We start from the raw sequence: 117,516 nt of genomic DNA on the forward strand, positions 1-117,516 counted from the left end.
CACCCTGCCCTGCACCTGCCTCCACCACTGACTGACTGTGTGAGCAGGACTGAAGCACCTTCCCACCCTTGGCCTCTCTTTGCTCCCTGACCTTTCATCTAGAACATCAGCCCATTCAAACAGCAGCTTAGAGCCTTTTTTTATGCAGTGCCTAAGCAGCAGGGGCTGGGTTTAGCTGGGTTTAGATTCTCTCAATCACTCTAATGAAGCCCATCACAACAGAACAAACAAAAGCAGAGCAGAGTGGTAACCCCTCACTAAGTTATTAGAATTGCAGCAGGACTAAATCCCACTCAATCTGCTAAAGACAAGGCTGGCAGCAAGGGAATTTCAGTAATGTAATATATGTATTTTTAAACAGGGAAATAAGGGGAGCTACAGGCCAGGCAGTCTCACCTCAGGACCCAGCAAGATGGAGCAGATCTGCACTACAGCAGATGCAAAGTAAGGAGGTGATTGGTGACAGCCAGCATGGCTTCACTAGGGGCAAATCCTGCCTGACAAATGTGGTGATCTTCTGTGACAGGATTATGGTGTTGAGGGGTGAGGGAAGGACAACTGAATCATCTGCCTGGGCTTGTGCAAAGCATCAGACACTGTCCTGCAGGATCCCAGTTTCTGAACTGGAGAGACATGGATTTCATGGGTGGGCCACAGGCTGGATAAGGAATTGGCTGGATGGTCACACCCAAGGAGCTGTGGTCAGTGGCTCAGTGTCCAAGGGACCAGTGGTGTCCTCAGGGGTCAGACTGGGACTGGTGCTGTTGAACATCTTTGTCAGTGACAGGGACAGTGGCATCCTGTGAAAACCCCCAGCAGGTTTGCCAAGACACCGAGCTGTGGGGTGGGGTCAGCCTGGGGCCCTGGCACAGGGTGCCCAGAGCAACCCTGGATCCTTGGCAGTGCCCAGGGCCAGGTTGGACAGGGCTTGGAGCAACCTGAGCCTGTGGAAGGGTTCCCTGCCCATGACAGGAGGTGGCTTTAAGGTCCCTCCCAACCCAAACCATTCCATGGATCTGTGTGTGGGCTAAGACACACTGAAACAGGAGTACATGGCCATGAGTGTGCACCACAAGTAAATTTAGGCTTAAAAGTTGGAGAAGAACTTTCTAAGCATCAAGCCAGGTGTATTCTGGAAGAGTTTCCCCCTAAGGAAGTTGGAGACAGATGACAACCTTTTGTACTAACTGTGAACAGCCTTTTAACTTTAAAACATGGGCAACTGATGAAGTTTAGGGACAGACTCTTACTCCACATCTCCCTTTCTCAAAGCCACATTAGATCTTAATTTCCTTTGTTATTTTCTATCTTTAATTCCTACCAAGCTTTTCCTTTAGTTAACCTGAAAAAGAATCTAAAACAAATTTGTAAACCAAGCTGAGGTCAGATCAGAGGGTTTTACGTGTCCACTCTAAACCTGAGAAACTGTGGCTGCTTAGTGAGGACTTCTAAGAGGATTTTTGTCTGAACCACATTACCATAATGGAGATAATTTGTTCCTTGACTGCAGCAGTCCACTTAAGGACGTTTGCAGCTGAAGTGTGCAAGCAAATGCACCTTCTTCCCCACCAGCAGGAAGGGAGGCTGTGCTCCTCTGCCTGCCACCTCGGGTTTCTGCAGCTCTGCAGCCTGTGCCTGTCTTAACTGGGTCAGGCAATATGGAAAGTGGAACTTTAGCTGGTTATCACCCTTGAGAAAAGTGCTGGCTTGGGTTTCAGCAGGAGCTGCTGATCCAGCCTGTGGGAAAAATGACTTCAGTGGAAAAAGCTACTTTTGTGGAGGAACAAAGCAGAAGGGAATTTGAATGGACTTTAGAGTAGCTATGAAACTCCACTTGGTACCTGGCTGCCTTTGTCCCCCTGTCCTTCCTGTGCATGTGCCCTAAAACACAGAGCAGAGCAAGCTCCTTGGAGTGTAAAATGCCAGGAATTCTGCCTGGATGGATCAATGTCACTCCTGTGCCAGTGGCATGGCTTTGACAGGGCTGCTGGATGCAAATATCCAATCATGACCTCGAGGCCCAGGCAACACTTCCTTGTAAGAGCCAGCTTGGCAGCATCCCTTTCCAGGAGGTTTTGCAGGAGCACATGACTGGCAGGCAGAACAAGCTCCCACAGACCCTGCACAGGATGTGGAGTGGGAAATGCACTCTGCATCCATTTGGGATCTTCCTTCATTGTGTCTTCACTGCTTGTCCTTTCTCCTGGGAGGAAATGAAGGCAGATGCTCCGTGCTTCTTTCCAGTAGTCACAGCTGAAACCAGAGTGCTGAGCCTCCCCTGAAGGCACCATCTGATAGTGCCCAGGACACAGTGTTCTGCAGGGCTCCAATCCCTTCTTTCTCTAAACATCCCAACAGCTTTTCTGGCAAAGAGTCCCCTCCTGGCATCTCTGCCTCACCTTGCAATTCTGTGTGTCACAGTGAACCCGAGCCAGAGGTCACTGCTGCTCCAGGGAGGGAGCTGCATTTCCCCAGCCACCTCTTACATTCTGCTGCTTTTACTGCCTCTGTCTCTCAGCAGGGCTTTAAAAACTGAGGGAGTGTTCAGGCAGCTAAGGAAGCAAAACAAAAAACTCTTACATTTTCTGGATTAGGAAATAGAAATGTTTGTGAAACTTTCCTGAGTGCAAAGAAAAGGGAAGGGAGAGCAGAACTGGAGAGTGAAGACCACTTTCAGCATCTGCCAGCTGGTAGAGTTGTAGTTTCAGCTGTAGTTTCACCTTGTATTTTCTAAAACAGCGGGAAAAACTGAAAAGCTGAAAACACAGAACCAATTTTCATGGTTCAGAGAGATGTCTCTCCTAAGGTGGCAAAAATGCCTACAAGGATAATTATCACAGACCACAAAGCACATGATTGTAGTGTCCTTCATTCTAGGTACATTTTGGCAGAGTGCAACCCTTAACAGGGAATATTCTGCTCCTTGGGTGGCATCTAGGCTAGACAAAATAAAGAATTAGCTTGTCCCACTGGAGCACAGGGTGGTGTTCTGCTGTCAGAACTTCCACCTGTAACTCTGGATGCAGGCTGTTCTCTCATGCTCCATGTTCACCCTGGAGAACCTTCTCCTGCTCTCTAGTGGTGGAAGCACAAAAAGGCCAGAAATGTTCTGCTTCTTCCCGGCCAGCTCTCACATTCACACCTCGTTGTTGCTGCAGAGCCCCAGAAATGGTTCCCAATTCCAAACTGGAATAGTTCAGTGCAGTATATATCTGTGTGCACACTGCTTTTTAAGAGTGTCAGAGCAGAGATAAAGCTCGTTGTGCTGCACTCTTGAAACTTTGAAAGAAGAGTAAAGTCCTTGCTCAGCTCTGCCTTTAACTCACTGCTCCATGCAGTAAAAGTGGCAATAGCAGAGAGGCTCCTTGGCTGCCTGGCAGCTGAGGACACAGTCCTTAAACTCACACCTGCAAACACACCTATAAATAGGGTTGAGTCCAAACTAAATGAGAGGTGGATCTGCATTTTAAACATGCAAACATTTCAGAACAATGTCCTGGATTATAAACTAAACAAAAAGTTCCCTTTAAGGCTTGTTTTAACACAGGCAACTCAGAACAGATGAGTCAGTGCTGGAAAATTGCAGATTATTCTCTCATTCATCCCATCCAGTGGAAAATAAGGGATATAAACTTTTTCCTAGTCATCTGCTGACGTGTGAGTAACATGGTTTGATACCTGGACAAGCAATCCTCAGCTTAACTGCCTCAGTTGCTGAAGTATCCATTTTAATCAGAATTGCACAGCACCCTCTTCTGCTGAGAGGAGCTGAGCCGTGGAACTCCCTGGGCTGGCTCTTTTCCTGTCTCTGATGGGCATTTATACACTGAAGAGCAAGGTAAGTATAAAAACTCAATTACAGCAACTAGGGCAGAATCAATAAAGGAATGAAAGGCTGGCAGCTGCATGGATGGGGCTTTATCTCTGCAGCAGAATCCTGACACATGACATTACAAGAACATGCAGTGCTTAGATGAGTTATGAAGATTGATATTTATGATTATGACTTGCAATGGTGCTATTTTAAAAACCCACCTATTTGGTAATGAAAACCTGCTGGCAAGATCTGCTCAAAGAGGTGAAATTGCAGGAAGAGTAAAATCAGATCAGTAAATCAAATGCTCTAAATCATCAGTGAGACACACTACAATTAGGGTTGGATTCAAGCAGGCAGACTTATTGAATTGCAAGCATAAATCCATGGCATGCATGTGCTGCCACTCCTTCTGGGAAGCACACTCTCACCTCCAGCATTTCCAGACTGACCTCTGCCAAGGGCAGCAGGATAAGGACTGTCTCCCAACATAACAATTCCCATGGACTGCAGTGAGGTTCAGTTCTCCAGAGGATCCCCATTTCCTTACCACAGGCTCATGGGGCACAGAGACCTGCTGGAGGCTCAGAGCCCTTGGCTGACTCTGCCCGATCTGAAATGCAGAACAGCCTTGGAACAGCAGGGCCTTCTCCCAGTTCCTAATGACCTGCTGGCCAGTGCATGCAGTGGGCAGCACAGGAGTGCAAGGTGCAGGAGCTCCTGTGAACAATGCAGTGCAGCTCTGGTGTGCTGCGCTCTTCTCCCTTTCCTTACCCACCCCAGAACAACGTGAGGCTGTCAGGTGATGAAACTGCAGCCTGGGCTTTCCCTGCTGCCCAGGGACACCTCCTCAGGACATGGCTCTCAGCTGGGGATTGAAGTGACTTCCAGTGGCAGCTGGCTCACTCATCAGGTTTAGTGCAAACAAACCTGCCTTGGAATGCATTTAGGGAAATGCTTAACAAAAGCTGCTTTCAGCTCAGTGGCAACAGCTGGATTCTGGTTTTAAGAGGCAGCATTGAACAAGCACAAGTGGAGAGGAATGGCTTGTTCCAGTGGGCTGATTATGGCACAAGGAATTAGGAAATCCTGCATTTTAGTTCCTACCACTGCTTTGCTAAGAGGCCTTGGTGAAATCTTTTAGATTCTCTCTAGTGAGCATCTTCCTTATTTCACCTCCTGTAGCAATAAAACTTGCTTCAGTGAACAGTCACAAAGGCTGGCAGCTTGACACACTACAAATGAGCCTTGCTCTGAAAATTTAAGCAGGGCATATGGTTTCCCTGGTTTAATTTTTAGTAGAGAGGAAAATCGTCCCAGGAGTACACATGGGAGTGATAATATCTGAGAATTTCCTGTTCTCATTGGAGAAAAACACAGATCTAAGAGCATTTCTGTCTGTTTTCTCCTATTTCAGATCCTCTCTCCTTGCTCCCTTTATAAAGAGGAATTAGAAAAAAAGAGTGGAGTTATGAGGAAAGAACCCCTCCAATTAATTGGGATTTTTCCTACAGAATGCTGAGGAATGATTTGAAAGTGACAGCAAGACTGTTGCAGGTTTTTAATCCTGAGTCCAGCATTGATTTCCTTGTGGTAATCTGGCCAAGATAACCATTGTGCCTCATTTTCCCTCCACAGAAACCTCACAAGGTGCTGAAGTGAATTTGTGCACCTACTCTAAGCAGCACCTTTGGTGCAAAGTAGTTATTTCCGTGGCTCCTTGATGTTCTTTGTGTGTATCCTGCAAAACTGCTGCAGGGAGCTCAGGAAATGAATGGTTACTTGTCATCCAGCCTTGGGAATGGCTCCATCAGTTCTCCAAAGTGCCAGTTTATTACTCATTTTACTGAGCTACGAGGCATTAATAAAACATGAAGGCTGAAGCTGACTTCACTGCACTTGGAAATTCATGCAATATAATTACCCAGGCTGGGAAATCTCATTATTTTGCTTTCAATTTCTCCAGGAAAACAAACATTTTGCACCAACAGAATTTACTATTTGTGGGTTTCAGTTAGGATTCACCATCCCATCATGCTGCCACGCTCCCAGCAAGATTCTTGCAAAAAAGCAAAGACACAATCCCCAAGAATTCAGTGGGAGTCTTCCTTTGAAGCAGGCTCAAAGAGTGGTCAAATAGATCACTGCAGCCAAGCCCAGAATCCTGATTTCTGAGCACACAAACCTCTCCAGGACAGGAGCTTGGATAAAAAGGATCTACCTGGTTCCACTTGAGATGGGTCAAAAGGAGTCCTGAGAGTTTACAAACCTCTTGGACATCTTTGAAGAGTCATCAATAAATGGAATAGCAAGATCTGATTTATATTGTCTGTTGGAAGTTTCAAAAGGCTTTGGCAAATCCATTTTTTGAGAGGGCAAGGGAAGGTCCTTACATGGGGAGACAAAGGGCTGGAGCCCCACAATAGTGCCAGAGGAGCTCCTTAGGGATTTGTGCTGCATGTAAGCAGCAGAGCATATTCACAAGTGACTCAGAAGAGGGTGTGAGCATTCTAGTCACTATTCCTGTTCATTTGCCTTTCTGTTTTCCAGGATTTAATATAGGAAAGAACATTATTAACATTTACTCTGGCTTCCTTTGTGACATGAGCTGGGACGAACCCAAATTGATTGCAGATTCAAATCTAGCATCTGGGATTGAGCTAAGGCAGACCTTCTATGAAAAAAAATCTAATCTTCTGCTTAAAATTTCCTGTGACAGAGAATCTACGAGAACTTCATCGTGTCAATCTAGAGGTTAGTTGCCCTCAACATGAAAAATTATTAACTGAATTCTGGCCTGGAGGCGTGGAGCTGACAGGCAGCATCTCTTTTGCAACTCCATCTGCTGGTGTGAGGAGTCCTCAGTGTTCAGGTCTCCACCTCTCCATGTGGGTACTTACAGATGATTATCAAATAATTACTTACACTTCCTTTTGCTTAACCAGAAAAGATTACACTGCCAGGATCTTTTCTATTAAAGTCTGTCTTCCAGTTCTTTTCCGCTGAACAGGATCTTCAGCTTGAATTTGGTGCAAGCACCTGCTCCCACAAATCCTGGGTGGAGTTTAATCACCTTTGTGAGGGTCTTCTGCACCTGGAAACCCTTCCAGCCAAGGGGAAAGGGCAGGATCTTTCTCTGTCCATCCCACTCCAGGAAAAGTTAAGCATTCCCTTGTACTGAAAGGGCAAACACCTGCTCTGAACCCTTTCCTCAGAGAAGTCTGAATTTATAGAAGCAAGGACACAACTGTGAGCTTTCCCCCCATTACTCATGAAGGTGTTTCCATCAGCACATGTTTCCAAAGAAATCCTGTCAGCTAATCCTGTTAAGTGAAGCCTGCAAATCCAAGGAAGTGGAAGTTTTGTTGCTTCACTGAAATAAGGATTTGTGAAAGGTTTTGCAGAAAGGTGAAAAACAAAGAATTAACAAGCCCAGAAGTGGCTAATAACATACACAATTATTCCTGGAACGCTTTGATCACTGCTTGTCAAGTGTCTGCTGTGACATGAAGTTTCTCTGAAGGGGGACAGCAGTGGCTTTGTTGTTGTTTAACCTGAAGTGCTTCCTCTGGGCTGGAGTGTGCCCTGGGATGTCCCCACTCCACAGTGCTCTTCAGCCTGACCTCTGTTTGTGGGAGCAGGAGGAGATGGTGGCCATGTCTGTGAGGGCTTTACTCAGCTGCTTTCTGGATCTCTGGATGTGAACAGAGCCAGCAGAAATCAATGTTTTGTGCCAGACACTGTGGGAGCACAGATAACCTGGGAAACTGCGTGGGCACATGGGCTGTGCCACCTTGGGTAAGGTTTTACCCAGCCCCAGAGAAGGGTGGAAGTGCAGAGTGTGGGTCCTGGGGGGCTGCCAGAGTGGGACACTGGACCTCTTTGTGCACTGCTGGCTCTCTGGGCACCATGCCAGCCTGTGTGCCAAGCAGGGAGCAGCTGGGCCATGAGGGAAGTGCTGCCAAAATCAGGTAATCCCAAATTGCTGCTCCCCATCATCCCACCACAGATCAGGCACGTGTGGGGCTGCATGTGCTGTCACATCATCCAGAACTCTGCCAGAAAGATTCAGGCTTTTTTACTAAAACACCCCAAACCCAGAAGCATTTTCATTCTCCTAAATTGCAGCTGGTGAAGCAAATGCCCCTTCCCTGTTTGCCTGGTGTCCCACAGGAAGCATCTTGGTGAAGCTGCTCCATTGAACAGAAGATTTAAGACACCATCAGGCAGTAGGGAGAGCCCAGGAGGGAATTTGATTCTGTCAGCTAATGGTTTGGGGGGAAATCAGGAAGGCCTGGCTTCTGTCCTGCTCCAGGAATGTCTCTGCAATTCACATGGGACACAGCCTTGTCTGAAGACAGCCCAGGAAGCAGCATCTAGAGCTGCTTGTGTTATCCTGCCCCTGCCTCAGCAGCACTGAGCAGTAACTGCTGCAGTTTCTCATTGATTCCACCAAGAAAAGCTTCAGTGTCCACAGAGGAGCCAGGTGAGGGATCCCCTCCCCTGCTCAAAAACACACACACAAGGCTGCCATCCACCCAGCAAATTTATTGCAGTGATGAACTGATACTATCAAGGCAGCAGCCTGAAGGGCTTGCAGAGCTTTGTTTAAACCCTCACACAAAGGTCAGCAGAGCGTTGAAAACAAATGAAAGCACAGGCTGTGAAAATCAATCTGTGGGGAGTCCCTGGGTGGGCTCAGGGAACAGCAGGGGGGCAGGGCTGGGCACTCTGCTTCCCTCTGCTCAGCTCCAGGAGCATCCCAGAATTTGGCACTGTTTAACCAGGAGGGCACTGGAGGAGCAAATCTTAGTTTGTCCTTGGCCTGAGAACCAGGGAGGTGCCTGCAGGATAGAATTGAGGAGCACAAGGTGAGGGGCATCGAGGGAGAGCAGGCACAGGTTAGGAACCAGGGAGTGAACCTCCTGCCTCCCCCCTCCTGGCTTTGCTGGGTATTTCACCTTTGTCAAGGGAACAGCACCAGCACTTTCCTTTATTAAGGAGTCCTAATCTAATTTTATTATTAACCACTTGAGTAATCCATTGCCTCCTAAACTACCATTTAAAAAAGAGAGAAAACCACATTTTCTCTTTTCTTTTATTCCCCCTTTTCTTCACATACAACCTTCTTGTTTACAAAGCCAAGTTTTGCTTTGTCTTTCAAAAGAAGGAAATTCCCTTTTTGGTAAAGATAAGGTGTTCAGAATGTCAGCTTAGATAGCTGAGATGAAGAATGACCACAAAGCAGCTTCTAGTGGAAGTTCAGCTTGTCCTTAATGGTGGCATTGCAGCACAACTTCATCATGCAGTGCAGACAATTCTCCCCCTGCCCCCCTTCCCATGTTCTCATGGAGCTCTGCCCTCCTCTTCTGCTTTGGATCCCCCCTTCTCTGTCTTTTCCCTGCTCAGCTCCTCTCTAAGCTTTCTCTGAAGCTAAACAAGCAAAAAGCAAGCAGCTCTCAGCTGGCATTTGGAGCCCATGAGCTTGTTTCCTCTGCTGCCATATTCTGTTCTCTGCTGCCTTTTGACATCAGCAGGATTTTCTGTAACACCTAAAATTAAACAACAGCAACAAATGACACACAGATGGGAAATTTTTGATCCAGAATTGAAGACAAAGCTTGATCAGCACAAGCACAAATGTGCACATGAAGACACAGGCAGGAGCAAACTGCAGGGAATAACTTTGGATTTAGGATAACCACAAGACCTTTCTGGTGCTTAGTGGGCTACAGGCAGTGCCACCCAAGGGTGGGTCCTACAGCAAAGCCCACACAGAGCTTTATTTTAATCTCAGTATTGTTTGCAGCCTTATCAAGTGAAGCCTTTTGCCTTTCCTGTCCTTATCTCCTGGCTCCTGAGGCACTGGGCACTGCTGACACTGCTGCTGAGCCACACACACGATGGTGGCACAAATCCTCCTTTCCCTGCAGGAGCATGGGGATGGCTGGAGGACTCAGGCTGCCCTAACCTGTTTGCTTGTTTGTAGAGGATGTGTTTGTGCCAGTGAGAACAAAATGCAGGCATAAAAAAAATGCCCTGTCTCCCCTTGGCTGTGTTTTCATGGCACTGAAGCTCTAACTCCCCTGAAGTTACAGAGTGGGAAGGATAATTCCTGAAAATCCCTCTGTGGCACCATGGCAGGGATACCTGGGGGGGATAACTCCTGAAAATCCCTCTGTGGCACCATGGCAGGGGTACCTGGGGGGGATAACTCCTGAAAATCCCTCTGTGGCACCATGGCAGGGGTGTGTGTGAGGGATAACCCCTGAAAATCCCTCTGTGGGCACCAGGCAGGGGTGTGTGTGAGTGATAACCCCTGAAAATCCCTCTGTGGCACCAGGGCAGGGGTGTGTATGAGGGAAAACTCCTGAAAATCCCTCTGTGGGCACCATGGCAGGGGTGTGTGTGAGGGAAAACTCCTGAAAATCCCTCTGTGGCACCAGGGCAGGGGTGTGTGTGAGGGATAACTCCTGAAAATCCCTCTGTGGGCACCATGGCAGGGGTACCTGGGGGGGATAACTCCTGAAAATCCCTCTGTGGGCACCATGGCAGGGGTACCTGGGGGGGATAACTCCTGAAAATCCCTCTGTGGGCACTGGGGCAGGAGTACCTGGGAGGGGCAAAGATCAACAGGCATCTCCTTGAAGCTTTTCTACTTCAGATGTGCTGATCAAGCTTGGCTTTGCAGTTTGGCTGTTTTCACAAGTCCAGGGATATTGAGTCAGAATGGAAATACCTTGAGGTTGGTCTCCCAAATGCTGACTTCTTGCTGCCTGCCTGAAGTGAACCTTGCAGAGTCACGCCCTGTATCCATCATTGTGTCAGTTCCCTCCTACTAATATTTCAACCTGTTGGATCATTTAAAACTAATTTGACAGAGGGATTTTGTCTCAAAGTATCTTCCTACATAGTCCTGGAAGTAGGTGGCTGGAGTAAAGAGAGAATTCCTCCTGAGTCACAGCATTACAGAATTAGAGGGTAATTTAAGTTGGAAGTTGCATTTATTGATGCACTAGCATCAATAAATGAGCAGACACTGGAGGATGCATGTGCTGGAATTATGGAGAGAAGGCTGGTGTTGAATCCTGCACATTGGGCATGGGAGACTCCACTCACAAGGAATTTCTTTTATGGCCATTTTGCTTGCAGAGCATCTTGTTTCTAATTAGTCTCTTATTTCAAAATTTTCAATCTTCAGCCAATGGAGGGAAGGAGGCAATGCTAAGGTTCATCCCTGAGGATTATGAGTTCCTAAAATCCAGCTGTACAAATGCCTGACAGGCTGTAAAACTTTGGGTTGGAAATGTGCTGTTGAGTTTGATTAACCTCTTCTGAGACAAAGAGAGGTTTAAAGTGAGCCCAGACCAAATGCAGCTCACCAAGAGCAGAGTCTGGACTTGCCAAAGCTGCAGCTGCCATGACTGTGGGGGAGCAGTGGCACATTTGCCATCCAATCCAGCACTGCCTGCCCATCCAGAATAGCACAGTGCCTGAACAGGAGATCATCAGCAGGACAAGCTCCAGAGAGGGACCCATCCTTGTCTGGGAGACTGCAGCTCATTAAACACTGCTGAAAGGCTCTATTTTGAGAAAGACTCTGATAAGCACTGAGCTGATCCAGTTGGAGCAAACCTCTCCTGAATAACTCCAGATCAGGGGAGAGAAAAAAGCTAGTGCTTGGTTTTAAAATGGAAATTTGATGGAATATATATCTGGAAGGCAAATTTTGTTGAAGTCCAAGATATCAGCTCAATATAAGCACTCTGAATATTGGAGAATTCATTGGTGGAGTTTAGACAGGAACTTTGTAAGCTAATTGTGACTAAATCATGCAGCTGCTCTCATCTCAGCAGCTCCTCTGAGCTCTGTCATTTCTCTTCCTTGCAGCTCCATCCATGGTTACCTGTCTCTGTTTTCCTGTTTCTTCCTATTTTGGAAGGTTCCTATTCTCCAAGGGGAGTATTAAAGGTCAGGTGGCAAGATGCTCATGCTAATCACTCTGTTCCTAGCTGGGATTTTCAGCTGCTTGCTCCAGTGAGGATTACCATCTTCTGCAGAAAATCCTGCAAATTTCAGGGGGTTATTTGCTGCAGAGTCTGGGAATTCTTTCCATAGCCACCAACGTGGCTGAATTTTTGGATAATGTCCTTTTTGCAGTTGAGTTGCAAAGCTGTTTGCTGGTTGTCAGCACATTCCCAGCAACCCCCTCACACCCGTGACAAATACTCACATTTTGATCTTGGTTACAAGGGTGAAGAGAGCAGGCTGCTGTGGATTTATTTCCCCCTGGGAGCTGGAGTTAATATTGCTTTCCAAGCACTTCCTGGGAGCAGCTTTTCCATCCTGCTGTGCATCAGCTCCCGCGGCAGGCTCCGCTCTCCCCCGTCGCTGGGGATCTGGTCAGTGTCTCTGTGCTCCCACTGATGGACTTTGAACAGTTCTGCCTCAAAACCCACTGCAACCCTTCCTTCCATCCTGACAGCAGCTCTGGGGTTCTCCCTGGCTGTCCCCCTGCCCAGATCCCAGCATTCAGGCATGGATCTGCTCCTTGACAGTGCTGCCTCTATCCAGGCTACCCTTAAGGATAGCTAAAGGATATCTAACCACATCTGAAGGATATCCAGATACCCTTTATCCTTAACCAAAAGCCATGGTTCCTTTATCCAGCCTGGTCACCTCTGGGCCTTAAATCAGCCTGGGCTGAATGTTGCAGTCCCCACTCTGCAGCTCATCTAAGGAGCACAGAGCAGGAGCAGAGCCCAGGCTGAATTTCAATGAGTGCAGTGTGACAGCACACCTGGGTAATGAATAGTGCCAAGGGTGAGTGAGGATTTGTGTATTTATCACGATTATTTCTTCATTATCTCTGAGCTATGAGGGAGCTGCAGAGCAGCGAGTGCAGCCTCTCCCACCAAAACTCCAAGGCAGAATTTCCCTGCTTTGTAGTGTTGAATATTTCATGAGTTTCAAATGCCAATTATGAGTTACCTGCTGCCTGCTAGGAACAATAGGCAGCTGTGAAAGGACTTGCTCCCATTCTTCCAAGCCCTGCCACATGTTTAGTGACTCCTTTCTTACCTGAGAATCCAGAGGCTCAAGGGTGATGATGGGAATTCTCACCCAAGCCAAGGTGGGCCTAAAAGACCAGCTTGCACTGCTGTTTCTGTACCCTGAGCCACAGGATATCAGTTCTTATAGCTCTCAGTCTATTCCTCTGTAGTCCTGAGCTCATTTGGAATGGGATTTTTATCAAAATACCATATTTATGTAAACATATATAAATATATAAAATATATATAAATATCAGCTGGCAAAATTCCTTAAGAAACAAACAAATCACTGGCTGCTTCACCTGCATTCTCCCCACTAAATCCATTCCCTTTGTATCTGTGCCAAGTCCCTTGGAACAGTATTGACAAATATCATTAGAAAGGAGATCATTTCCCTCAAAACTAGTTCCTGACAGGTGACTTCTCCATCCCCCCTTTGAATGTAGTGTGTAGCCAGTGATACTCAAGACAGTGAAATATTCTAAAAATCTGCTTCTAAAGGTGCATTTCCTGCCCTGGAAAGCACTGTCACAATGCTGGCAATAAATTCCATCTCTGATAGTGGTTTCATACCATTAGACAAGGATAATTCCCATCCTCTACACTTAGTTCTTGGAAGGCTCTCAAGTAAAATACCATTACTTTGAAGTTCTCTCAGGACAAAATTGTCACTACATTTTAAAGAGTTGAGAAATTCCTCTGAGTTTGGCAACCTGGCACTGCTGGAGCCAAATTTTTAGAAGTGTTCAGGAACCCACACTTGGAGACAGAGGTGCAGCTTCTGGATTTAGCACTTGGGAGGGTTCCATGAGCCCACAGAGCTTCCTTAGATTCATCTTTATTACCCAGAGGTGTAAAGGTAGCTGTGGCCTGTAGGTGAAGACTGGCCAGTGGGGGCTGGGCAGTGCCAGGCTCCCGGGCACAGGGATCTCTCCATCCTTCAGGAACGGTGCAGTGTGTGCCCACAGCCTGGCTCAGCCTCTGCTTCCCCTCATTTCTGTCCTCCTGCACAAGGGATGGAGCAGAGTTCTGCTGCTGGCTGCTCTGTGGTGTTCTCCCTCTGCCTCAGGGCTGGGAGAGAACCTGATCCCATCACCAAACCAGGCACAGCCTGATCCCCTCACCAAACCAGGCACAGCCCGATCCCATCACCAAACCAGGCACAACAATGCCAGCCAGGCCAGGGGACAGTGGCATTTTCAAGTGCCAGGCAGAGCACCTCTAGCTGAGAGAGGACAAGCAGCTTGGTTCCTTGGGCACGTCCTTTCCTGCTCTGTCATTCCCTGGGAACATGAGGGACTACGCTTAAGAAGCTGCATCAGTTTCAGATGTTGGTGCACCTCATTAATCAAAACACATCCTTTTGGAAGGCAGTTGATTGCAGCTGAGGCACAGAAGTGCTTACACCTCAGCATCCCTAGTGCCTGCAGGAGGGAAGAAAAACAGGGAAAAGACCTTTAGTGCTCTCCCTGGCTTAGTTCACATTATCTAATCTACAGGAGCATTGGAAAAATAAAATTTATTTCCCCATAAAAGCTCCTTCTATTAGAAATTGTGATGAAAATAATAATATTAAATGATATTTGCACTGTGGAGTATTTGGAATGAGTCACAGGCAGTCTGGCTGCGCCAGGAGGTGGGAGTAGAAGAGGAGCAGGTAGAACACATGGGAGAGAGGATTCGGGAGAGGCAAACAAAGATGAGGAAGCATGTGCTGTGTGTGTGCTTGCTGGAGTCACTGCTGAGCAGCATTCCTTGCCGTGGAGCTGCAGGCACATCCTGCTGCTCTGCATGGCACACTCACCTCTGGCCAGTGGCTCCTGCAAGGGAAAAGGAGACTATCTGCTCCCAAAGCAGAAGCACAGAGGTGAGGTGGGGATTTCCTCCCTCCCTGCCTGCCGTGGGCATTCCTTGCTGTGCTCAGCCTCCCTGCCTGCGCAGTTCACGTGGTTTCCTTCTCCTAGCAGGTAGGATTTGCAATGTCTGAAACAACAAACATTCTAGAAAACCTCAGAGGATGAACTTCTGCAAAGATATGCACCAAAATCTCTCATATGGCCAAACAGATTCTTAATTTTACTCCAGTGGCTTCACAGGCTCAGCACTAGCAACTATTTGAACCGCTTTATCAGTCTAGGAGCTTTTTAAACAGAATAAGCAGCCATTCCCAAAGAAGCACAGGCAGGGCTGATTGCCACCTCTTTCCCTCTTTTTCTCCCGAAAAACCCTCTCCAATATCAAAAGGTAGGGAAATGCCTAATTGTAGCCGCTTTCCCCCGCTGCTTTTGCCTCAGTTCCGGGAGGTGCCCTGTGGGCATCAGCGAGGGGAGCAGCGTTCCCCGCCGGAGCTGTTTCCCCGAGCAGCCTCGGCGGGCAGTGCTGACTCAGGAGCCCCCTGGGAAGTGGGGTTCCCCCGCCGCGGGAGAGCCCACGCAGCCCGCACTGCCAGCCCAGCCTCCCGCAGGCCAGCGGCGGAGCTCGCCCAGATGCAGCTGCCTTTTTATTGATTCGGTTTTGGATGACTTCTCCACATCCAGCCCTGCAGGAGAGCAATAGTACCGACAGCCAGGGAAGAAGGGTCCTTCCAAACCCGCGGGATGTTGCCGACGGGGGCAAAGGCAGCGTGTTCCCGGCAGGCGAACTTCTGCTAGGGAACCCAGGCACTCCCCAGCCCCTGCTTTGCATGCAAGTGAGATTTTCAAGGTGAACCGCTGGTTTTCCTTTAGATTTGGGTTCGCCCCTTCCCACAAAACCCCCCGTGCCTTCACAAGCAAACCTGCCCCCCAGCAGCCACACCTCCGGGCGGAGCAGGGAGCGCCCGCATCCGAGAGAAAAAGGAATATTCTCGCTCCTATTTATTTACTTTGTCATGTTTACGATGCTGCTGTTGATAAGCTGGCGGCAGCTCGGCGGCCGTGGCCGCTAAGGCGGGGCGGGCCCGGGGCCCGGCGCTGCCCGGTGCCCGCAGCGCCCGGGGCGCGGTGCCCGCGGCGGCGGCGGCGGAGCCCCGCGGTTGCCGGGCGTTGCCCCTTTAAGAAGCCCGGGTGCTGTCTCAGGTAGGCAGAGCCTGTGCGCTGTAGTCGCTCCTATGGCAACCCAATAGAATGGGATCGCTTCATGAATATTCCCAGGAGCAGGGGCTGCATGAGGAATAAGTGATGACAGTGATGTAAGCAAGCAGTGGCCGCTGCAGGTTGCAGTTCATTGTGTTATTGGCCGGCAGGTTGAGGAGTTTGAGGCTTGAGCTTCGCTTTCCGGATGATGTCTGCCCGCCGGGAGCCACGGCACATTTGCATCTCGAAGCCAACATGGCAAGGCGGCTGCTGCTGCCGCTGCCGCCCTCCCTCGCCTTCCAGCCAGAAGTGTGTGGCTCTCCTCTAGACTACTTGCCCAGTGCTCAGCGTCTGAGCAGACAGAGATTGCAGTAACACTCACCAAGGGGAGACAAGCAGCAAGTAGCCAAATCGGGACAACGGAGGAGAAGGGGGAGCTTTTTTCCTTCCCTCTTTTTTTTTTCCTTTTTTTTTTTTTTTCGTTTTTTTTTTTTTCCCTCATCCCCTTTCCTTCTGGATGCAGAGCCTGTGTTTTGATGCAGAGCCTGTGGATGCCACAGCCTGGTAAGGAGATGACACGCCAGTCCCTGGTCCCCCGTGCCCCGTGAGCCGGGGGCAGGGGCCTGGGGGCAGTGCCGGTTCCCCTCGCTGGGCAGAGCGGGGGGGTCTCTCGCTGTCCCCGAGCAGCAGCAGCAGCAGCGGCCATGGACAAGCTGCCCCCCTCCATGCGCAAGAGGCTCTACAGCCTGCCCCAGCAGATCGGACCCAAGGCGTCGATCATGGACGAGGAGGATGACAGCGACAAGGACACCCGCAGGAAAAGCATCAGGCTCAAGCCACTGCCTTCGCCCTCTGCTGGGAGCACCCGGGCCCTCGGGGGGGACCCCGGCCGAGGGGGAGACCCCGGCCTGCTGGAGACGGAGGCCGGCGGCAAGGGCGCCAAGACCAGCACCAACGGGGACTGCCGCCGCTTCAAAGGGAGCCTGTCCTCGCTCACCAGCAGGCACCTCCACGACGCGGCCGAGGAGAAGCGGCTCATCGGCGGCGAGGGGGAGCCGGCCTCTCCCGGGGAGGACAAGAGCCCCCCCGGCAGCGGGGAGCTGGAGCAGGGGCTGCCTGGGCCCCCACCGCCCGCCTCCCCCCCGGAGCCTCAGCAGCCGCCCCCCCGGGCCTGCTCCTCGACCTCCATCAAAGTGGAGGGAGGTGGAGGGTGCGACCAGATCACCCCAGATGAGGAGCAGAGGCTCGGCCAGGCCGGTTTCATGCAGAGGCAGTTCGGGGCCATGCTCCAGCCGGGGGTCAACAAATTCTCCTTGAGGATGTTTGGCAGCCAGAAGGCCGTGGAGAGAGAGCAGGAAAGAGTTAAGTCTGCCGGGTTCTGGATCATCCATCCTTACAGCGACTTCAGGTACACCCCCCCTTTCCACCCCCCCCTTTTCCCAGCCCACTCCAAAACAGCTGGGCAGCCCCTTCCCATGGCACCTCCTGCACAGGGCACCCACCCCAGCAGAACTTTCCTGGGTCATTTCCTAGCCAGAGGAGCTGTAGGACACGGCCAAGATCTGCTCCATTCAAACAAGCTGAGGTTTCCTTTACATTTCACCTTAATTTTAGTGTCCCCACACTATTAGTAATTTTAAATTGTTTTCAAACCAATTGTCTTTGGCTTTTTATAATGGAAGGGCTCTCTTTAAGTTCGTTGTAAATGGGGAAAACTGTTCCCACCTGATGCACAACTTTAGATTTCTGATCTTAACTAGTCCTGCATCTCCATGGATGCTCTGCCTGATTGATGCTTCCCATTTTCACACCTCCAAGTCCTCTCCCTGCTCCTTCCCAAGAGTTAGGCAGGGATGTTGCTGCTGTGTAGGTGTCTTACTGCAGCATGGCTTTTCATGTTTTGGGATGTGCAGGGGATGGCAGGTTCATTAACAAGATTCTTAACAGAGAAGGAGCCTCTTCTGCATCTGTGCATCCTCATTTGCAAAATTAGTTTGGATTGGCAGTAGTTAACACTGACTTTGCCAAAGTAATGCTTGTTCTCACTCCACACCAACATTTCCATGGAGGTTAATAAGGAAATAAACTTGGAAACCCTAGAGCCAGTTTTGGTAAAGTCCTGTATGGTCCTGCATAGAGGGGCTGTGTTTGGATATTTCTGAGCAAAGTACTGTCTGCTGCACAGGTGAACTGTCCTCTGCAATATGTATGTAAAGCACTGCAATCAATAATTAATTACTGAGTGCAATCAATGGCTAAGGTTTATTGCTTCAACTTTAATTACAATGGGCTTACATCTCACATTTAAAAGCACACAGGAGAAGAATATTAGTCAAACATACCTTTGTCACACTATGTGATTTTATTGAATGTGTGCACTCTGCAAGGAACCATGCATGATTCCTACAAATACACTCAGTGAGATAATTGCAGGAAGGAGTTTCAGGGTGGATTTGGCCTCCCAAAGGCAGGAATGACAGAAACCTCTTGACACCACCTATTAGGGATTTAGCAGGCAGCCCACATGCTTAGCAGATTCAGCACTGGCACTGACCAGATTCCTTGATATTTGCTTGGATTAACAAATGTTATTAGAAGGCTCTGTGAGTTGGAAGACTGCACTGTCATTTAAATTCAGTGCATTCAAGTGTCCCAAGCACACAGCTGACTGAGCTTAGGAGGGTTTCCAGCAGCTACAGCATGATGCAGAGTCCTTGCAAGCACAGCCTTACCCAGTCCTACGCTGGAACCAGGAGAAAATTGCCTTCCAGTGAGACTGAGCAAGTAATAGCTCCCAAACACTGAAATGTGAGAATGAGCAGCTTTCAAAAGAACAAAACCACTTTGGTACTCTCAGCTATATTTGCAGTATTTGCCATGAGTCTGGAGTTTAACTGCTGTGTTTTCTTGGGTTATTCTAGCAGGGCGTGCTCTGCGTGTCGCACCCGCAGGAAATTTGGGGTTTAGTCTCTGTGTTGGATCTGGAGTTAGGCAAAAGCAGTGTTCAGCTTCCATATCCTTCTGTCTCTGTAGTGGGTTTATTCCCTTCCATATCTGCGCCTGTTTTCAGCACAAAACCAGCCTGGCAAACTTCAACAGCAGGAGATGAGGTAACCACCTTGCCCAAGGTGAGATGGTCCCAAGAGTTTGGGATTTTCAGTCTCCTACAGAACCAGTGCTTATTCTGTAAGATGATGAGGTAACTTTTCCTTCCTCGGGCACTTGGCTATGGAGCCACTCCTAGCCTTGACCAGAGGAATGGAGTCTGCTGGCAAGCCCTGGCTCCCCGAGTTAGTTGATGGCACGGAGCTGTTTGTGCGTGCAGAGCTCTGTGGGTACGTGGGTGACTCCTGGTGTTAATAACAGCCCCTGCCCTGATGGAGCTGGGAATCCGTGCAGGAAAGGCACTGGGAGCTGCTGTCCGTGCCTGTGGGCACATTCCAGGTGGGCTGGTGTCCTTGTGAGCTGGTGTAGCAGCCCAGCCCAGCAGCACGGGCTGTGTCCCTGCCGTCCCCCTGCGCCAGGGCGGTGGGGTGAGTGTCTGGAGCCATGTGCCAAGGCCAGGAGGAGCTGGATGCACCGCTGCCTGCTCAGGGGGGATATTTCCAGGGAGGCTTTGTTCACCCCTGTTTCTAGGTCAGCTGCAGCAGATCTGTTTGGATAGGAATGCTGCTTAGAGCACAGGCTTCCATGGAAAGTGACCTGTGGACAATGCTGCCTTGAAAGGGAAGAGTGGGAGCCTTCCCACCTTCCCTTTGGGCTTTGTGTTCCCTCTTGCCCTCAGCTAAAGCATAGCTGTTGGAAACAGCTCCCGTGAATATGGCTAACATTTTTTGACCTCTGAAATGCAGCAGATTGCACCAAAGAGCAGATTTTATCAAAATATTTGCAAGAGCTGTGTCTGTGCCCCAAAGGAGGGTGTTGTGCGCTTGGGGAATTACGCAGTGCAATTCCCGACTGCTCCGTGTTCCAGCCGGCTGTGGATCCCGGAGCCTCGGCATCCTGGAGGCTCCATTATCCTGCCCTTGGCTGGAACCAAGGCTGTGCAGCAGCGTTTGCTGGTCAAGTTTCAAGTGAGGAAAGGTTCAGACCCCGAGCTGGCTTTCTGTGTGCCTTTGGAGGAAGCTGCCTCCCCTGTGTGAGCGAGGTGCGTCTCCAGGCGGGTTCTGGTGAGGTTCCAGCCCTCGTGACTGCCGGCTCCGGGCAGCTGGAGCTGGGAAGTTTGCATGGAACACTCCAGGCCGAGGCACTGCTGTGCAGTGACATTGGTGCAGTTCCCCGACTCCACGGAGTCGCCGCTCCTTCGCGCTCTGTTTCCAGAGGAGTTCCTGATTTGGAATAGAACAGAGGCTTTCATCATTGTCTCGTTAAATTACCATTTTAGCATCTAACAGGGCTAATTCCAGTGGCAAATCTATGACCCTCCAAGAGTAAAACAAATTAATATAGATTCAGGCTCTGTTGATCTCTGCTTTTAGTCCATTGTGAGGGGAAAAGACGTCAAATGACCTTTATAAAAATCAAGCTCAGTGCCCCTGAGTACTCCTGACTAATGCAGTGGGCTGGTTCTAGAAGCACTTAAAAGGTGTCTTAGCAATTTCTAATGAAAATTAAGAATCCTGGCTCCTGTTCTAAGGTGCAGATGTGTGTGCTGGCAGCTGGAGTTCATTTGCATCTGTGGTTGATTGCACATCAGTGCAGAGCCACACTGTATTTCCTAGATCAAGATTTATCTGTGACTTTAAAAGCTCTTCCACTGCGTAGACAGAATTGTATTTTATTGCTTAGAGGAAGCATTGATCCAGTACAATTGGTTTAATAAAAAAATTCCAAACAAACAATGATCTGTCTAGTTCGTAGCTGACTGAAGCATATGGTTGGAGCTGCTGCCCAGAATTGCTTGCAAAAAAAGTGTAGCATGCTGCTTTTAGAAAGACCTGAGAACAGATACACTATCTGAGGGCCCAAAATAGTCCCAGCAGTGGATGTAAATAGAACTGCACATTATTCACTGCCCAGTAATCTATTAACTTCCTCACAGTGAAGAGAAGCTGCTGTCTCTCTGAAAACAATGACAAACATTCCACTCAATAGCAGACCCAACTACAGATTTTAGAATTCTTCTTTTCACTGCTCTCCATTACTTGTAATACTTGTGTGCAAACAGATCCTTTCTTTGCTTTGCTTCCTCTGCCAGCACTCCCTGGCTGCTGGGACCCTGGGGAGGTTTCTGTGGCAGCAAAAACCAGGTGCTCAGGTGGGAGGTATAAGGGGAAAGAATAAAATCACTGCTTCCCTTCGTGCTGCAGTGTCCCTCAGCCTCCCTTCTCGGGGGCAATCAGTGGGATTTACTAATTATAGTCCTAAGAACTGAACCCAGTAGCACTGTGGGATGGAGCAGAAATGGGAGGGATGTGTTTGCCTTTCTCACTCTCCTGAGCAGACCTGATTTCCAGTGCCTCTCCGAGCACTGCTCTGGCTGTGCACACTGTAGTCACTGGGAAGCTTTTCCCCGTGCTTTAGAAGGGTAAACAACTGGTGGAGAGTCCAGCAGTGCTGACTGACTTTGGCAGCCGCCTTGGGTGGGGGTTGCTCCCTGCTCTGAGGCAATAATTCCCTTTTGGCCATCTCCTGCCCAAAGTGCTGCTCCTTTTGCTGTCCTCCCTCCACTCCTGCCCTCACCCAAATGCTGAGTCCGTGACTCGCCCTTTGCTCCAAGTGCCCAGCTCGGAGCAGGATGTGCAGCGCTGGGGAGTTCTGGCTCAGGGAAAGGGCAGGGAGCAGTGGCTGCCATTGGACTCCAACAGGAGTGCCAACAGCCTGGGTTTGGAGGGGGCAGCTGCCAGGCTTGGCTCCCTTCTCCTCCTCTTTGTGGTGGTGGTGTGTCCCTGGGGTGGCAGGGGGACACTGCTCGTGGAGATTGGAGACAGATCCCTCTGCCTTTGCTGCAGAGAACTTCCCAGCCAACTCCCAGGGCACTTTGCTGGAGCCGAACGAGGGGATCCCAACAGGAATCATACAGAGGATAATCCAGATTCTGCTGAACACATGGATTGGGTCCCTGTTGTCTTCAGTGGACTTGCAGTCAGGCTGCAGAAGAACCATGGCTCTGTGACTGTCGTAGTTGAGACAGTCACAATAAAAAGCAACACACTCCATTTTCAGAAGGCCTCAAACCTTATTTTATTATGGCGTGCATGCTTTTTATGCATTTTTACAAAACTCCTAAGTTTACACTTTACTCATTGGTTACAAGAGACAAAGTGCTTATTGGAATAGGCAGTTGCAGGTTTCTCTCATTTATCCTTCTTTCTGTCTTGGTTTCTATGTCAATGACCTTGGTAGGAAACTGTTTCAGGGGTAAACATGGATCCTCTTACCAAACTTCTCAATGGCTCACAAAAGTCCCTGTAAAACCTCTTCCACATGTGACCATGAGCCAAGGGAGTGAAACTCCTGCATCCATACTTCCCATGCCCGTAGGCAAGGCAGGCTTTGTGCCCCACTCACTTGTCAGGAGGCAGAGGATAAATAATCCCACACCAGACAGTCCATGCAGGAGTCTCCAGCTTTTTGTAGGAAACACGTTCATATGCCTGAGCTGGAACACAGGAAGGCCTCAGTAAAGGCAACACCTCAGTGGGTCACCATGGTAAAATATTTTAGGACTAATATTATGGTTTTTTTCACATGGAGAAAATGAGATAAAATAATATAAATAAATAGTAATGCAAGCATTGAGATTTAACAAAGAATGGTTAAGATTTTTGCATAAATTTAAACCAGGCCCTTCATACCAGTCTCTGCCAACAGATGAAGACATTATCTCTCCCAGAGAAGCTCCTCCCTCAGTATACTCAGGGATAGCTCCTTTGGGAAAAACAATTTAATGTTTTCTCCATCTCTTCTTGTAAGATAACATATCTTATTTATTATATCTTATTCAGATCCTGATGTGAAAAAAAAAAGATTAATTTTCACATGGCATTACAAAATATTGACTATGCTAACATAGTCAATGTTCAGTTCACTTCCTGACAGCAAGGAAATTGGAAATACCATCCCCAGGTTATAGTGAGGTGGCACAGCCTGGTGGGGATTGAGATAAAACCACCCCTGAGCCGGGTGTGGTGGAGCTGAGGCCCGGCTGGGCAGAGCAGGAGGCCTCCCACAGCATCCCCGGGGTCAGAGCTGTGCCCTGGGGGCTCTGCAGGGAATGGGCCATCCCTGGCTCCCAGAAGGGCTAATGAGGAGTGTGTGAGGAGCCACGGGTGCTTCAGAGGACTGGGCACATTCTGCTTGGGACCATTTCTTAGGCTGGCTCTGTGAGCAGCCAGACTGGGAAATGGGCCCATCCCTCCCACCCTCTTCCCAAGCCTCTGCTACTTGTTGGTTTGTCTGTTGTTATAGCAAAAAATAATCACTGCTGTAAACAATGACATCGTGTTCTCTCCCATGCTCGTCTCTGAGTGTTATTGCAGCTACAGTTTGGCATTGGGCTCCTTGCCTGACACTTCTGCAGGAGCTTTCTGCCAGAGGAGGAGGCTCTGGGGCTCTGCTCACCTGCCCTGGCCATCACACCCCACCTGCAGTTCCTCTTCTTTTCCACTGCAAACCAGGCTGGGCAAGAAATGGGCTCCTACAGAAAATCCCCTCCTGCACATGCCTGCCCCAAGGCCACCCTCCCACCTTGGAGGAGGCAGGAGTTCTGTGGGAAGCCCTGCTTTGATCCATGTCCTGAGAGTAACAGCACAGCCCAGCTCCTGTCTGCTGTTTCCTACCCCGAGCTTTTGACTTTGCAGTCTGATTTTTAATGCAGTGTTTTGTACCGTTCTCAGGGTTTTCAAAACAACTCGGTCTCTCCCTTTGGCATATCTCTGGCTTCATTAGCAGGTGTGGAGCTGTTCAAGGCTGTGCTGCACTGCCCTCTGCTCTGAATGAAGCAGTGCCTGTAGCAGGGAGCTACAGCAAAGGAGAGGGGCTACTCCAGGCTCCAAAGGAAACACACTCTGCCTGTTACAAACTCCTGCTTGTTTTCTCCTTCTCACCCTCAGCCCCACTCTCTCTCCAACCTGTTGTCTTGCCCATCAAACTTGAAGTTTGTCTTTCTCATCCCACCAGTGCCATCTCCATTTTCTGGGCCCCTCATGGCAGGTGTCTTGTCCAGCCAGTCCTGGATGCCAATATCCAGCTTCTTTCTCCTCTGATCACTGATTTCCACCTTCTTTGCAGTAATACCTCTCCCCCTCACCCCTTGCCATGTTCCAGTGTGCTGGGTCGGCATTTATTCAGTCCACTTCCAGTCTGCATCCTTATCCTTCAGCTTTTTCTCTGGGTGGGTCTCTCTAAATCAATTCCTTCTCCTCCTACATATTCTTAGTTTCTCTTGTCCTTCCGACTCTTCCAACAATCTCAGTTTTCTCCGTCCCCTTCCTGACTTAAGAATGGATCATTTTTCCCAGTAATTTAAAACCCTTCCACATTATCCTTCTCCTTATCCTTGGACACTGCCAATGTTTATACAAAAGATACCCATTTTCTAGTTTTTAAACTTGAACCATCTCAATCCTCAGACCTAAGTGTTTAACATGATGAATTTGTCTGGAAGCACAATCTCCACTGCAGGAGAATGAAACAGATTTTATTTGAAGGAAAAATGTGGTTTCTGAGGGTGAAACCCACAGAGTCAGTGTAGGACTTTGCAGCACTATTTTAAGGAGGCAAACTTGGGGTTTCAATCCAGTGTTATTCTGGTTAGGTAACTGTGCTAGTGCTTTCTGTGGCACTGAGGTTTTTTCTGCTCTAGAGTCACTGCTGCTGCACTGAAATCCATTTATTATACAGATAAAAGAGTGATCTTTGTCTGGAGATAACATAGTGTCATTTTAGCTTGAAACCATTGAAATTTGTCTTTGTTTCTGATGTGTTATGAGCATCTCATTAGCAAGCCCATGAATCCCTCAGTTTGCTCTCAAAACCAGCTATCTGAGCTCTCATCTCTGCCAGAGCAGAGATTTCCTCCTTTCTCTTATTTTTGAAAGCTGTGTTGGTGCCAAGGCAGTTATAGGTCAATTGAGTTATTGTTGGTTCTAATTGGCACTCTAACAAGCTATTAAATCAATTTACCTACAGATGAATGTCACTCAAAAAGCAAGGTGCCAGCTCCTTTTGAGAACTTCAAAAAGCCCATTTCCACTGCTGAGTGTGAGGGAAAGGTCAGGCTGCAGGGAAGTGGCTACTTGAGATTTGCCCCCAAAGTGTTTGTGCCACGAGCTCTGTGCCTGAGCACAGGCCAGGCTGTGAGGAGGGATAAGAGCATTCCCAGAAGTCCAGGCCAAGAGGAAGAATTAAGAACATCACCAGCTCTGACAGATCTCTTGCATCCCTTGCTGGGTGTGTAACAAAGCATGGGCTTATTTCCATGTGGAAGGATCCAGGTGCTGTCCTCCTCCTTCACAGGTGTGTGTCCCATGTGCTTTCCTGTGGCTGTGTGTGCAGGTGCAGTGTCCACAACCATCTTTCAAGCCAGGCAGCCCCCAGCTGGTGACATCATTGCCTTTTGAATGTCTGGAGATTGAGGAGATTTCCTCAAGAGTCAGAGTCATTATGGTGAGCAGGGTTGATTTAAGTTCCTTTCTGAAGGAACGTTTGGATGACCTCTCCCCCCAGCAGCACTGCAGAGCTCATCCCCACGGAGCTGAGCCCTCCTTGGCTGTAAACCTGTCACTCCTGAGCCTGCAGGGCAGGACAAGGGCTCTTTCCCAAGCATCCCTGCCAGTTCAAAGTCCAAGCTGCTGTCCAGGACGAGCAGTGAGGAGTGCTCAGGTCTCCCTGAGCAGGCTGGGGTTTGCTAAGGCTCAGGGCAGAGCAGGAGGCAGCTTGGCTCCATGCAGCTCTGCAGTGCTGACAGCACCAAGCCTGGATTTGTCAGCAGACACAGCACTCAGGACTCCAGAAACACAGCAGAGGGAGCAGATGTGTCCTGGGCTGGCAAGGTGCTCTTAGAGAGACCTTTTCCTGCCCCTTTTCCATGCTGAATGCTTTGCTAGCTGGGAAGTCCCTTTGCCAAATGGAATTATTCATTGTGTGCAGTATCAATGTGGTCACTGCGTGCCTGGTGTTAGCACCAGGCTGGAGGAAAAGCAGGCTCTTATCTCCCGAGGAGATGCTGCAGGCAGCAGGGGAAGACAGTGCCGTGAGAGCAAAGCAGATGAGCAGGCAAGGGGGAATTCCAAGGTCAGCTTGAGGGCCCACCACTTCCACATTCCAGGGGCACAGCAGCTTCCCCAGCGATGCAGAGCGCTAATCTCATTTGTGGTGACTCGTCCAAATGTGCTAATTAAGGATTTAACTCGCGGCCTCTTTGGATGGAGAGGTTGTCTGTGTGTGTGCATCCATTGTTCCAGAGCTCAGAGGCAGGAGAGGAGCTGCAGGTTGCCAGCTGACTCAGTGCAGGAGCTCTAACTCCTGGTTTTTCGGGGTGTTTGTGAGTGCCAGGCAATCAAGAGCTGTGCTGGAAACCACAGGGAAAGCTGCACTTTTGGGGTGTCCCCTCCTTTATTCCCATTGTGATGGGCTCCTCTGCTGCTGTGTCTGCAGCACAGGCACTCCTCCCTCATCTCACTGTGAACTGGGAGCACTGGAACTCTGCTGGGAGTCACTTCTGCTCCTGGTCAGAACCTGGGCACTTCTACAGTGTGATCCCCACCCCACCTGAGCACGGGGAGGGCATGGAAAACTCTGGAAAACCCGGGGAGATCCATTTGGATGTGCTGAATGTGGGAAAGCAAAGTCTGGCAGTTATCAGCTCTTGGGAGGAGATAACAGCTGCATTCCAGAGGCTGGGGGACTCCACAAATCCTGGCCTTCCCCGTGGTGTCAGGGCAAGGGGCTCAGCTCTGCTCTGACACCTCTCAGCTGGGCAGTGGTGGGGGCACTGGGGGCAGGGGAGCCCCTCCCTGTGCCCTGTTGTGCCCAGGTGCCAGCTCAGGAACACCCTGGCTCTGCCAGCTTCACTCCTGCCATGTCCAGGCCAGCTCTCCCAGCAGCCCAGAAGATAAGAGAAAAGATAATGATGCCTGGCTCCATGCAGCTTTTTTAACAACAGCAAACCCACTTTCATTAAGCACAAATTCTTAATACTTCACCTTTCCCCCTTCACTTCAAAGTACTAATGCATGCACAAGTTACACTTCTATTAATAACAAGAGGAATATATTTTTCCATCCCTATTTTCCTGTGAATGGTGGGGAGGGCAGGAGGAGGAACCAGTCTAGACTGCAGATGATGGTCTGTTCTCCTTGATGCCCATACAAAGCACTCGTATCGTGCTCATTTAGCTGTGCATGCTCCTGGAATGACAAGCAGTGCCTGGCAGACAGAAGGACAAGCTGGAAGGGATGTCAGGCATACAGGTTGGACCTGTGAGCCATCCTGAGCTGAATTCTCCATGCCTTGATTTCTCCAGCTTTAAGAAAAGGGCTGATGGTGCTGCCAAGGGCCGTGGAAGATGCTGGGGGACTCTGTAATATTTTAGTGTAACAGCAGATGCCAGAGGAGATACCTGCAAGGATGGGCTTGGTCTCTACCAGGCAGTTTCATGAGGATTTCTTTGGGATTCTCCTTTTCTGTGTAGTGCTGTAGATTTGGTCTTGCCTATTGTCCATCTTTTATCAGGACCCCAGAAAGCAGTGGAGCTGTGTACCAGTAGGGGATTTCTGAATCATCACTTCCTGTGTCTTGATAAGGGAAGAGATTACCAGTACTCTCCAGTTCCATGTATGGTGCTCTATTGTCTGGCAGGTTTAGAACTAGGCTGGAAAAAGATGGGAAAAAAGCCTGCATGGAGAGGCAGGCAAGATGGATTTTACCTTTTATGTGCATAAATGAGAATTGTGCAGCCCCTGCATGGGGTTTGGAGATGCTCTAAGAAGAAAATGTTCCATCTTTTCCTCACCAGTAATGTGTACTGCAGGGTGTGCTTTCCTTTGCTTTGGGAATATGTGACTCTTGACTTCATGAACATCCCAAATACCTGGTCTGGCACAGGAGCTGTGAGGTGTCTGACCCTGCTGGGGTGTGGAAGCTCTAGCAAACGTGCCTTAGGCTGGGTGGCTGGTGGATTGAACCAGAACAGAACCCTAGCTGTATTTCTTTCTCAACAAGGTCTGTCCTATTCTATGGCATTTCTAAGTCAGCAGTTCTTATTTCAAAGTTTGCATATAGATGCACACTGTGTGAGCCTTCTGTCAGGCTTTGAGGATTTCCTATAAATCCATTTCCCACATTGGATCTTGAGGTGATGTGTTGTGACCCTTGGCTTTTAGTGCAAACACCAGTGTGCTCATACCAGCCTGGGTCAGGGCAGTTCCCTGTGTGTGCTGTGGCTGGGACATCCAGGCCTGTCCCACAGCTGGCAATGAGACAAAAACCTGGCTCACAGATGTGCTTCAGTCAATTCCAGCTGTGTCCATGGCTGCTGGCTAAACCCTGAGTGCTCAGTTTGTGAAACCACAGGGGAAGATGCACTATTGGGGTCTCCCCTCCCCCTTTATTGCCATTGTGGTGGGCTCCTCTGCTGTGGCTGCAGCACAGGCACTCCTGCCTCATCCCTCTGCCAGTCCCACTGGCTTCTCCTTTCCTGCACATCCTGCTGGGAACTTGGGCCCAAGAATTCCAAACCAAGGCAACCCCTTGTGCAGCATGAGCAGCACTTTAGGCTAACAGTGGCAGCTGTGGCTATGGCCTAGGACTCCTGCTTTCTAACAGGGGATCTGGAAGCCTCATTTGCAAGTAAATTCACACAGCCAAATCTGCACTGCAGACAAAAAAAGATTTGCCTTGACATCATCTGCCCTGCTCTGCGCTCCGCAGTCAGTCAGGAGAGCAGAGCACAGCTCCAGCCTCTCCAGCTCAGCAGAATTAAGGCTAAGCTTCATCATGAGCTCATGCAAGCTGTTCCCACCCCAAATAATTGGCTGCTGCATGCTTTGTGTCTGTCTAGCCATTGCTGCATGTGGGTGGGTGTGTTGTGTGTGTGTGAATGAGTCTGCTGTGGAAATGAATGCGTAACATCGGGGGTGCAGCTGATAATAAAGTGCCTTGGGAATGCTGGGGCTGGGAGCGGTGTAAGGCAGAGCTGAGCCCGTCAGACACCTGCACAGAGATCCCTCTGCATGGACATTCCCACTTCAGACCACCACCACCTCTTTTTTGCTCTTCCTGCCACCCTAAACCCCCTCAGGAGTGTTTCCAGCCTGTGTTTCCCATGGCTGGGATGTAAAAGCAGAATAAAAAGCAGTGTCATTTCTCCAGAGCTCAGTCCCCCCATCAGCACAAGCCTCTTTGCAGGTGAAGAGGAATGCCAGAGGTGCTGGTGTGTCCATTGGGATGGGAGACAATGCCATCCATCAGTGTGGCTGTAGAGACACTGCTGGATGAAGTCAGGGATGAAACCCCTGTGGGGCTTGGCAGCTGTTCCAGGGTGTTGCTCTTACAGGCCTGAGCTGTTCCCAAGCACTCCCAGTCCAATCATCACACACTCTCTCAGGAGTGGCAGCATTTCTGCCCACTCTCCCAGATAAGAGGTGCAGAGACAGGCTGTCAAAGAGCTCAGCAAGGTGCCAGGAGTTGGGCCCTCACATTTCCTCAGCCTGGCTGTCTCTCCACACCCCCACGCCAGGATTTTTCTGGGGAAAGGGCACCTTTTGGAAGTTAGGACAGGTCAGTTGAAACTTGTGCCTGACCCAAACTGGGACCCTAAGATCTGCAGCCCAGTTAGGGAAAAGGAATAGGGTTGGTTATTCCTCTGGTGGTCTGGTTCAGAAAGGAGCATGGCACAAGAGGAGGGCAGAGAATTCTTCACAAGCTCTTGGAAAACTTGCTTTTCCCTAGCAAAGTGCGGCCCTGGCTGGCTTGAGGAGAGGAAGGGAGGATATTCCAATAAAGGAGATTTGTAGTAATATAAAATACCGAGATGATAAAAGCCCATGGCTTTGGCAGAGCAGCTGGTGACCTTTGCAGGCAGGCAGGTGACTCTGTGAGTGAGGGCAGTGCAGTTCAGATCCTCCCGCTTTGCTCAGCCCCTGCCCTGGAGCTGCAGTGGTTCTGCTGCATTTCCCTCAGCTCAGCCTGGCTGCAGGGCTGGGTGAGATCATCCCTGCACACATTTTTGTGGATGCAGGAGGGTTGATCACCGTTCCTGTGAAATGAGGGTCATTATTAGCCAAATTCCCAGGTGAGAATGGCCCTGGGATGAGTTTCCCCCCTTGGAGGCACCTCAGGCCGTGTCCCCCTACAGGAACCCCAAATTTCATCCAGGCCCTGTGCTGGCACTGTGTGGGACCTGCTGGTGCTGCACTGCTGTCCCTGGTCCCAGATTCCACTGCCAGCTTGGTGCTTGTGCAGTGGCTCTTCAAGGCAGCATTCAGCCAGCCTGGGGCTCTCTTGCTACAGTGGAAGTGGTTCAGAGCCCTGAATTTTCTGCTCTTTATCCACAAAACAGCTATTTCTGATTCAAGGATGCCTTTCCTGAAGGAGATCCCTAATTTACTGTCTGAATATCTAATGAGCTAATATGGGGTTGGGTGCACTTGAGAGCAGAACTTACCTGCTCCCTGCTTTCCCTGGCCTCCAGTCCAAGACCCTCTGCTGTTCCCCACTGCAGTGACTGGAGAGCTTTCCCAGGAACCCTCACCACTGACACATCTTCCTCCTCCTCTTCCTCAGCCTCTCTGTGGCCTCCCAGTGCCAGGGCTCGCAGCTGGGCTGAGGCACAGCACAGACATTTCTGCTGGCATGAAAGAACAAGAACAAAACCCTGGCTCTTGCCTTACTCTGAGCCTAAGCAGGACTGGATTAAGTAAAAGGAAGAAACCAATCCACAGAAATCATGTAATCATGATGGAAGTGCACAAGTTTCCCAGGCAATTGATGTGATATCCCAGCACATCCCTGCTGAAATCAAAGGCTGAGCCTGCTGCAGTGGCCTGGAAATTGGGTCCTGTGTGTGCAGAGGGAAAAACTACAAAGATGTTTTGTGTTTTAGGGAAGAGGGCCCTTTGAGAGTGTGTTCTTCTTGGGAAAGCTGGAATTCATTGAGACACTGCTGCCATCCTCCATTCCCAAAACAGGGCAGGGAACAGACTTGCCTCTAGGCACCACAACCAAAGGATAAGACTTGTCTTTTCTTTTAAGGCACAAAACTTAAAAGCCTGGAATAGTCTTTTGTGCCTGTGACTCTCAGATCCCAGGGCATGTTTAGGTTCTTGTAGGGTTTCCTTTTCTGCACTCAGGACCAGAAGTAGATTTTTCTCGGCTGGTGGGGAGGGCAAAGTGCCCATCTCACATTTCCATGTGGTTCTCTGGGCTCAGGCATGAACAGAGCCTATGCTGAGTTCCTGCCTTGAAGTATGGATTGAAAACTGAAAATAAACCCTTACACCACATTTAGTGGTCCCTTCAGTGGCCAGGGAAGGGTTTGGCTGTCACTGCCTTGGAGCAGCTCCTGTCCTGCTGTCCCTGTGGTAACCATTTACTGTGTCAGCATGTCTCACATCGAAGGGCTGTGGCAATTTTGTGTCCCAAACTCCTTACAGAGGTTGTTATTTCACATTGCCCTTGTAGCTTGTCTGAGCCTGATGCCAAAGTGGAAATACAAGGGGGGTGTTGTTATTTATTGGGTTTTCATGGCTCTCCTATCTGCTCTGCCCCAGCTGTGTGTAGGAATAGCTTTGTCATATTCCTGTGAAATAGCAGGGAGATCTATTCCCACCCTAGGGCTGGAATATGAGTATAGAGAAAAAACTCCTTTATTTCCTCTCATGCAGACTGAACCTGAGTGGTGCAGGCATCACAAGGAGCTGTCCTGCCTGTCCCTGCAGTGTCCCTTTCCCAGCCTGTCCCTCTGGCAGGCTGGAGCCTCCTCCTTCTGTATTGATGGAAAATGCATCAAGCTGAATATATTTCTGAAACAACTTGTTTCTGGCAGGTTGTTCATTCTAAAAATATATTTATTTCTAATCGCTGAGCAGAATGCTTAATGAATTCTTCCTTCCCAAGAACAATTAATCAAAGAAATGATTTAGGGTTGGCACTTGCTCCCCCAGGGCTCAATGGCTTTGTTCCAGTAGAGCAGGGCAAGTCCAGCCCATAGTGGAAAAGATTTATCTGAGCATTTCTCATGGTGCCCATCACTGTTTGTATGCCTCTGTGTGTTGGAGGAGCAGCACTGCACAGCAGGGTCACAGCAAGTTTACAGAGCCCCCCTTTTCCTGGGGAGAGAAGAGGCTGCAGCTCCAGCTTGCTCTGGAAGGTCTCTGGATGGGTACAAGTGGCTGGAGAGGACTCTGTGGGTCACAGACCCTGCCAGTTTTGATAAAGGAGAAGCCCCTGGGAATCCCCACCACACCACAAGTCAGAAAGTTGGCAGTGTGTCCTGGAAAGAGCAGGAGAGATGCAGCAGCATCCCAGGTGTTGGCAGGGGGCAGGGAGGTGCTGGGTGGAAGTGCCTGGATCCCCAGCACGTGCTGCCGTGCTCCTTCCCAGGAGTGTGTGTGGCACGTCCCGAGCCACACAGGCAGGAAAAGCCCAATTTCCTCCTACCAGTCTCACAGGAGGGGAAAGGCCTTAAATGTCCTGAGTGTGGCCCCTGAATTCTTTATACTGTGTCTAGTTGTGATTCAGAGCACGCTCTGTGGGCAGGTGTGTGCCTGTCCTTTCTGGGGAGGATGTATTTTATGCATCCACTGCCCGAGCTTTTCATTCTGCTGTCCCAGGGTGTGCACCAAGCCCTGCTCCTTCTCCTTCAGTCTCCTGCCCCCTCAGTTCCTGCTGGGTTTCCTCATTCCAGTCAGCCCAGCACAGGAGACTTTGGAGGGACACTGCCAGCTCCTCAGGACCTGGGAGGGGCTTTGGGGGATGTGGAGCTCAGAGCTGAGTGCCCTTCACACTCTGGACTGGATGGCAGAATTCCTGCTCTCTCCCCTCCCTTCTGTTGAGGGAGTGAGGCCCTCTGCAATATCCACCCCTCTGTGCCTCAGTTTCCCAGCTGGCAGATGCTGGTGGGGAGACTCAGGCACCTGCCCTAAAAAGCTTTGAGGTCAAAAGGGAGCCAGTCTCTGGGGAGCTCCTCAGTGCTTCAGTAAGGCAGTAATTAATTCAGCAGCCATTCCAGGGGGAGGGATAGTGGATTCACGTGGATGCCTTAGGTAAGCACAGCCTTAGTACAGTATGTTTCTTCTGAGACTGAAAATAATCAGAAGCAATTGGACTTTTTTTTTTTTTTCTTAACTGCTGCATTTTTAGAAGGTGATTCATCTCTTGTCTGGGGTCTGGGCTACCTGAATAGCCCCAAGGTCCCAGCAGCATTAGTCTTTTTGAGGATTCATTGTGCTCCATTGCAGCCTGAATAACTCATTACAAACAAGAGTCTGATGTGAGCTGCAGGAGAGCTGGGCAGGAGAAGCATTTTGTGCTTTGGAAGCTGAAGTACACACAGGCAGTGCCTTGTTACCTTTTCAGGTGTCTTACTGCTTCCACCCCACTGCTTCCCCGTGGCAAGAGGCTCTGGCAGCACTGGGTGTGAACCTTGTCTGGAGCATTTCCCACCAGGGCTGAAGGATGTAAACCAGTGAGGATTCCCAGAAAGTGATGTGGATCACGAGGAGCTGAAGGTCTGGAACACAACATAGTATGTGCTCCATCCATCCCAATCCATGCTCCTCAAACATTGCTCCTTTGGCACTGCCTCCAGGACTTCAGCCATATTCACTGGGTGCAAAAAATGCACATTAAAACATGGCCATCCCTGTTGGCCAGAGTGTGTTTAACCCCAAAGCCACGCTGGGAAAGAAGGGATTTGTCCAGGAGTGACCCCTCTCCTGCAGGAGCTCTTCAGCTGTGCTGTGTAACCCTGAGGGCTGAGGGGAGCTGTCCTTGCCAGGGGTGACAGCCACATGCAGCCAGCACCTTCTGTCACTCTGGCTTTCCTGTCCTCACTGAACATGTGCTTTAGGAAGTTTGGAGCCTTTACAGGGAGGCAGCTTTGAGTATGATCATTCCAGCAGACCACTGGAAACCCCAAACTGCTTTCTGTCACCTTTTCTGGCAGCTTTGAGCATTCCTGTGCTGCCATTAGCCAGGACAGAGATCTGAGTTTTGTCCCTGCCCCATCTGGCATGCCCAGAGCTCACCCAGCAGGAATGTGTGCATGGTGCTGAGGTCTGGCAGATGCTGTTGCCTGTCTCAGACATAAATCCTGGGAGCTGTGCAAGTTGGAGAGAGGCTGAGAGAGCACGTGTGCCTGGGAGCAGAGCTGGAGTAAATCATGCAGCTGAACAGCAGCTTCAGGTTTGATCCATCCTCAGGCACTGGGAGCTCTCCTGGTGCTTTCTGGGCTTTCCTTGTGGGGTAGCTGATGTGACTGGCCCAGGGCTCAGCTGGGCACACACAGAGATGTGGCACCTGGGTGAGTTCCCTCTGGGGGTGGTTGTCCTGGTGCACAGCATGGTATCCCAAACCTGGGCTCTGGAGTCTTGAGGAGAGCTTGGATGTGGGAATGATCACAGAATCCCAGAATGGTTTGGCTTGGAAAGGGCCTTAAAGCTCATCCCATTCCACCCCTGCCATGGGTGGGGCCACCTTTCATTGTCCCAGGCTGCTCCTAGCCTTGGGCACTGCCAGGGCTCCAGGGGCAGCCACAGCTGCTCTGGGCACCCTGTGCCAGGGCCTGCCACCCTCCCAGGGAACAATTCCTGCCCAGTATCCCATCCAGGCTGCCCTCTGGCAGTGGGAAGCCATTAGGGGACCCCACTTTCCTGTGGAGCCCTGTGAGTCCCAGCCCTCTGGAGCTGGGGCACAGCAATGCCCAGGAGGAGCATTTTTAGCATCTTGGGTGGTGGGAAGTCTTGTTCTCAGCTGGCAGATGACTTAGCAGGGTTTGTCACTTCCTTGGGGACAACTGCAGAGTATGAGGGCATAAATATGTCAGTGCAAGGCAGAAAGCACTGCAGTGTCCCCTCCACACCCCCCACTCCCCAAACTGTGATTCTTACCTAGTTGTGTGACTCATGTCATTTCTCTGCCTTATTTTGGTGTTTAATTTTAGTAAATTTGGCTTCCTAGTGGTGAGAGTGACATCCTCAGCTCACATAAACCCAAATTATGTCAAGACAGACATGTCAACACAAAATAGTTTAGAAGCCAGCCTGTCATTCCTGTGACTTCCCAAGGAGATGAGTGTGGAAGGTCCCTGGTGTCGGTGACGTGTGTCCTGTGCCACTCTTGGAGCAGCTCTGACCTGAGACATCCCCAGAGCCTGGGCAGCAGGGCAGGGGGCATTCTGTCCCTCTCAGGTGAGACCCCACCTGCAGAGCTGCCCCAGCCCTGGGGCCAGCACAGGAGGGACCTGGAGCTGCTGGAGCCAGGCCAGAGGAGGCTCCAGGAGGAGCAGAGGGATGGAGCAGCTCTGCTGGGAGAGCTGGGATTGTTCTCCTGGAGAGGAGGAGCTTTGGGGTGACCTCACTGTGGCCTTGCAGTGCCTGAAGGAGCTGACAAGAGAGATGGGGAGAGGGACTTTGGACAAGGGATGGAGGGACAGGGCAGGGTTAGATGGGATAGTGGGAGGGAATTCCTCCATGTGAGGGTAGCAGGCCCTGGCACAGGGTGCCCAGGGCAGCTGTGGCTGCCCCTGCATCCCTGGCAGTGTCCAAGGCCAGGTTGGAGGACCCTGGGATGGTGAAAAGTGTCCCTGGTGGGCTGTAAGGACCCTTCAGCCAAACCACTCTGATTCTGTGATGATATGATAGATATGATAGGTACCTGCAGCATCTCTAGACAATCATTTTCCTTCCTGTCCCTGTGTACAAACCAAGCCCTTCCCCAGTCCTGCTGCTCTTTGAGACAGCTCAGAGCTCCATGCTGCAGATCCTCCCTGCCTGGGGTTTGACTCATGGATGGTGGACATGGGCCAGGGCCTGAACTTCATCATGTCACAGCTTATGCCTGTCTTTAGGCTTTAATCCTTCACATTCCACAACATGTTCCTGATGGCCTGGAGGCTGCAGCCCTTATTGATCCATCCCTTCTCTACAACAGCAACATATGGCATGTTTCCATGGCAATAGGTCCCCCTGAAGGGGCTTCCTTCCCTTCCTCACTGTATTGGTCTTTTTCCGTATTAAATCATCAGAGAGAAACGCACACAGGAGAAGGGTCAATGTGTGGATCAATGGGCAGCAAACAAAGAGGAACTTTTCCATATTCATACAAGCAGGAGATTTCAGGAGATCAAACAATGCAGGATTGCCAGGCCCTGAGGTGGCAGCTGATGCATAATGTATTCTGGGAACTCTGCAATCAATACACATCCAACACCTTGGAGACCCCTGGGATTCAGCTGCAGGTGGGCAGGGTCAGGGGAATCCAGAAATGTTTGGGAGTGCAGTGGGGTGGGGCATGAAGAGAGGTTAACTCTGCTTGGTGCTAGCCCTGCAGCTTTGGCTCAGTGCTGTAGACAGAATGGTGCTGGATTCTCCACCCATGGAGGGTGTGGGGTCTGCTGAGCCAGCCATGGAGTGGAACCTGCTTTGTGCAATGGTGACCCAAAATGGTCTGAGAGTCCTCTGGACATGGGGCTGATGCTGGCTGCACTGCCCTGCTTCCCTTCCCAAGGAATCCTGTAAACCTCCCAGTGAATCTGCACCATTCCATCCTCAGATGGTGTCTCCAGCCCCTGCTGCAGTGAATTCCTGCTGCAGGACAATTTATATCTGTGCTCACCTCGGTGGTGCTGTGAGAACAACAATAAATTGTCTGGGTTCAGTGTGTAAATGCTGCTCCTTTGGGCCTTCACACCCAAAGAGAGGGGATAGGCTTTCCTAGGAGTAGTACCATAAAAATTTCACTGCTTCTGCAGCTTGTTGCAGGGGAATTCTCCATGAGATATTAATAGCTGTGTCCAAGCAAGTGAGAAAATATTAATAATTCTGCTTTAGTCAGAAATGGGATGTGTGCTCTATTGGCCTCCGTGCTCCAAATTTAGAGCCGGAACAAACCGAGTCTCTTGTGGTTATCTCTGGTTCTGGGAGAGAAATGAAATCTTGTTTATTTTTACTTTTCTGGGAAGATTGGGTTCTAAGTATAGATTTAAGATAGGCTTTAATTTGTTAGCTGGTAGCTGCAGGCAGGGAGGCAGCAGGAGCTGAGCACAGTGGGCAGTGGCTCTGTGGGGCCAAGTCCAGGGGGACTTTGCTGAGCCTGGTGCCATGGGTATGGTTCAGAGTGGCTGGGAATGGAAGTGCAGGAGCACCTTGGCTCTGGGTGGTCCAGTTTCTCTGCAGAGCCAGGACTGGGAGCAGATCTTCATCAAGTTGAACATAAATCCTGGGAAATGCTTATCCAGGTCTTGTGGAGCCCCTTGCAGGGTTAGGACCTCCCAGATTGGATGGACACTCATTATCCCAGGACAGATACAAGGCAGGCAGCAGCACTCCAGCCTCCAGCAGCCTTTCTGCAAACGTGGTTTGCTCAATCCTTGAAACTGAGCTTAGGACATGGGTTCAGTCACCCTCAGAGGATCCATCTCACAGCTGGGATGCTGCTGTCCTGGCCATGGCACTTCAGTCCCATCCTCACTTCCCACTTGGCTGGAAGTGAACACACTTCTGAGCAGGGGTGGCAGCATCCCTTCACATGCTTGAACACCACTTCATGTGGGTGTGGTTGGTGACTGGTGCACTTGAGCACAGAGATAATGCACAGTGAGGGGTTTTCTGAGGCAGGAAAGCAGCAAACACAAGGAAGATGTTCCAGCAAAGTCGCTGAAGGTCAGGACTGTCTGTCTTGGCTGATTCATAAAGCCTCTTTCAAACTGAAATGGAGGCCAGGGAAGTGTTTGTGTCTCAGTGATTGGAGTTTCTGTGAAGGACAGTCAGCTGCAGCTGCTGGGGGCTCCTCTGGCAGCTCTCTGGGCAGTGCTGAGTGTCCCACATGTGGCTGTTCTCCCTCCCTGCAGAGCCCACACCAGGGGAAGGTGTTGCCGTCTCTCCTGAGATAATACTTGATAAAAAAGGCCCTGAGCACTGAGCTGTTCCTTCATTCAGGCAAACCCACTGCTTGGTGGATTGCCTTTGACATCAGCTCTGCTTTCCTAGTCCTCAGTTCTTCAGAATTCTCCGGCAAAATTCACGGTCACATGGATCCATAAAACAGCTTGGGTTGGAAGGGACCTTAAAGGTTCATCCAGTGCCACCCCTGGCATGGCAGGGACACCTTCCACTGTCCCAGGCTGCTCCAAGCCCCATCCAGCCTGGCCTTGGGCACTGCCAGGGATGCAGGGGCAGCCACAGCTGCTCTGGGCACCCTGTGCCAGGGCCTGCCCACTCTCCCAGCCAGGAACTCCTTCCCAATACCCCATCCATCCCTGCCCTCTGGCAGTGGGAAGTCATTCCCCATGTCCTGTCCCTCCATCCCTTGTCCCCAAGTCCCTCTCCAGCTCTCCTGGAGCCCCTTCAGGCCCTGGCAGGGGCCCTGAGGTTTCCCTGGATCCTTCTCTTGTCCAGGTGAGCACCCCCAGCTCTCCCAGCCTGGCTCCAGAGCAGAGGGGCTCCACCCTCAGAGCATCTCTGTAGCCTCTTCTGGGCTCTCTCCAGCAGCTCCACATCCTCCCTGTGCTGGGACCCCAGGGCTGAGGCCCTGAGGTGGGCTTTTACCTGAGAGGGCAGAATTTTCCCCTCCCTGCTGCTGGGAGATCAGCCCAGGGCAGGGGGGGATTCAGGGCTGGGTCATTTCCAGCTCTCACCCCCAGCACCCCCAGGTCCCTTTGTCCCAGGGCTGCTCTCAGTCCCTTCATCCCCAGCCTGCACTGATCCCAGGGCTTACCCAGCACCAGCACTTGGCCTTCCAGGGTTTGCTGAGGCTCCCACAGAGCCACCCGTGCACCCAGGTCCCCCAGATGTCACCAGGTGTCCGTCCCTGCAGGCAGCCTGGCAGCAGGGGGTGCAGAGCAGAGGCAGCAGCTCAGGCTGACAGAGTGCCCTGGGTTCTGTGAGTCAAAGAAAGGGCAGCACTCGCAATGTACCCACTTCTAATTGCTTAAATCCATCAGTGCCTCAAACGTGCTGTTTGCAAATTGTCAGCTATTACTGCTGGAATAAAAATACCTCTAAGTAATGGGTATATTTATATTTTTACAGTAGAAAAGAGAAGAAATTTCCCCTTTGCTGCTACTGATCAAATTATAGATTATAACATGGCTGGAAACCTCTCCTGAGTCTAGACAACCACATTTGCTGGGTGGTGCTTCTACCTCTGAATGAGTTTCTTTAATCTTTGGTATCTCATAGTCTATCTGTAATATAGGATGATAATACCTTCCTAATTATATCTGTTGGGATTTAATTAATGTTTGGACATTACTTTGAAAAATGTAGGGTGTTGATTATTGTTTAATAATGTAGTGTTAGATTTAAAAATTAATGATAGAGAAGCAATGAAAATACTTCCTTGCTTGGACTGCAAATGCCATCTCCAAGTATTACATAAGCAATAGCTTCCTTAATTTTCCACTTACCATACCCATGTAATTATATTTTAAGGTAATAATATGAGCATATGTTCTAAACTTGAAGCATGGTTTGGAATTGGGCACTGCTGGGAGGAGATTAGGTGAGCAATTATGTAGATTGAAGATAATCTGAGTCAAAGGCTAAGTGCAGACCTTGGAGAATGTCTTGCCTGGGGTGAAACTGCCAGCTGAATTCGGTGGGAATTCTGTCAGGGACAGCACAGGAGCTTTAAGGAATCCAGATGCAAAGTGCTGCCAGGCCCACACCTGGTTTGTGCTGGGATCCCTCCCCACCAGCCACGTGCTGTGTCAGCATTCCCAGCCATGCTGTCACAGCCCTTGTGCTCCTGGCAGGGCACTGAGTTCCATGGGAGTCCTGTCCCAGCCCGCTGAGCCCCGTGGTGACCCAGGGAAGGGACATTCCCTGCCAGCTCCTGCTGGCACCTGAGAGGTGCTGGAGCATTCCTTGGGAGGTGCTGTGGGTGCAGCCCTTTCCCAGCCAGCTGGGTCCCCACTCTTGGCTTTCCATGCCTGCCAGTGCCCTGAGTTTGGTGCCCCCAAGTCCAGGAGCAGCTGGGAGCCAGCAGGAGAAACAGGCATCCAGGAGATGCAGAGATCCAGGAGAAGCAGAGGTTCAGGAGAAGCAGGCATCCAGGAGATGCAGAGATCCAGGAGAAGCAGGCATCCAGGAGATGCAGAGATCCAGGAGAAGCAGGCATCCAAGAGATGCAGAGATCCAGGAGAAGCAGGCATCCAGGAGATGCAGAGATCCAGGAGAAGCAGGCATCCAGGAGATGAAGAGATCCAAGAGAAGCAGGCATCCAAGAGAAGCAGGCATCCAGGAGATGCAGAGATCCAGGAGATGAAGAGATCCAGGAGAAGCAGAGGTTCAGGAGAAGCAGAGATCCCAGAGATGCAGAGACCAAGAGATGCAGAGATCCAGGAGATGCAGAGATCCAAAAGATGCACACATCCAGGAAAAGCAGAGATTCAGGAGAAGCAGAGATCCAGGAGGTGCAGAGATCCAAGAGATACATACATCCAGGAGATGCAGAGATCCAGGAAAAGCAGAGATCCAGGAGATGCAGAGATCCAGGAGATGCAGAGATCCAGGGAAATCTGGAGGAGGCTGGGACCCAGCAGGCTCTCCTGTGCTGTCAGAATGCATGGTTAATTAGCAGTGCTCCCAGGGGCTTTAGTCAGGATGACAGAGTATTTGCATAGATCGGTCAGAAGGAATTAAAACTGTTTGTCTTTTCCTTTAGCTGGGGCCTTTCCCATTACACAGCACTCACAATATTTTTGTAACTCGTTTGACTCTTTTTCTGGTGAGTATTCATGGCAAAGAAGTTTCCAAGTGCACAGGTCTTTGAGTAAACTCTCTATAAATAAATTAATTCCTCCCACCAGGGAATTGCTGGACTCAGAGCTGGTTAAATGTCCTTTAGTGTGTTCAGGAGCAGTGAATCACCCTGTCCTCCCTTTATCTCTAGGGCAGAGCAAAGTCTGTAACTCTCCACCAAAAGCAGCCTGCTCCTGTCTGGGAGAAGTGATGCTTCCAGAGGCAGGGAGGGATCTCCTCGTGCTTTTTCTCTGTTCAGCTGTCTCTGTGAATGGCTGTTCTTGGAGTCAACTTTGCTCCCACTGTGGCTCCAGGCACCCTGACCTCCCCTAATGTCACAAACATATTATCTGAAAAATCCCTTCACCAGGATTTCTTCTCCTGGGAAGCTGGGAAGCTTCAGCTTCTCCATGTTTTGCTCCTCTGGAGTGGGATTTGGAGAATTGTTTACCCAGCATGTGAATTGTTTTTAATTAATGACCAATCCCAGTCCAGCTGTGTCAGGACTGGGGTCAGTCACAGGTTTTTTATTACCATTCTTGTCTAGCCTTCTAATGTATTCTTAGTTTTAGTATATCATTTTCTTTTAGTATAACATAATAAATCAGCCTTTTGAGAACTTAGAATCAATTCTCATCTCTCACCTCTTCCTAAAACCAACAACACCACAACAATTAATAACCACACCCTAATGCTCTTTCCAGAAGGTGATTTCTATTTCCAGCCCCAGAGCACTCCTGGGGACTGCAGCACGACCTCTTTCCTGCCAGGCCTCCTGACCCAGGTGCATTCCAGAGCCAGGAAGGGCAGCTGCCACCCCGGAGGGAAGGTTCCCAGCAGCTCAGAAGGGATTTGGGAGCACTCAGCAGGCAGGAGATGGAGATTCCGGGTGGGACTCAGTAGGTGGCACTCTCTTTCTGGAGTCACACCGAGCCTGGGGACAGAGGTGGGCTTGGCTTTGGGCTTGGTTTGAACAAGCTGTGCTCGTTCAAGGGCTGTTCTTGGGAGGTCAGCAGGGCTGGCCACGGGCTGGGAGCTCAGTTCCACTGCTGGGGACAATCTCCTGGCCCTGGCACTGCCAGGCAGGTGTGTTGTTGTTTGTGCTTCAGCCCAGAGCTGGCTGCCCTTCAGCAGGAGCTGAGAACCCCAAAAAGCTTTGTTAATTTAGAGGGCTGTGGAGGCAGAACAGTTCAGAAGCCACAAATGCACAGGGTTTCAGTGCTGTTATGACCCAGTGATGCTGCTGAGCCTCTCACCTCTGGGATTCACTGCTTTCTCTAAAATTCCTCACTTCCTGAGCTCATGCTCTAGAACTGCCCACACTGCACCATGGAATGAAAAAGGAAATTTCATTTAATGGTAAAAAATTACTTCCAAAAGCAATATTCCCAGCCTGCTAGTGTGCTGTAGGCAGAGCAGAAAGATGGTCCAGCATTCCGAACCCACAAACCAATACCTACAGAGTGTACAGGCTGTCACATCAGCTGAGTGACACAGCAGTGCTTAAGGAGAACATATTCCTGAAGTGTCTGTGCCACAATAATTCTCAGATACATTCTGTTTAAATAATACATCAGGAATTAAGAGATCTGAGGTAGTGGTGCATGTTAAAATGTGATTTTCAGATCCAAGGAGTGTGCAGAGAGTAGGATGGAGTATAAAAACCAAGGGTGTTTGAACAAGACATCTGGTTTATATAGTGCTGCCTGTTCCCTGTGCTCTGAGCTGTTCAGTTGCACTGAGTCAACTGTAATAAAACAATACATTCATATTTATTAATTTTTTATGTAGGCTTTTGGGAACAGGAAGAGAAGTGAGAAGAAGACGGGATATCAGACATCCCAGAGATGCATCTCTGTTAGGCTCTTTTGCAAGCCATACCAATGGCTTCAGATCTGCTTAGGCTCAAAAATCAGATTCAGGTCCTAACCCTTGCTTAGCCTCAGCCTTCCGTGGACAGACCCCACGCTCCTCACTTTGCCATGTGGCTCCTCTGTGTGCAAGGCAGGGATAATAACTCTGCCTCTCCTGGGTGCAGCGGAGCCAATTTCATCACTGTCAGCTCCGTGGAATCCCTGGGTGAAAGGAACAACAGAAATCCAGAAAACATGGGTTATTAATAGCTGGTGCTTGCCCTTACATACATCACATGCACCCTTAGTCATTGTGGCCAGTAATTTACAGGGAGGGGAAAGATGTTCCTGAGAGCAAATGCAAAATGACACTTGGATGGTATCAGACCTCTGAGGTGTTGTGGGCCCAGAGAGTCTAATTAAGTCTAAATGCACTGATGCCACCCTGAGCAGATCCTGCTTCCTATGTGGGTGAAATGAAAATGTGCAGGAGCTCTGCAAATCTTAACAGGGGAATTTGAACTCCCAGGAAAGGCAGGTGCTGGAGTCGGTGTGCAGGCTAAATTCTTGGTGTGTTCCAGCTTTTTCTGCCTCCTTCATAGAGCCCCAAGGTTGTCTCCTGCCTGCCACCTTTATTAGAGGGATCACTGGATACAGAAGTTTCCTTTCCCTGGTTTTAAGTGGTGGCTTTAAAGGTCAGAGCCGAGGGGCCATGACAATAATGTGGAGTCAGCAGTGTAGCCCTGAGGAGAGCTGTGCTGTAAGGGACACGTGGCAGTGGGGCTCAGCACTGACTCCCCTGCCCACACTGGGCAGCTCAGGGGCAGCAGGCTGGGAGGGAAGAGCTGCAGGAGCTCAGGAACTGCTGCAAGTGAGGATGCAGGAAAGCTGAGCACACTGGACAGGGAGAGGCTGGGCTAGCAGGGGGTGCTGCAGTCAGGGGAAAGCATTTCACTGGCCTTGTGTGTGTGCAAAACATCTTCCTTGAGCTGGGAGCCATCCTGCCATTGCTGGCCGTGTCCCCAAGTGTAGAAATCACCACCCAGCCTAACAAAGAGGCACAAAAATGCAAAGATCTCAGAAGAAAGACATTTACCTTCCCAGCACTGCAAACCTGGCCGTGCCAGGCTCATGCCATTAATTTGAAACTTGGGAAAACTCATTTTCTTTGGGCCTATCTCCTTGTGTATTCCCTGAGGGAAATGAAGGATGGCTGGGAGGTTATTTATTTTCAGTAATAATGCACACACTGCTTCCAGACTTCCTGCTATTGTGTGATTATCCAGATTAATTGCCTGGGAAAGCTGCAGCATCATCTCAGGCCCTTATTAAGGAAGCTCACAACACGGATTTATATTAATGCATATTGCTGGGTGCCACAGCCTTGCTCTTGTAGGCAGATGGACAAATCCCTCTGCTGAGTGCTGCCAGCAGCCTTGTACCTGCAGACTGAGAGGGGGATTGCTGGCACCTTGAGACCTGGAGGAGAGAGCTGAGGTCATTTTTAGAAAGCTCGTTAGTGAATAACTTTGCTTATTCTAAAATCAGTTCCCATCAGCCTCTGCTGAATGATTGGGAGAATTGCTGGGGTGCTGCTGGCTGCTGACCCTGCCTGAACATGGGCAAGGGCTGGAATCTTAAAGATGCTTTTAGGTGCTTTAAAGTGTTCTTACCAGGGAGAGAGACTCTAGACAGAGAAGGCTTTTAAGGTATATTCTGCCCTTTTGGTTTCCCTGCTGAGAGTTTAACAAACCATGCAAACTTTGCTCTGAAAATCCTGTTCTGCAGCAGCTCAGCCTGGTCCAGGTTCCAGCCAAAGAGCCCCTAACCAAGGTAGAGCTTGAAGGCCTTTAAAGCAAGTCCAGCTCTCCTGAAGCATTTCAGGGATTTTGGTTGTAGAGGGTTAGACAGAGGAGCAGCATGTGCACATCCTTCAGCAGCCCAACACTTCCCTCTGATAAATCAGTGTCAGTGCAGGGTCACACTGATGCTCTCACTGCTGTTGGGGTGATTGCTCATCTCCTGTCACAAAGGGGTGATTATTGTATTGATAACCAATGATATTAGGGTAGCTGTAACTAAGATTGTATTAATAATTAATGATATTACAGTAGCTGATCCATAGTGCACAATGTGTGGCTGCTGGAATCTTGGCAGTGTGAGCCCACAGTGCATCAGCATCTACATGTGACACATGAGGAGAGCACTGGAGCTCCACTGTGCTGGGCAATGAGGCTCCTCAGCAAGTCTGACACTGGGGAGGATTTTAGTCCTCACTCTGGGGGAGTTGGGACCGCATTGTCTCATTGTGCATCTGTGGGAAATCTTTAAAAAATCCCAATCATATAAATTAGGGGTTCTGCTCAGACTGTGTGCCTTCAAAACAAAACTGAGTGATGCAGTGAGGGCCACTGGATAACACTGAGCTACCACTGGAGTGAAGATAAGCTTCCTGGAGACTGTGCTTCATGGAACAGGAGTTCAATGTTGGTGTTACTGTCCTTAGAAATGCAATGGGTATCTCCAGGCATGTGACTCCAGGCTTTATTGATTGTTCTGTAAAACATGGGAGCCTGTAGAGCGTGGGCTAAACTCCTGGAGTCTGGCTCGGCAGGAATCTGAACTGCAGGCTGGAGATGAGAGCTCAGGCTCCAGTTCCACCCTGATCCCAGAGCTGTCAGTGCTGGCTGCTTCTAAAGAAGGATCAGACAGCAGGAGCACAGCCTGGTGGTTTAACCCCACATGGATTTATTGACACACAGGCTCTGAGGCCTCCCCAGTCCTCCTTCTCTCCTTACCCAGTGGTCCCTGTAGTAGCCACAGGTTTTTCAGTCTCTCCCCGGACATCTCCCAAGTCCCAGGAAGGTGTTGAAGGAGGCATGCCCAGCCCTGGCTCAGCTCCTTTGTGAGCCCTTGAAGGCAGAGCAGGAGTGTTCCTCTGATATTAATTAGTCAATTAGCAGCTTGTGCAGTGTGCGTGCTCAGGTGCAGCAGCAGAGCCCAGGGGATGACTGACAGCAGAGATGGATGAGTTCATCAGTGCAGCTGACCCGGGCTCCCCCACCTCCTGCTCTGTGCCTGATCTCACATGTCTCTGTCTTGCTGTCCAGGTTTTACTGGGATCTGACCATGCTGCTGCTGATGGTAGGGAACCTGATCATCATCCCTGTGGGCATCACTTTCTTCAAGGATGAAAACACCACCCCGTGGATTGTCTTCAACGTGGTTTCGGACACGTTCTTCCTCATCGACCTTGTCCTCAACTTCCGGACAGGCATCGTGGTGGAGGACAACACCGAGATCATCCTGGACCCGCAGAGGATCAAGATGAAGTACCTGAAGAGCTGGTTTGTGGTGGATTTCATCTCCTCCATCCCCGTGGACTACATTTTCCTGATCGTGGAGACGCGCATCGACTCCGAGGTGTACAAGACGGCGCGGGCCCTGCGCATCGTGCGCTTCACCAAGATCCTGAGCCTGCTGCGCCTGCTGCGCCTCTCCCGCCTCATCCGCTACATCCACCAGTGGGAGGAGGTGAGACAGCCCCGGGCTCTGCCTGCCAGCTCTGCTCCCCCACAGCTGCTTCCCTTGAATGCCCCTTCTCCTTCCTTCCTGCCCCTTGTGTCATGGCCTGATGCTTTGTTGGAGCGGGTTCCTGAGGGAATTCTGCAGGGTGTGGGCTCTGGGATCGGCATCCGTGTGATCTTGGAGATGCTGCGTGGGCTGGCAGGAGGGTGGGCACAGGTGGGCCTCTTGCAGGAGCTGTGTAGCTGGTGAGCAGAGCAATCAGCCAGACAGCAAGGGCTTGCCCTCTCAGCACCCCCAGAGGTCCAGGAACAGCTCTGAGGAAAGGGCTGGAGACAGCTGATTTGCAGAACCTGTGGCATCTGTTTGCCATCTGCTGCTTCTCTGTGCTTATCTCTTGAGTGAAGAGATAAGCATGGGCATGTGTTGGAACCCTCTTGCCTTCTATATATTCTCTGACACTATGCTAAGGGAAAAAGGAAGGAAGAGCAATCTGCAGACAAAGGTCTGGTGTAAAGCAAGATCCCCACAAGCCCAGGACCCTGTGTTGCTCCCAGGGGGAATTCCAGGATGCAGGGTGAGTTGTCAGGAATAATGTGGGTGAAGCCACAGCCTTGCAAGTAGCTTGAAAATCAGTTGTTTTTCTCCTGTCTCTGTGCTCTCCAAAGCAGAGGGAAAGCTCCCTGCATCTCTCTCCACATGTCAGGAGCATATTTTCAGGACAAGGAAAGCTGGTCAGGGCAATTTCATCTTCATCCCCGTACTTTGTGTTGTGCTTTGGAGCAAAGCCTGCTGCAGACCATGATCTAATGCAGGGCATGCTCCTAGGAATGTGAAGGGGAAGCAGCCATGCAAGTCATGGCTTGATTGCAGTTAGCTGTCACAACACTAATTCATGATAGAGCTGAGCCCTTGCCTCCTCCAAGCAGCCCTCACTCACAGGGAGAGCACTGGGGCATGCTTCACAAATCTCAGGCTTCATCCTTGTGGTGTTACCGTTTGTGAGGGCTTCACTTAGAGCAGAGCAGAGCCTCGTTGAGCTCTGGGATGACACTGAGCAGGTGCTGGGGAGAGGCAGCCCCAGCCCTCAGATTTATAATTTATATTCATTCACTCTGTGGCACAGGCAGGAGTGCATGGAGAGATGAACAAAGCACCGGTGTCCTTCTAGGGTGACTCAGTGAGTCAGGGACTGAGCAGGCACTGACATCTCTCCAGGTGTGCTGGCCTGTCCCGTGGTTGCTTTGCCTCCCTCTCCTCTAACCCGAGCGGCTCAGCCAAGGCGAGCTGGTGGCTCAGGCTGTCCCCAGAGTCACAGGCACCCACAGCAGTGAACAGCTCCCTGCTTGCTTCCCTCTGCTCCTTGACTTCCCTTCCAGGAGGTGCTTGAAGAGGACTGAAGTATATTTGCTGGTTTGTACTGATTTTGTTTTGAAAATGACAAGACAGAAGCAGATCAGTGTTTTTCCCTCTCTCACTTGTAGTTTGACCGAGCAGCCGTTCCCAGCTTCTGTCTCCAGTGCCATTCCAGGGATGCCGTTCCCGAGCTGCTGTCCTGGGCCCTGGCACAGCACAGCTGGGTGCCCTCTGGGGCACAGGCTCCCCAGGGTGGGGCAGTGCTGCCAGGGCAGGGCAGGGCTGCTGCTGGATGCAGTTTGGGACTGCAATGCAGACTCTGTGTGCGCTGCAGAGCCCAAACAGCAAACACCACGGGCTGTGTCAAACTGGGCTCGGCCCAGGCTGCAGTTCCTGGAGAGAGTTTGACACTGGGACCTTCTCCAGCTTCCACACCGGGGAGGGGGGCAGGGGGAAGGGGTGATCCCCTGTCACTGGTGCAGTGCCTGCCACAGAGCAGAGGGGAGACAGGGAGGGGGAGTGCTGCTTCATCTTTGCGTGGGAATTGTGCTCCTGCAGCCACTCTGGCAGCTCTCTTCCTCTGAAGTGCCTACAGATGATCCCTGTCTGAAAGGCCACATTCATCTTTCCTCCCTGCACCCATCAGTGCTGGTCTTGGAGAGCCAGGACAGAGCAGTGCTGGACCAGACTTACTCTGGGTGTGCAAGAGGTTGCTGTGCACAGCTAAAGAAGGAGAAGGACTTGGGAGAGGGGGTGCTGCAGGTCTAGTCTCTGTGATCCCCCCCCTCCTACTCCATGCCTCATCAGCTGGCAGTGTCTCTTTAGCTCTTTGCTTCTGAGCAGATCAGCTGTAAGGAGATGTGAGCAGGGTGTGCTGGGCTTCTGCAGAGGAGTGTGTGCCCTAGGGGAGCATGTGCAGGGCAGAGGTGCATGGCCAGAGAGGGATCACCATGGCATTGTGTGAGGCAGAGCACCCCCTCACTGCACAGAGCTGGGGCAGTCCCTTCCCATGGAGGCAGGGACTCCTCACTCAGCTCCTTGTGTTGTGGAGTGAGGGCAGGGATAAGGGGGCACTTCCCAAGCTGCCAGCAGCCTCTCCCTTCATTCCCCTGCAATTGTCCATGCTCTGCATGAATTTATCTCCGAGGCTGCAGTGAGCAGGAGCAGCCTTCTCCAGGGCTGCAGTGCTGTAAAGCAGCCAGGCACTCATCAGTTCCACATCAGCGCTGCTCAGGAGTCTGTGGGCTCCAGAGCTGGGGCTGCAAGTCCCAGCAGCCTCTGCCATCCTCCCCAGATCCCAGAGAGGTGCTCTGGGGATACAGCTGGGCAAACAACCTGAGGAGAAGAGGAAGGGAAAAGGCAAGAAAAACAATCTAAGGCACTCATGTTCACTGGAGTATGAAAATAAGCTTAATTCCAAATGTAGCAGTTTCATTTGCATGATGCATTTTGCATGAGTGGTCCCACGAATGAATTTACCAGAAGGGCAGAGTATAAATAGAGTCTTTTTGAAGTGTCTGCCGTGTCTCCCCTGCAGTTGGGAGCTTGATTGCAGTGTAGGCAGCTGCACTCACACTGCCTGGGCTCTGGCTTGCCTCAAATCTGTATCACCAGCCCCAGTGGTGTTCCCTGCAGTTCCCCAGGCCAGGAGTACAGGTGAGAGCAAACAGGGCTGCTCCAGCCAGGCCTTGTCCTCCCCCAGACAAACTCCTGTTAGCTCAGCCTTTCTTTGGGGTACCCAGCTTGGTCAGTGGTTCCTGGACCTGCAGCACATGGTCAGCTGTCCCACTGTCCCACTGTCCCACCGTCCCAGGGTTATGGAGCTGGGTCTCCCCACTGCTGAGCTGAGAGTGTCCAGGGAAAGGAGATCCAAACATGAACATCCTACAGACAGAAAAACAGCAGAAACACCATGGAACCCATGGATTCAATAGGATGAACCATCCAGGTCAGACTGGGAGTCAAAACCCCCTCAATTTTCTGAGCTTTCCCTGTTGTATGCACAGCATCCACCCTGTGGTTGGTGCTGGGGTGCAGTAATCTGTATTTAACACCAAACTGTTTTGACTTAGGAACATTCATTGGAACAACAGCACAGTCCTGCTCCTATAAATCTGTTTCCAAATAGCATGTAGGCCAAGATAACCAAAATGTTTTGATTGCAGACTCTGTGGGAGGGACTGTGATGGGAAGGAAAGGAACTGTCTGGGTTTGATATATATCACAATAGTAATACTATCATAAGTGAGGATTTTTCAGATTTTTTTTCAGGAACTAAAATACATCTTTTGGTTTCTGCAGCTGAAACCTGAAACGAAGGCCAATTTGATGATTTTCAGGCTATTATGTTTTTGAAACCTTGCAAACTTGCCTGAGTGCTGTCCTTTTCTTCCCTCGAGTTTCTATATTACTGAGAAGCTTCAGGAGGGAGGGAATGCATCCTTCCAAGTCCCAGTGACAACTTCCCAGTAACAACTGGGCACAGATCAGACCATCTGAAAGAAGGTCCAGATCAGACCACTTTTCAGAAGCTTCAGCTGTTTAGAAAATGGACCCAAAGCTGGAGGGCATGTGTGGAAGGACCAGGAAAGATCCTCCAGAGGCTGGGACAATATGGCTCCCAAGTGATTCTCCTTGATTTGCTAATTCCCTTTGTCTCTTCTGACCCATCTGTAGCCTTTCCTAAATGCAATTACAATAATGTGGCTGGAGGCCTGGGGTATCAGTGTCACCCCTAATAATGAAGGGATGGGACTATTTTGGGGCTAAGAACTATTTATTGCTCAGATAAACATGTCTCAGAGGCTGTGAGGTTTAGAGGAGGAAGCAGCCAGCCACAGCTCAAGAGTAGTCACAAGTTCTTTGTTACAAGGCAGTACAGAACTTTCTAACCCCATGAATAGATGCCACAAGGTGTATTTTGCTTTTCTGACCTTCACTCCCTTCTGCTGCACTGTGGATGCTTTTACCCGGTAGGTTTCTGTCTCACATACACACAAATGCTTCTCTCATAACTTCTAAACTCTGAAGGTTGTGAGCTTGATCCTCATGTGGGGCACTAATTTGTTGGATTTAACCCTTTTCTGACCCAGAGATGGGGCAGCTGAGAGGTGCTTGAAAAACTTCTATTGCATTTTCAGTCTCATGAGAAGGGTGAGACAATACAGGTGTCATCACTCACACCATCACAATCAGAAGCCAGCTATTTCCTAATTACATCATCAGCATTTCTTGGCCTGTCAGCTTTTGTCACACCATGCTGCAAATGCCTTCAAGCCAATCATCTAAAATGCATCTTTCATAGTTCTTTTTCTCCAATCTGGTCTTACTTGCAAGGCCATCCTTTGAAAGTTGTTTCCAGTTCCATTTCTCTCCCAGCAATGTCTGTCCTATTCCATGGCATTTCTCAGTCAGCATTTCTTATCTCAGGGTTTGCACACAGATGTGTGAGAATCCTCTACAAACCCATTTCCCACATCAGTTTATTCCATACAACCCCACCCCTACATTAGAAACCCTTCACCATTTATCAATGCAGTTTCTCACTTATTTAAAGCATATTCTTACAACTATAGAAACAGAAGTTGATGATTTTTCTGCTTCATGTCTGTGTATTGTATTTTTACATCAACCCAAGCTCCTCCCAAGGCTGCAAATCAAACCCTTCAGTGTCTGTGGAAGTTTCTGGTTTTTTGATTCCCACACAGGGGAGTGGCATGGGATCTTTGGCCAAATCTGTAAGTGGAGAGGGGAGGAGCTGGGCAGAGAGACTGTTCCCAGCACAGCAGGGTCCTGTGGCACAGGCAGCTCCAAGGGGCTGAGCAGGTCCTTTATCCAACAGGATTTGCAATTCTGTCCCATTAAACAGCAAGGCAGGCCCAGGAGAGCAGCTCATCAAAACCTCTGGCCAGGCTTGGGTAAAATCAAACTCAAGAAACACCAGGAGTGTGGCCAGGAGGGGAACTGGGGGCTGGGCTGCTTCCCTGATTTGCATTACCTCATTTCTGAAGCCTTATTAAGCACTGCTCTTTAATGTGCTTGCAGGAGCTTATTAAAACCATAATGCAAGATACAGGAATTTTCATTCTCCCTGCACAAAGTGACCCCAAATTTGAGACTTCTTTTCCTCTCAGAGAAAATCCTGGCTGCCCTGAAACAAATGGCAAAACCCTCTTGTTGGAATATCAGTGAGAGGTTTTTCATTATTGTACCACAGCTTCTCTCACATGGAACTGTTGTCACTTGTACAGCACAACATCCTTGTGGAGGGAGAGCAGACAGCACAAGGACGTGGATGTTCTTTATTCCTGTATGCTGAATTTTCCCTCTCCTGCCTATGGACATCCCCTGCTCCATCTCCTGCTCCATCCCCTGCCCTGTGCCAGGAGAAAGACACCCAGAAAAGTTTTTTTGGAGGAGTTGTTCTTTGGCAGGAAGTTCTGCTGCTCTAATGGAAATTCAGCTCCCCACCTGGGCACTGGGAATACAGTTTCAAAGAGAATATCATCAAAAATGGCTTCTAATGAATTATAAGGAGCCAGGCAAATATTTGAATAGCTGTGCAGCCATGGAGCTTGCCATGAAAAGGAAAAAGCTTTTCTTTTTTCTACAGTCACCTCCTGGCAGTGCCTAATGTGTCCTGTGTCAACAGCAGGGTGTGAGCAGGGAATGGCTGCTCTGGGGTTTGGGATTAGGGCACACAGTGTCTGTCTGTCTGTGTGTATCCCTGCTATGGGATTAGGGCACAGAGCTGTCTGTAGGGATACCTGGTTTGGGATTAGGGCACAGTGTCTGTCTGTCTGTAGGATACCTGCTCTGGGGTTTGGGATTAGGGCACACAGTGTCTATATGTAGGATACCTGCTGTGGGAATAGGGCACACAGTGTCTGTCTGTCTGTCTGTCTGTCTGTCTGTCTGTCTGTCTGTGGGATTAGGGCACACAGTGTCTGTCTGTCTGTAGGATACCTGCTGTGGGATTAGGGCACAGTGTCTGTCTGTCTGTCTGTCTGTGTGTAGGATACCTGCTGTGGGATTAGGGCACAGTGTCTGTTTGTCTGTCTGATACCTGCTGTGGGATTAGGGCACAGAGCCATCTGTAGGGCAGGAGCTCAGAGCCAGGCTGTGGCAGTAAAAGCCATTTGCTGTCCCAGGGATGGTTTGCCCTGGTGTGTTCTCAGCACAGAGGTGCCCATGTGGCAGAAGCAGCTGGGCACTGCCCTGGGCAGCAGCAGTGGGGTTAAACCCTCCCTCCTGCAGGGCAGTGCCAAGGTGCTGCTGTGGCCAGGCTCTGTCAGGGGTCCCAGGGTCCCTCAGCCTGGCCTTTCCTGCTGGCTGGGGCTCTGCAGGTTTCCTAAAGCCACAGGCTGCTCTCCTGGTGGTCCCTAATGCCTGGCAGAGCTGGGGCCCTGGCCTCTGTAGGTTTGCTGTCTCTCAGAGAGCTCATGTCCCCTGTGCCCTGCCAGCACCAGCTGCCTCAGCTCTGTGCCCACACCGTGCCAGCTGCCTGGCATTTGCCTCGGGCCATTGTGTTTGGAGGCTTCATTATCACTGCTGTGTTACAATAACAGAGGGATGTGCTGCAGCCTGGCACCAGGGCTCCTCCTGCCACTGTCACTTCCCGAGGTTTGATGGAGATTTACTGATGGGGTTTGTTCCAGCTGCAGCCCTGCAGGAGCCTGGGCCCAGCCTGCCCTGGGGCTGGCACACAGGGCACAGCTGAGGAGCTGTCACCTACCCCTGAATCACACAGTGGGGCAGCCTGGAAAGCAGCACCCAGGCACAGGATTGTGTCTGGGGGGCTCTGGAATATCCCCAGGGAGGAGAGCCCACAGCCTCTCTGGGCTCTGCTCAGGGCTGGGCACTGCCCAGGGCAGGAGCTGTGCCTCCTGGGCAGTGCCTCTGGGGCCATTGCTGGGGCTGGAGCTGAGCCTGGGCCCTGCTCTGCCCCCCCCTGCACCCAGGGACACCGAGGGACACCCAGGGCTGAGGGCCCCTCTCAGCTGGGGCCCCTCTCCAGGCTGAACAGCCCCCTCAGCCTCTCCTCAGCAGGGAGATACTCCAGGCTCTTCCTCATCTCCAAAGCCTCTGGAGCTCTGTGTCCCTCTTGTCCTGAGGAGGTCATAGCTGGTCACAGCCCTCCAGGGCTGAGCAGAGGGCAGCAGCTTTTGTAAGCTGTGTTTGTAACGGGGACAGGGGGCTGACAAGCCTGGATTCTACCTAAAGGGAACTTCTAAATCACTTCCCAGTGCTGTGAGCTCAGGAAGCAGCAAGGGCAGTGCTCATTCCCTGAGATGTGTGGGAGCACAGATTGCCCCCTCAGAAGGGCTGTGCTCCACACAAGGAGCCCTGTGTAGGAAGTCCTCTGGAAGGACTGCACTCTCTCTGGAGCAGGAACTGAGCCCCCCAGGGCATGTCTGTGCCCCCAGCCCTCCCAGCCTGCTGCCAGCACAGAATCTGCGATGCCCACACAGACAGTGCTGGTGCTGGGGACAGCTGAGGCAGCTTCTGAGCCTTGCACAGAGAGATTCCTGTCACCACTGGGGCTCCTGATCCAATGCCAGGTCTGCTTTTGTCCCTCAGAGCCGTGTTCTGCCAGGCTCAGCCCAGACTTGGAGGCCAGTTTGTCTAAGGCACATCAGCCCTGGCAAGTGGGTGCAAATTAATGGCTCCTCTTCAAAGCCTCTTCCAGGAAGGCATTATTGATTGCATTCATAGCAAGTGGGAAACTTTAATGAGACAGCCAGAGAGAGCAGCATTTCCCTGCCTCCCTGGCTGTGTACAGCAAGGCAGGGCTGGAGAGGAACGTGCCAGATCTGGGAGTTGTGTCAATGAGGCAGGAGCTTGGCCCACGGAGCACCATGGCCAAAAATCAAATTGGCTGCTGGAGGAGAAGGGGATTTTGAGCAGCATGGCAGTGGGGAGCTGCTTTCAGCCTGGAGAGGTTGAAGTCAGTTCCTTCCTCTCCCCACATCCTCCTGTGCTGTGAGCACAGGGCAGGGGCTCTGTGGAAGGGGCTCACAGCTGTCTGTGAGTCAGAGTGAGCTGAAGAAGAGAAGCTGGTAAGAGTTGCCTTTGGCCCTGAAAAGAGTTCTGCCAAGGCCATTGGTGTGGAAATGGAGGAGAAGAAGAGATAAATGAGGGGCCTGCAGTTAGATTTTGGAGGAAGACAGTGGTGGAAACCACCCTGCACCAATGAACATGATGTTGATTTATTGTGGCCAATGAATAGGTATAAACTTTGTGAGAGGGTATAAAAAACAAAAAAGAGAGAAAGAAGCCTTCTTAAATACATGGTGGTGTTCTCTTTGTTACAACAGCCACAGCTCAGGGCAGTTCCAGCCCCACAGAAGGGTCTGGGCTCCTCCTGCCCTCACACTGGAAGGGAAGGGCTGCTCTTCCACAGGGCACCAAACCCCTCAGGGGCCCAGCTTTGCCTCTGAGCAGCTCTCCTTCCACTCCAGTCTGCCAGCCACACTGCCAGGCTCTGTATGTGTGTGTGGGGTGCAGAGCTGGAAAACCCCAGCCCTGAGCTCAGCTTTGCTTTTGACCCACTTTTCTCCTGGCCAGAAATGTGGAAATGGAAGAAAACAGCAGTGTGAGGTGAAGGAAGGAGAAATCTTTCTTGGGAAGGACAAGAGCCAGGCCCAGAGAGGTGTGTGAGGGTTTAATGGGCAGCAGCCTCATTGATGAAGTTATTTTCTGAGCCCTGCTGTGAAAAGAGCTGTTTGGAAGACAGTTTCAGGACATGCGATTATCCAGTTTGCCAGCTTAATGCATTCAACTTAACCTCATTTTTATGAAGCAGAAATCAATGTGGTAACTTTTTCAGGGCTAAGAGATGACATTTTATTCTTGCTTCTCTCATAAGGAGGCATATTTTTAAGCTTCATTTTCTGCTGTAACTCCTCCCTCTCCCACTTCTGCTTAAGCAGGAATACTCCAAGGACTAGAGGAAAGAGTGAGGCAATTTCCACATTCCCAGAGTCACATTAGAATGTAAAACATTTCTGAAATCTCTTTGCAATGCATGGAATCATTTTCCTTCTTGGAAAAGGATTTGGAAATGCATTTAGAACTTCAATACAAGCAATTTTTCATTAATTTCCTCCAAGCACCACTTCACCTGGGAAGGATTCTGATGGTGCTGATCTTCCCCCCAGTTTGTTTTTTTTTTCCCAAGGAGTGCATGGCCCTGTTCTTTGTTATGCCAGTGCCTCTCACCCTCTCTGCTCCCACTTGGGCAGGAGTGTTTTGGTCTCAGGTTTCTGTGGTTGAGATGACCTGAGGTATTAGAAAGTTTTTTTTCCCAGCCCCGTGACAGAAGAAGAAGTCGAGATTCCGGTTCTGCTTTTCAAGGTTGTTTATTTTCTCTTATCTGTTACATTCTTTCTGTGAGAAAGAAAGAATCTGCTGAGATCTCTGTCCAGCAGGTCTGGTTGTGGCACAGTGCCTGCTCTTGGGGTGGTGTTAACTTTTTATACTAAGAACTACGTGTACATTATTTACAAAAATTTTCCAATACCTATCACCTGTGTTAGACAGTCTGTCTCTACTCTAACCCAATCCAAAAGTGTCACCATCACAGCAGAAGATGGAGGACAAGAAGGAGGAGAAGGACAGGACACACCCAGATTCCTCCATCTTGCTTCCTGAACCCCCGTTCTAAAACCCCAAAATTCTACTTTGTCACCCTGTGACAAGTTCACTGTCATTCTACTCAAACTCTTGTGGTCTGTAAATCTTCCCACAAAGTTGGTAATTGTTTCCATGGACTAAAATCAAAGGCACAGGTGTTTTTGACTCTGTGCCAAGGTCTCTGAGCCCCCTGCCAGGGTCTTGAGTCACCCAGGACAGCCAGAGGAATGTACCAGGTACATTTTGGTCCCTGTTCCTCTTCTGTGTCCCCTTCCCAAGCCAGAAGTCCTGCAGTCCAGCTGCCAGAGCTGGGTGATGCTTGTGTAGAAGCTCCACAACAAGACTGTGCCATAGAACTGGAGAGAGAAGGTGACTGCCCTGCTTCTCGTGGGCATGGTGACTGCCCTGCTTCTCATGGGAATGGCCATGGTGAGTGCCCTGCTTCTCATGGGCATGGCCATGGTGAGTGCCCTGCTTTTGTTGAGCATGCCCCCTGTCCAAGCCCTGGCACTGCTGGCATGGTGGCAGCACACTCAGGGAATGTCAGTGACATGTGCAGTCCTGTCCCTGCTGAGCTGCTGCTGATGGTGTCTCTGCCATTTGCTCATCCAGTATTTATGAGGGAGAAGCCAGGAATGAGGGAAGGCCTCGTCAGGGGGAACATTCTGCCTTTGGTGACAGCTGGAAAGAGAAAGTGAGAGATGTGATCTGAAAACAGCAACACCTGAATTCTCCTGGCTCCCTTCTGGATGTGGGCTGGGTGCCACAGTGTCCACTGCCATGCCCCAAGGAGCCACCAGGCACCCTGAGCTATGCCACCAAGCTGTGACACCAACACATCTCTCTGCAGGCTGCCCTGTCCCCAGGCAGGGCACACTGTTCCCTCCTCAGCAGGAACAGAGCCCAGCCCTGGGTGGGACATGCCCATCTTTATCTCAGCCCCATCAGTCTGGATGTATCCAGTGGGCTTGGGGTCATGAGGGGACAGGAGCAGAGGGAGGGTGGGATCATGGTTTCTCTGGGTGTCCAGTTCCTGGGGCTTTGGAGAGAGGCAGAAATTTGGTGTTTCTGAGCTTTGGGTCCAGCCAGGATGGGTCATCAAGAAGCAATCAGGGTCTGTGTGTGTTGGAGCAGAAGGAGGCTGGTCTGAGGGCAGATCTTTAGGTAAGGGGTGAGTCAGGAGCTGAAGATGGCTGAAGAGAGGAGAGCCTGGGAGCAGGGCTGGATCCCTCCCCTGGGATCACCTGAGCTCTGCTCCAGCGTGGAGGAGCTCCAGAGGGTGAACTTTGGGAGAGCCTCTCTCTGTGCTGGCACTGACAAGCACTCCAACAAGCAGCAGCAGTGTTTCCTTGTAAACACAGGAGAGAAACTGTGAGGATGATGTCCCTTAAAGGAGCTGACAGGCCTGCTTTTCCTCAAGTCCCTGGAGAGGGTGGAGAGCAGTTAAGACGCAGCAGCTGTGTTTGTTTTTTCTTCATTTATATATTTTTTTCACCCAGCAAAGTGCTGGGTGTTAATTCCTCTTGATTTGCTCAGTGCAGCCCAGTTTGGAGAGGCTGTCCCTGGAATAGGGCTGATTAGCCTCCTCCTCTCCAGTGTGCATCACCCAAACAGCCACTAATCACACTTTATCCCAACTGTGTGCCTCTTGCTGAGGCTGCAGGGAATTAGGCTGGAATTGTGCAGTTAATTACACAAACTTGGGGTAGCCAAAGTCCAGAGGCTTCTGTCAGGCCCTGTGCCCAGCTGGAGGGGATGTTCTGGTGGTTTGGAGTAAATGAATGCACTGCTGAGCTCTGGGTGTCATGAGCCTCTCCCTGGATCTCCCCTTGTCTCTGCCCTCTGCTGGAGCATCCATGGGAGGTGTAAATTGGAGCCAGCACTTTCCTCTCCTTCCCATCTACTCTTGAATGCACAGGAAGGGTGACCAGGTCTGTCCTTTGCAGAGAGGAGAAAAATTCATGATTCGAGTAAAATATCCCTGATCCAGGGTGGTCATTGCTTCTCCAGTGTTCCTTCCCACAGGAATGGGGGTGAGCCTTGTCCCTCTGCACTCTGAGCTCCCTGCCCAGGTCTGTTCCCAGCCAGCAGTCACAGACATCCCACCAGGAGCCTCTTCAGCTGATAAATCACCTCAGGCTGGTGGGAAAGACAGATAAGAATTTTCACTTTAGCTTTCTTCCCTCCAGACTTGAAAGACACGTTGGTATTTTGTGTTGAGCATAAAGCAGCCCTAGTGCAGCTCTGGAATGGGAAAGAGAAGCAGGAGGGGAGGGCAGCAGGATGGAGGGGCTCCTGTGAAAGGAGGCAGGAGGAGGGAGAGCTGGGCAAGGCCTGAGGCATCCCCCTGTCTGTCCTGGCATGGGATTGTTTGATCTTTAGGAGCTGTTGTCAGATATTCCAAGCAGCAATATTTGTCATGTTTGTTTTGGGCTGTCCATGCAGCAGTTCACCCCATGTTGTGGTGGGAAGAGTGCAGCTACACTGCAGGGAATCTGAGGAGTCCTCCCTGGATCTCCTCTCGTGTCCCAGGGCAGTAACATTGCTGGACATGAGGTACAAGCACACGGGGATGCTGCTTCTCATACACAGATTTTTTGCCCCTCTCCTTTTCATCTTCAAGGTCATTTGAGCAGCTGGCAGGGAAGGAAGAACACAGCCCACTTTGGGAAGATGGAAAAAACCTTTCAGTTCCACCCTGGCTGGCTGGGAGTGCTGGGAATGCAGGCAGTGAGGTGTAGACCCAGGCTGGAACATGTTCCTCTGGCCTTTAGCCTCTCCCTCCTCCCCTCCCTGAGCCACAGCACACGGCAGACTCCTCCAGGAGCCTTTGGAAGGAGCCTTATCTCAGAGCACTCCCCCCTTATCTGCAGCCTTCAGCCTGGCCTGCTGCACAGAGTGCTGGCTGGGGACCTGCAGCTGCTGGCAGCAGCTCCCATCTGCTGCTGGAAGTGGGAGCTGGCTGGACCCTGCTCCCAGCCCCTGTGCAGCTGCACAGCCAGGCCCAGGCATCCCTGCTGCTCCTGGAGCTTCCCCAGCACTGCAGAAAAGCAGGCTGATCTCTGTCCCTTTGGGTGCCAGTGGCAGCACAGAACAGGGACCTTGCACAGCCTCCTGCTCCTGCTGCCAGCACACCCCAGGGTGCCAGCACTGAAGGGCTCTGCCCCTTCTTGCCTGAGGAAGGGTTCCCCAGGATGTGCTGCTGCTCCAGCCTTCCCTTCCCACCTCTGCAGGCTGTGCAGGCACAGGGGAAGAGCTGCAGAGCCCGGCAGTTGACCCTGATCAGCTAATGGGGCGCTGGGAGGGGAGAGGAGCCGGAGCTACAATCAGTGAAGCAGTGCCTGTTTTGATTAGCCAGCAATTTTTCTGGTCATTTGGAGAACAAAATTTGCCTGCCCGTGCTCCCTCGTGCTCCCTCCTTCCTGGGGGAGATGTGAGCTGTTGGGTACCACCCCAGAACTCCCTCTGCTGTTTGGGAAGTGGGGAGTGATTGAAGGGGAAAGCCCAAGCTGAAGGGCTGGAGAATATTTTACCCCAGTCAAGGCATTTCCTCAGCAGGAGGGCTGGCCAGCAGCACCCCACACAGGGGCTTCTCCCTGCTGCCATCAGCTCTGGTCTGCAGCTGGTGCAGAGCTCCCTGTGCCTCCCAGCCAACAGCCAGCCCCTTGCCCAAGGCTGCTCCTTCCGTGCTCTGTGGAGCCAGGAAGGTGGGAAGGCTGCACCCCTGTGCCAGCTGAATTGACAGTTGGCACGGAGCAGGGGATGTGCTGATGGATGGGAGGCAGCTGCCAGCTTCAGATGCCAGCACTGGCAGCAGAGAAGTGACAGGACACGGGGCCAGGAACGAGTGGGGAAGAGCCTGGGACAGCCCCACGAGGGCAGGTGGTGCCTGATTCCGGGTGGAACCCTGGGAATGTGAGGTGACCCTGCTAGGACAGCAGTGTCCCAGTCCTTGGAGCCTCCTGGGAGTGGGACAGCAAAGCTGTGCCCTCCCCTGGCTCCTGCTGGCTGCACTGGGAGCCAGCTGTGCTGGGTTCAGCTCCCGCAGCAGGGACATGGCCACCGCTCCCTGGGATGGCCAGGAGAGATGCTGCTGCTTCCTGGAGATCCTGCTGAGAGCAGGACATCCTGCCCGTGGGGGGTGTGTGGGGCTGACCCCTCAGCACAGCCCTGCTGGCCTTCCCTTGGGGACTTTGCCAGGCTTGCCAGGTCACCTTGGCTGCACTGAGTCACAGCCAGGACATGCTGGCTTGGGCAGATCCAGGTGCAGGCACAGCTGCCCTCAGGAGCCTCCTGTGCTCCCCATCATCTTTGAATCCCAGTGCCCTAAATGTGTGGGCTCCTGCTTTTCCTTTAGCAAGGTGATGCTGCTTGTCATGGAATCATGGCATTCCAGGCTGCTTTGGGACCTTAAAGCTCATCTCATTCCACCTCCTGCCATGGGCAGGGACATCCTCCATTATCCAGGCTGCTCCAAGCCCTGTCCAGCCTGGCCTTGGGCACTGCCAGGGATGGAACAAAGACCCTTCCAGTCAGGTTTTTTTCCCCTTGAGGTTCAGTTTAGGGTTTTCTCTGATTGCATCCTAATACATTCTGCCCCTTCACCTCATCCCTCATGTTCCTCAGCACTTCCCTCCTCACCTCCCTTTCATCATCCAGCAGATCTGAAGAAGAGACAACCACCAAATTCTTTGTCTTGTCAAAGTCCACGATATCCTCCACGATATCTGGAGCACAGCTGGAGTCCATAATGAAATCCTGATGTTCAGATCATCTCTCATCTCTGTGTTAGGGAGCTGCAAAGCTCAGCTTCAAACACCAATCACTCATTAAACATCCTTCCAGAGCCTGAGCTTCCTGGTGGTTTAGGGATATCAGACATCTGTTCCTGACTCCATTTTTGGTCTTCCCACTGGGGCTGTGCAATTTCATCCCTCAGATTATTTTGTTTGCTGCCCTTGGCATCCATGTGCTTCAGAGCAAATTCCCTGCAGGAAGTCTCCAGGTCTGTGTGGTCATGAAGAGAAACTTCACTGAGTTCCCAGGTCTCACCACCATGGACACTAAACTCTGGAATATGTTGGTGCTGTGAATCCAGGTGAATCCAAGGACACAAACTCTTACATTCTGTGAGGTTTCAAGGCTGTGGGACACAGACCTGGGATCTCAGGGTTTTGAGTCCTAATCACACCTGGGGTCTCCCATCCAGGCTTGGAATTCTGAAGAGGTTAAGTTTAGTGCCCTGCATTTGCATCATCCCATGCTCAGTTGAACCTTGTGTTTTTAATGTTCAGAGCCTTCACAGGCTGCTGAGAAACCCCAAAGTTCTGCCTTTTGGAAGAGCCCAACTTGCTCACCCCATGTTGCTTTGGCAGAGCTCCTCATGTGCAGCTTAATCCTGGTTCCATTTGTGGAGGGGAGAGCACCTTACATGCAGAGAAAGAACTTGTGGTGTTATTTGAAACAGGAAATCACTGAGTGCCAAAGCTTTCCCTTAATGTTGCCTAAGAGGTGCCTTGCTGCTTCCCTTGCCTGATCCCATAGGGTGCAGCTGCTCCCATTTCCTGCCCTGACAGAGTTTTCTGGGGTCAGGGATCCAGCTTCATTCATAACCACCTGACACTGAATTACAACTCACTTGGGTTGGAAGGGCTCTTGGAAAAGACACCCATGATAGAAATGCAAAGTCCTGGAGCACTGCACTGCTGCCTTCTCCACCCCTCTTCCAGCAGGGCTTGCTCTCAAGGGCACAGATCCAGCCCTGCTGCAGTTGGACCACTCCAGTAGGATTTTTTGGGGGGAGAAAAGGCAATGCCAGCTTTCCTCAATTCCTGCTGTAGATCTGAAGTTCTCCTGGAGTGCCAGCTTGTGTGGGATCTGCACTGTGTCAGTACAATCCCAGACATGGTGCAGCCACAGCCTTCGTGGAATGACAGAATCACAGAACCCTTGGGTTGGACAGGCCCTTTAAGATCCCCCAGTTCCACCCCCCTGCCATGGGCAGGACAGCAGCACTTCCCCAGGGAATGGGCTGGCTGCTGTCCTTAGCACAGCTCTGGAGATCTCAGCACTGGGGTGACCAGCAGTGATTCCCTGGGACCCTGAGCCCTCCCAAATGCACTGCTGCTGCTGCTGGGACCCTGAGCCCTCCCAAATGCACTGCTGCTGCTGCTGCTGCTGGGACCCTGAGCCCTCCCAAATGCACTGCTGCTGCTGCTGCTGTGAGCCAGTGCTGCAGGCAGCACCAGAGTGGAGCAGGGAGTTCTCCACATCCCCAGGGCTCAGGGCAGCCCTTCCCTGTCTTCCAGGGCAGGTGCAGGCAGTGCCAGAGTGGAGCAGGGAGTTCTCCACATCCCCAGGGCTCAGGGCAGTCCTTCCCTGTCTTCCAGGGCAGGTGCAGGCAGTGCCAGAGTGGAGCAGGGAGTTCTCCACATCCCCAGGGCTCAGTGCAGCCCTTCCCTGCCTTCCAGGGCAGGTGCAGCCCCATGGGCACAGCCTGGAGGCAGCTCTGCAAGGCCCAGAGCTGGAATCCCCCAGAATGTCTGTGAATGACTCCCAGAGGTGCTGAGGGGGCAGGCTGGGCCTTTGCAGCTGCTGGGGGCTGTAAGGAATGATCAGTGCTGCCACCCTTGGGTATTTCATCCCCCCATGGCATTTCTCAGTACTGCTACCATCATTTTTGTTTTTTCTGATGGGGGCAGATTTTCCTGCTGCTGGCCTGGGGGGTTCACAGCAATGAGGTGCCATTAAATCAGCTTGGACTGGAGAATGATCCAGACCATGGAGGGCAAGGCAGGACAGGTGCAGTGAGCAGGTTTTGAATGCCTCCAGGACTGAGTTTCCTTTAACTGAACAAGAACCAGGCAGAGTAAACACAAGTGAGTACACAAAGCAGCTCCATTTGTGTTTTGTAGTGGAGCTTCTCTATAAAAGCTGCTTCTCTAGAACTTCTTCCCTTCTGCTCCTCTGCTGGAGGGGATGAAAAGAGAACAGGGATTGAGGGAGCACAGGGTGGAGACAGGCACTAAAAATAATATAAATGGCCATTGTAGGTTACCTGAGTCTAAAAATATTCCAATTTTAGTTACTTGGGCTATTTCCACAGCAGAGAGTAAAGTGAATTCAGAGAAATCTGATGAGAACAACCTGGAAGAAAGGAAAAGCTTGGCATTCTTGCCTTTAAAGGGAAGAGATAAAAAGAAAAAGAAAACCTTGCAAAGTAATAAGTCAGCTAGAAAAAGATGAGTTCTGTATTAATTTTTCCTGCCATATTCAGCAAAGATAGGGGCAGCCAATGAAATTGAAAAGGCAGCAAATTTCAAAAGCAGTCCAGGAAATGCTCCTTGAGGCAGCAGCTACTGAGCCATGGGAACCCTTTCCAAGGGCACTTTGGGGGTTCCTGGGACCTCCTCCCACAGGGAGCCCCTTCCAAGGGCACTTTGGGGGTTTCTGGGGGTTCCTCCCACAGGGAGCCCCTTCCAAGGGCACTTTGAGGGTTCCTGGGGGCTCCTCCCACAGACTCAGGTGTGGTTCATAACCCCTGAATTTTCCTGCACCTCCAAGCCCCTGCCCAGCTGTTTTTGTTGTTTCTGGGGTTGTTGGGATCCTGGTGATCCCTCAAAGAGCTGTGCAGAGCTCCTTCTTCTCCCTGGCTGTGCCTCCTGGGGTTCCTGCCCTGGTAGCTGTCATCAGGCAGCATTTCCTGTTGGATTTGTAATTAAAATGGCAGCCTTTGGGGACTCTCTTCCTGCCCAGCATGTATTATAATGCAGGACTTAGAATATTTTAGGTAGAGTTTAAATACTGCTTTTCAATGTCTTTGTTCTGCCTGAGTACATTTTTATATAATCTATGAAATCTGTATACAACCACAGCAGGAATTAATCCCTCATACTTTCACAAATATCATCTTGGCTGCTTCTTAGTTAAAACCAGTTTTCCCTGCCCTAAATTCTTCAAGGAAATCAGGAATTCACCCAGCACTTCTCCCTTTTCTCCCCTGCTGGGATTGGAGCAGCCTCGAGTGTGCATCCCAAGGTTATGGGAGCTGCAGCTCCTCAGGATTCACCTCCCCAGTGCTGTTCCTGTGGGATTTGTCCCCTCTCAGGTGCAGCAGGAAAAGGTGACATTGCTGTTGTTGTCCCAGCAGAGTGGGAGGACATTTGTGTCCCTGTCACTCGTCCTGGGCTGTCTGTGACACTGCATTAAAATACATTTGTGTCAGTCCGGGCAGGGACATTGTCACTGCTGGGTGACAGTCCTTGCTGGGTGTTCTCACTCTGGGCTCAGGGAAAACCCAGCACTGACAAATAAATCCATGGGAGGTTGTGCTCCCTGTGCCCACAGCCTGGCACAGCTCTTCCCAGCCCCTGCAGGGCTGCAGCCAAGGGTTCTGTCCCTGGGGTGGGAGGTGTCCCTGTCCTTCCTGTCAGGTGACAGACAGGTGCCCCAGTCCCTTCTTCTGCCCTCTCTGAAATGCAGGAAAAGCAGAGAGTGCCCAGAGGGGATCCCTTTGCAGGGCAGGGCTCAGCCCTGTGCCAGCCAGGCCATGGGGCTGAGCATCCTCTGCTCCCCTGCGTGGGAATCAGAAACCAGAAACTTCCACAGACACTGAAGGGTTTGATTTGCAGCCTTGGGAGGAGCTTGGGTTGATGTACAAATACAATACACAGAATTAAGCAGAAAAATCATCAACTTCTGTTTCTATAGTTGTAAGAATATGCTTTAAATAAGTGAGAAACTGCATTGATAAATGGTGAAGGGTTTCTAATGTAGGGGTGGGGTTGTATGGAATAAACTGAGAGTTTAGAAGTTAGAACAGAAGCAGATGTGTGTATGTGAGACAGAAGCTTGTTGGGTAAAAGCATCCACAGTGCAGCAGAAGGGAGTAAAGGTCAGAAAAGCAAAATACACCTTGTGGCATCTATTCATGGGGTTAGAAAGTTCTGTACTGCCTTGTAACAAAGAAACTTTCCCAGAATGGCCAGGTTGGAAGAGACCTTAAAGATCATCAGGTCCAGCCCAGCCCCAACACCTCAACTGAACCCTGGCACTCAGTGCCACATCCAGGCTGTGTGAAACACACCCAGGGATGGGGACTGCACTGCCTCCCTGGGCAGCCATTCCAGAACTTTATCACTCTTTCCATGAAAAGCTGTTTCCTGACATCCTACCTAAATTTCCCTTGGTGCAGGTGAGACTGTGTGCTCTGGTTCTGTCAGTGCTGCCTGGACAGAGAGCCTGACCCCAGCTGAGCACAGGCACCTTTCAGGGAGTTTAGAGAGTGATGAGGGCACCCCTGAGTCTCCAGGCTGAGCACCCCCAGCTCCCTCAGGGGTTTGTGTTCCCAGTCCCTCTCCAGCCTTGTTGTCCCCTCTGGATGTGCTCCAGCCCCTCAATATCCTTCCCAAAATGAGGGGCCAGGGCTGGGCACAGCACTCCAGGTGTGCCCTCAGCAGTGCTGAGCACAGGGCAGGGGTGACCTCCCAGCTCCTGCTGGCCACTCCATTCCTGGTCCAGGCCAGGGTGCTGTGACTTTTCTTGGGACTACTTTGAGCTGTGGCTGGCTGCTTGCTCCTCTAAAACCTCACAGCCTCTGAGACTGATGTTTATCTGAGCAATAAATCGTTCTTAGCCCCAAAATAGTCCCATCCCTTCATGATCAGTGGGGATAATGATACCCTGAGCTGTGCCCACACTCTGCCCCGTGCCACAGGAAACATTCCCAGCTCCAGGCCTGCCAGGAGCTTCCTCCCTGGACGTTACAGCCCCTGGCAGCCCCCAGGAGCCCAGGCTGGAAGTTGTGCCTGGTTGCCGTGGCTGTAATGGAATTAAAGCTCAGGATTGAGTTAGGTGGGAGCACTCAGCATCCCTGAGGAGCAGGAGCATCCTGGCAGGCTGTGCCAGGCTGGAGCAGCCCCAGGTCCTGCTCTGGGACAGCAAATAATCAAATATAACCCAAGGGCTGTGCCAGGCCTCACCTGCCCACGCTGCCCCTGCCATGCCCAGCAGAGAGAGCCTTTCACAGCCAAACAGGCACATGCTCCTTTTGGAGAGTGCATTTTTGGCTCTCTTCTTCCCCTCTGCCCCTACAGGCCCCCAAACTGGGTTAGCAGAGGGATAACAAGTGTGTGCTGTGCTGTCTTGATTGAAATGCAGGTAGCATCAAAGAAATAATGTTAATTTATCAAGAGCAAACTGCAGGAGTTCTGTGGTTCTTCAGCAAGTTTGCAGTTCCAGGGCAGGACCTAGTGAGTTCATATTCAATCTCAGCTGTTAATCATATGGATCCCTAGGGATCAAGCTTGGATTTTAAAAAATCCTTTCTGAATTTTAAACAAAAAATTCAGGTGGGACTGGAAGGAATAAGAAAACAAAGGTTGCTGGTGATTTCTTTCTGAAATGGGGAATGAGAGCTGTTCTGTGAGCAGTCAGAATTTTGAGATGACAATCCTCTTTCTCATTGGAGAGTCTGTTCTCTTGGTGTGATTGTGTTTCTGCCATGCCCTGGTGCTGTGTTTATGCATACAAACAGTCCCTGGCTCCCAGGTCAGGCTCTGGATGGGGACAGGGAGGCACCTGTGGCACACCAGACGTTCATTGAATCCGCTCTCAGATGCTGCAGAGGGAGCATCAGATGAGCTCCAGGACAACGGCTCTAAAACAAGAAGTGATTTCATTTCCTGGTGTTTAACTTCTACCTCCTGATCAGGGAGCTTCAGTGTGCTGAAGCTGTCACTGTGGAACTCAAACAGCTTCCAAAGAGCCTTGGCACAGGAAAAGGGATCCCTTCCTTAGCACAGCTTCCCAGGGTCCTCTGGAAACAGGTCCAGGGGCAAGGCTGGCACTGCCCTGGGTGCTGGCACAGACTGAGCAGGGCACAACGCTGGCACTGCCCTGGGTGCTGGCACAGCCTGAGCAGGGCACAGGGCTGGCACAGCCTGAGCAGGGCACAAGGCTGGCACAGACTGAGCAGGGCACAGGGCTGGCAGTGTGATGGCACAGGCTGAGCAGGGTACAGGGCTGGCAGTGGGCTGGCACAGGCTGAGCAGGGCACAGGGCTGGCACAGGCTGAGCAGGGCACAAGGCTGGCACTGGGCTGGCACAGGCTGAGCAGGGCACTGGGCTGGCAGTGGGCTGGCACAGGCTGAGCAGGGCACAAGGCTGGCACAGGCTGAGCAGGGCACAGGGCTGGCACAGGCTGAGCAGGGCACAAGGCTGGCACTGGGCTGGCACAGGCTGAGCAGGGCACAAGGCTGGCACAGGCTGAGCAGGGCACAGGGCTGGCACAGCCTGAGCAGGGCACAGGGCTGGCAGTGGGTGGCACAGGCTGAGCAGGGCACAAGGCTGGCACAGGCTGAGCAGGGCACAGGGCTGGCACAGCCTGAGCAGGGCACAGGGCTGGCAGTGGGCTGGCACAGCCTGAGCAGTGCTGGCAGCAGTGTTTGCTCTGTGCTGCCCGTGCCAGCTGCCTGCAGACTGTGGGCCTGGCAGCTCAGGGCAGTCCAGGCTGATTTCCCGCTTAGCCCAGGCAGGTTTGCTCAGACCACAGATGAGCCCTCCTGGTGAGGCTGCAGCCTCACCTGCAGCTCCTGGGTCAGGCATGCATCACCTCCATGCTGCTGTTCCAGGGAGAGTCCTGCCCTGAGCCAGCACAGACCCTGGCACCACCCTGCACCTCCCAGTGCCCTTCTGGAGCCATTTCCAGCCCTGCAGGCCCCAGTTTCCACCCACTTGTGTGCCTTGTCCCTTTCTCAGGGATTTAAGCCTCCTTTCCCCTCAGCATCCCAGATATTCCTTTTCCTGGGCACATCTATGTATAGCTCCTGAGCAAGGCAGACCTTTTGTCTGGTGACTGTGGTCATTCTTAAACGTCCAAAAAAGCCCATGACCTATTTCCAGCAGTGATTCATTGCAAGCCTCTCAGAAGGACTACAATTCCCAAAGATGCAGATAAGAGCCCTGAGAGATTAGAGCCAGCCTCAGCAGGTAAGAGATCTAATTCCCCTTGAGAACCAGACACCCAACCTATTTACAGCTCTGGGGGCTTGTTTTCCTTCCTTTTTCCAAAAGCACCGAGAGATCCTGTGGAAAACCTGAGCTGGGGGCGTGTGGGAACATAAACCCCATGGAAAAGCAAAGCAGAGCTTCCTCCAAATTCACAGAGCTGCTGGAAAAACCCCTGGCCCCAGTGCTCGTGTTGGTATTCCTGGAGGTGACAGTGCCACCGTCCTTCCTCCCCAGAGCTGCCTGCTGCTGTCTCACACCCAGGGCAGTCTCACACTCAACCCAACCCCAAATGTTTTTTTTTTTCCTGGAGGTTGAAAGGGAACTGTGCAGGAAAGACAGTCGTTTGAGTTGTGCTAGAAAATATTTTTAAAAGTCTGTGTCACGTTGCCGTGGTGACAAAAGTTCTTAAAATGATGAAGATTAAAGTCTAGGCTGGGAATGGTGGCATGGGGAGAGGAAGGGGGGCTGCTGTCATGACAACCTCAACTCTGAGAGTGCAAGAGGCAAAACACACGGTGGTGGCAGGATCTTTGGGGTTTATATATATCCATAAACATCTGCCAGCTATGCCAGCCTGCTCAGTGCTAATTAGTCCTGCTATTTCACCTTTCTCTGCTGTAAATATTTTCCAGTAGACACAACTCTCAGAGGAAGGAGGCAAGAAAATGCCACTTTCCCCTATTTCCTTTTGCTTTCTGGTGTTCTCTATCTCTGTTCCCTGAACTCCTGCCTGGGGAAGAACTTCTAGTGGCCAGGAGCAGGTTGCCTGGGAAGAATTAAATCATCTGAGGAGGAGGTGGAGGCTTGGTGGTCCCTTACAGAGCTTTCCAGCCCCAGGCTGGGGCAGGAGCACTGGCTGTGCTGCCCTGCTTGCACACACACTGTGGCTGGCTCACCCACAGCCCAGGAGCAGCAGATCAGATCTGCCAGCCCGAGGTTTGGCTGAAGACTCTGCCCTCAGCTTCCAGTGCAGGAGGCTTTTCCCTGTTCCGTGCCCTGCTGGCCCCTCCGGGATAGCAGAGCTCAGGGGGATTGGGAACACAGAGATGAGTGTCAGCACAGCCCCCGAGACCTGCGGAGGAAAACTGCCACGGCAGCAGAGAGGATTCTTGGATTCGGAGTGTAAAATGTGCTTGGCTATCTCTGCTCACACCTGGGCCCGGCAGCGCTCCCCTCCCGCGGCCGCTGCCGGCACGGCCCGGCCCGGCCCTGCCCCCGGTGAGTCACGGCCGGGCTCCAGCAGCATCAGCAGCTCCGCTGACATTGCTCGTGTCACTCGCTGCAAAGCCAGCAGAAAAAGAGAATCAACCCCAAACTCTTGCCTTCATCTAAAACTTGATCTTCTGGCTCTGGCTGGCTGCTGGCACAGCAGAAAGCGGGTGAGCAGTGAGCACAGCCCCAGCCCACGCTGGAGTGTGCACACAGCCTGCAGATGTAGCTGTGCTCCACTGCCCAGACCTGCTCAGCCCAGCTGCTGCTAAACCTGACCCAAACAAGCTGCATCCCAGCTCCCTCCTTCTCCAGGCACACTGGGATGGGCACAGCCCAGAGCTGTCTGTGAGAAACACATTCACTCTCCTGTGAGCATTTAAAAAGTTTAATGGAGGGCAGCAGGGGATAAGGACCACAGAGCAGAAGTTATTACTGTTGAAAACACATTCACTCTGCTGTGAACATGTGAAAAGTTTAATAAAGGACAGTAGGAGACAAGGAGCACAGAGCAAAGGTTATTATGGCATCAGCCTGTGTTATCTTTGGGGACACCCCTTAAACACCTTTTAATTCCATCAGCCCTTGGCACATTCACAGCCCCTTGTGCACAGTAAACTTCTCCCCAAACTGCTTTACGTGTTCCAAGAATTGTTTAGCTCATCTCTTCTTTGGATCTGCTTTTTTAGGCCATGTGGATTCCTGGGTTGTGGTTTTAGTCCCTTTTTATCCCCTCCAGCAGAGGGTGAGTGCTGCTGGCTGGCAGATGTGTGCAGGTGTGCTCATGCTGTGCTCACTGGGTGTTGTGCCGTGCCAGCAGGCGCTGTGACACAGCACAGTGACAGCAGCTATTGCCCTGAGCTCAATAACCACAGAAATAAAAACTGGATCTTTATAACAGAGTCACTCTAGCACCACACATCTAAAATCCATTGATATGTGCAAAAAGCCAATATTATAACATGTATCTATAACATGTCTGACCCGGTGCTGCTCCTTCTGAAGGGATCCTGCTCCCCAAGGTGTCAGTAAACCCAACTGTGTTCCTTTAGGGGATTCTTCTTCTTCCCCAGCTCAGCCTGTTGGTAGCAACAATTGCCTTTGAAATTTGGAGTTTCTATCTTTGTATAATTTAGTGGCTAGAACAGCATTTTGTCTGCTCTTCCAATGAAAAAAAAAGTGTAAAAATGTGTCCATTCTTCCTAAAGACCAAAACCTGAGGAGTTGCTCAGGACAGGGAACTTCCTGGACTCAAATTGGATTGTATTTTAACACAGCTTAAGAATTACACCACTGGGAGAATAAATAGGAAGTTGGGGAGGGTGAGGAAGGAGCAAGGAGCAGGGGATGATGTATTTCCCACAGCAGCATCAGGAGAGGGAAGGGAGCAGCTGAGATGTTGCTTTGCCTTGCTGGAACACCGTGTGTGCCCAGGGCTGGGTTCATTCCACACCTGGAATTCCTGGGGGAGCTCCCCTGTCACTGCCAGCCCTGATTGCTGTGTGTGCCCAGGGCAGCTCTGTGTGCCCCTGGTGTGCCCAGGGATGGCTCTGTGTGCCCCTGGTGTGCCCAGGGCTGCCTCTGTGTGCCCTGGTGTGCCCAGGGCTGGCTCTGTGTGCCCCTGGTGTGCCCAGGGCAGCTCTGTGTGCCCAGGGATGGCTCTGTGTGCCCCTGGTGTGCCCAGGGCAGCTCTGTGTGCCCAGGGCAGCTCTGTGTGCCCCTGGTGTGCCCAGGGCAGCTCTGTGTGCCCAGGGCAGCTCTGTGTGCCCCTGGTGTGCCCAGGGCAGCTCTGTGTGCCCAGGGATGGCTCTGTGTGCCCCTGGTGTGCCCAGGGCAGCTCTGTGTGCCCAGGGCAGCTCTGTGTGCCCCTGGTGTGCCCAGGGCAGCTCTGTGTGCCCAGGGCAGCTCTGTGTGCCCCTGGTGTGCCCAGGGCTGGCTGTGTGCCCTGGTGTGCCCAGGCCTGGCTCTGTGTGCCCCTCGTGTGCCCAGGGCAGCTCTGTGTGCCCAGGCTCTGTGTGCCCTGCCTGTGCTCCAGGGTCCCATGGCTCAGTGCCCTGTGTGTGCCCAGGCAGGTTTGCCCTCCTGGGGAATCCCACCCTGCCAGTTCTGTGTTCTTTGTCTCTCCCTCACTGCAGCTTCCCAGGATGGGTCTGTTCCTCGGGGCTCCCAAAGCTTTCCCCTGTTCCATGAGTTGTGTCAGTCAGGGCTCACCCTGGGTGTGCAGAAGGTGACATTAGCCATGAGAGCTGGCACTGATCCCCAAAGCACAGTTTTATCAGTGAGCTGCCTTCAGTTTGCACCTTGGCTGGAATGAGCTCATTGTCCAGGCTGCTCTTGGGACTAAACAGGATGAGTGGTTTTGGGTGATCCAGAGCCACAGCAGCTGCTACTGCAGGGCCTGAGCACAGCCACCCTCAGTAATCTGGCTAAACTGGATTTTAGGCTCAGAAAAGCTCTTTGCAGCACCCACCTATCCCCAGTCTATTGGGAGATTAACACTGAGGTTTGAAAAGGCAACTAATGCCTCTGTGAGGAAAATGGATCTTTACCTCTGTTATCTTCAAAAGCCAAGGAAAGAGAGGCAGACTGAAAGACATGTCAACTTTCTTCCCCACAGCCCACAAATACTCTTCTTAAATGTGAGTAAACACGTTTTTCCTCACAGCAGAACAACCTTAACTCTGACCCTGGAGCACTCACAACAGCATATGAGACTGTTTTGATTCTCTTTTGAGATTTGTATTTCCTTCTCAGGTCTGTGGTTTTTTTAAGCCATAAATGAAGAGTAAATTCTTTGCTTCTTTTAAGCTGGAGCAGTGTCACAGCTCCTTGATTATCCCCAGGGGATTTATCACAGTTGTATATTAACCATGGTGTGGGCACAGACACCAGCACTGGCTCGGGACCAGCCAGGATGGGGAGCTACAGAATTCCTGCCACATTGGCAGTGCAGTAGTGAAGGGCAACAAGCAGTTTCAGTGCTTTCCTGGGGAGCAGAATCTGTTCAGGAGCCCCATGGATGGCAGTGAGTCCTGCAGAGGCAGTGCTCAGATCTGCTGGCTTGCCCTGCCTCAGCCAGGATCATCAGGGTGCCTCTGCATCAGGGAAAGCCCCTTGGCTGCAGGCACAGCACCTCCAGAGTGTGCAAAGCCAGCAGGGATGGGCAGTCAGATCCCAGTCTGGATGTGCAGTCAGATCCCAGTCTGGATGTGCAGTCAGATCCCAGTCTGGATGTGCAGATCCCAGCTTGGATGTGCAGTCAGATCCCAGTCTGGATGTGCAGATCCCAGCTTGGATGTGGAGATCCCAGCTTGGATGTGCAGTCAGATCCCAGTATGGATGTGCAGATCCCAGTCTGGATGTGCAGATCCCAGTCTGGATGTGCAGGCAGATCCCAGTCTGGATGTGCAGTCAGATTCCAGTCTGGATGTGCAGATCCCAGTCTGGATGTGGAGATCCCAGCTTGGATGTGCAGTCAGATCCCAGCCCAGCTGTGCCAGCAGAGCCAGGGACAGGGGCTGTGCCAAGGGCTGGCCTTGTCAGGGTGTGCCTGGAGCAGCTGCTGCCCTGCCCAGCACTGCCCCAGGATGTGCCCATGGACAGGGCAGCCCCAGGGCCCCAGCTGGAGCAGAGGGATGATGGTGACCCCAGCCTGGAGCAGAGGGATGGTGGTGACCCCAGCCTGGAGCAGAGGGATAGTGGTGGCCAGCCTGGAGCAGAGGGATGGTGGTGGCCCTAGCTGGAGCAGAGGGATGGTGATGACCCCAGCTGGAGCAGAGGGATGGTGGTGGCCCCAGCCTGGAGCAGAGGGATGGTGGTGGCCCCAGCTGGAGCAGAGGGATGGTGGTGACCAGCCTGGAGCAGAGGGATGGTGGTGGCCCCAGCTGGAGCAGAGGGATGGTGGTGACCAGCCTGGAGCAGAGGGATGGTGGTGGCCCCAGCTGGAGCAGAGGGATGGTGGTGGCCCCAGCTGGAGCAGAGGGATGGTGGTGGCCCCAGCTGGAGCAGAGGGATGGTGGTGTCCATGGTTTGGATAGCACCTAAGCCTTGTGCCAGTACAGACCAGCACGGCTAATTAACCACACAGCCTTGATTGGAGACTGCCAGAGCCAGATCCCACTTCTCCAAGGTGTCCTTGATTCCTTCCAGCTCAAGTGCTGAGCTTGGAGGAATGCTACTGCAGCCCAGGATGGAGGAGGCTGCACAGTTATTTGGGGCTGACAGGGTTTCAGATTCCTCCTGATACAATCCCAATACCTCATTCTCATTCTGTACAAGTGGAGTTTCCGAGATGGAGCTCTCCCATAACCAGAAGTGACTTTTGGAGGGAAGTTTTGGCCCTCCCACTTTCCCAAGCTGTCCTTTCCACAAGAATTGCAAGGTGAGCTTTGGCTGGAAGGACAGCGCTGGTTTTGTAGCAGGAATGCTGAAGCCAGAGCTTGTTTTGGTCTGTCAAAAACCAGGGATATCCATGAACATCCTTCAAATGGGAATCCATGCTCTGCTCTTCTCCTGGCTCCCTTTTTCCCAGTGCAGTAGCAGAAAGTCAGGAAGCACAGGCAGTGCTGGGGTGGAAGGAGCTGTGATGCTCTGGGACCCAGCCTGGGTTGTGTTACACCAGGACACAAAGTCCTGAGTGTTCCTGATGGAAACCAGAGGAGTTGCAGTTACCACTCACGTTCCTGTGCTGGTGCATGGACCAACCCTTCTGGAATGTTCCTGGCCCTCCTTTCCCTGGTGAGCCAAGGAAGTGCTGGAGGGCACTGCAACTCCTGGGTCAGAATTCCCTGTGACACCAGCACGTCTTTGCACTGGGAGCTTCTCAGTGGCAGGAGCTTGTTCCCAGCTCTTCACAGTTATTCCTGCACCAGGAGTGCTCCTGCTTTTCTCTTGCATGGGAATGCAAATGTATTCCAAGGAGTGGGCAGGAGCTGGGATCTCCTGAGACATTTGAAACTGGAGATGTCTCACTTGCAGCTCAGACATTTACAGTTCATAATCATAATGACTCCTGGGAATCCCTGAGCTCCTTCTCGGGTGCCACAGCCCCAGTGTGTCACCCTCAGGGATCTGTTCCCATCCAGTGACCCTGGTGTTCCAGTCCAAATCCCAAGGTGCAGAGTAGGAGCTGAATCCACCCTCTCCTCTCTCTGCATGCACCAAGTGAAGCCTGACTAGGATAGATCCCAACCCTCCTCTCAGAAGCTCCATATCCATCACCTGGTCCCTGAGCCATCCATGCCCTCGGGCTCTTGGCTGTCTGCTTTTTATCTATCAAAGGAAGGAAGGCACATCCTCCCTCAGTCTGACAGGGCTTCTCCCTGCCCTTGGCTGGAGCTCCCTGGGTTACAGCAGGGCTGGAGCTCTTTGAAAAACACCCGGAGGTGTGAGAGGAAAAGTCATTAGCACAGAAAAACCCTGGTGGCACAAAAGATCCTTCTGCAAACTGCTGCTCCAGCTTCATTAAAAGCACAGCCCCGGGCTCTCATTCCAACAGGATGGATTCACTCTAGGTTATCTAAATGAGAATGATCATTTCTGCAGGGGGAGGGAAACAGAGGAAACCAGGAGAAATTATTCTGTATGAATGATGTGCTCAGCTTTCATACTGACCTATTGAGTCAGCAGCTAGAGCTGGATTTCCTAGTACAGCCTTTCATGCTGGATTTTGGAGATATTCTTCTTTTCAGCCCTGAAAGATCACTCAAATGGCCTTTCTCACACTGGCAGTGTGGGCTCCAGCCTGGATGCAGGGAAATCATGGAGTTAGCAGCAGTTATCCAAGCCATTCATCCTTCTGGATTCCAGCATCCTTGTGCTCCCTCCTGGCAAGGGTTGGGCACGTGGGCATCTCTGAGGTGGGCATGGAGACAGACATTCCAACTGGACAGCCAGCTCCAACAGCAGCAATTCCAGCTGGAAAAATGGGATTCCTTTGCCTGATAACAAAGGTTTCCTGCAGTTTTAGCTGTTGAGCTGCCTTCCTGTGGGATGAGAGGCTGATCTGTGCTGTGGGCAAAGGTGGCAGGCACACAGTGCGTGGTGAGGGGAGGAGCAGGATTGTCCCTGTTGGAGCAGCCAGGAGGTGTATGGATTTGGGCACACATCACACAGCCTGTCCCCTGTGTCACAAACCATCCTGACACTCACTCACATCCCTTGGAAGGTGATGCCACCTGAACTCCCCTGGATCAGGGGCTGTGTTGCTTCTGACCTGTAAGAAAGTTGTGTTTGCAGCTTTATTTTCCATGTGAAGAACTGACAGATGAGGAAAACCAGCCCTGTCTGCCATGGCTCTCTTTTCCTTGCTCACCTGGGCAGGAGTGGAACAGCAGAACACAAAGAGTACAAGAAAAGAGATGAATCAGATCCTCTTCCAGAAGCCTCTGCTGAGTTGGAGGCCGTTCCTTGTTGCATTTGATTCATGCAGAGACTGCAGCTGACACCCAGTACAAAGGCAGCTGCCACCATGGGTCACTGTGGAACATGGATCCAGCAAGAACAGAAAGCAAAGAAGGGCATTGCAGCTAAAAGATGGAATTATAGAGTTCATTCCTGAGGAGTGGCTGAAGGTCCAGAAATATTTGCAACCAGCTTGTTTTATAGAAGGAGTTATGGAGCTTTTAATGGTAAATTAGAAGGCAAAGTTGCAGGCAGGAGGGTGTAATAGGAGCCTCCACAAGCAAGGTCTCATAAGCTCTTAGAGGTCTTATTTCTCACCCAAGGCAGCTCAGCTACTTTGGAGGCATAAAATCAGCAGGATGGCTTCTGTTGCAGTGTTGGAAACAAAAAGGTTTTAATAAAAGGCAAAATAATAAACTCTTTACAGAGAAAAACCGCTCTAGGTGCAAGAGGTTCTTGCTCCTGGTGAAACACCTCACGAAAGCCATTAATTTCTTTGTGCTCTTCTTTTTCTAGTGAATTGCCTAAGCCTGACTTTTTGGCTCCTGTCCAGTTGACTATCCTTAGGTTTGAGGTGAAGTCCCCCAGGCCTATGAGATGCCTTTTTCACTTCTGGGCTTATTTCCTTTTTAAGGGGACAAAGGAGAGTTTTATCACTCTGTCAACAAGAGGCGCATTCCTATAAGGAGGGGTGACTGAGGATGAGTTTGTATTTTGGTTTTTCAGCTGGGTCTGCTTGCCTGGTTCTGTATTCTGGATTTTAAGCTGTTTTTCAGCTGGTTCTGCTTGCACACTGTGCCTGAGCTGAGCAGGTGCAGCTTTTCTGTCCCTTCGGCAGGGTTCTGGAGCCTGACTCTGTGTGTAATGACGCTGGGGGCTGTCTGGGGGAGCTGCTGTCTCACCTGTCCCTGTGTGCCCGCAGATCTTCCACATGACCTACGACCTGGCCAGCGCCGTGGTGAGGATCGTCAATCTCATCGGGATGATGCTGCTGCTGTGCCACTGGGACGGCTGCCTGCAGTTCCTGGTGCCCATGCTGCAGGACTTCCCCGACGACTGCTGGGTGTCCCTCAACCGCATGGTGGTGAGTGCCGGCCAGGGAGCGCTGGGACCTGCTTGTGTTTCCTCCCTTCTTCCCTGTTTTACCTCTTCCCCCTGTTTGCACTCTCTTCCCAAAGAGTGAGGCTGATGCCAGGTGTTGTATGTTTCATCCCCTTGATCAGCTCTTAATACGTAATTAAATATAAATAAATAAATAACAAAATATATGTAAAATAGAAAATATATAAAATATATAGTATATAGTACATAGTAACATATAGTAACTATAGTAACATAGTAGATATCTAGTATATAATATATAATATCTAGTATATAACCTATAATACATAATATACAATAGAAATATATATTTTATACGTTATTTATATATTCTGTATATATGTATATGTATATATACATATCTATACATATATACACATATACACATATATACATATAGCTATACATATATATACACACACACACACATATATATATAAAGAATTGAATACAAATAACCAGCTCAGAGATAGTGGGCAGGGTCTCCCCTCTGGGGCATCCCACATGTTGTGCTCCCCGTCCCACCTCTCAGCTCTAAACCCAGCCCCTGGGTGACACTCCTGCAGCACCCACTGCCATCCCCCAGCTTCCCGTTCCTCCTTTCATCCCCCGGGGCCGTCCCACCCTTCCCGGCGCTGTGGGCAGGGACGCAGGTCCTGCAGGGACACAGTGCCGGGACAGGGAGGGAGATCCTACAAAGACACAGTCCCAGGGTTTGGGGGCAGGTCCTGCAGGGACACAGTGCCGGGACAGGGAGGCAGGTCCTACAAAGACACAGTCCCAGGGTTTGGGGGCAGGTCCTGCAGGGACACAGTGCCGGGGTCTGGGGACAGGTCCTGCAGGGACACAGTCCCAGGGTTTGGGGGCAGGTCCTGCAGGGTCACAGTGCCGGGACAGGGAGGCAGATCCTCCAAAGACACAGTCCCAGGGTTTGGGGGCAGGTCCTGCAGGGACACAGTGCCGGGACAGGGAGGCAGATCCTCCAAAGACACAGTCGCAGGGTTTGGGGGCAGGTCCTGCAGGGACAGTCCCGGGGCTCAGAGCAGGACCGGCCCCGGCAGAGCCGCAGAAGGCAGGAGCCAGGCTCCCTCTCCTGGCCCCGAGCAGCAAGGAGCAGGCATGGAAACTGCTTCCCGCTGGAGTCTGAGAATCTGGAGTCGCAGAGACAGGGCTGGGGCTGATCCGTGATTCCCATTGCTGGTCCCTTTGCCCCATTGCCCCTGGAAGGGTCGGTGTGCCCACCCACCCACCCTGGAGTGAGCCAGGGTCACAGGATGAGGAGCCAGGCTGCCCAGTGCCATCCCAAGCTGTGCCCTGCTGTTGCTGGGGGGGAGTTTGACACCATATGGCAAAGGCAGGGCGAATTCATGGTACCGCTCAACCATCTTGCTGAGGATTCAGGAGCTTTTATTCAAAGGGACAATGTCCAGTTGATTAAGCAGCAAAAACTGACAAAGCTTAAAAAATTGCCTGTTATTGCAGTTCTTAACCTCCAGATTCCCCCAGCCAATTTCTTCTTGAATAAAGGAAATAACCAAGCACTGGGGCAGAACAGAACAAATGTAAAATGTATCAAAGATGTGCCAGCCTGCCCTGCCTCCCATGTGCAGGGCTGTGGGCATGGGCTGCTCCTGCTTGGAGGAGTGAGCAGCCATGGAAAAGTCATCTGTTTGCTGTTTATTTATTAATTTCTCCTCTCTGCAATAATGGTTCTCTTCCTGCTGCTGCCAGAGTGCCAGTTCTGGAGCCTGGAACCCTCTTTTTATCTCCAGCAGAACTGTGCAGCAGCTGTCTGGGCTTCCCCATGCTGCCTTTTCTTTATTTGTGTGGCAGGAGCAGTCAGAGATTGGGGCCAGGAGGACGCTCAGCTCCTCATGCCAGGGAGCTCAGAGGTGCAGGTGGCCTCCTCCCCATCCTGGGGGTGACTTGGCCATGGCAGGATGGCTTCAGAGCAGCAGATTTGGAGCACAATTCCCTCATCCCAAAGTCTGGCTGTTGTTGGCAGCAGCAGCTCCTGGCTCTCCCCATCCATCCCTCGGGGCATAGGTGCGGGCTGGGCTGAGAGCTGCCGGCTGTAGTCAAGGGGAAGGGTCTGCAAAAGTGGCAGGACACGAGACAGAGGAGGAAAAGAGGCAAATCCTAGCAGCAAGGCTGGGGACAGGGGGGAGGCTGCATTCCAGAGGCAGGAAGGCTCAGCAAGCTCCAGGAGCACAGGGGAGGGAGCTCCTATCCAGAGCAGAGCTTTCCTCATGCTGCAGCCTTGTCTTCCCAGTCTCTGAAGCTGGGAATTAAACTTGCCTTGGGAGATTTTTTTTTTCTGCTTCTTCCCTGCAGCTAAATCACCTTTTTTTTTTTTTTCCACTTAAAAGAAGTGAAAAAAAAATCATTATCTCTGAAAATGGAACCTCAGTAAAGTGGGATGAAGAACTGGAGGGATGCCCCACTGAGAGTTCAGGGGGCTTCCACTCCAAAAGCTGTGCAGCAATATGCCAGCCCCAAAATAGCCTGGGGTTAGAATATTTAACAAAGAGTGCAGTAGTTCTTTGGGGAAAAAATAGGGTTTTTTTCTCCCACTAATGTCCTTTAATCTCCTGAGAAGATTTCCAGGCGTGTCACTGGTTCCAGCAGTGGATGTGGATGGCAATATCAGTGAAACAATTTACATCTAATCTGGAGGGGAGTGCTGAGAGAGGCCACAGAGTCAGGAAACAAGAAAATGGAGCTCTGGGCTCTTCTTTGGTGGCAGGATGTGGATGGAAGGTTCCAGCATGGCTCTGTGTGATGGACACAGCTGGGAGGGGAGAGGCCTCTGTGCCAGGGATTTTGGGACATTCTGCACCAGCCTGGTGGGAGCTCCGAGGAGATAAATAAATATCCCTGGTGCATGGCTGCCCTGATTGCATATTTGGGAAAGGGGGAATCTTCTGAAGGTGCTGCAGCCAAGGGGAGCTGGAAGTGAGGTCCAGATGCTCTGTGAGTGTGCTGGTGCTGCTCTTCCTCTGCTCCGGGGTTTCCCACCACTTGGCACTCCATAAAACCAGCCCTCATTTCCATGCTGCAGGGAAAGAAGATTCATCACCTCCCATCTGCTTCCTAAAGGTTTGATCCTCATCCAGGGGATTTGTGAAGGGTCTGGTGTTGCCAAAATCATCTCAGGGCCTCGATAAATCCCCGAGTCTGGTTCCTCTGGGTGTTTTCCACATGCCTCGTGTTCCATTTCAGCAGCCGTGGAAGCAGTGGGTGTCTGGCTGGCTCCTGAAACAGCAGGGCAAGATGTTTGCAGTATTAATTGCTGAGTCCCAATCCCAGGGGCTTCAGCATTAGCTTTCCTGCAGTGCACTTTATTAAACAGTGGAAACACTGGTGAGTCAGCTGCAGAGCGTGTGCTGCTCCCCCAGAGCTGGCCTGGCAGCTCCTCTCCCGGAGATCTGAACTCTGCTGAGCCGTGAAAGCTGCTGGGAACACGTGGCCTCCTTCCCTGGGTGCTGTGCTGAACCCACACACCCTGCAGGGAGGGCAGAGATCCTGAGGCCAGGGCAGCAAACCCTGATCAGCCTCCCCTCCACCAGAACACATTCCCGTGGAGCTCTGCCCCTCCTGCCCACAGCACCTTGCTGAGGGCTGCTGATGGAAATGGGGAAGAGGAATGGCTGCAGAGTGTGGGAGAGAGCAATCCTGCATAGATCTGCTGTGATTCCCAGCTCCCCCCAAGCCTCTGGGCCAGCCCAGCCCTCCTGCCTTCCCTCAGCAGGCACAGGAATCTGCAGGAGATTCCATGTTCTGAAAAGTCTCAGGAGCAGCAGGAGCAGAGCTGCCCCCATGGGATGGGAACCTGGAGCTGAGAGTGACAAGCACAGGAATCTGCAGGAGATTCCATGTTCTAGAAAATCTGTCAGGAGCAGGGCTGCCCCCGTGGGTTGGGACCCTGGAGCCCAGGGTGACAGGCACAGGAATCTGCAGGAGATTCCATGTTCTGGAAAGTCTGTCAGGAGCAGGGCTGCTCCCATGGGATGGGACCCTGCAGCCCAGGGTGACAGGGACAGGAATCTGCAGGAGATTCCATGTTCTGGAAAGTCTTAGGAGCAGCAGGAGCAGAGCTGCCCCCGTGGGTTGGGGACCTGCAGCTTAGGGTGGCAGGCACAGGGAGTGCCCTCCCCAGCTGGGGCCAAAACCAGTCCAGACCAGGGTGGGCAGGGTAGACCAGCCCATAGCTGGGAATATTGACCTTTCCAGGGCAGGCAGGGGGACAGGCACCTCCAGGACTGTCCAGGGAGGCCAGCTGGGAGCAGCAGGAGATGGGCACAGCAGCAGGGCTGGAAAGGAGGCAGAAGCACTCTGTGCACAGCCCAGGCAAGGTGTGGGTGCCCAGGTCTGGATCTCCAGGAGCACAGGATGCTTGGCAAGCCCCCCAGGAAAGGCTGCCTGGGACCACTGGGCCAGGGGCACTCAGAGAAGATCCCTGCTGTCAGGTGAAGGCCATGTGAGCTTCCCTTGGAAACAAGCCCAGAAGAGGCAGGTTCTGTGCAAGGTGAAGTTTAAGCTGTCATTCCCACTACTGCCACCCTTTAAACTGCATCTGGAGGAGTGTTCTCTCAGCCCAGCAGTTCCAGGGGTGGGCAGGGATGGTCAGAGACAGCTCCTGAGTTCTCCAGGTGTTAATGGTGTAAGTCAGGCATAACACTGTTCTTTGGAGGCTTTGTCTGTGACAAAGCTGGTGCTGCTCTTCCTCTGCTTTGGCATTTCCCACCACTTGGCACTCATAAAACCAGCCCTCATTTCCCTGCTGCAGGGAAAGAAGATTCATCACCTCAGTGATAGGACTACACCCCTATCCCAAGAACTTCCAGTACTTCTCCGTGTCTTTACTCATCTCACTCCTCCTCTCCAGGGAGGATCCAACCAGTCACACTCACATGTACATCAGAACCAAAATACTCTGTCAGACACCACAGTTTGCCTTCAGGTGCTTCTGTAAGGTACTACAGAACCCAGCAGTGCCTTTGAAGTGTTCCAGGGAAGTGCCTCCAAGTATTCAAAGGTGGATCTGAGCAGACCAGACTCTAATGCCAGAGAAGCCCTTCCAGCACTGCCAGTGTGGATGTTACAAACAAACCAGTCTGAGAAACTGCTTCAAAGTCATTTCACTGCCTTTTGCAGAGTCTCTTGGTGCCTCTGAGATAACCCCCTCTTGATTGTGAACAGGCACAGAGCTGTAGCTCTGCTTTTGCATGCTTTGGGATTTGCTTAATGAGGAGTCATTTTCCCCCTGCAGTTTAAGGCCTCATTTCCCTGCCCTGATGGGCCATTTTAGCCACTCCAGTATCTGTGGAGTGGTGCATCCCTGCTGCAGTGGGGGCTGCTGTAGTTGGGTGTTAGATAGGGTATGGCTCTTACAGGAATGAGCTGTGGCAGTGTGAGGCACCTGGTGCTGATAAACCCATGGCCACACTGCATCTGCAACCTCTTCTAGTCTGGCCTAAAGTACTGTGGGCTTGACCTGTCTGCTCATCCTGGGGAAAACAAAAAACCTGACAGCTAAAGAGGTACCAGGACCTGTAAGTGAAGAATCATCACGGAGCATCCAGTGCTCTTCACACTTGGTACCCTAAAGGTAATTGCTCTGAAAGGCTTCCCCTCCACAGGAGTGCCTCTCTCTGAGCAGTCCTTGATGTGCTCTTCCAGCAGAGCTGGGTGCTCAGGGTTTGTTTGGAGAGCTCTGTGTTTTCCTGCAGCTCCCACCCCCCCAGTCTGTCATCCCTCAGCCATCCCTCAGTCTGGCACCCTCAGCCTGTCCTCACAGGAGCCCTGCTGCTGCTGCTGCTGGGAATTGGGCTGGGGCTCAGAGCTGTGCAATTCCCAGGGAATTCTGTGCAGGCTGCAGGGGCTCAGCATGCTGGATGTCAGAGTTTTGGATGACTAATTCCTACAAAACACTGGCGAGCTTCCTTGTAAACAGCACTCCTGAGCAGCAAGTTGCTGGAAGAATGGCTTTTAAACCTCCAGCCTGCCTGGTACCCAGATGTTCACAGCCACTAAAGAGCCTGGCAGCCAGTTTTCCAGCTCAGCTATTACTGCTCTGTCTGCCCAGATTCCCTTTGGAATTCCCTCAGCTTCCTTTGTCCCTGCTCTCAGGTCTGTGGCGGAGCTGTGCTGCCCTGTTAAACTACTGCCACACTGAACTCAGAGGGCAGCAGCATTCCTGCAACAGGCAGTGAGCAATGGGGAAGGAATTCATTCAGCAAGGGATGGGGCAGGGCAGCTGCACTGCTCCCTGTGCCCAGCTCCATGGACTGTGAGGCTCCACAGCACTGGCAGTGTGCTCCCACCTTTGCAGGGATGCAGCATTTTAAGCAGAGTGGCCAAATGTGACAGGGAAGAAGTCACAGCAGCTGCCATGCCCTGAGTGCAGGGCCATGGCCTCAGAGTGCCAGGAGTGCAGGGCAGGGGGAAGGGGGCTCCTGGAAGGGCAGGAGGCCTGTGGCAGCTGTGGGAGAGCAGAAGTGGGTCTGCAAAATGCCACAAAACCTGGGGGTGGAAACCAAAAATGCCACAAAACCTGGGGGTGGAAACCAAAAATGCCACAAAACCTGGGGGTGGAAACCAAAAATGCCACAAAAGCTGGGGCACCCAGCACTTCTTTGGCCAGGCTCAGAGCCCCAGCACAGCCTGGAGCCAGAGGAGCAGGAGGGGTCACTCCTTTGGCCTCACACCTCTGGCAGCTCCCGTGGCCAGACCCTTCCTGTGCCCTGGCCAGGGGACAAACTCCCTGTGCCCTGTCCTGTCCTGTGTGCAGCTCCTTTGGGCTCCTCACACACGAGCCTAGGGCACAGCCAGCAGCAGTCACCAGTGGCCACTTTGTCTCTGGCCCCTCTCTCTTGGCTGCAGGGTGGTTTTTCCAGGGTCTTGCTCTGTTGGGAGGTGAGCCCAGACAGGCTGGCACCAGCAGCAGGAGCAGTCCCTTCTGGGCTGTGTCTGTGCCACTGCTCCTGTGTCAGCTCTGCTGTCACCTGTGTGGCTTTGCCCTTCTTGCTGCAGTGGGAATCGGGCCTGGCTTGCATAATGAAACTGAATCTGGCCAGGTAATGCTATCAGCTACCTTTGTCCATGTGCTTATCTCCTAACCAAGCATCAGCCCTGGGCAGAGGTTCCAGCCCTGTGCCCAGCTCCCAGCCAGCTCTGTCACTGTTTGCTCCCTGTAAGGTCAGTGAGGAGCTTCCATGGGCATCAGTGGCACTGAGAGCTGCCACCCCCATGGCTGTGGTGAGACACCTCCAGGAGGTGCCCAGTGAGCTCCAGAGCTCCCAGCACTGCTGGCCACTGGTGCTCTGGATGGAGGTCACAGGAGAACTCCTTGTTCTTCAAGCCAGCAGCAGCACTGCCTGTGCAGTGACCTTCCAAGCTGCCACAGCCCCTGGATCTGCAGAGCTCCATCTGTAACCTTGACCCCTTCCAGAACAGGGAGCAGCTGAGGAATGCCCAGTGCTGCCACCCAGCAGAGGCATTTTCACATCCTTGTAGGAGCCATGTGTGATGCCAGAACAGTTACTTGTCAAAGTTTTACAGCAAGAACTTGCTGGCAGATAATACCCACAGGATGGCAAATGCCTGGAGCAAACCTCGAGCTGTTCCATGAGCTCAGGCTGAGCAGAATCACCAGGAAACTTGTGCTGGTTTTTCTCTCTGTGCCATGCTGAGGTGCTGCCTGTGTGAGCTGCAGTGGAGAGCACAAGGTGTCTCAGCACTCTCTCCTGGCAGGATGTTGCTGCTCTCAAATGAAACCATTTGTAGTTCCTCTCCTCTCTGAAAAAGCCCAGTTTTGCACTGAGAAGAACTTGTTGTCCAGACATTACCAAATTCATTTTCTGCCCTTCTCATCTCTCCAGGTAATGACCAGAGACCCTGGCCATTTCCTAAATTGCTGGGCAGTGATTTTCCTCACTCTCAGATCCTGCTGCTGGCAGCCTTGCTCAGGCTTTCTGTTAGTTCTCAGATCAAGTCCATTTCCCAGGGGAGGAAATTATTTGCTTCAGTTCCCTCTGCCACTTGTGGGTCATTGTGAAGATCTCCCAGTGCATCGTCTGGGTTTATCCCAGGTTACCAGCGGGGCACACTGGCTGCCTTCTCTGCTGGAAAAAGCACATGGAGTCTCTAAAAACCAGGGCCAAAGTGCTGATCTCAGATCTGGGATCTGGGGTTATTTTTCCAAATGGACTGAGCTGGGCTCCTGGGGTCTGAGGGCTCTGCAATTAAATTTCTTGTGCAGCAAAGAATAAATTTCTTGTGTTGAGGTGCCTCCAGCAGGGATTTTTGGGTGCAGTTGAGGTCATTGGGGTATAGGGTATTAGTGAGGGATACAGGAGTTCTGAGGGCTGTGGGGGCATTGAGGTGTAGGGGTTCAGTGAGGGATATGGGAGTTATGGGGGCTCTGAGGGGTTTGAGGTGTAGAGTCTCAGAGATAGGGGAGTTATGGGGCTATGGGGGCATTGAGGTGTAGGGTCTCAGTGAGGGATATGGGAGTTATGGGGCTATGGGGGCACTGAGGTGTAGGGTCTCAGTGAGGGATATGGGAGTTGTGGGGGTCTGAGAGATTTGGGGGTTGAGACTCCACAGCCCTCCTGGTTTTCAAAGACCCCTCATCAAGGTGCCTCCAACAGGGATTTTTGGGTGCAGTGCCAGGGGTGCTTTCCTCATATCCCTGTCCCCATGCTGAAGCTGTGCCCTGTCCCTGCAGAACGACTCCTGGGGGAAGCAGTACTCCTACGCCCTGTTCAAGGCCATGAGCCACATGCTGTGCATCGGCTACGGGCAGCAGGCGCCGGTGGGGATGTCGGACGTGTGGCTCACCATGCTCAGCATGATCGTGGGGGCCACCTGCTACGCCATGTTCATCGGCCACGCCACCGCCCTCATCCAGTCCCTGGACTCCTCGCGCCGCCAGTACCAGGAGAAGGTAAGGACAGCCCTGCTGGGGCTGGGCTGCTCTCTGTGCTGTCTGGGGGGAGCCCAGGGTGCTCTCCTTGCTGTCTGGGGGGAGCCCAGGGTGGTCTCTGTGCTGTCTGGAGGGAGCCCAGGGTGGTCTCTGTGATACCCAGAGGGAGCCCAGGGTGGTCTCTGTGCTGTCCAGAGGGAGCCCAGGGTGGTCTCTGTGGTGTCTGGGGGGAGCCCAGGATGGTCTCTGTGCTGTCCAGAGGGAGCCCAGGGTGGTGTCTGTGATACACAGAGGGAGCCCAGGGTGGTGTCTGTGATACCCACAGGGAGCCCAGGGTGGTCTCTGTGATACCCAGAGGGAGCCCAGGGTGGTCTCTGTGATACCCACAGGGACCCAGCACTGTCAGTGTGAGAGGCCAGGGCTCTGTTCCATTCCCCCTCCTCCCCATCCATGCACTCCAACACCCCTCAGGGACAAACAGCAGCAGGATCCATTAACAGCAGGGCAGGGAGATGGTTGTTGTTGTTGTCTCTGCTTGTCTTTGTACACCAACGTTATCAATGTCACCAGTACCTAAAATTTTAAGTCACTTCTTCCTTTCCCACATCTTGTTTCAAACCCCAAGTGAATGTTTCAGAATGTGCAGCTTTTGTTTAGCAAGTGCTCACTTGAAAAGTACCCAGATTATTCACTCCAGTGCTCCTGAGTGAAGCTGCAGAACAGCCCCCAAAGCCCAGATCAAGGCTCGGGAGCTTGGAGCAGGTTCCCCAGGTAGCTGTGGAATTAATGGAACCATTGTTGGACTGCAGAATGGAGGGCACAGCCAGAAATGTCACATCTGATCAGGTTGCCACTGCCACAGTCACTGAATCTGTGAGCTGGGCAGGGCATCCAAAAAATGCAGCTGCTCTCAGCTGGTGGGGCTGGGGAGGTTTTATGGCCAGGGTCTTGTGGGTACATTTGATCAGGAGATTAGGAAGAGGAATTGTTCCTATTCTGACCCTGCCAGGTGCAGTTTAGGTGAAAGGGGAGCTATGATTCAAGTGAGGAAACTGTGACCAGCAGGCCCTGATCAGGTGAATTTTAAGTTCAGGGAGGAGGTGGGATGACCTTGGAACAGGTTTGAGACACTGGAATTCCAATGGGAGGAGAGCAGGGCAGAGAGGGGGAGCAAAGGAGACCAGAGGTTGACTCATGCTTGGAGTATAGGGAAGGTCCCAAACCACAGCTAGAGCTAAAGGAGGGGGAATGCCCAGGAGAAGAGTGTGGAGGCCTGGCATGCATCCAGAGCATCCAGAGTTTTAGCTCTGTGTCACAGCTGAGCCAGGCTGATCCCCATGGAGAGCAGGGCACGCCAGAGAGAAGGACACTGCAGCACTGGGAGTGCAGGCTGATCAAATCTCAGGATGCAGAGTATTTATTCAAATGTGTTTGAAGTAGCACAGAAGTCAAGGACTGATCTGCAAAGCCAACCACCTGGGCAGGCTGGCACAGCCAGCACTGCACCTGCAGCACTGGGCACTCCGGGCTCTGCCTCCAGCCTGTGCTCACACAAGGGCACAGCTTGACTCGGATCCCAGGCACTGCTCAGGGAAATCAGTGCCCAGGAAGGCAGCAGGGACTGCAGAGGGGGTGGCAGGGACAGTGGGAAGTGTGAAAGCCTTGGTAGAACGTGGGGATGTGAGTGAGAGGGTTAACAGACCCAGGAGAGGAGCTCTGGCAGAGGGGAGAGGATGGAACCAAGGGTGTATTTCCTGTGGCAGGTTCATCTCCCAAGTTATCCTGCTTCAGGGACGGAGCACATTCATTTTCCTCTTGCAAATGGGACAAGTGATGGCCTAAAAACAAATATGTATTTACTTTGTGCATTCCTTAGCACTTGAATAGCCATGATTAAAATGAGGCTGCTGCGTGATTTGCAGCCCTGCAACTCAATTTAGTTCAGTCCTCCTGGGACAAAGTGTCTGCTGAAGCAGATTAGAGAAAGAATCTCAACAAGTTTGGAGGTTGATTGGTAGAAGCCAGCAGCAACTGAGAGACCTCTGCTGAGCACCCTGTGGGCTCAGCCTGTCCCTCAGCACAGCTCAGCCTGCAGGGGCCTGGGGAGCTGTGCTGGGAGTGGCCAAGGAAAGGGACACAGTGGAGAGAAAGAGGAACAGCACAAACACAGACAGGAGAGGAGGTTATAGCTGGAACTGCCCTGGGAGGCTCTGCTGTGTGGGACCCTCAGGACAAGGCTCAGGAGTGGGTTTTTGGGAAGGTTTCAGATTGTCCAGACCTCTGCCAACCCACTGGTTTTTCCCTTGGACAAGCAGGGCTTTGGAAAAGAGGAATAAAAGCCAAGCTGTGCTGTCTGTTGGCTTCAGGAGCAGGCTTGTCTCACTCTGCCTTGGATTCTCTGAACACTGAGATATTGAATCCCAGTCCTGTCAGTCCCTGGAGCCTCTCACTTCGTGCTGTGCTGGGTGTGCAAGGCAGGGCAGCTGGGTGGATCCATGGGGGGCAGGATCCATGGGGAATTCAGAGGGAATGCCCCCCTCCAGGCCAGGGAGGTGCTGAGTTCCTGGGTACCAGGGCACAGTCCCCTGTGGCACAGAGCCCTCCCAGCACATGGAGGGGGCACAGCCACGGTGCAGGGCCAGCCCTGTGCCTCCAGATGGGAACAGCTCTTTGGATGGGGCTCTCTGAAGGGACTCTTTGACCTCCAGCCCCAGAGGCAAAGTGAGGAGGGACCTGTCTGTCCCATGGTCACAGAGTCAGCAGCAGGATCAGGAGCTGATCTTCTCTCTTAACCTCACCTGGAGTTTAATTCCACAATATCCTGGCACATTTCCTGCATGTGAGACACCATCACCACAGCTCCTTCCTGAGGGATTCTGGCAGAACAATGTCCCCAGGTGCTGTTGTGCAGTGTGGTGTTGTACCTGAATGGATGTGACAGCTCTGACCAAGAACTGAGCCTGTTCCCACCCAGGGCTCCCTGGCACTGTGCTCAGCTGGGCACACCTTCCCAGAGCCTCACTGAGCTCCCCTCTTCTCCCACATTCCTTTTCTGTCACATCAGGGGGCTGAAAGAGCTTATCTTTGAGCCCATGAGTGCCAGAGCTGGTGCAGGTGCTGGTGGAGGGGGTCAAGGAGAGGAGCCAGGAGTACAAGACCCTCTGCAGCTGTTCATGGATCAGCTCCAGCCTTTACTCCATCACGGGCTGCAGAATTCCCCCCCAGGCTGTGTAACTGTGGCTCACATCAGAGGAAGGCTTCCCTGCCCAGGAGAGGAATGAACTAGCCAGATATGTCTCCTATTTTCATGCTTTTTGCAGGTTCTCCTATTAATTTATTTCCCTAATCCTGCAGCTCAGCTGGATTAGCATTTCTGTCAAGTCACCATGCACAGCCTCTCCTCCTCCCCAGTGCTCTGTAACCTTGAGGGTGGGGAGGATGATGGTGCTGCTCTCTGCAGCTCCTTGGAGCAGGGCAGGGGTGCTCAGCCCCCATTGTGAGAAATGATGCTCACTTCCAAAACAATTGAAAAGGTTTATTAAAACCTTATCAAAAATACAACAGGAGACTGGATAGAGAAAATATTACAGCATCAGGAGCAGAGGAGTTTTTCCACCATGTGCTCATCCACACAATGGAGGTTTTGCCTTTTAACCCTTTAATTCCCCCAAAGTTCTGTCCATTGAATCCTTCACTGCCCAGTGGTGGTGACACCTTGGTTGGAGGTCAGGTGCTGCCACAGTAAGGAGCTGACCCTCCCAAATGTCCCAAACCCAGGCCACCCCTGACAACAACACAAGGGGAGGTGAAACTTAACTATAAATCTATAAAACTTCTCTTATCACATGTACATGATATTTGCCTTTTAATTGTGAGAATCATCCACCACAACACTCACCTATCCCAGTCAGGGTCACTCTCCCATCCCAGTGGGTGCAGGGAGGCTCAGCTCCCCAGGAACACCCAGAGCAGGGACTGCTGCTGATGCCTTGTGAAGGCTGACCTAGAACAGAGACTAGGCTGAGCTCAAGAGTAAAGTAGGGATTTATTCAAAGGATTTCCTCAACAGATCCACCTTGGGCAGCACAACCCAAAATGGCCACAGAAAAATGGACAGCCAGTCACGAGGTCTGTCACTTTTATAACTTTTGGTCCATTTGTATTTTGGAGTTAATTGTCCAGTTACAGCTCCAGCCCATGCAGTGTCATCCTTCTTGTTTTCTCTCTTTGGTCCACGTTGTTTGTGCTCTTGGGGCTGAGATTTGGTTTCTTTATCCTTGGTCCCCAGCTAGAGCAGGAATTGTTTTGTCTCCCTACTCTGTGAGGAGAGCTCACCATCCCATAATATGAAGCCCAGACCCACCCACTAAAGCAGCACAGAACCTGAAAAATATAAAAGCTAAGCCTGAGGCATCCCTGAGAGGCAGGGCTTGCTGCTGTCAGCACTGCAGAGCCCACTAAAGCCCTAATCTCTCCTTCCAGAGCCTCATCTCCCCTCAGGTTCTGCTCTCCTTCCTCCCTCCTCCTCCTCCTCCCTGAGCAGTCCATGCAGTGCCTCTTGTTCTTAAAATGCCTCTTGACTCTGGGGTGGCACTTGCACTTTCCCTTGTCACTGGGCTCTTCACAGCCTCTTTGCCTGGGCTCCCCCAGCCCAGGGGAGCTTCAGAGTGGCACCCTAATAATGCTCCCATGGAAATCCTAATGCTCAAGGGCTCCTTTTCTTTTTAAAGCAGAATTTCAAACGTGGCCAAGGTCTTTAGCATAAGTAAAGTATTCCCCAGCAGTGTCTCTGCAGCAGGATTGCAGGGGGACACTGAGCAGAGAATCCCTTCAGAAGCCCTGCAGAGCACTGCCATCACCCCTCAGCCCCTCACACCTCTGCACAGCCCACAGCTGATCCCTGCTCTGCCTCTTCAGGCACTTCATTGTGCAGCTGGAACATTTCAGCCCTTCTGTCAGCACCCTGAACTCAGCAGAGAGAAACTGGGGAAGGTTTAGTCATGGGAAAGGCTGAAATAAAACAACTGGAATGTTCTATCCCTGTTGGGGATGCTGGACCAGGATTTGTTGAGGAGGAAATTCAGACAGTGCCCTTGGCCTGCCCAGTGCTCTGAGAGCTGGGGACCTGTCCTGGGGCTCAGGCACTCCTTGCTCCTTCTTGGACACCAGCCTAATAATAGTAAAATAATAGTTTTAGTTTAATAGTAAAATAATAGTTTTATTAGCAACAAGTTTAAAGAGGGATTTGAGCTTTTTTATGGTCCATGAGGAAACTGTGGAACTCACAGCTCCAGGGTGCTGCAGAGCTCCAGAGTCTCATTAACCTCAGAATATTTAGACAAATGGACTTGAGGAGAAGCTCTCAGGCGTTGCTGAGTGCCCGGATGCAGGTCCAGCCCCTGGCATGGGAATCCCAGATCTGCTTTGGCAGTGGGCAGGAGCTGGAGTCCCTCTCCTGCTCCCCATGAGCCTGAGCAGGGAACTGGGGGCACAGATCCTTCCTGGATAATCCCACCAGCCTGGCACCGTGCCCACAGAGCTAATTAACCCTTTGTGCTGCTTGCTGGGGCTCAGGGGCACAGACACACTGTGGTGGCTCTGGCAGCTGCTCTGGGAGCCTGCAGTGGGCACACACTGCCACAGTTCCCTGCCACTGAGCTGGCAGGGACAACTTCACATCCTCTGCCACTCTGGGCAGGGTTGGAAGTGACATTCCTGAGAGGATTGGTCAGCAGGAAGTTCTCAGGGATTGTCCTCACATTCTCTGAGCTCACAGGCATTCTGGAGAAGTCACCTGAGCCAGCAGCCACGGTGGAGGTCAGGGAGCTGCAGAGCTCACTCACTCCTTGGGTAATGTGTGTGAAGGAGAGGGCAGGGAGTGCAGCACTCCAGAAATTAAAGGTGTTTGCAGCACTTAATCAAATGCAAAATGTAATCAAATTTCCTAATTGGAAAAAGTTTGGAGAGCCTGGCTTTATCCTGTCATGCCAGCACTGGGTTTTTGTTCCCTGTGTGCAAGGATGGCCTGAGCACTGTTGTGTCCCACACTATTGTCAATCAAAGCAGCCTGGGCTGATAACAAGGCTGATAAGTGATGGCTCCAGTGATTGTGTCAGGGCCCCTGCTGTGCCCTGGGGTCCCAGCACTGCCCAGGGCAGCTTTGCTTTTCTGCAGTCAGGGGCTTCTGGCTGCTTTGCAGAGCCAAAAGAATGCAAGAAATGGGGTGTTCATCTCAGCCAGAAACTCAGAAATTGTGTCAGTTGCTTTAGCTTTATTTAATCCTTTCCCTGAAAGAATCCTGGGTTGGTTATAAAACAGAAATGTTTGTTTAATAAAAACCTCATGGCTTCTTTTCAGAATGTCTTGTGGTGCAAACTGCCTTAACCAGACCAGGGTTGAGCAGTTCCTGTTCTTGCAGGAGAATATGTCATTGGTGGACTTAAACTTGGTTTACCCATTCCTGTGAGCAGGCTCATTCTGAGGCTGTCAAACATGGCAGAAACAGTGGGGTTACAGCTCAGACTGTGACATCTCCACCCTGGGCCTGGAAGGCAGACAGGTCCTGCCCTGTGGCCATCATGTGGCACCTGCCTGTCTTGTCATGGCCTTGTCAGCTCTTCCATCCCAGGGAGGGGTTTCAAACCTCAGTACCAGTCTGGGAGTTCATGCTGGCACTGGAGCTGTACATAAATAAATAGATAAATCAATAAATAGCTGAAGAGCTGATGCTGCAGCACACACACCTCCTGCTCCCCTGTCCCCATCTCCAGCCTTGGGGGCATATCTCACCTCCTTCACCCCCTTCTGCTCTTCTGCAGACAGCACTGCTGGTCCCTTTGCCCTGTCCCATTCCAGATGTGTGGCTCCAGTGAGCTGACATCTCCACAATGTCCTGTGACACTTCTAAAGATGAACTGACCATGGCTAGAAGTGCCCTGCACTGGCCTAGTGCCTTCTGGCAGGATGTGGGCTCTCCAGCCCAGCCAGGCACTCCCTTCAGGGCCATTCCCAGGGAAGCCAGGCTGTTCCATAGCCCTGATGGCAGGTTTGTGCATGTTGCATTCCCTTGGCAGGCACAGGATTAGACCTTTGGGCTCAGCACCCACATTTCATGCAGAGGGATTTGTCCCACAGCTCCTGGATCTGCTTTCCTCAGAGCCCTGAGCAGCAGAGTTGGTCAGAGGCAAACAGGGGGTTCCTCAGGCTCATTATTGATCCTGCTCAGCCCAGTGCCACCTCCCAGCCCAGGAATGAGACTGTCCAAATCTCTGCTTGAACAGGAATGGGATTATCCAAAATCCCTGCTTGAACAGGAATGGGACTGTCCAAAATCCCTGATTCAACAAGGATGGGACTGTCCAAAATCCCTGATTCAACAGGAATGGGACTGTCCAAAATCACTGCTTGAACAGGAATTGGATTATCCAAAATCCCTGCTTGAACAGGAATGGGACTGTCCAAAATCCCTGCTTGAACAGGAGCTCATTCTTGGTCCTGCTCAGCCCAGTGCCATCTCCCAGCCCAGTAATGGGATTGTCCAAAATCCCTGCTTCAACAGGAGCTGATAGGAGTGAGGGGAAGCAACTCACAGCCATCCCCAGTGCAAGGAATGTGGACAGAAAGTGGAAAAAAAGCTCCAGGAATTGTCTGTACCACAGCAAGAGATCAGGAGCCTGACCCTGAGTAAGATAATACTCCATGGTACCATCCAGTAAGGGAAAAAGTGTTCCATTTCCCAGGAGGTGACACTTAAAAGTCATTTTCTGGCAGAAATCTGACAAAATGAGCACAATGAGCCAGGGCCATGCATGGTACAGGAGTCAATGAATCCAGCCTTTGGAAAGGCTCACAACCAGGACATCACAGAAAGCTCTTGCAGTGGAGGTAGCTGCCAGGTTTTTGTCACAGAACTTCTGTTGTTCCTTAAACCCCTCCTGTGACTCCATGAGAATGACACAGATCCTGAGGGTGGGAGCATGAATGGATTAAGAGAGAAAAAAACCCCAGAAGTCAGCATTTCCTCGGGTTTGATGATTCCTGTTTGACTCCTAATCAGAGACCAGAGATTGCACTGTGTCCTGTCAGCAGGCTCCATGTGGTGAATCCATGAGCTGATCTTCCCCCTGTGGAGCACTGCTCCCCTTGGAGAGCCCCAGCACTGCTCAGGGTGGCTCCTACCCCAGCCTTGGCAGAGCAGCACCATCCCTCCCTGAGCTGAAATGCTCCTCTGGAGCCTCCTGCCTCTCTGGTGGCTTCTGTGGGCTCCAGATGTGGAGGTATTTGTGACTGGGATTAAACCCAGTGCCACAGTCAGCTCAGGCTGATCCTGGAAGGATCCAAGCAGTGCCAGAATCATGGAATGTGCAGGGTTGGAAGGGACCCTCAGGGATTGTGGAGCTCTGCACAGGACACCCCAATAATCCCCCCTGTGCCTGGTGGTTTTCACCTTCAGAACTGGGGCAAGGTTGAGCCTGTTCAGTGATTTATCCCAGAGAGAGGAGGGTTCCTGATGGATATTGAGGGCATGGAAGGAGTTAAAATACTCAGTTCTCTTTGGGCTGTGAGAGTCAGAGCTTTGCTAAAAGGGGAGGGAAGTGGTGAGAGAGGAGAGAAAGTGGCCAGCTAGAGGAGCAAAAATCCTCAGCTGAATGGTTTCCTTTTGATATATTAATACCTCCTTCAAGGGCTATTTGAGGAAAAACAGACTTAAGAAAATGAGCTGGGATTTAAATGGGCTCAATTGTCTTCAGAGAGATTTAAATAATTCCTAAATGAGTGTTTTTAGTTGAACTCAGAGAGGCCACTAAGCTCTGAGCACAGGTCAGGCTGGGGACAGGCAGACAAGTGGGAGCTGAGCAGAGAGGAGGAGGAGGGGAAGGAGGTGGAAGGCAGCAAAAGGACACAAGTGGCTTCAGAGAGGGCCAGCTGAACGTGGCATCATCTGCCTGACCCCACAAGAGTGGGGCCTTCAGCAGCTCCAAGGGAAGGGGGAAAACCCCAGTGAATCTTCAGTTTCTCAGCCAGGGAAAGAAGGGCTTGATGCTTTCAATTCTGACCCCATCTCTGCACAAGGGAGAGCTGAGGGCCCCAAACCCCTCATGGCTGAGAGGAGGGAGCACCAGCAGAGGCAGGAGAGACAAGATCTCCCTCTCCTTAACCATGGCAGAGAATGATGGTTCCTTATTTCACAGCTTGCTTTTATAACCCTGATTTCCATTGGCAATGGGAAGCAGCACCTTTATTGGTGGGGGAGTAAATTTCTCCTGTTTTCTCTGGGAGCCTTATCTGGGGACAGCAGTGACAGGGGACTCTTGACAGGCCCTGGGGACACTGCAGAGCAGTAATTTATTGCTCTTTGTTGCAAAGCCATAAATCCATGTTTGGTGGTGAATAAGCAGAGTCCCAGTCACCCCATCCAGCCAGTGCTGGTGCATTTTTGGAGCGTGGGGATGTTTTTCCCAGGGAGGAAAGGGCAGTTGAGATGGACAGCAAGTGGCAGTGGAGCAGAGGACAGGGACAGGTGGCTGCAGCAGGTGAGGAGAGGCACCTGGTGACACTGGTCACTGCTCCAGCTCAATCACTGCACTAAAGCTGAGAGCCTAAGGGGATATTTTTGGCAAATCATTTATTCAACAAAAATGCAGCATTAAAGCAAGCAGAGCTCTTGGTGGATTTTAGATGAATTTAATAAACCTGAGTCAGCAGAAACTCATGCCTCATGATTTCCCTTTCCCTGGTGAGTGTCCCACACATCCTGTGCCTGGTTGGCCAGGTCCCATGGGTGTCTCAGGCTGCAGTGCCTCTCCAGTGGCAGGAGGCATCAGAAACCCTGAAACCTTCTGCTTCAACACCATCACCTCCAAAACTCTCTCTGGGTGAGTTGCCCACAAGGGAGCTGCTGTCTCCCACTCTGCTGCTGCTTTCCACTTCCTTTCCCTGCCTCATTTCCTCTGGGCACCCAGCACATCCTGTCCTGCCACAGCCATCCCTGCAGAGCCTGAGCCACACAGGTGACAAAGGGCCAGTGGGAGGTAGGGACTCCCTTGCCTTTGGCCAGGCTGGAGGGATCAGGAGCACTTCCAGGCAGTTCCTGTGCTTTGGGAGTGCCAGGAAGCCCTGAGTGTCCCCTCTGCCACCTTGGCTCCTTGGAGTGATGCCCTCTCAAGCATGGTGCAGATGGAGCTGGCAGTGCCAGCACAGGCTGTGCCTGGAGCAGGAGCTGAGCTGTAACCAGCACAACTTCACTAATCAGGCTCTCCTGCACTAAAGGGACATTCAGGAACACATTTCTGAGGGAGAAGAAGGGAAATACGGCTGGGAAAGCAGCAGCACAGTCCTTTTGTCAGCAATTAGTACAATGAGCATTGTGTCCTGTACTGAGAGGAGCGTGACCATTCCCTGCACACACCTTGTCCTGCAGCACCTGCAGGGCAGCAACACCCCGGTACAGCCCTGGCCCTCAGGGAGGTGTCCTTAATTCACAGAAAGCACCATCCACCCCCAAAGCTCTGCCATCAGTCAGAGTGTGCCCTGCATTCCGCTGGAACTGACCCCATGGAAATGGGAACCATCCAGTGAAAATGTGGAGGGATTAGGGCGAGTCCTTGGGGCACAGGAGTGAAGAAAAGGGGAAGAAAGGATGGGAAAGCAAAGGTTTCATCGTGGCAGGGTAGGCAGGAGCACAGAGGGGAGAAGCAGCAGCCTGGGGGCTGCAGCTCCAGCCCAGTAAGGGGGGTGGTTGATGTGGGTGTGCCCCTCTGCTGTGAGCCCACACCCAGGGCAGGTCCTGTGCTTGTCCTGTTACAGCTCCTGGGGCTGTGACAACCTCTGTGACAGCTCTGGAGCCCAGCTGGCCACTGCCCTGCCCTGTGCCATGGAGAAACCTTCCTTGGCTGTGGGTTTGTGATTCACCCTAGGTGAGAGTGAAAGGAACAGGCTGCTGCTGGTTGCATTCTATATTGACACTCAAGTTTTTATTCCATATTCTTCCAAGATCTTCTCAAGGTGAGAGTTCCAAGGGGATACTGAGTTATCTCTGGGGTGGTAGCAGTAGTGAAACAGCAACTGAGTGGGATCTGGGGTAGGCAGGTAGGTAGTAAATTAGCAGGAAGGCTCTCTAGCATACATAGTATAGGTTAAGCATGAGTATAAACTAATGAGTTTAATACAAGGTTTTAGTTTTTCTTTTTATCTAATTCTAGTGGTCTAAGATTTTACACAACATTGCTAGAGTATTACTCAGAACTGTGTAGGTATTTCTGTCAGGTTTTGTTGTTTATGGGAACGCTAACACAGGTTAAGGCACTTAGTGTAAGTTTCTACTAAAAGCTAAAATCTGTATTTCTGTTCCACTTTGTGGCTTCATATATCTCAGTGTCCCTGGGGTTTCAGTTCAGTCCCTGGGCCTGTGCCCTGAGGCATTCCAACACCTGAGGGCACTTGGACTCTCCTGCTCCCCCCCTGCACAGTCCTGTTTGCTGGGAGGGCACTCCCAGCCAGGCACTCACTCCTTCCTCAGCCCTGCTCCCAGCTGGGGCTGTCTCATGGTAATTAGCCCCCAGCCAGGTAATAATTAGCATTGACTCCATGTATTACAGAAGGTTGATTAATAATAATCTTTATTAAGAGACTCATTGCTCTTTTATAGACTGATACAGGTTGCCCTAATTGGTCCTGTAGTCCAAACACCATCACCATTGGCTAATTAAGAAATCACCCTGGGGTAAACAAATTTCCATGACACATTCCACGTGTTCACAACAACAGGTGCAGCAAGTAAAGATAAGAATTGCTTATCATTCTTTTCTCTGATCTTCTCCCAGCCTTTCCCAGGACAATGCTTGGGGAAGTTGTGTTTCTCTCTGTGGCAGGAGAGCTGCTGCCACAGGGCTGTGTGGAGGGCAGCACAGGCACCCAGCTGAGGATGAGCTTAAGGTTAAACCACAGAGCAGCCATTTGGGGAACACAGCAGGGCAGTCTGCACACTCCCCAGGGCTGGCACAGGCCCTCCCTGCTGCTGCTGCTGCAGGGGAAGGGAGCAGGGCCAGCACAGGCTGCCCATGAGTTTGTGACATGTCCTGGTGGCCCCTGTGTGTCCCTGCTCAGCACAAACAGGAGGAGCAGTACATGTCCTTCCACTGCTGCAGGGGAAGCCAGCACGGGCTGCCCATGAGTTTGTGACCTGTCCTGGTAACTGGTGGCCCTTGTGTGTCCCTGCTCAGTACAAACAGGTGGAGCAGTACATGTCCTTCCACAAGCTGCCCGCTGACATGCGGCAGCGCATCCACGACTACTACGAGCACCGCTACCAGGGCAAGATGTTCGATGAGGAGAGCATCCTGGGGGAGCTGAGCGAGCCCCTGCGTGAGGTAAGAGGGCAGCCAAGGGGCAGGGCACACTCTGAGAGCTCTGGAGCTCCTGGGCCAGGGGATCAGGAAGCTCCCACCTCTTGTATTTGGCTAAAACTTGGCATGAAGTGCTGGCAGCATCCGTGCCCCACTCACCGGGGGAGTCACAAGAAGGAGGAGCCTTCAGAGAAGCCTCCTTTCCTTCCCAGCTGAAGCCTGGCAATGCAGGTTGTCCCTGGGATGTCACCAGTGTGTCACTCACCAGCTCCAGAAGGGGCCTGTCCCCTGGCTTTGTCCCCCAGCAATGTCTCTCTATGGGAGAGAGAAGAGCTGAGCAAGGGCCAGCCAGGATTTAAAACTGCTTTTGCTGAAGTCTCAAAGGGCACCCCTCTGAAAACCCCCATGGGGGGACTCAGATGCTTCCCCAGCTCTCTCTCTTCCTGCTCCAGTTATCCCTGTTCCCATGGAGTGCTGTGCTGTGTGATGGGCTCAGCACCACATCCTGAGTGGGAGCTGCCAGGGCACAAAGCAGCTCCTGAGCTGTCACCCCTGAGAGTGACACAGAGCCCCAGGGGAGGCACAGCCTGGCTGTGGTGACAGCTGAGCAGCTGAGCTGGGCTTTCTGCAGCCAGGGTTGGTGATCCAGCCACTGCCTGGTGAGCACCTCTCCCTCCTCTCCTGACACTGTCCCCATCTGCCCGGGATCATTCTCCTCCTGGGCACATTTGTGCTGTTTTACAGCTCATTGACAAGCAAGGGCAGCAGAGCCAGGGGCTGCCAAGGTGAGTTATGACACCTGCCCAGAGAGGAGCCCTGGGCTTTGTCAGACAGCATTTCACTGCTGTGTGCTCCCTCACAGCCCAAGGTTTCCTGCAGAAACAGGAATGCTGTGTTTGTTTGGGAGGTTTGAGTGTTGTCCCTGCTCGGGGGAGGCAGAGGTGAGCGTGGTGCTGCCTCCAGCACTGCTCTGAGCATCCAGAGCCCAGCCAGCCAGACCAAGGCACTGCCACTTTATCCCACTTTAAATGCACAGCTCAGGGGGGGATCTTCACAGGTCATTAGGTGTTGACTAACATCTGTGCATCCTCTCCTCTTCCTCTCTCTCCTTCACACCACACCTCTCAGGAAATCATCAACTTCAACTGCCGCAAGCTGGTGGCCTCCATGCCCCTGTTTGCCAACGCAGACCCCAACTTTGTGACGTCCATGCTGACCAAGCTGAAGTTCGAGGTGTTCCAGCCCGGGGACTACATCATCCGGGAGGGCACCATCGGCAAGAAGATGTACTTCATCCAGCACGGCGTGGTCAGCGTCCTCACCAAGGGCAACAAGGAGACCAAGCTGGCTGATGGCTCCTACTTCGGAGGTGCGTGCTGCTCACAGGGCTGCTGGGCTCAGCCCTTCCTGGATCCACCTGGGACTGACCCCAGCACCTCCTTCTCCATCTCTGGGCAGCTTCCCAGACAGGGGGTGTGTCACTGGCTAGGGGCTGAGTACAAAGCACAGACAGGACGGGACTGCTGGGAACGTGCTTTGAGCTGTTTTGTTTTCCAGCATCACTCTCATGACGTGGTTATGACAATGGGAAGATGCCATCAGCTCACATCCCAGGCATGTTTTTGGCCTGGCAGTTCTCCACAGTCATGGAGATTGGGTTCTTCTCTGGAACCTGCTTTTGTCCTGTTGATGTTGGGTATCACCAGCTGGGGTCTCTGTACAAATCACAAACAGGACAGGACTGCTGGGAACGTGCTTTGAGCTGGTTTATTTTCCAGCATCACTCTCATGACATGGTTATGACACTGGGAAGATGCCAGCAGCTCACATCCCAGGCAGCAGACAAAGAACTTCATGCTACAACTCACTTTAAGAGTTTTTTGACCAGTCACACAAAGCAAAAGCACACTGGCAGTAGTTCCATCCCAGCACCATAAGCACACGTGCCTTCTGTTCAAACAATGCTTGCTCACATTGGATACAGGACCTGCTTGTGAGCCTTCAAACACAATGCACAGAGCTCCATTATTAAGCTTAGAACTTCCTCATATCTCACTAGATAAACTTTTCTGCAGCTTAGGGAGTTATTCTAGCCAAGTGTTAGTACACAGACCATTGTTCTGTGTGTCTTTACTTTTCTACTTCTTACATAATTTTTCTGCTGACCTATTTCATAGCTGCTGCTTAGCTCCAGTCACAGTTCTGCTGTCTCTGAGGCCTGCCTTTTGCAGCTTTCCCAAAACCCTCTGCTTTTATGGATTCCCACAGGATGGTGTAGGGGTGTTGGATTTAACCCTTTTCTGACCCAGAGATGGGGCAGCTGAGAGGTGTTTGAAAAACTTTTATTGCATTTTCAGTCTCATGAGAAGGGTGAGACAATACAGATGTCATCATTCACACCATCACAATCAGAAGCCAACTATTTCCTAATTACATCATCAGCATTTCTTGGCCTATCAGCTTTTGTCACACCATGCTGCAAATGCTTTAAAGCCAATAATCTAAAATGCATCTTTTATAGTTGTGTTTCTCCAAAGTATCTGGTCTTACTTGCAAGGCCATCCCTTGAAAGCTGTTTCCAGTTCCATTTCTCTCCCAACAATGTCTGTCCTATTCCATGGCATTTCTCAGTCAGCATTTCTTAGCTCAGGGTTTGCACACAGATGTGTAAGCCTTCTGTCAGGCTGGGAGAATTCTCTACAAACCCATTTCCCACACAGGGAGAGGTGACTGGTGGGCACAACAGAACCTAGGTCATAAATAACAGCAAAACACAGCAGGGAAACTTGGTTCTTGCAGGTTCATTTCCTTCTGACAGGTGGGTGAGGCTGAGAACCTAAAGGTAAAAACAGCCTGCTCTCAGTTCTGCAGGCACATTCCTACTCCTGCTCTCCAGCATCTAGTGCATGAGGGGTGGATAAACATGGAGCGATAAACTGTCCCTAATCTGCCCTGCCTGTGGCCCAGCAAAGTGTCCTGGGGGTCAGCAGGGAGGCAAAATGTATAAGCAGAGAGCTCTGAAGCAGTGGGACCAGCAGGAGGCTGGGAAGGATTTTGGGCTTTGGCAGGTTGCAGGAGAAGCTCTGAGTGCACCACCTCTGATGATGTGCTGAGGGGAGACAGAGCAAAACCTGCCAGGCCTTTTCTCTAAAGAATTCCTATTATGCATTTCCCATGCTCCTGTTTCTCCTGGTTCATGTGGAACAACCTCACTTGGGCATGAGGATTTTGCAGCCTGGCATTTGGAGGTGGAGGGTTGGAGTCAGGATACCCTGACTGCCAGATGGGACTGAACTTTGCCTGTGACATTCCAGCACAACTCCTCACACACGTGGCACTGTCTCCTAAGCATCATTTCCTTGGGAAAGCAGCCTGGGAGCACACTCAGAACCTTGTGGTGCTGCTCTAGCAGGGCTGTGGGGAGGCTCAGCATGAATCCAGGGAATGGTGCAGGAGGATTGGCACCCAACACACACAGGGAGCACGGTGCTGTCACTCTGCAGCCCACAGCATCTGTCCTGAAGTGCCTGTCTCTGCTGCCCAGGCTCTGTGTAAGCAGTGGGAAAGCAGGATTTGGGGGCTCTCTGTTGGGTGTTGAAGGAGCTGTGGTTGAATGCAGGGCTTTGTGTTCAGTAACCAGCTGAGCAGTAAGGAGTGTGTGACAGCAGTGTAAATACACCCCGAGGTGGGAGGTGCTGCTGATGTGGCAGTGCTGATGGCATAGACATGAAAATATTTGAAAACTGTGGAAAGACAAATGTTCCAGGTACAGGGATCAAAATTACAGCCAGGCACCAAAGGCACAGAGATCAGCAGATCAGCACAGAGCCTCTCTACAAATCTAGAGACAATTGGCTTCAATGAGAGCACGGCTTGACCTTCTACTCCCAGTGCCCACAAAGACCTGGAGAAACACAACTCCTCCAGTGTGAGCACACAGTGCTGCCTTTGATAATCCACCAGAACAAACCTTGTGTGCCTGACTGAACCAGCAAAGCCCCAAGGGCAGCTGTGTGTGGCAGCCGCCCCGAGCGAGCCCCTGGTGCTTTGAAACATCGGTGTGCACACAGAATGTGAACTGTGGCTGTTTTCTGTGGAGGGAGGCTGGGAGGGCACTGCAGGGAGGGAAGCTGGGAGGGCACTGCAGGGAGGGAGGCTGGGAGGGTTGCAGGGTGGGTGTGGTGGTGCCCATGCCCTGTCTCAGCCTCTCTCTGCCCGCAGAGATCTGCCTGCTGACGCGCGGGCGGCGCACGGCCAGCGTGCGCGCCGACACCTACTGCCGCCTGTACTCACTGTCCGTGGACAACTTCAATGAGGTGCTGGAGGAGTACCCCATGATGAGGAGAGCCTTCGAGACCGTGGCTCTGGATAGGCTGGACAGGATTGGTGAGTACAGAGGGGAGAGTCTCCTTCCTTACCTGCTGCCTTGGCAGCCCTTCTCCGGGCTTGCTGCTCAGTTCTGGGCTGCAGTTGGGAAGTGTCCAGCCTCAGCTCCCTGAAGGACTCCAATCTAAACCTACTGGGGGTAAGGTGAGGTTGGATATCAGGGAGAAATCCTTCCCTGGATCCCTGAAGTGCTCAAGGCCAGGTTGGACAGGGCTTGGAGTACAATGAGACAGTGCAAGGTGACCCTGCCCATGATCACCTTTAAGGCCCATTCTGACCCAAGCTATTCTGGGATTGTGTGATGGTCACAGCTCACAGTGACCCATCACAGGATGCTCCCTGTCCTGTGGGAGACACAACCTGTGCTCCAGACATCCTTTCCAGGTGTCTCTTTTCCAACTAAAGAGCAGGACAACATTCCTTGGTCACAACCAGAGGTGTTTAACAGAGATGAAGTGACTCATGCAAGGTCATGCAGGAAGGCTGCAGAGCTGAGGAGCATTTTGGAGTCCCAGTCTATCTCCTGCAGCTCATTATCCATCCCCTCACAGTGCCTGCATTCCCACTGCTTTCTGCATGGAAAGCTCAGTGGAGCCCTGGACACAATGCAGAAGGCCAGGAGGGTGATCAGGGGAGGGGGATGGGGGCTAAGCTGGCCCCCCAGCAAGGGGGGCAGTGCCTCTGGGGCTTCTCCTGCCAGGGACTGGATTCTCTGCATCTCATTACCTGCTGCAAACCACAGAGTGGGACCCCTGAGGAAAAGGCTCTGAGCTGAAGACAAGCTTTGGCAAAGCCCAGGCTAATGAGGCCCTGCTGGAAGTGATAGTAGGCCCAACACTTGGGGTATTTCACTGAGGCTGTACAAACCACAGAGAAAATGTAAACTCAATGCAGGGATGGGCCAGCTTGGCTTTATCTCAAGTTCTGCAGGTCTGGGTGCTCAGTGCTGCTCAGCTTTCCAGCCTGGTGCTCTCTGGGATCAGGTGGGCAGAACATCCTGTGCTTCCTGGGCTGTGCTCTGTGCCCCTGCACACGTAACTGAAATCCGTGGAAAATTCTGACCCAGCACAAAGAACCTCACGTGCTTCTTCCCCTGAGAGAGCTCCCCTTCCACAGACAGCTGCAAATGTCAGCATAAGGTCAGAAGGTGACACAGAACAAGTGGAACAACAGGCCCTTTGCTGCAGGGCTGTGCCACTGCCCCCCCTTCCTTCTGCTGGTCCCTGTGCCACTGAAAGTCCTGCTGTGCCCTGGTTTCCCTGGCACTCACCCTCGAGAGCTGCCTGCTCCCTTAACTCTGCTTCTGAACTGTTGGGAAATGGCTCCTCCATAGCCCTTGGTGGTGCCCAGATCTCCTCAGCTATAGCTGCCCCACAGAGCCCAGGGGAGCTCTGGGCACCCCACTGGAGCTGGCAGATCCCATGGAATTCCCTGACTGTAAATAAGGCATTTCTTCCCTTCCTGTGGGATGTGCACCATCCAGAGGGAGCAGTGCAGTATTCCGTGACTTTGGAGGGAATTCAAGGTTACTGCATTCTGCTGAGGCTCTCTGGAAGTGCAGGAATCATTCTGGAGGACTAAAGCTATGAAAAAAGCAGTTCTTGAAAAGCAAGGATGAACAGAAGCAGGACCAGTTTTGGTCCTGTCCCATCCAGTTCAAGATCTCTGCATAAGGAGGAAGCAAATGGATGCCTCTTTCCACGTCAGTGGTGCATTCACTGGCTCCCTTGTGACCAGGTGACAATGTCCTTGGGAAACAACCAGGGTGACAATGTCCTTGGGGAGCCCAGGTGACAATGTCCTTGGGAAGCCCAGGCCACAGTGAGTACAGGAGGTGATTCAGAGGGCTCTGTTAATGTTCTGGTACCACGATGAGATCCATCCAATATTCCCCCTGTGCATCGAGGGAGCAGGGAGGAAAATCTCAGCCCATGCAGTCCCACTGGGAGATGTTGATGGGATTTCTGGCCACGGGGGGGTTTGGAAAGGGTGGGTTTGTAGGTGCACAGTTTGTGGTAGGTGGGAGTGGGGCTGTGGCCCAGCCTCATCCCCAGTGGGTGCAGCTGTGGAAGCAGGTGAGCAGCAATGAGCCATGGAGTGCCCAGGGGCACTGAGCAACCACCAGAGGGAACAGAGGGCACACAGGGCACAGCATCAACATGAGGGGTGTAAAAGGTTGGGCTAAAGAACCAGAGGAGCAGATGTTTGCAGCCTCCTGAAGTGATGTTGCTCTGTATGGGCAGGTGCTTGCAGCCTTCTGATGAGGGCTGGTGTTGATCTGTATGGGGGGAAGCTTTCTGGAATGGTATGGTGATACTTGGTGTGTCATGGTCCTATTGATTGTGACATATGCTGGGACATGGTCTCAGCTTTGTGGTAGCAGAAGGAGCAGGCAGAGCCTCAGCCCATGCAGCAACAGGAGCAGGATTGGTTCATTGAGGAGGGATGAGGCACTCCCACAGCAGGGCTGAGCAGTTTGGAAGCAGTGGGTGGGCAGAGGAGAGCCCCCCAACCTGTGCTGCCATGGCTTCCTCAGGAACATGGGCTGTGCATGGAGCTGGCAGGCACACAGAGCCCTGGGCAGAGAGCTCAGGTGTAACCTTGAACCTCTGCTCTTACTGGGAGCTGATCCTGGTGTCCTGCCTGCATTGGGCAGGAAGGGATTCATCTCCATGACTTGGCAGAGGCTGGGATGCTACAAAGATTTGTGGCCCTGCTTAAGTCTGAGGAACTTCAGGCTCTGAGAGCTCCTCTACCTGCAGAATGTCACACATGTGACACTCCACAGGCTCAGGGCTGGAAGGTGGACACTCAAAGAAATTGGTCTGAAATCCAGAAATCAGAAAAGAAATTGGTCTGAAATCAGAATTCACTGACAAATGATCATTTTTCTCCCTGATGAAATCAGTCCCTCTTCCTTGTTCCTGGGCAGGCTCTAAGGCTGTGTGCAGTGTCTGTGGTTGCAGGGATGTTGTGCTCTCTGCAGTGAGACATTCTCTGTCTGGCAGTGTTGGTGAGGTGCCCCGTTACATAAATCACACCCTTCTGTTCTGCCTGCCTTTGAAACTGGCTTTCAGTGACCACTGGAGCTTAAAATGAGATTTCCACAAGTATTTGCACTTGTAAAACAGCACCACTTAAATGCTCATTGAGAGTAAGCCCAGCATGGGTGGTGAATGCTGTCAGAGCCAGGGAATAGCAGGGATGATGCTCTGCCACTGCTCCATGTGCTGTGCTACACCCAGAAATGCCTGCCACCAGCTCCCCCACCCACAGCAATGGCCCTGGGGAGAGCTGGAAGCCTCCTAGGAGCCAGAGGAAGTTCTTATTTTCATTTTCCCCAGGAAGTTTTTCCCACATTTGAAATGCATATACTTTGAATACCACTTGTATATGTTTTGATACAAGGATCCCAGTGAAGTCAGTCTTAAAGACGCCTTAAGTTTCCTCCAGGCATTGCAGATGCCAAAAAAACCCAAAGAAAACCCAAGACAACACAATTCCAGCCTCTAAATATAATTTATGATATTATTGCAGTATGAGAGTGTCTGTTCAACATACTACAGTGGTAGAAATATTAAAAGCTTTGTCTCCAAGCAAACCACAAAAATAGCTGTTCCCAAACTCTTGGCCTGCCAGCTCGTGACCACGGTTGTGCAGCTGAGATGCTGTTGGGTTTGCAGCCCTGCTTGTCTAGTCCTGACCAATCCCCTGGGCTGTGCTGCCTGGAGGCCTGGGCCAGGTGAGCCAGGGAGGAGAGCAGCTGGGAGCAGTGCCAAGCTCTGCCTCAGCCTCCCTGCTTGTCCTTGTGCTGCCTTTGCTGCCAGCCTCAGCTCCTCAGCCCTTCTGCAGGGACAGTGATGCTCACAGAGGGGGAGCTGGGGTGTTTGGGAGCTGCTCCCCTTGGCACTTGTGAGGATTTGTGAAGGAATTTTGCATCAGTTAGAGACAGGACCTCTGAGGTGCTTTAGATGGTGTGATTTATTTTTCTTCTGCATAGGCAGAAAGGGTGAGTTTGGCTCACATCTTCACTGCATGGCTCAGAAGGTCACAGGCCCTCTAGTTACAAGGCCTTTTAAGGATTTATTAACCAATAAAACACTGCCAACAAGGATATTTATGTTTTTGACCCAATCCTTAAATATTTCATCTAATGGACTCATGCTACAGTGTGAGCTCTCTTAGCCAATCATGTTATGAGACACAAACCTACAGTGCTGTACTCTAAAACTCTAAACTTTACCTAGCTTAGCATGCCTCTGCTTTAAACTGTAAATCTACATTCTCACTTCTATCACCTCAGTTTGGAAGGCTTTTCCAAGGTCTCAGATCAAATCCTGTGTTCAATTCTAAGCTTTGGCTTACAGGCCCAAAGTTCTGAGAGTTTTCTGCATTTTGGATTCCAAGAGAATGCAAATAACTCCAGCAATGTGTGCTCAACACCAGCTTTCCCTTTCACCACATACAGTCCCAGGTTTGTTCAATGGGCAGGTGAGAGGAGCAGCATGATCTGGCCATCAGGAGGTAAATCCAGCTGGAGGTACACAAAGAGCTCTGGTTTGAGGCTGTGGGTCTCAGTTCTGATCTGGAGCCAGTGGTGCAGGGAGAGAAGTGCCTGTGGCCCAGCTGTGCAGTGGTACAGGGTGTGTGCTTGGACACAAAGCTTCCTGTCAAATTCCCAGCCCTTGGCACAGGTGGGGCTTCTTGTCCAAGCCCTGAGAGCTGTCCTGTGTGCTGTCCTCTCCCATCACCTGAATAAGCACAAATGTAACTGTCCATGAGGAAACAAAGCCCAGGTGCCACTTGTGCATTTCTCTGGCTCCCTTCAACACCCCAGTGGGGACCTGGGTGTGCCCAGCACAGAGGAAGAGGCACTCAGGGTGTGCTTTGTCTCTCCTGAGGTGGCTCAGGTGAATCACACCTGGAAATGCTCCCTAGCACAGGGGGGAGCTCAGACTTCAGCAGGAACTGAATATCTGAGTTTCCTTTTCTTTGGAAGCCGAGGCCCAGCCTTGGAGCACTTTGTGTTTAGCCTAAGGAAAGGGGTCAGGAACTCACCAGCTGTGGGCAATGCCAATCACTCCAGCTCAGTGAAGGGCACCTGGCAGCCCTGCTCACCTGAATATGAATGCCATTCTCCTGTGACCAGAGGAGAACACAGCCCCAACACCCCAGGAGAGGGAGCAGGGTGCTGAGGAGATCTCAGGAGCCCCATCCCTGACCTTGCTCTTTGCTGCCCACACTAAGATAAAACACCTGCTCAGGGAACCTTTTACCATTCCAGCACCTTTATAAATAATTTTCAGCCCTCTTTTTAATCACATGAAGAAGGAGCTGCTCACCAGTGACACCTCTCCTCCTGGGGGCCTCTCCCTGCCTTGAAGGCACTCCAGGAGCTGTCTGCAGCCAGCCCACACTTGAGAGCAGCAGCTGACACTGCCAGCATGTCCAGAGTGTCCCAGAGCATCCCAGAGCCTGTCCTGTCCCAGCTGCCAGCTCCAGCAGGGTGTGCAGGCACCTTGGCACCTCTTGGCTGCAGTCTGCAGTGATGAGTGAGAGCCCTGAGGGTGTCCCAGCCTTGGGAATGCCACAGCTCCTCACCCCTCCCTGGACACTCACAGCCTGCCCAGCTCTAGATATTCCATTTTTATTTCATCCTTCATTATCTGCTGAGACTCAGCAGATAACATCATTCAGGGTGTGCTGGACCTGCAGCAGTGTGGCTGTGCTCTGCCTCTGCACAGGGACACCACGTTTTTTGGGGGATAATTGAGTTTATGGAAGAGGGGAAGCAATCAGAGGCAGGCCTGAGCTGTTCAGGGAGGGAATTGTCCGTTTCAAAAACACCCCCAGAGTGGAGAGGATCCAGCCAGGGAGAAAGGGAAGGGCAGGATGCAGAGAGAGCTGCCCTGGCAGGTGTCAGAGCTCTTTAAATCCATGGATTTGCACAGCCAGGCTCTCAGGGAAGTCCCTCCCAGTTTCCAGAGCAGTGTTTTGGGGATGCTCTTAGGGCTGATCCAGCTGGTTTGGCTGAGCTCTCCTCAAAGGGCTCCTGAATTCTGAGTAGAGACCTTCCCACAGAGGGAGTGCAGCTCAGTCAGGCTTCACCTGCATCTTTCCAACAGGGAAAGAACCCATAGGCTGGGGTAAAGAATGATTTTGAATTCCCTGTTCCAGCTCATTTCCCTGTGCACACAGACTCTGAAACCACAGCAGGAGCTGGAGCAGCTCCTCCCAACCAGAAAACTCCTGGGGCAGGGCAAACCCAGCCCTGAGGGTGGGCTGGGTACCCCCTCTGGGACTGAATTCCTGCAGGGGACAGCTCAGGAGAACCCCTGGCAAGGAAGGCCCAGCTCCAGAGCAGAGCTGGGATGTGCAGCCAGGCTCCAACCCAGCCCTTGGTGCCAGGTATAATCAGTGAAAACCTGAGAGAAGCACCCCTGTGGTGGGAGCAGCCACTCTGACAACAAGCCAGGGCAGAAGGCAGCCTAATAAAATGAGATTATTGCAAATACATGCAAATTCAGAAAGCAATTTAATGACCTGAATTCTTAAAGTGCAGCCAGTGGGCTCAGAGAGAACTGAAAGGAGAAAGGAACAGAAAGTCACAGCTAATTTCCCCCGTGTCTGGGCAGAATTTTAACAACAGAAAGCTAATTTTGATTGTTTGATAGAAGAATTATTGTTGAGTGCCAGCTCCTTTTATGAAATCACATGAGCCTTTCTCCCTGTTCTTTTGTGTGCTATCTACAGTTGAGGAAAATCTGACTTTGCAGTTCTTAATTAGGGGAGCAAACATCTGTTTGCTTCGTTTCCATAATTTTACATACCCCACTCCACTTCAAAGCCCCAGGAGCTTTGCTCTGAACACCTTCCTTTCCCCCTGTATTTAACCCATTGTTGCAGTGAGGCACACAGGGAGTTCTCAGAGCCCAGAGGGGAGCTGGGGTGACTGCAGCTGGTTCCTCTGCTCTGGGGTGTCTCAGTGAGATGGTGTGCAGCCTTTAGCAGTGATTTAGGATGGATTGTTTACCTCAGCACCTCACTGTGCCCAGCACTTTGATTTCTGTGGGATGATGCTCTCATCATATTTCAAAAGTCCCATAACTTCTTGGTGATTTCTCATGGGCAGCTCCTCACAGCACTGACTCCTTCTTCTTCCTCACAGCCAACAAACCCCATCTCCCTTCTGGAGGGGGTAAGCCACTCTTTTTAGCACTCTTCTAATTGGACACAGCTGTGGCCTGTTAAGGGCAGCCCTGTTCCTGCTCTTTGGAGATCAGTCCAGCTGCAGCTCCTCAGGTGTCAGACTGCCTTCTGCACTCTGTTCTTACATTCTGTCCCTCCTCAGGATGAACATGCCAGAAGGACAAACTCAGCCTCCCTGGCTGCATTGCAGGAGAACCTTTGGCTTCTCCTGATGAAGCTTCCCCATGGCTGAGCAGGAGCACAGGAGTCGCTCCCTGGGGGTCACTGAGCAGGGCTGGGACACAACCTCATCTCAGGGGGGTCCTCAGAACCACACTCATCAGCTGCATCCCCCTCCCTGCTGACTGCCCTGCCCTCCTTCTGGCCAGGGGCTGGGACACGGAACCCAGGCCAGGAAAAGGGGTTGGAACTGGTTCCTCAATCAGTTCCTCCCCAGACCACCCAGAGACCACCCAGAGACCACCCAGAGACCTCTCAGACTACCCTGAGACCACCCCCCAAAGCAGAGACCCCTGAGACCACCCTAAGAACCCCTTGACCCAGATGGGGCTGCTGGAGGTGGCCTGGGGGGCACACAGGGGTCAGGGACCCCCTGAGACCCTCCCAAAAGCAGAGAGATCCCTGAGACCACCCTGACCATGATGGGGCTGCTGAGGGTGGCCTGGGGAGGGGGACACAAGGGTCAGAGACCCCTGAGACCACCCAGAGACACCCCCCCCCCCCTCAAAACAGAGAGAGACCTGAGACCACCTTTACCCAAATGGGGCTGCTGGGGGTGGCCTGGGGGGGACAGCAGGGTCAGAGACCCCCACAGACCACCCTAAGACTCCCCTGGGATTACCCTGAGACCACCTTGACCACGATGGGGCTGCTGGGGGTGGCCTGAGGGGCACACAGGGGTCAGGGACCCCCCAGAGATTCCCCCCAGAGACCCCTGAAACTGCCCTGAGACTGCCCTGAACCCCCCCAGAGCCCCCAGCCCCACCTGGCCCCAGAACAGCACCATGATGGTGTGGAACCCACTGACCCCAATCCCTCCAAACCATGAGGAGGAGGAGGAGGAGGAATAATCTCAGCACCAACCTTGGCCCAAGCAAAGTCAGTCCCACTCCTCTTTTCTGTCCCACTGCTGGTTTGTGGCTCATGCAGCACCTCAGGAATGTTTGTCCCAGCAGGACTCTGCTCTGGGGCTGGAGGGAAGCAGGATTTTCTCCAGAAGCAATCCACAGGGCTTATACTGGCATGTGGAAACACTGTGTAAATGAGGCAATTCATTAGAATGGGGAAGTCAATTAATTTTTCAGTTTGCCAACCGGTTACAGTTTTAAAAAATGGTTTTGAAAAATTCCTCTCCCCTTTCATGGCTGGAAGAACGTTTTCTGTAATCTTCTGCAGTGTTCTGGAGGAGAAATTTGATATTTTCTTGGCAAATCAGAAGAGAAAAATGTGATCTAATGAAACAGCTAATAGAGGCAAGCTGGGCTCAGGAAAACAGTGAAGTGTAATGTGATTTCAAAGGGAAAATGGAGTGTTCTGGTTTAAAAGACAACAGAAATAATCATTCCAAGGTTTTTACTGGTATTACTTCATCAACTTGACACAAACCTAAGGAGCTTTGATCAAACCACTTCCAGTAAATATCAGGCACGTTTGGAAAGCATCAGCATGGCCTGTGTTCTCTGGGCTGGAGTGCAGCTGGGAGGCATCCAGGGTGCTTTCCCCTGGGAATCCCAGCAGTGCACCCACAGAAGTGTTCTACAGAGGCAGGCTGGGGGCACAGCAGTATTCTCTCCCTAGTGATGAGTCCACAGGCCAACACAGACCTCCAGGGCACTGAGCAGGAGACCCTCAAAACTGGATCCCATCTCATGCCCCCATTACCTGGAGCAGTTTCTCCCACCTCAGCAGCCCAGGCTCACAGTCCTTGCCTTTGCTCTTCACCCAGGCTGCAGGTGCCAGAAATCAGAGGGGCTTTCCAGCTAGCTGGGATGGCCTGAGAGGGAGGGAAGGCACAGTGCAGGGCTTCAGGGACACCCTGCTCTGGGAGCAGCCCCAGAGCCACAGCCAGGGCACTGGCAGAGGAGTGGGGTGGGGTTAGAGCAGTGGGAGAGGAGTGGGATGGGGTTAGGGCACTGGGAGAGGAGTGGGATGGGGTTAGGGCAGTGGGAGAGGAGTGGGATGGGGTTAGGGCACTGGGAGAGGAGTGGGATGGGGTTAGGGCACTGGGAGAGGAGTGGGATGGGGTTAGAGCACTGGGATGGGGTTAGGGCAGTGGGATAGTGGGATGGGGTTAGGGCACTGGGATGGGGTTAGGGCAGTGGGATAGTGGGATGGGGTTAGGGCACTGGGATGGGGTTAGGGCACTGGGAGAGGAGTGGGATGGGGTTAGAGCACTGGGAGAGGAGTGGGATGGGGTTGGGGCACTGGGAGAGGAGTGGGATGGGGTTAGGGCACTAGGATGGGGTTGGGGCAGTGGGATAGTGGGATGGGGTTAGGGCACTGGGATGGGGTTAGGGCAGTGGGATAGTGGGATGGGGTTAGGGCACTGGGATGGGGTTAGGGCAGTGGGATAGTGGGATGAGGTGGGGCACTGGAACAGTGGGATGAGGTGTGGTGATGCCAGCACGGAGCCATGGCTGCTGTGGAGCTTTGGGAGGCTGTTCCTCATGTCCCTGCTCTGGCCCTTCCCCTCAGCCTGGTTTTATCTCAGGACAGCAGTTTGTCCCCAGCTGCTGTGAGCTCAGCGTGTGTCCCAGGCACAGGCTGACCTTGCAGTGCTGCAGGGGCTGCACATGGCCCATGCTGGGATTTGTCCCTTCGGCTCTGGCAAGGGCAGGACTGCAAAGCTGCAGTCCCAGTCCCTCTGTGACTCTGGAGTGCTGCAGTCTGGCCACCTCCTCCCTCACCTGCAGCTGCAGCCAGGCAGGTTCTGCTCTCCCCACACACAGTCTGTGTCTCTGAGTGTGTTTAAGCAGCTCTTTGGAGCTCATTTGCTGTGATTTTAGCAGATCTGGGTGGGAATGACTCTGTGTGTGTGCTCAGTGGCCTCCTGTGCCAAAGCCCATTTAAAGGTGGCTCTGGTGCTGCCTCTGCTGTGCCTGGCTGTGGGAAGGACTGGGGTCTGCCTCTCTGGGGTGTCCAGGGCTGTTCCAGTCCAGCATACAATGAACACCCATTAGAGAATTCCCACACATACACTTCCAGCCCCTGGAATGACTTCAGCAGCTCCAAACTCTGCTTGCCTTCAGGATCACGTCCTTCCCAGGCTAGGATCTTGCTCTGAGTGGGAAACAAAAGCTCTTCTGCCTTTTTTTTTTGCAGGGAGCGATTGGCAGTAGGTAAAACAGCAGAGCATTGAGCATCCCACCCCCCTCCCCACAGCAGCCAGGTCCTGGGTGCACATCCAGGATCAGAACTCTGGCAGCATTTCAGTGCAGCTCTGCCCACTGCAGCTTTACCCACAGAGCCCTCAGAGCCACCCCCTGTCCTTTGTGGGGTGACAAAGGCTGGATGTGAAAAAGGGAAGGGAAAACCTTCAGCGTGTTCTGGCAGTATCTGCAATTACAGACTGCTCCTTCCTTTTTTATGGGCTTGGCTCAAATCCTGGCTGCTGGTTCCTCCTGCAAGGGAGGGGAAGGTTTGGGAACAGCTTCCTTTGTCCCTGAGCTCCCTCCTCAGCTGCTGTGAGATCACCTCTATTCTGAATGTGCTGTTCTTCCTCACTGCTGTTTTTCATGGGGGTGGTTTCTGTACACTCCATGCTTTGCAGCAAGAACTAAACACATTTTACCTTCCCAGCATCACAGTGGGAGTGACTGGGATCTCCCTCCTTTTGTACAATTTCCTCTTGATTGGTGCAGCAGTTGTTTCACCTTTTTCTGGTGCTGGATTTGAAGCTCAGTGAGTTATATCCAAGACTCTGCTGTTGCAGAGTGGCTCTTTAGGAGACCAGGGTGCCACCTTCCCTCTTCAGTGCCATTCCAGCTCTCTCCTGCCAGATGTTTGATTTTCCATTTGGCTGGAGTAAGAGTCATGTCCTTAAACTCTTACTCTTTTATCTGCTGCACACTTATACTTAAAAGCTACATCATGCAGTAAAAAAACCAAACAACCATCTGGATGTCATCTAGATGTGCCTCAGATCACAAAGATCTGAGAGCTGGCTGGGTGGGATCAAAAGGAAATCCCTCTGGTGCCAGGCCCTGCCCTGGCTCTGTCCCTTAGCCCAGCAGTGATCCCTCCATCCCTCCAGTGCCAGCTGCACTCCCAGGCTGGACAAATCATTCCACTGCATTTTCCAGCCCATTGCAAGGGCAAAGAGCTGAGTTAAACTCTGGCTGCAGGCTGGGAATCCAGCTGGAACATTCCCTAAAGCTGGAGCTTCAAGGGCACAGGAGCTGCAGGATGCCTGAGGGTCCTCCCTGGCCCAGCTGAGCTTTTCCAGCTCATGAAGTCACAGAATAGAACCACAGAATCATTCAGGTTGGAAAAGACTCCAAGATCATCAAGAGAAATCTCCTTTCAAGTGAACCCCTGTATTTGACTCCAGAGTGACCAAGGCACCTGAGACAGGTGAGGAAAAGGTGAAGCTGTAGGAGACGGGCTGAAGATTTCACTGGGTTTATATTTTTGAGGTTTTATTCTCTTTCTCTAATGGAGGCTCAGGTGCAAAATGGGAATCTTGCAAATCCATCAGCTTTTTGCTGCCAGTCAGCCACACTTCCCAGCAGTGCTGTTGGTGCCCAAGGATGTGTGTCCTGTTGGACATGCAGCTCTGTGGGACCCGGGGCTGTCGGTTCCACAGGAGCAGGAGATGTGGTGTTGCCATCTCAGTGCCGGGGCAGAGGCTGTGCAGGCACCGAGGGGAGCCATTCCAGGCAAGTGGGGCGGGAGGCTCCGCCACCCACAGTGACCCTTTCTCTCCTCCCTTCCTCCACAGGCAAGAAGAACTCCATCCTCCTGCACAAAGTGCAGCACGACCTCAACTCGGGGGTGTTCAACTACCAAGAGAACGAAATCATCCAGCAGATCGTGCAGCACGACCGGGAGATGGCTCACTGCGCCCACAACGTGCAGGCGGCCGCCGCCGCCGCCGCCTCCACGCCCACGCCGGTCATCTGGACGCCGCTGATCCAGGCCCCGCTGCAGGCGGCCGCCGCCACCACCTCGGTGGCCATCGCCCTGACCCACCACCCGCGCCTGCCCACGGCCATCTTCCGCCCGCCCGTGTCCGTGCTGGGCTCGCTGGGCCAGCAGCCCAACCAGACCCCCAGGCAGCTGAAGAGATTCCAGTCGCTCGTCCCGTCCGCCGGCCCCTCCGCCGTGGGCTCCCCGTCCAGCACGCCGTCCCAGCTGCACACGCCGGGCGCCGAGACGCCCTCGTCCTCCTCCTTCCACATCCAGCAGCTCGCCGGCTTCTCGGCCGCCGCCGGCCTGGGCCAGTTCCAGGTGGGGTCTCCTCCGGGGGGCTCCGGCCAGCCGGGGCTCAGCAGCGGCTCCTCGGTGGGGCTGAGCCAGTTCCAGAGTGCACCCTCTGGGTCACCCTTGGGCGCGGCTCAGCCCCTGCAGCAGCAACAGCAGCAACAGCAGCAGCCAGCCCTCTCCAGCAGTGGATTTGGGCACTTCCAGCAAGCCACGGCCAGCTCCCCATCGACATCGCTCACCCAGCTCTCATCAAACTCCCCCCCCAGTCTCCTGAACCAGTTCCAGCCCACCACGAGACCACTGCAGGGGGGACAGTCGCAGCAGCAGCTCTCGGGCAGCGGGACCCTGGGGGGATTGAACCACTTCCAAGCCCCTCCTTCTTCCAACTCTCCATCCTCCAGCCTAAGCCAGCTGGCGCAGGCCTCGGGCGGGCCGTCCGCGGGCCTGTGCCAAACGCATCCAAGTGCTTTAGGATCTCTGACTGGAACGATAGCCCAGCTCCACCAGGAGCGGCCTCCCTTCGCCCCCGCCGCCCCGCTCCAGCAGCAGCCCGCCATCGCCTCTCCCTGTTACACCCCTTCTGGCCTTAGTCCTCCCAGCCAGAGCCCGGTGGCCACCAGAACTTTCCAGAGCGGCCCCGCGGGGCCCTCGGGCTCGCACGGCTCGCTGCTGCTGCCGCAGCCCGCCAGCCCCCCGGCCCAGGCGCTGCCGGCGCGCCTCAACCAGGACATCAAGCTGATCTCTGCGTCCCAGCCCTCCCTGCCCCAGGAGCTGGCTCAGACGCTGGGCCGCCGCAGCTCTCCTCATTCCTCTAGAGAATCTGTTTCCAGCTTCTCTCCTTTCCCTGGCGGCGGCGGGGGCGGACTCCTGGGGAAGCCGTGCAGCTCGGTGCCCGGGCGGGTGACGCTGCCGCGCCAGATGTCCTCAGGTTCTCTGCCGCACCCGCTGGCCTTGGCCGCCGGCGGGCGCAAAGAGTCCATAGTGCTCACGGGGGATCTGGAGCCCGTCAGGTCCAAACTGCCCTCCAATTTGTGAGGACTCCTGCAGGAGCTGCTCCTGCCAGCTCTGCCCTTCAGTTCCTGATGAGTTCACCGAGCGATTTTTTCCTTTCCTTCCCGCCGCCCCCCCACGCCACTCCTGCTTTGTTTTCTTTTTTTTTCCCCTCCATTTCTTTTGTTTAGGTTTAACTGTGCTTAGAAACAAAGAAAAAAAAAAACCCACATGAAAAACAACGGGGAAAAAAAAAAAAGATAACCAGGTATTCTTAGAGCTATAGATTTTTGGTCACTTGATTTTATAGAATATTTTAATACACAGGAAAAAAAGGATACGAGCAAATTTAATCCAACGAGGTAACGCACAGCCGGGGCGTGTGCCTGAGCTGGAACACGTGAATGAGCAGCCATAGAAGCCACCAAAAAGGTTTTCCTGTTGAGACAAAGATCCCAGGTTGATGTGGGCCACAGAAGGGGCCGTGGGCTCAGGCCTGGAGCTGGTGTTTGTAGAGCAGCCCCGGTTGGCCTCGGCTTTGCCCCGGCCGTGACCCTGGGGCTGGGGACGTGGGTGGCCCAGCACACACCACAGGTGTCCCTCCCTCCCTGTCCTCATGTGGTCACAGAGGAGCTGGGAAGGGGTGAGTTCACTCTTGCAGAGCCCTGGAGGGATTTCCCAGGGGCTGAGGTTTGGGTTGGACTCCAGCTGAGGAAGATGAAGGTGACCAGGGGATGGATGGGCCTCGCTGCAGGTTGTTCCTTTCTTACTCCGGTGATGCTCCAGTGGGAGCAAGGGGCAATCCCATGTGAGGCACAGGGATGATCCCTCTGTGCTTTGGCATGTGGGCAGTGGGAGAAGCCCTGGCTCTGCCAGCACCCCAGGCAGAAGGCCCCAAGCTTCAGCCTGTCCGTGGTGTGTGCAGACACAGGAGGGATGAAGGAAGAGACCATTCTTTACCGTCCCCTCTGTCACTTCAGTGTCTCAGTGTCCCTGGGTGACTGCTCTGAGGAGAACTAGAAAGGACTGAGCAGTGGGGGGCAGTCCCCAGCCCTCCTCCCTAGCCCAGGGCAGTGGGAGGCACCAGGACAGTTCCAAGATCTACAATTCTGTTTTTACCATTAAAACCAGATCAGCCCAAAAATTTGGCCAGCCATGGTCTGTGCTTGTCCCCTGCTGGGGGAACCGAAATCCTTTGTTTGATTTCACCAGCAATAAGAGCCTGCACCTGGTGGGCTTCCCCTGACACCCTGCAGCAGCCCCGGGCACACCTGGGGCACCTGGGGCTGGGCTTTGGGCTCCCCGCCGGGGACACTCCCA

At 52.1% G+C, this 117,516-nt stretch overlaps 1 protein-coding gene across 1 annotated transcript; it reads left to right on the plus strand.

Moving 5' to 3' along the window:
* The first annotated feature begins 16,585 nt into the window (after window positions 1-16,585).
* HCN4 (hyperpolarization activated cyclic nucleotide gated potassium channel 4) lies at window positions 16,586-116,270 on the plus strand. Its single transcript, XM_084213647.1, has 8 exons — window positions 16,586-17,328; window positions 45,789-46,212; window positions 76,736-76,897; window positions 85,646-85,864; window positions 98,065-98,211; window positions 99,316-99,556; window positions 102,409-102,573; window positions 114,722-116,270. The coding sequence occupies exons 1-8, from the start codon at window positions 16,625-16,627 to the stop codon at window positions 116,239-116,241; spliced, it is 3,582 nt and encodes a 1,193-aa protein (XP_084069773.1). The 5' UTR covers window positions 16,586-16,624; the 3' UTR covers window positions 116,242-116,270.
* Window positions 116,271-117,516: the final 1,246 nt, after the last annotated feature.

Source organism: Fringilla coelebs (assembly GCF_963513975.1).
Source record: "Fringilla coelebs genome assembly, chromosome: 12".
NCBI lineage: Eukaryota > Metazoa > Chordata > Aves > Passeriformes > Fringillidae > Fringilla > Fringilla coelebs.

Bases quoted from the DNA above. Each gene is read 5' to 3' on its own strand.
- HCN4 (XM_084213647.1), top strand. From the start codon at position 16,625: ATGGACAAGCTGCCCCCCTCCATGCGCAAGAGGCTCTACAGCCTGCCC. The intron at 46,213-76,735 runs GTGAGACAGCCC...GTGTGCCCGCAG, and splicing joins ACATCCACCAGTGGGAGGAG to ATCTTCCACATGACCTACGA. The intron at 102,574-114,721 runs GTGAGTACAGAG...CTTCCTCCACAG, and splicing joins GGATAGGCTGGACAGGATTG to GCAAGAAGAACTCCATCCTC.